The 121896-nt window shown below is 38.6% G+C and overlaps 3 protein-coding genes and 1 long non-coding RNA gene across 18 annotated transcripts; 3 read left to right on the forward strand and 1 right to left on the reverse strand.

The window, feature by feature from the left end:
- Window positions 1-11065: 11065 nt before the first annotated feature.
- Window positions 11066-25562, forward strand: LOC127428137 (bile salt export pump-like). Of its 2 annotated transcripts, XM_051676253.1 has the most exons (29): window positions 11066-11212; window positions 11309-11403; window positions 11502-11520; window positions 11653-11682; window positions 11768-11822; window positions 12254-12498; window positions 12853-12940; window positions 13032-13165; window positions 13287-13458; window positions 14191-14315; window positions 14490-14664; window positions 14782-14895; window positions 15320-15430; window positions 15504-15629; window positions 15730-15933; window positions 16140-16310; window positions 16614-16815; window positions 16947-17028; window positions 17451-17580; window positions 17662-17829; window positions 17920-18024; window positions 18618-18779; window positions 20207-20410; window positions 20754-20995; window positions 21194-21350; window positions 21546-21743; window positions 21883-22089; window positions 24617-24763; window positions 24855-25562. In XM_051676253.1, the coding sequence occupies exons 2-29, from the start codon at window positions 11328-11330 to the stop codon at window positions 25053-25055; spliced, it is 4050 nt and encodes a 1349-aa protein (XP_051532213.1). In that variant the 5' UTR covers window positions 11066-11212; window positions 11309-11327; the 3' UTR covers window positions 25056-25562. The 2 variants fall into 2 exon arrangements, with proteins under 2 accessions (XP_051532213.1, XP_051532212.1); XM_051676252.1 differs by having other exon boundaries at window positions 11075-11403.
- A 9748-nt stretch (window positions 25563-35310) lies between these two features.
- LOC127428135 (microtubule-associated serine/threonine-protein kinase 3-like) lies at window positions 35311-90717 on the reverse strand. Of its 13 annotated transcripts, none has more exons than XM_051676245.1 (28): window positions 90430-90717; window positions 85378-85464; window positions 83601-83683; window positions 81332-81407; window positions 81116-81136; window positions 79628-79706; window positions 78456-78613; window positions 75715-75790; window positions 75399-75608; window positions 63696-63797; window positions 63465-63597; window positions 63297-63367; window positions 63120-63205; window positions 62707-62915; window positions 56977-57115; window positions 56761-56893; window positions 54765-54930; window positions 54522-54623; window positions 53894-54016; window positions 53600-53712; window positions 50674-50843; window positions 49881-50002; window positions 45117-45317; window positions 44757-44983; window positions 44200-44322; window positions 41245-41381; window positions 40953-41134; window positions 35311-38677 (listed from the first exon to the last, which is right to left on the reverse strand). In XM_051676245.1, exons 1-28 carry the CDS (start codon window positions 90471-90473, stop codon window positions 37650-37652), a joined length of 4401 nt encoding a protein of 1466 aa, XP_051532205.1. In that variant the 5' UTR covers window positions 90474-90717; the 3' UTR covers window positions 35311-37649. The 13 variants fall into 13 exon arrangements, with proteins under 13 accessions (XP_051532205.1, XP_051532204.1, XP_051532206.1 ...); XM_051676244.1 differs by having other exon boundaries at window positions 63120-63208; XM_051676246.1 differs by lacking the exon at window positions 81116-81136 and having other exon boundaries at window positions 63120-63208.
- Window positions 84654-85458, forward strand: LOC127428156 (uncharacterized). The gene is made up of 3 exons (XR_007895036.1): window positions 84654-84778; window positions 85053-85114; window positions 85318-85458. It is a non-coding gene; the product is annotated as an uncharacterized LOC127428156 (long non-coding RNA).
- An 11240-nt stretch (window positions 90718-101957) lies between the features above and the next one.
- On the forward strand, window positions 101958-121009 carry LOC127428143 (leukemia inhibitory factor receptor-like). 2 transcript variants are annotated; one of them, XM_051676265.1, is made up of 15 exons: window positions 101958-102629; window positions 103179-103305; window positions 103539-103714; window positions 105283-105419; window positions 105518-105551; window positions 107988-108128; window positions 111899-111975; window positions 112075-112294; window positions 112702-112845; window positions 112946-113044; window positions 113846-113989; window positions 117611-117763; window positions 117952-118036; window positions 118577-118652; window positions 120190-121009. In XM_051676265.1, exons 1-15 carry the CDS (start codon window positions 102575-102577, stop codon window positions 120535-120537), a joined length of 2016 nt encoding a protein of 671 aa, XP_051532225.1. In that variant the 5' UTR covers window positions 101958-102574; the 3' UTR covers window positions 120538-121009. The 2 variants fall into 2 exon arrangements, with proteins under 2 accessions (XP_051532225.1, XP_051532226.1); XM_051676266.1 differs by having other exon boundaries at window positions 103182-103305.
- The last annotated feature ends 887 nt before the right edge of the window (window positions 121010-121896 follow it).

Genomic DNA, 121896 nt, shown 5'->3' on the forward strand with positions numbered 1-121896 from the left:
AGTTTCTCTTGATTGCTTGACCTATTCATTTTTTTTAATTATTTTTTTATGGCTTTAATTAGGAGTAGCTGAAAGTGCAGGGCTCAATAATAAGGATGGCCTGGGGCCAGTGTGAGAGAGGTTCGGGCCAGTTGCAAGAACTGTCACTTGCTGCATGTATAACATTAGTGTTAGCAGACAACGAGTGAGAGAGTACAAAAAATACATGGAGCGAACAAAGTCTTCTAACCGAGAACTCAGAGATGAGAGAGCATGATTATATTTAGCTTGCAAAGATGTGCGAGCACATAATATACTGGACGTTGCGTGAGAGCGGGCAGACACCGAGCACACTCCACTAGAACTGTCCTCACTCCTCCAAAATAGCAGGGGAAAAAAAACCCACTTCAGGAATTTCATAGTGGGATTGCACGTCTTGAGCTACATTTTAAGGATCCCCGCACATTATTCACAGTAATATTCCCAAATTTTTTAATTAACATTTTGGTGAATATGAGTAATCCACACATTGGAACACAAGAAATCAACAGTTTATTTTTGTTGGACTGTCTATCTCTCTCCGTGTATCTCTCTCATCTCTCTCCTTGCAGTGTAGACGCTGTTTAACGTGAAAGCGCACTCTCAGAGGGACAGAGCGCAAGTAAAAACTTTTTCTTTCATTATTTCGCCTTAAGTGATGAAGCGCTGAATGAAACTTAATGAACATTGTTAAACCCCAGTTATACACGTGGCTGGAAATCATTCGCTGCTCAGTATCCAAAATTTAAGTATACAGTACATTTAGGTAATGTTTCAAAGCGTAAACATTCATTCGACATGATAATGGCATTTGATATGAAAAGCAAGATCACTATGCCTACTGTTATTTTCAGAGCTGTTCAGCTGCAGGCTGAAAATGACTATTTAATGACATAACACCCCTGTTACATTTCTCATTTCTGTAGCCTACAGGCATTTTCTTTCTGTGCTTTGAGTATCAGTCAGTTTTGGTCTTGTTTGGGTTGTCTAATTTTATGTTTATATCCACACTCTAATCAGTAGATTAGGCCTGATATCCACCTACTGTATATTACACATCAAAATTGATTTAGTGGCAAGGTCTCCTCTCTCAGGAATTCATGTTTTACTATATTCAGCCAATAATCAAATCTTTAACTCTGTGAATAAGTCATTGATCCTGCTTGTGAGAACAATACACATGGCCCAAAAGTTGACAGCATGACTGAACGGGTGACTGAAAACCCATCCTTTGCTTCACAGAACTCTTCACTTAAAAATGGCAGGATGGCTGAGGTTAATGATGCATGTATGAATTTATATCTGTAAAGCTCTTAAATGGGGTTACATAAGGCATAAATCATCTTGCAAATTATAAATGTAACAACATTTTTGGGGAAATTGTCTTAAAAACGTGATGTATATATAAAAAAATATTTAGCTTCAGACACATTATTTTAAAGCCATGATGATAAAAACAGACATGTTTCATTTTTGTATTAGGGCCAGTGAAAATTTTGTCAGGGCAAGTAAAAATATGAAGCCCTGGCCCGACCGGGCCAGAAGAAAAAAATTCCTTGGCGTTGAGCCCTGAAGTGGTAAAGATTTGTAAACTAGGTCTTATAGTAAATATTTGTATATCTTACCTAAAGAATTCAAAGACAAGAAATGGTTTGACAATGAACACAGCCTTCAGGGAAATTAGTGAAAAATCTGAAATTTGAGAGCATTCATCTTTATCATGAAAGGATTGGTTGGATAGTTTTCAAGAAAAATACCAAAAAAATAGCAAATTGCAACTCCACAGAATCGCATCTAGGAATATGAACACGCAGGGGTTGGGAACCTTTTTTCCATTAAGGACCATTAGAGTATTTACGAAATTATTCGCAGGCTATACAGTTGTTTGCAATTTCTGATTGTGGGTTGAAATTAACGCATGCATTCTGTTATGTGCTCACGCACCAAGAAAAAACACTAAAAGGTCTGTCTATTTTACAATATTTTGCATTATTTACATTTTTTCTATTTTTTATTTTATTTATATGTTTTACAGTTAATTGAATCAAGGCCATTTTTTTGCTTTTCAAACTTATCTCAAATTACCTCTTGAGCCAGGTAAAATGGTCTTGCGGGACTAATACGGCCCTGAGGCCTGACGTTCCCCACGTCTGTGCTAAAGAAATCTCATAAAACTTGGCTTCCCCATTTTGATTAGCCACTTTAAAAACCTTTTCAGTACAATAAACAAATAATGGCTCCAATCTGAGCCCCACTCTCTTCAATATGTGTACGTAAACACCTGCTAGTCAGAAAGTGTCTATAGTGTTTTAACTTGACAATTCATTATGTAGTTCTTATTAAATGTAGTCTGTTATTTTATGAAGTCTTACAAAAGCCACCCAGGCAAGGAAGCTTTACAAGGTGGTAATTCATTTTTGACCTGTGAGAGAACTGTGGTAATCATAAATCAAATGTTTATCTTCACACAATCAATACCCATGACTAGAAGGAAATTCCCAATATGTCCTTGTTTTAAGATGTGGGTTTGCTTTGAAATGAGTGAGAAATGACACCTTCAGCAAGTAACAAACTTGGACATCATTCATGCTGCCTGACTTTTTAGTCTCTGGAACAAATGGTTATAGGATTTTTTTTTATTTTTTTTATTTTTTTACATGATACTGCACTAACTTTGTTACAAAGATGAGGTAAGCTGGGTTCAAACGTAAATGGTGATTACATTGCAAAAACTCATGCTTAGATTTAAGTTGGATTATAATGCATGTTTAAAATCAAGGTCAAATTGATTCAAAGAGAACATTAGAATGTAGTGTTGCTGTACTATAGTTAGAACGTATTCATAAAGATGACTAATGCACAGCATAAATGCACAAACAATGTGTGCCTCTACAGATATTGAATATCTGTAATTATTTCACATAGTAAATACATTTTTTTTAATGGCCAGTCATGTGCCAAAAACATCCTACTAGCAAGTGTAAAGACTGCAAAAATGGCACAGCTGTCCACATTGCTGATTGTCTGAAAGATCTTTGCACCACACTTTTGTCTGGTTCATCTTTGAGCAGCATGTAGTCAGAGATGCAGATGGGAAGATGAGACTGAAAACAAAAATTTGTTGGGTTAACTTATTTCAGTTGTGAACATCGTTTCCACACAATGAAAACAAGTTTCCTTAATATGAAATTAAAATTTAGGCACCACGCAAATGCTTTGTGTATACAGTATATATATATATATATAAAGCATCCACACTCAAATCAATGCAAATATAATAAATAATCCTATTCCAATCCTATCCCAAAGCTGTTGTCACGGGTTCTGGAATGTTTTACCAATGATTGTCTTAAAATTACGTGATGAAGAATTAGGGCTTTGTGCAGATCACATTTTGCACTTGCCTGATAAAAGTAGACCCTGCTTTTAAAAAATGTTTTCTCCAATACCATTCAAAATGTATTTCCTTACCTATTAAAACAAATCAGAGAACATATGGCTGAGTTTCATAAATCATGCAACAGTAGGAAAGGATTTTTGACATTTAACTTGTGAAATATTTGACAATCTTGATTTTTGTATACATACTAGATTTTACAAGCAAAATTACAGTTAACGCACAGTGGTGGCCAAAAATATTGGCACCCTTGGTAAATATGAGCAAAGAAGTCTGTGAAAAAAAAAAAATCTACATTGTTTATCCTTTTGATCTTTCATAAAAAACAAATCACAAAAATCTAACCTTTAATTGAAGTAAAACAACTGCAACAGGGGAAATATCTCATTATTAAATAAATATAACAGCCATATCATCCTGCAGCTCTTGCCTGGTTGCCTACTAAAGCTAAGCAGGGTTGAGCCTGGTCAGTACCTGGATGGGAGATCTCCTGGGGAAAACTAAGGTTGCTGCTGGAAGTGGTATTAGGGAGGCCAGCAGGGAGTGCTCACCCTGTGGTCTGTGTAGGTCCTAATGCCCCAGTATAGTGATGTGGACACTATACTGTAAAAAAGTGTAGTCTTTCTGAAGAGATGTTAAACTGAGGTCCTGACTCTCTGTGGTCATTAAAAATCCCAGAGCAATTCTTGTAAAGAGTAGGGATATAACCCTGTTGTCCTGGCCAAATTCCCTCCATTGGCCCTTATCTATCATGGACCCCTAATAATCTCCAACCCTAGTGTGTGGTGGGTGTTCTGGTGCACTATTGCTGCTGTCACATCATCTAGTTGGATGCTGCACACTGGTGGTGGTTGAGGAGAGCCCCCTATACTATGTAAAGTGCTTTGAGTGCCTAGAAAAGCGCTATATAAATGTAAGGAATTATTATTATTAAATATTTTTCCCCAAAACGCATTGTCCATAATTATTGGCACCTTTTATTCAATACTTTTTCCCTTTGCCAAGATAACAGCTCTGAATCTTCTCTTATAATGCCTAATGAGGTTGGAGAACACCTGGCAAGGGATCTGAGACCATTCCTCTATACAGAATCTCTACAGATCCTTCAAATTCAGAGGTCCATGTTGGAAGTCTTTCCTCTTCAGTTCACCCCACAAATTGTCTATAGGGTTCAGGTCAGGGGACTGGGATGGCCATGGCAGAACCTTGATTTTGTGGTCAGTGAACCATTTTTGTGTTGATTTTGATGTTTGTTTTGAATCATTGTCCTGGTGGAAGATCCAACCAGGGCCCATTGTAAGCTTTCAGGCAGAGGCAGCCAGGTTTAGAATTTTTATCTGTTGGTATTTGATAGAGTCCGTGATGCCATGTATCCGAACAAGATATCCAGGACCTCTGGCAGAAAAACAGCCCCACAACATTAAAGATCCAGCACCACATTTAGCTGTGGGCATTGGGTACTTCTTCATCTCTGTGTGTGCCAAACCCATCTCTGGTGTTTGCTGCCAAAAAGCTCTTTTTTTGTTTCATCTGATAATAGAACCCGGTCGCATTTGAAGTTCCAATAGTGTCTGGCAAACTGAAGATGCTTGAGTTTGTTGTTCTCCAGCTGTGATCCTTGGAGATTCTTTGGCCACTTGAACCATCCTCACTGTGCGTGGAGACAATATAGACACTTTTCCAGGCCGATTTTTAAGATCTCCAGTTGATTGGAACTTGTTAATTATTACCCTGATGGTGGAAATGGGCATTTTCAATGCTTTGGCTATTTTCATATAGCCACTTCCCATTTTGTGGAGCTCAACAACTTTTGCCGCACATCAGAACTATATTCTTTAGTGTAACCCACTGTGATTGATGATTAAGGGAATTTGCCCTGTGTGTTATCTCATATTTATACCCCTGTGAAACAGGAAATCATGGTTGTACAATTTCATGTTCCTAGTCACCCAGGTGCACTTAAAAATTTAAAATATGAAGGGGAATATACTTCAGATATATTTTACTCATAAGAATTTCTAGGGGTGCCAATAATTGTGGCCAACATGTTTTGGAGAAAAATGTTTATTTAAAAACTAGATTATTTTCCCTCTTTCAATTGTTTTACTTCAGTTAAAGTTTTTTTGAATGAAAGATCAAAAGAATAAACAATGCTGATTTTTTTCACAGCCTTCTTTGCTCATATTTACCAAGGGTGCCAATATTTTTGGCCACCACTGTATAATTACATATGACATGCAGAATTAAACACTGAAGAATTTTAGAATGTTAATACATGTTTGGCAGCAGAGAGTGCAAAGCTAGAAAAATAAAATAAAGAAAAAATAATTTCAACATCAGACTTGAAAGTCAAGCCACAGCAGCAGATGAATTAACCCTTAAATGCATGGGATGTTTCACCAAACATTATTACATACTTGGTTCTTTGGCAACACGGCATGTATATCTATGACTAATGGATCTTCAAAATTCCCAGATAGTGTCAAATTTTGTAAACATTTTCAAGACATTTAGAAAATAATGGAATAGAATATTTTCTGATATATATTGATGTTTTATTTTTCATATATAAAAGAGATGATGCAACAAATATACAGTGCATCCGGAAAGTATTCACAGCGCTTCACTTTTTCCACATTTTGTTGTTACAGCCTTATTCCAAAATGGATTAAATTCATTATTTTCCTCAAAATTCTACAAACAATACCCCATAATGACAATGTGAAAGAAGTTTGTTTGAAATCTTTGCAAATTTATTAAAAATAAAAAGCAAAAAAAATCACATGTACATAAGTATTCACAGCCTTTGCCATGACACTCAAAATTGAGCTCAGGTGCATCCTGTTTCCACTGATCATCCTTGAGATATTTCTACAACTTGATTGGAGTCCACCTGTGGTAAATTCAGTTGATTGGACATGATTTGGAAAGGCACACACCTGTCTATATAAGGTCCCACAGTTAACAGTGCATGTCAGAGCACAAACCAAGCCATGAAGTCCAAGGAATTGTCTGTAGACCTCCGAGACAGGATTGTATCGAGGCACAGATCTGGGGAAGGGTACAGAAAAATTTCTGTAGCATTGAAGGTCCCAATGAGCACAGTGGCCTCCATCATCCGTAAATGGAAGAAGTTTAGAACCACCAGGACTCTTCCTAGAGCTGGCCGCCTGGCCAAACTGAGCGATCGGGGGAGAAGGGCCTTAGTCAGGGAGATGACCAAGAACCCGATGGTCACTCTGACAGAGCTCCAACATTTCTCTGTGGAGAGAGGAGAACCTTCCAGAAGAACAACCATCTCCGCAGCACTCCACCAATCAGGCCTGTATGGTAGAGTGGCCAGACGGAAGCCACTCCTCAGTAAAAGGCACATGACAGCCCGCCTGGAGTTTGACAAAAGGCACCTGAAGGACTCTCAGACCATGAGAAACAAAGATTGAACTCTTTGGCCTGAATGGCAAGTGTCATGTCTGGAGGAACCGCTCATCACCTGGCCAATACCATCCCTACAGTGAAGCATGGTGGTGGCAGCATCATGCTGTGGGGATGTTTTTCAGCGGCAGGAACTGGGAGACTAGTCAGGATCGAGGGAAAGATGAATGCAGCAATGTACAGAGACATCCTTGATGAAAACCTGCTCCAGAGCACTCTGGACCTCAGACTGGGGCGAGGGTTCATCTTCCAACAGGACAATGACCCTAAGCACACAGCCAAGATAACAAAGGAGTGGCTCCGGGACAACTCTGTGAATGTCCTTGAGTGGCCCAGCCGGAGCCCAGACTTGAACCCGATTGAACATCTCTGGAGAGATCTGAAAATGGCTGTGCACCGACGCTCCCCATCCAACCTGATGGAGCTTGAGAGGTCCTGCAAAGAAGAATGGGAGAAACTGCCCCAAAATACGTGTGCCAAGCTTGTAGCATCATGCTCAAAAAGACTTGAGGCTGTAATTGGTGCCAAAGGTGCTTCAACATAGTATTGAGCAAAGGCTGTGAATACTTATGTACATGTGATTTTTTTTTATTTTTATTTTATTATTATTATTTTTTTTTATAAATTTGCAAAGATTTCAAACAAACTTCTTTCACATTGTCATTATGGGGTATTGTTTGTAGAATTTTGAGGAAAATAATGAATTTAATCAATTTTGGAATAAGGCTGTAACATAAAATGTGGAAAAAGTGAAGCGCTGTGAATACTTTCCGGATGCACTGTAGAACAGGATTCATTACTTCCACACTGAAATTTCATAATATGGAACAGGCTGTCAAATACATATTGAGCTACACTTAACACATACACATAAGCTACACAAAAGTTACACATATGTGTATTCTAAGGCACTTTGAGTGTAAATAGATGCACAACTTAAAGAATTTCAGTAGTACATCCAAATGACAATAGTCATATCATACTGTTCATGTGCTGTACTTGCTATAGTTTACTTCCATGTTGTTTCTTTATCAAATAGCGATGTCAAATGTATATCAAGTTAATCACTGAAACATCAGCGCCACCTTGAGTAATAAATAGCATGCACAATATGTATGTACAGTACACGCATATGGAATACTGATAATTCACCATTGTCACAGAATATCAACGTGATATAGTTGTCATTTGTATGAAAATATAATTAATTTGTCTTGTAATAAACAAATAAATATATATCCTGTAATAGTAAACTTATATAGATTATTATAAAAACTTGATTTATGGAAGTGCAAGAAAAGCGACACTATTAACTTACCTAGGGTTTTTAATAGTCCTATACACTTTTGGTAATGAAGCTGTTATAATAATATTATATATATATATATATATTTAACAATATTCAGAAGAAAAAGTTTGAGGAATTCTAAAGAGGTATGAGCATAACACCAAAATTTTTTTTTAAAAAATGGATGAGGCACAGGGGTTGGAATGAGATCCCGGGTCACTAAAGTCCCGAGGTATGCATTAAAGAGTTAAGCTGAGAAATCTCGAGTTCTCAGAGCTCTGCACTCATACTGTATGTCACCCATTTTCCAAATTGTGTCTTTTTTATTTCTCCTATCAAAGTGTTTTGCGGAGGAAACAAGCTCCATACAGTTTGGTAGAACTGAAGTTCAGCAGAGGCAGATTTTGCAGATACAGATACAGAGCAATTGACATGAATTAAAAGATTCCTTAGTATTTGGTACAAAAGTTATTTAAAACATAATGATTCATGTTATCCTTTATTTTATTCCTGATCCTGTGATCCTTTATTTTTATTTTTTTAATTCTCTCTCTCTTGAATTTCACAGATTATTATTTTTTTCATGTAAGTGACAGTCAGAAACTCCCATATATGATTGTTTGACTTATGTGAATATTTATTTAAAAAGAAAATAAAGAAATTCGTTTTTGTGTTTTTAAGGTCAAGCACATGTGGAGCGTTGACCTGAGTTGAGGTGTCTTTCTGTGTGTGGAATGAGAGGTGGCGCTACAGGAGTGAACTGTTCTCTGTGTTAATAATTGTTAATCTGTCTTTTGGAATTCTGTGTAGCTTTTCTCACGTGTCCTCACATGCACATTCAACTGCATCACAATAAAATAGGCAACAAAATATTTTACACTGATATAAAAAAATAAATAATTATCCACAAATGAGAAAAATATATGTCTCATTACTTTAGTCTTTCTTTCAGTAATTATAACAAAACATGTCATTTTAAATGTTTTTGTAACTATGAATCTATTTACTATTTACATTAAAGTACACTGGCAGCCAAAAGTTTGGAATAATGTACAGATACAGTATTGCTGTTTCAGAAGGAAATTGGTACTTTAATTCACCAAAGTGGCATTCAACTGATCACAAAGTATAGTCAAGACTTTACTGATGTAAAAAACAGCACCATCACTATTTGAAAACACTCATTTTTGATCAAATCTAGACAGGCCCCATTTCCAGCAGCCGTCACTCCAACACCTTATCCTTGAGTAATCATGCTAAATTGCTAATTTGGTACTAGAAAATCACTTGCTATTACATCAGACACAGTTGAAAGCTGTTTGGTTCATTAAATGAAGCTTAACATTGTGTTTGTGTTTGTTTTGAGTTGCCACAGTATGCTATAGACTGGCATGTCTTAAGATCAATATTAGGTCAAAAATGGCAAAAAGAAACAGCTTTCTCTAGAAACGTGTCAGTCAATCATTTTTTTGAGGAATGAAGGCTATACAATGCTTGAAATTGCCAAAAAACTGAAGATTTCATACAAAGGTGTACACTACAGTCTTCAAAGACAAAGGACAACTGGCTCTAACAAGTACAGAAAGAGATGTGGAAGGCCAGATGTACAACTAAACAAGAGGATAAGTACATCAGAGTCTCTAGTTTGAGAAACAGATGCCTCACATGTCCTCAGCTGACAGCTTCATTGAATTCTACCCGCTCAACACCAGTTTCATGAACAACAGTAAAGAGAAGACTCAGGGGTGCAGGCCTTATGGGAAGAATTGCAAAGAAAAAGCCCCTTTTGAAACAGAAAATCAAAAAGAAAAGGTTAGAGTGGGCAAAGAAACACAGATATTGGACAACAGATAATTGGAAAAGAGTGTTATGGATCTTAACCCCATTGAGCTTTTGTGGGATCAGCTAGACTGTAAGGTGCGTGAGAAGTGCCCGACAAGACAGTCACATCTATGGCAAGTGCTACAGGAAGCGTGGGGTGAAATGTCACCTGAGTATCTGGACAAACTGACAGCTAGAATGCCAAGTATCTGCAAAGCTGTCATTGTTGCACGTGGAGGATTTTTTGATGAGAACTCTTTGAAGTAGTTTAAGAAGTTCTAATTTTTTTTTTTTTTTTTTTTCAAATTGTAATAGTAATTTTTCACCTTATTAATGTCCTGACTAAAACATTTGTTCAGTTGAATGCCACTTTGGTGAATTAATGTACCAATTTCTTTCCATAAGAGCAAAATCTGTACATTATTCCAAACTTTTGGCCGCCAAAAATCCCCCCCACAGGAGGATTATTAAACGTGTTCCTTCCTTTTGTAGCACATGAAGGGGTGGCTTGCAGGATGGAAACATTGGTGAGGGGAATGACCTAACAAGCATTTACCTCGCTCTAGTACAAAATATCTGAGAAACAGTTCTCTGAGCTGCATCTGGTCACCTTTAGACATCTGCCAAGAGTCTCAAAGCTGAAACATTTCAGAGTACAGTCAATCAGAATGTATTAATATTATGTCTTATTTGGCATAAATTGGTTGCATTTCATGACCAGTGCCAATCTTGCTGGATGGTCCTTTTAAAAATCAGTGTGAAGATCCAAATTATGGGAAAAACTATTGGAAAAATATCTGAATGTGTTTGACCTCTTATTCATTAGTACATTTTTAAGGGTCTGAGTCCAGTTGCAAGAAACCTCTTATTTAAAAAAAAAAAAAACCCTTACTTATAATCTTAAACCTTTAGCTGAATATAAATGTAAAAATATGAATATAACAGTCCTCATATCTTGTGAGCACATGTGCCTGAATAGTTACATTGATTTTTGGGGGGCAGTTATCTCGTGTCAGTATTTGTATTCAGGGGTCATTCACCCTGCCTGGCAGGATAAACCTGCCGGACACTTACCTTACCCAGAGCCAAACTTAACCGACACTGAACACACGATTCACTAACGCTCATCACTTTTCACATTCTGGGAGGCGAGAAGGAATCTATCCAGTCTTTGCCAAGAACATGATTGGATTTTAGGACTATCCTGGGAATACTTTTAACTGAGCAATTAAACGTGTCACGTTTAGATTCGCCAGGCAAGTTGGGCTGAAATTTGAAACAAGACATCCTTTGTGACTGTTTCAATAATCCTGAAACAACTTGTTTTTTAATGGCAAAGATTTGTTTAATAGTTAAAGAACAGGCAGAAAAATGCCAGGCACTGTGAAGCTGCGCAGCATCAAGAAGTTTGGACAGGAAAATGACAGTTATGAATTTTCTGATGAAGGTAAACTGTTTATTAGTTAATTTTCTATAGATTTCTCAAATCTATTATCACTAAAAATTAATTCAGACATGAATAAGCATGTTGATATTGTATTACAGAGACAAATGGGAAGTACATGTAAGTTCTCCCTCTTTAATACAGTTATGTTATATGTATGAATTCAACATAAAATATTGGAAATTTCTTTCCACCTTTTCATTCAATCGTATCATTTATTTAAATAATCAAATTACTCATATCTTACTATAGGACAATGACATCATCTGGAAAGGATAAGAAGTAAGTTATGTTTTTTCCTTTTGATGATGGAAATTGGTTAGTTTCTCACATCTAATTTGAGCACCACAAACCTTTTCATTTGCAGGTCCAAAAATGGCAAGGAAGAAGACTCTGCCATACGCGTCAGCTTCTTTCAGCTGGTAATGCCTCTCAGCTGTAGATTAATTTATAGACGAATATGAAATTATGCTTTTAAATAAACCTCTAATATGAGGAGGTATTTTCTGATTGTAATGTTTGGGTCAAATATATACGGGCACTTGTTGGAAATACAGTTCTGAATGCTTGTAATACAGTAAATAATGCTTGTAATAAGTTATTATAGTTTATAATAACTGCAAGTATAGTATTTGGTGCGTGTCTGACCATGGTGTTCTGAAATCATGATAATGTGTGAAGATCTCACAAGGTACAGTAGATCTCCAAATTGTCTCCATTATTCTTTGAAATTAGATATTGATTAGACTATTCAATCAAAACTCAATAACATTTTCCATAAAAAATACAAATAAAAAATGGTTTAAAAAGTTATTAACAGATGTTTTTGTTTCCTTTTTTATTTCTCCTGCAGTTTCGCTTTGCAAGTTACCGAGAGATCTGTATGATGATATTTGGGAGTGTTTGTGCAGTTCTTCACGGCTCAGCGCAACCATTGATGCTGCTCGTGTTTGGGATGCTAACGGACACCTTCATTGCATATGATGTTGAGCTCAATGAACTTAAGGACCCAGAGAAAGAGTGTGTGAATAATACAATACAGTGGCGAAACCTGACTGAGGAAGAAAACCTGGCTCTAAACATGACTTCACCATGCGGGTGAGAAAACAATATAAGACAAAAATAAAACAAACACTGGAAATGTTTCATATGGCCGACATATGGTTTTTGAAAGTTGGTTGGGACAATGACAGAGCTGTTAAACGCTTTTGACAGGTTCGCTTGAATTCACCACTAAAAAACTTTTCAGTATGCATTCTGACACATTCCTCCTCTTTGAGAATTAGCAGGAGTAGGCCTACCAATTCAAAAAAGGTCCACCAGTTCATGAATTATGGTCGAAGTCTAAGCATTGAGTTACATGTTAGAAATAGTAGCTGTGTCATCACGTATTGTAAGTCCTGGTTTGTAAAAGTATGCATTTAATGATGAAGGTGTACTCTTCTGCTTCAGGCTATTGGACATTGAATACGAAATGACCAATTTTGCATACTATTATGTTGCCATCGGAGCGGGTGTCTTCGTTCTTGGATACCTCCAAGTGAGCCATTCACACTACTGAAAATGTTTATGTTGCTTGTTTTGTTTTGGTAAGGTAAATGTGAAAAAACAAGTTTGCTTTTTTCTCTCAGATCTCTCTGTGGATAACTGCAGCGGCACGTCAGATTCAGGTCATCCGGAAGATGTATTTCAGGAAGGTCATGAGGATGGAGATCGGTTGGTTTGATTGCACCTCTGTGGGAGAGCTAAACACACGCATGTCTGAGTAAGACATGTGCAAGCTCATACACAAACATGAACACATTCTGGACACTAAAACACGCAAAATAAACATTACATTGCATGGGTACTGTCTCATGTGTGCCTCCATATCATCCTTTCTGTAGTGACATCAACAAGATAAACGATGCAATCGCTGATCAGGTGGGGATCTTCATCCAACGATTCACCACGTTTGTGTGCGGTTTCCTTATGGGTTTTGCGAAGGGCTGGAAACTAACACTGGTCATCGTCTCAGTGTCTCCACTGATCGGAGTTGGTGCTGCTCTCATGGCTCTGGTAAGAAATACATTTTCATCAGGACTCACATTACTGACATAAAATCAGAGGCAAAATGTATTCAGTTGTAGAACAAGGGACGTGAACTCTTTGGATTACCTGCATTTCTGCATAAATTGGTCATAACATTTGATCTGATCTTCAGCTGAGCCACAACAATAGATGAATACAGTCTGCTTAAACAATTCAAACACAAATAATGATATGTTTTCATGTGTAAACACAGTATGAACGTTCACAGTGCAGAGTGGAAAAAGTATGTGCATCTCTAGGCTAATGATGACTTCTCCAAAAGCTGAATCTGAAGTCAAGAGTCAGCTGACCTGGAGTCCAATCAATGAGACGAGACTGGAGTTGTTGGTCAGAGCCACCTTGCCTTATGAAAACACAAATAATTTGCAATTTACATGAAGCATTGCCTGATATTAACCATTCCTTGCATAAACAAGATCTCAGAACATCTTAGATTAAGAACTGCTTACTTGCATAAAGCTGGGAAGGGTTACAAAATTTTCTTTAAATGCCTTGATAATCATCAGTTTATGGTATTTCTATTGCTGCAATGCAGAATAAATGCAAAAATCCAGGTAAACCCAAAGGGTTCACATACATTTTACTGCGGCTGAATACTATATGTTATGGATGGGTTAGGAATAGATACCCCAGCAATTAACATTTGAATAAGTACATTACAATAAACCGCACTTCTTTGAATTGCATGTGCTTGCTCAGTTTGTCGCAAAACTGACGGGAATGGAGCTGCAGGCATACGCTAAAGCTGGTGCTGTGGCAGATGAAGTTTTGTCCTCTGTACGCACAGTTGCAGCATTTGGCGGTGAGAAAAAAGAGGTGGACAGGTAACTTACAATCTTTCTTTACACATCAGTTTTCATAATGGACCCTTAAACTGCATCAGAAATGTAATTATTGTGTATTTCCTCTGAACTGGTTCAACCGCTGAATGAACTGCTACCTGATCTTTTCCACAGAAATGTGCACTTTCTCATTTTGTTCTTTTTTTGACTCTGCAGGTATGATCGTAATCTAATCTCTGCCCAGCGATGGGGCATCAGGAAAGGTCTGATCATGGGGTTCTTCACAGGCTACATGTGGTTCATCATCTTCCTGTGTTATGCATTGGCTTTCTGGTATGGATCCAGCCTTGTAGTGGACACACAAGAGTATAGTCCAGGAACATTACTGCAGGTACTACACACATGCATATGCTGACACTGATCAATACATGCAGACATGTTTGCTTGGAAGCAAAAAAACAAACAAACAAAAAACAGTCTGTCACATGAGCATGTGTTTTGCATGTAGGTGTTTTTTGGAGTGCTCATTGCAGCATTGAATCTAGGCCAGGCATCTCCTTGTCTGGAGGCCTTTGCTTCAGGAAGAGGAGCTGCAACTATTATCTTTGAGACCATAGAGCGTGTAAGACTCCCACAGATGAAATCACAAAATAATAATAATAATAATAATAATAATAATAACAATATCTGTGCTAGTCTAAAAGAAACTAAATGAATGATTTGCTGAAGATGTAGTACCTATGATCATGTCATATTTATATATATATATATATATATATATACATATATATATATATATATATAAACACAAACACATCAGATAAATGTCAGAAGCCCATTTGATGGGTCATACAAAGATGGTAAATAAGTGTTGAAGTCCTCCTGTGCTGGATTTTAGTAACTGTTTGAAAAGTGAACAGAATGAAAAGGCTCTATGCAGTAGCAAATGAGAAGAAAACAGCCGTATTATTGCATGTCTGACATCTATTTTCTGTCTGACACCTTCGCTGAGTGATGAATTGTTAAGAATATTGTCTTATTTTCAGGAACCAGAGATCGATTGTCTCTCTGAGGCTGGTTATAAGTTAGACAAAGTGAAAGGAGACTTGGAGTTTCATAATGTAACTTTTCATTACCCATCCAGACCTGAAGTGAAGGTAAATTTACACTAATAGAGTCTGCTCTTCTCCTCCACTCCTTTAGCTGAAATCTACTCACCCTCTCTAACAGATCCTAGATCAGCTCAGTCTGCAGGTAACGTCAGGTGAGACAACAGCTTTTGTGGGTCCAAGTGGCGCAGGGAAGAGCACTACAATCCAGCTCATCCAACGATTCTACGACCCCAAAGAAGGCATGGTAAAGAAAAATAACTTCTTCATGACATGCTTCAATATTATAGTATTAATATACGTAATTCAGAAGTCCTGGAAATTAAGGTAATTTTCTTTCACTCCAGGTTACATTGGATGGTCATGATATCCGGGGTCTGAACATCCAGTGGCTTCGTTCTCTGATTGGAATTGTAGAGCAGGAGCCGGTTCTATTTGCTACCTCCATTGCTGAGAACATCAGATATGGAAGGCCTGGAGTCTCAAGCGATGACATCATTAAAGCAGCCAAAGAGGCCAATGCCTACAATTTCATCATGGACCTACCACAGGCAGGAGACCACCTAATTTACCACTGAAAATTCCTACCTGAAGGCACATAACAATACACACTGTCATCTTGAATGAGGAGCATCTTGGTATCACTGAAAGAAAGTTTCAGAAAGACCCACTTGATGCCTGTAAATTGCTTGATCTCTTACACAAACACTTTGTCTCTCATAAACTTAATTTGTTTTTCTTTTTTTTGCTTGTTCAGAAATTTGACACTTTGGTAGGTGAGGGTGGTGGCCAGATGAGTGGTGGGCAGAAACAGCGAATCGCAATAGCCCGAGCACTGGTGAGGAACCCCAGGATCCTCCTTCTGGACATGGCCACATCAGCTCTGGACAATGAGAGTGAAGCTGTCGTACAGGAGGCTTTGGACAAGGTTAGAAGCATCCACACAATACCATTTGTGTAAACAGATGTTGGCATGCGTGTATACACGGACTCGGCACATGCGTGAAATCCTGTAGACAATTGTTAAAGGGATAGTTCACTCAAAATGTTCAATTCTGTCATCATTTAGTCACCTTCATGTTTTTCCAAACCTGCAGTACTTACTTTCTTCCATGGAACTCAAAAGGAGATTTTAGGCAGAATGTTAAGGATGACTGAATTTTACTTTTCCGGTGAACTATCCCTTGAGGGCACATCAGATTGGATGCAACCTGTCAACCTTCTTTTGAAGGTCCGAATGGGTCGCACCACCATCTCCATAGCTCACCGTTTATCCACGATAAAGAATGCAGATGTGATTGTGGGATTTGAGCATGGACGTGCCGTGGAACAAGGAAAACACGATGAGCTGTTGGACAGAAAAGGTGTCTATTTCACCCTGGTCACTCTTCAGAGTCAGGGTGACAAAGCACTTAACCAAAAAGCTAGAAAAGGTGATTCACACAATCTTCTTTTTTCCACTTTGGAACTTATATGATCTGACATTAATATATATTATATGACATTAATAATAGGTGAATAAATGGATGTAAAATCGATTATTTATATCTCTCACTCCTTTCAGAAATGGAGGACATTGAAAGTGTTGACCCAGATGCAGAACGAAGGAGTCTCAAAAGGGCAGGAAGTTATCGTGCTAGCTTAAGGTAAAAGATGGTAAAATAGCTCTTTTATCTTCTTGGAATGCTTTAAGTCCATTCCAAAACTTGGTGACATAACTGAAGCTTCCTAACTGAAATGCAACCAAAACTATGGTAATGTTTACTCAAGAGCCACACAGATAGCTCTCCTCACATGAAGCGCACAAGAGACTTGACCAAGTCCGGTACTAGGATGCCATCTTTGGTGGGACACTTGTATGTTCAGAGGGGGCAAAATGGATCGCTTTGCTGTCATTGGGGGAGCGGAGTGCCCCTTGATCATTTCGCTGCCATCCAGGGTGGGGTCATCAAGGCAAATTAAGGGCCATCCCTAGCCCCCCCTTAGACTCGGCAATGGACTTGACCTACGCTCAAGGTTGATTCTATTAGAGTATGACATTAGCATGTTATGTTCGCTATATCTGCAGGGCCTCAATTCATCAAAGATCTCGATCACAGTTGTCAAACATTATACCAGAATCTTCTGTGCCTATCACTGGAGAGCTTGGCCCTCGCTCATACTCTGAAACCCGTGTTTCTCGAGAGGACAAGGGAAAGGTTAGAGTTCACTCAACAAAATCATATTATCACAATGCAACGTATCTTGCCAAAATCTCATTTTTGTATTTATGTATCTAGAGTGCACTTCCTGTTGACAATTCAGAGGAGGTAGAGCCAGCTCCTGTGGCCCGCATTCTGAAATACAATGCCCCAGAATGGCCCTACATGCTCTTTGGAAGCTTTGGAGCAGCTGTGAATGGAGGGGTGAATCCTGTCTACTCTCTCCTCTTCAGCCAAATCCTGGCGGTGAAGATTCATTCTGTTACTCTCATTTAAGTTGACATGTGTTCTTTCTGTAAGCATGACTTTCAACTGTCTCTCGAATTTTACCTGTAGACATTCTCGATGCCTGATCCTGTTGAGCAAAGGAGGGAAATTAACGGAATCTGTCTCTTCTTTGTACTTGTTGGTTTGATTTCTTTCTTCACCCAAATGTTACAGGTGTGCCTGAAAATCTTCATATTAAGCATTTTTATCAGACATAATTGAAATTATTAGATAGGCCAGATACATACTCTTCGCAAATACGCAAAGCTTTGCCAATGAATTGCAAACATGCAGTCCTGTTGAACATACTTAACATGCGTTCTTGCGTTACTGTGGTGGAAACAAAACTAAAGAACCCAAGAGTTACATACATACAGTCTACATACTAGCTAACTTGCTTAGCAAGATCCTCTTCAAACTGTGGTGACATTATAACAGTAGTTTTCCTGCAAGGGAAAACCGATCGTAGAAGAATACGCTATGCTAAAGTGCTCCTTTTACCAACTCTGAGAAAGCAATATATATATTTGTTGCATTAAGAATTGTTTTCGGAGACATTTCGAAATGTTATAACTTGCACTGCAAGAAACGCATTCTTGCGTAGAGTATGTCTTGGGCCTTATTTGTTTTTAAAATGACTAGATGCTCCTACAAGATTACAACATTTACCATGGCTACTATTTTTGCTTTCTCCTTCTAACTCTTTTTTCCTCTCTCTCTCTCTCTCTCTCTCTCTCTCTCTCTCTCTCTCTCTCTCTCTCTCTCAGGGCTATGCGTTCTCTAAATCTGGGGAGCTGCTGACTCGTAGATTGAGGCGTCTGGGTTTTCAGGCAATGTTGGGGCAGGAGATTGGTTGGTTTGATGACCATAAAAACAGCCCTGGTGCTTTGACTACAAGGCTGGCCACTGATGCCTCACAAGTGCAGGGAGTAAGAAAACTATCCTTTAGCTGATCCTTTTTTTGTGATCATATATTAAACAAATAAAAGCAAAATATATAGACAAACAGAATCAATACTTAACCCCTGTATCACAAAAAAAAAAAAAAAAAAAAATTTAAACACACATAACAACTACACCTCTCTCTCCACTGTCCCTCCCCAAGTGCCCTCCAAAAATGCCAGATATTTGCCCCACTTTCCCACAAACAAGTCCAAATTTCCCAGTCTTCTAGATAACCCTTCTTCAAAAGCTGCAACACTCCCCATCTCCGCACACCACTCCAGAAATGATGGCGCTCCGTCCGACTTTCAACCCCTTAAAATCATTTGTCTGCCAATCATAATACTAGTCAGAACCTAATTTTTTATATATTTGTCCCACAAATTTATGACCGCCCCCTTACCCAAAATACAAAGTCTGGGGCAAAGTAAAATTTGAGTGCCCAAAATGTCACACAAATAACTCTGGAAAAAAAATCTCAAAAATCTTGGATCTTAACACATTTTCTGATTGGCATAGCCAGCAGGTGGGTGTGTCTTGAAGATCAAGCCTATATAATCTAGAGGGGGTCCAATAAAATCTATGTAAAATCTTAAATTGCATAAGATGAACCCTTGCATCTCTAGATGCAGACTTTACTTTTTTTTTTCAGATTAACATTTTTATTGGTTGCTTCTCAAAATGACACATATCAAAGAAAAACATTCATATACAGAGTCAACCATTAAACCCCATTGTTTCCCCACCCAGACCCTCAACAAACATCCCCGTGGCCAAAGTCCGAGTACACACACAGATAAAAATAAAAAATTAATAAAAAATATATATACACGTCCGCTCTTCGCAAGGCACTACGTGACTCCCAGACATGACATTTTTTAGAATCCTAGTCCACACTCCTTTCTCCAATACCAAGTTCAAATCTTTCTCCCATAATCTCTTGATAGAAGTTAAAGCTCCATCCCCCAAACTCTGAATTAGCAGGGAGTAATACACTGATGCCTCATGACCTTTTCCAAAAGCAGTAATCACCTCTCCCAATGTATCTGCCGCTTTGGGGGGGTTGTGCTACTCCCAAAAACAATACAGCGCAGGTGGCACAGCTGTAAATACCTATAAAACTGAGATCTGGGAATCCCAAAATGATGAACCAAATTTTCTAAAGATCTCAACACTCCACTCTCATACAGGTCACCAAGTGTAGTAATCCCCCTCACAATCCACTCTGACCAACAGAAAGGGGATTTATTAATACGTAATTTAGGGTTCAGCCATATGCTTGAGGCAACATTTAAATAAATGTCCAAATAAAATAGCTGATCCTTTTTTAACTACCTGCCAGATTATGTTCCAAGAGACATTTCATACAAATATCAAAATTAGGATTAATTGTGTGACTGCTCTGTCATCCTAGGCCACAGGTTCTCAGATTGGTATGATCGTAAATTCTCTGACCAACATCGGTGTGGCTATTATCATCTCCTTCTACTTCAGCTGGAAACTCACTATGGTCATCTTGTGCTTCTTGCCCTTCCTGGCACTCTCTGGGGGATTCCAGGCCAAGATGCTAACTGGATTCGCTAAACAGGACAAAGAGGCCATGGAGGCAGCAGGACAGGTGAGCTCATCCCAGAGTTTGGTTAAAATAAATTCACCAGCATACTTTGTTTTTATGCTGGTCTCAAGTATGTAATGCAAGAATACCCACCAGGTATCATAACTAGTTTAGCTAGACTTCCTTGGTAATCCAGCTTCACTGGATGGTCAAAGTTTTGCTGGCGAGCAGAATGGCTATTCTGATTCACTAGCCAGGCCAGCACCAAACCAGCACTTATCAGTATAAACTAATATGGAATCTCATGCCGGTCTAAGTTGATCTTTTAAGCAGGGTATAGAGTGATGTATCAGCATGTACAATGCAATGGTATTTGAAATGCCTCTCTGTCATTTTCTGTGCTTAGATATCTGGGGAGGCTCTCAATAACATTCGCACCATTGCTGGCCTGGGGAAAGAACGTAAATTTGTGGAAATGTATGAGACACAGCTGGAGGCACCGTACCGTGCTGCGTTAAAGAAGGCTAATGTTTACGGTGCCTGCTACGGGTTTGCCCAGTGTGTGGTCTTCATGGCAAACTCTGCTTCCTACCGATTCGGTGGATACCTGGTCCGTCAAGAGGGGCTACACTTTAGTATGGTTTTCAGGTGAGATGGCAATGACACATTCCTTGATAATTTACATGGTATAGTTGGAGTCAATAGAGTTCACCAGTATCATTTGAAGGAGCATGTTCATTGAATTCTGATAATCACAACACCAAAAGTATGCAGCAACCACTTACCTCCTGATACATGCTTGGATTAGCTGATAGTGAGGTTTTAGAGTGATTTCTGTCACTGTAGGGTGATTTCAGCGATTGTAACAAGTGGCACAGCTCTGGGTCGAGCCTCCTCCTATACACCAGACTATGCAAAAGCCAAGATCTCTGCTGCACGATTCTTCCAGCTACTCGATCGCATTCCGAAAATAAGTGTCTACAGCAATGAAGGATACAAATGGGTAATTGAAGTATTCATATTGAAAGGACCTTGCAAGGCTACAATACCACAAGTCCATTTATGCATATTTATCCAGTTACCTGTTATTTAAACTTAAATTATTAGTTCTTTTCATATAGAAATATGAGATACAGAGTTTTGTGACTATAAAAAGCCAGTCTCTCATTCACTCTTTCTCTCTTGCATTCTTGTCTAGGATAATTTTAAAGGGGACATTGAGTTTATAGACTGCAAGTTCACATACCCCTCCCGACCAGATATTCAGGTTCTGAATGGGTTGAATGTGAGTGTTAGGCCAGGTCAGACTTTGGCCTTTGTGGGCAGCAGTGGCTGCGGCAAGAGCACTAGTGTACAACTATTGGAGAGATTCTATGATCCTGACAATGGACGTGTGGTAAGAAAACTCAGCACTGCCTGTGACGATGAGTTGTCAAATATTTTGGATTGAGTTTCTGCTGTAAATTTTTTTCAATCTTATTTGTAAACATGACATTAATTTTACAGAATGAAATTGTTCTTTCTTTCTTGATTAGCTCATTGATGGCCGTGAATCTGCTCGGGTCAATGTCGCTTTCCTGCGCTCTAAGATTGGGATCGTCTCTCAGGAGCCAATTCTGTTTGACTGCAGTATTGCAGAGAACATCCGCTATGGAGACAACCAGCGAGAGCTCAGCATGGATGATGTTATCTCTGCAGCCAAGAAGGCCCAGCTGCATGACTTTGTCATGTCACTTCCTGAGGTTGAAACTGGGGATTTTTCATATTATCAGAAATTAGGATTAATGCCGCATTCACGTTTTGTCGTAATTATCGTAATTATGAGATGACAACTCTGAGATTGTACTTCTAACTGTTTATATCCTCAGACTCATGCAGCAGTAGGCTTCTCGAGCATATTTGTTCATTTTGTATCTGTAAGGGGGTTCAATGGAAAGGAGGAGGCGAGAACCGGCTTAATAATATAAATAATAATTTAATAAACAACTGAAACAAAACACACAACTATAAACACACAGTACAGCTGCCTGCAATTCTCTCTCTCTCGAACTGTCGTCCCCGGCTGCCTTTATCCCTCGCGCGCCCCATTAGGCTGATTGGGGACCGGGTGTGTCTCATTCCAGCCCGGCCCCGCCCTCCTTGGCTCTACACTCCTCCCGGCGTTGCCTCAGGCCGGGGAACCCCCGGCATGACGTACATCCCCCACCCTTCCTCTCCGGGGGAGGGGGGAGGCGTGCCTTACGCCCCGACTGCCGGCGGGTCATCCCCGCCTTCCTCGACCTGGGAGGAGACAGGAGGGGAAAAAACAACAAAACAAAATGGCGAGGGAAAGGCCAACACGGAGCGACAGAGAGAGAGAGAGGAGAGAGAGAAAAAGAAACTCACCGGTTCTCTGATGCGTCGTCGCGTGGTCCTCGATCACTACTCCACCCTCTCAGGCGGACTGCAGCCGCTCCTCCCTGGGCGGACCGGAGTCAGACCTCCGACCCCCAGTGGACAGAATGCCCCTCTGCGTTCCCGGCGTCCCGTGGGGACACTCCTCCGCCCCTGGCAGCGGCCCTACCACTCCAGGCAGTCGGGGAGTCACTTCCCTCCTCCCCCCGCGGACGGCGGTCTTCTCTCGACCCCTCCGCGTTCCTGGGGGACGGCAGGGCACTCCTCCGCCCCCGGCAGCGGCTCCCTCGCTCCAGGCGGTCGGGGAGTCCCATCCCCACTCGCCTCGCGGACGGCGGCTGTTCCCCGCGTCCGGGTGGTCGGGCTACTCCGTCCCCTGTCGGACGGCAGCGGCGCTCCCCTGGGTGGACGGCAGTGTCGAGGACTCTGCGAGGGGAATCCCTTCTCATTCCCGGGTTTCGGCACCAGTGTAAGGGGGTTCAGTGGAAAGGAGGAGGTGAGAACAGGCTTAATAATATAAATAATAATTTAATAAACAACTGAAACAAAACACACAACTATAAACACACAGTACAGCTGCCTGCAATTCTCTCTCTCTTGAACTGTCGTCCCCGGCCGCCTTTATCCCTCGCGCGCCCCATCAGGCTGATTGGGGACCGGGTGTGTCTCATTCCAGCCCGGCCCCGCCCTCCTCGGCTCTACAGTATCTTTATCAGATGGGACACTGACAAAAGATTGAAATATTTGAATACAACAAAATTTTTTAGTGTTTAGTTTAAGAAGACTTCAAGATAGTCGACATCTGGCTAACTGTGCTGGGGTGGCAAAAGATAATTGAGGTTGCACCATGAAAATTACAATTATAAATTATTTGAAAGAAGTAATTGTATGATTCGCAAAGTGGATATATGTGTTTATGTACTTTGTTTTCGATGACAGCAAAATACTTCAATACACTGATTCATCTCAATAATCTTTTGCGAAATCTTGAAGAACAAAAAAGTGCACATTGGCTCTAATATAAATAGGAAGCCATTTAATCATCTATAACTGTTGAATTTTTACATGACTGTGGCATGGGGGGCGTGGTCATGTCAGTCTGTGGGAGAGGGAGAGTGGTAAGGCTCGTCACCTGGGTCATAATTATCTCTAACACCTGTCTCTCATTATAGTGATGGCGGAGGGAGACCTGACAAGGCACGCCAGAGCATCAGTGGGGGAGAGAGAGTGACCCGCAAACAAACAGCCAAGCACAGAGAGTGTTTTCCCCATTATATATGAATGATTTATTTGTTTTGATGGTTACCGTCAATAGTCTGAAAAGCTGAAGATTAAAAGTCTGACCTTGAACCTGCTTCGTTGTCTCCTGACTCCTCCATTGCCCATGAACTGAGATCCTTTTACAGTCCTGGGTTTCGGCACAACTGTGAAAGGATCTCAGTTCGTGGGCAATGGAGGAGGAATTCATTCTCTGGCGTGCCTTATCAGGTCTCCCTCCACCATCACTATAATGAGACACAGGTGTTAGAGATTATTATGACCCAGGTGACGAGCCTTACCGCTCTCCCTCTCACGCAGACCGACACATGACCACGCCCCCCCATGCCACAATGACATCACAATTGTCAAGTGGGAGAAGTCTTCATAAAATCTGAAAAAGATGTGACAGTTTTTACTGGTTGGAAACTTGTAATTACGACAATGCAAACCTGACATGAACACAGCATAAATGCCTAATCACATCTAAAGCACAGTATCTGAACTGATGACCATTTATTAAGATGATTTGCCCTTAGATAATTTTGCGTTTAACGCATTAGGCATTTTTCTTGTTGGAGTAAAAAATTACGATTGTTTTTTTCTTCCATCATGCAGAAATACGACACTAATGTTGGTTCCCAAGGTTCACAGCTTTCTAGGGGTCAAAAGCAACGCATTGCCATTGCTAGAGCAATCGTACGAGACCCCAAAATACTTTTGCTGGATGAGGCCACCTCAGCGCTGGATACAGAAAGTGAGAAGGTGAGCAGGAAAGCAATAAAAAGAGTTTAAGAGGTTAATTTTCATTCAATTGTTTGAGAACTCAGTCTATATTTGTGCCTGTGTGTTCCAGACTGTACAGGAGGCTTTGGATAAAGCGAGAGAAGGCAGAACTTGTATCGTCATTGCTCACCGTCTTTCTACCATCCAGAACTCTGACATTATAGCTGTGATGTCACGGGGCTATGTCATCGAGAAGGGTACTCATGACTATCTCATGGGCCTGAAGGGAGCATACTACAAACTCGTTACAACTGGAGCTCCAATCAGCTAATCTGACACCCATCACATATTAGAACTTGCCCAGATTATGTACTTTTAGTAATAGACCGATAAATCAGCCAGGCCGGTAAATCGGTGGACATTTGGCTGAATATCTGTGTCTGCTTTGCAAATAAATATTTTTTATGAATTTCAAGTAAATATTGTATAAAAATGTTCATTTAATTTCAGCTTATTCTGTGTACATCTCAACTGCTATAATTAAATTTTAATACACTGTTAGTTGTCATTTTTACACACAGCACTTATGAAATTATAATATAATCTTTATATGTCATAAACCAGGAAAGAAACCTTTGTTAATTTGAAAACACTGAATATTGAAAACAATATATTATATAATATATTCATTGCAAAATGTATGTATTTATATTTTGTCATATATCTATCTATCTATCTATCTATCCATCCATCCATCCATCCATAAAATATTTATGATAGTGGCTTGATGACATTTTATGTAAAAAAAATAAATAAAAAAAAAAGCCAGCATATTTCATATGCAGTCAATGCTGATTGGATGATTTTGGATTTATTTGTTTCAATGTATGATGTCTCTTCAGTGGCTGTATAAAGCCGTATATAGGTCCTAGATCACATCTTATTTTCACAACTTGTGCTTTCTGGAGTTTGATTTCAGAAAGATGCTGTTTTTCAATGCTTTGTCTGCAAAGTGATAAAAAAAAAAACTATTGAACAACCTATTGAAAAGAAGTCTATTCCTCACAGCCTCGTTTTCATCCCTATAAAAAAATCAAACATGGTGCTACTTTAAATAAGGTCCATAAATGCTTTTTTTGCGGTCAGATGGCGTGGTTATAACATGTACCAGCAGCGTAACAGGAACATGCTAGCCACTCTGAACCTTTCACTGATAGCACACGTACATCTCCCAGCCAGACATCTATTTGATGTGTGCATTTACATCTGGAAGACATATTTTTTACATTCATAGCTTATTTACAATATGTCTATTAGATGATTTCTTTCAGTTGTCAAAAGGACATTCAGCCACGACATAGCCACAGGTGGGCCTGGGTGGGCCAGTGCCATCCACTGGGCAATCAGGCCCACCCAATCACTGTGTTATGCAAAAATATCAAGCAAAACTTACTAAACAAAACTATCGCTCTCATTAAAATGAAACCATTTACACTGTAAAACACTCGATGTGGCAATGAGACAGCTGAAGGGCATCCTGTTTAGTGCAGCGGCTCCAACCACTTTAGTATCTCCATCTAACAAAATATTTGTAACAAATGTCATATGTGAATTGATTGCTTTGAATTGTATTAAGTCATTTTTAAATAACTGCTGACCTGTTCATCCAAACCAGATTATGTTGACATAAGATGCTGAATAAAATAACTTTGGGTGTTAAAATGCTCTCAAAAACTCCTAAGACTCTAAATTCCATTCACTTTATTTTCTAAGATGTGATGTACTGGCCACCTGTGAGGATGTTTCCCTGCCATTGGCAGCTAAGATAGGCTCCAGCACTTCCTGCGACCAGAATTATTCAGAATTATTCCCGGTCAAGAATTAAGGCAAGGATTGCTCACATCTTGAAAGATCTTCTTTAATGTGTGTAGTTGTCCATTAAATGTTTCATAAAATTAGAAAGAGGATGTTATCATAATTTAAATGACTACTAACCTTAAAAATGCAATATTTCTTGCAAAAATGATGCCAATTTTCTTTTAAGGCAAACGTGAAAACTTGACGTTCCAAAGACCTGCCAAGATACTGGTATCACCTTATTTATAACATTTGGGCTTATTTATTAAAAAATTATTAACATCCAGCACTTAATGAAGTTATCGTGGTACAATGACAAATCAAAGTAAAGACTAATTGAATAATTTGAATAATTTAACAATTTAAACCATGTAGTAATAGTGAAACATTTTATGTAAATGTGATATTTGTTTAGTCACCTCAGAAGAAAGTCCATTTCCAGTTTAAGATTTTATTTTCTGTTCTCTGTGTAGTTCAAAACTGTCTCGCTGTTGAAGCAACCGGTCTAAGATTCGACCACTTTCATCAAAAAACATTTCTATCATTCCAATATTTTGTGCAGATAAAATTCGAGCCACCATTGCAGTGGCAATAGCCTGTGATTGGCAGGGGTTATGGACCACACGGTGTCTAACCTTCTTGCCAGGTTCAGTGATTAAGAATCCTGCCTTCACCGGAGGTTCTTGTGTGGTGGACCGCTCCTTTACATATTGCCTCAAGTAAGTTGTGTAGAGCTGTATTAACCTCCCCAGCCCTGTTCTATAGGACAGACGCAGAGATTCAGCTGTGCCCTTAGGAACGGATGCCAGACGAATCCCATGAATCCTCATATGCAGGTGGATCGCCGCCCCGTTGATCCACTGCTTGATGCTGAAACTGTTTAGCTGATGATCCACAGTCATGCTCTCATAGAGCTCAATTAGAGCGTATTTTAGCTTCTGGTCATAAAGCTCAGTTATATCTTCCATTTCCTCTTTTTCATTTGCCCTCTTCGACACAAGTTTTAGGTATTCACTAACAATGCTGGCGATTTCGGAAGAGTTGTCTGATCCAAATATTCTCTTAAATGGGTCTGTGGTCACACTTCCTGTCTGACCAACAATACTGGACACAAGAACATCAAGGAGGAAAGACAAAGCGAGTGCCACAACTCCCACACCTCCGTAAGACACATTTGTGCTCTGTCCAAAAATAGAGGTCAGGTTGTTGTCTAAAGCCACGAGTTGGTCTCTGGTGAGGTGCTGCTGGGCGGCAGCGTACTGCAGGTTGAGCGCAGTGCTTGAATTGAGGGACAGGAGGTTTGCCACAGTTTCATCAAGGGTGATGTCAGGGATAATCCGATTGTCCAGGGCAACCCTGTAAATACTACCTATAGTTGCTGGAGATGGGGTGCAGGGATGATTTCCCATGCTTGAAGGCTTTGTGTCTCTATTCCTTCCCAGTACTGCTAGTGGGTCAAACATGAAGATATCAGTGATCCTGCTATGAAACTTAGAAAAAGACTGTGGCAAAGTACATGGTTTAATCAATACAAAAACAAACATTGTGACAAGGCAGGTTAAACAGTAACACAGATTCAAATGCTTTAGTCAACATGAAATCCAGAATTGGGACTTTTTTCATTCTTAATACACGTTGAGTCTTATTGTGCGCAATCCATTAGTGCACATTATTGTCCTCACAATTTTTCTTCAAAATGTAGAAACTTTCTGGCTGACTTCACTAAGGCTGGAAAATATATTAACCAACAATATTATAGACATTTCAGGATCCAACTGAGAGTACGAATATCAGATCATGGAAATTCGCGAAACTTGTGTGGTCCAGTAGGTGTGTTTCATTGGTGGAATGTTGTATCGCATGAAGTACAGATGATATCAGAAATTTAATGACATACAATTCAAAGATTAAGCTATATGCACTATAGAAGCATGGATAAAGGCTATTGTTTTTAGATGCATGTATGGAATTCTGTTCTTAAGGTTGCCAACTGTGCCATATTAGCCTGAATGTCCTGCAATTTGGCCGACTTGACCACATCCTGTATGGGACACATTGTGATGTAATTTGACACCAAAACGAGATGGACCCCTGTCCCAAATTGAAGCGATAAAAATGTTTAAGTGTCCCATAATTTGTGTGCCGAAAGTTGACAACCCCCTACGCCCTGGGGTAGTTCTAGGATACACAAATGAACACAAAATCACCACTGGCATACAGTCAAGGAATAGGTCTAGTTCAACCAGAATGAAAATTCTGTCATTATTGAACTAAATCACTCTGTTGTCACTGCAATTTTTTCTATGGAACGCAAATGAGAATTTTTGGGAGAATCTTTACAGAGCTGGCATACAATGGACAGTTTATAATAGGGTAGACCGAGAATAGTTGTAACACTTTTTGCTGTACATCACAAGTAAAGAGAAGAATAAACATGCCATTTTTTTCACATGAGATACCTTTATCTGTCTACTTACGAAATAATTGCCAAAAACCTGCATACATTGTTCCTGTTTTCTAAGATTGGTGTTTGAAGACAAGGAGTGCTTTTGTTACAACTGTCCCCATACCAGGTACAGTTGTAACACTAACCCCAGGACAGTTGTAATGTGCTAAATAAGGAATTATGCCTAACTTAAGTTAAATATACTGACACATTTTACACTCTGATTGTTTTCAAATATTTCTAATGCTTGCATATGTTTCATTTCTAACACCACAGCTGGAAATACTCTCTCAGTTTTCCTCATCCTGATACGAGGCATGCAAACAAACCAAAATACTCATTTACAATCATATTTTTGGACTAAATCTACTTTACAAAATCATTTATACTGCATAATTTTGTCTATCTATCTGTCTATCTGTCTATCTATCTATCTATCTATCTATCTATCTATCTGTCTGTCTGTCTGTTTGTCTATCTGTCTGTCTGTATGTCTGTCTGTCTGTCTCTTCATTTGTTTTGCTAACTTACCTAATCTTTCCAACTGAATAAAAGCTAACTTTAGAAGGAGCTTTGGCAACCATGTTTCTTGTGTAGCAGGATAGTTTTAACACAGTGTTACATCTTTACCTTGCTGATCACCTTGCACGATTGCCTGATTTTACCTCCAAAACTGATGTTATCTAATAATTTCTCATCAATGTGGACTATGTTCTTCATATTATGTTTTTCACACAGATAGAGGATGCTAGAGATGCTAATAAATATGCATACTGAAGATTACTGTAAAGTTCAAACTTGCATTAGAAGGGAATTATTCACAGTGTTTCAACTGTACTCTGTTACAACTTTACTCTGTCTACCCTATTAATTGTCAAGCTCCAAAATATCATTATCAAAAAAAGCAGTCCATGAGACATTCCAATTCTTCTAAAGCGCTGAAGCTCATCTAGCCTTCCCTGCATATGCATCCAGATCACTGATATATACAGTTAAAGTCAGATGTTTACATAAACTTAGGTTGAAGTCATTAAAACTAATTTTTTAACCACTCCACAGATTTAATATTAGCAAACTATAGTTTTGGCAAGTTGTTTAGGACATTTACTTTGTGCATGACACAAGTAATTTTTCCAACAATTCTTTACAGACAGATTTTTTCACTTTTAATTGACTATATCACAATTCCAGTGGGTCAGAAGTTTACATTCACTAAGTTAACTGTGCCTTTAAGTAGCTTGGAAAATTCCAGAAAATGATCTCAAGCCTTTAGGCAATTAGCAAATTAGCTTCTGATAGGAGGTGTACTGAATTGGAGGTGTCCCTGTGGATGTATTTTAAGGCTTACATTCAAACACAGTGCCTCTTTGCATGACATAAAAATCAAAAGAAATCAGACCTCCACAAGTCTGGTTCATCCATGGGAGCAATTTCCAAACATCTGAAGGTACCACTTTCATCTGTACAAACAATAGTATGCAAGTATAAACACCATGGGACCACGCAGCCATCATACCGCTCATACAGGAGACGCATTTTGTCTCCTAGAGACGAACGTAAAACGAGTCCTATATCGACATAACCTGAAAGGCTGTTCAGCAAGGAAGAAACCACTGCTCCAAAACCACAATAAAAGAGCCAGACTACAGTTTGCAAGTGCACATGGGGACAAAGATCTTACTTTTTGGAGAAATGTCCTCTGGTCTGATGAAACAAAAATGTAACTGTTTGGCCATAATGACCAACGTTATGTTTCGAGGAAAAAGGGTGAGGCTTGCAAGCTGAAGACCACCATCCAAGCCGTGAAGCATGGGGGTGGCAGCATCATGTTGTGGGGGTGCTTTGCTGCAGGAGGAACTGATGCACTTCTCAAAATAGATGGCATCATGAGGAAGGAAAATTATGTGGATATATTGAAGCAAAATCTCAAGACATCAGCCAGGATTTTAAAGCTTTGTTGCAAATGGGCCTTCCAAATGGACAATGACCCCAAGCATACCGCCAAATTTGTAGCAAAATGGCTTAAGGACAACAAAGCCAAGGTATTGAACTAGCCATCACAAAGCCCTGACCTCAGTCTGATAGAAAATTTGTGGACAGAACTGAAAAAGTGTGTGCAAGCAAGGAGACGTACAAACCTGACTCAGTAACACATTTACATTTATGCATTTGGCAGATGCTTTTATCCAAAGTGACTTACAGTGTACTTATTACAGGGACAATACCCCTGGAGCAACCTGGAGTTAAGTGCCTTGCTCAAGACACAATGGTGGTGGCAAACCAGCAACCTTCTGATTACCAGTTATGTGCTTTAGCCCACTATGCCACCACCACTCCTAACACAAGTTCTGTCTGGAGGAATGGGCCAAAATTCCAGCAACTTGTGAGAACAAGTTAAATCATTTAAAGGCAATGCTACCAAATACTAACAAAGTGTATGTAAACTTCTGACCCTCTGGGAATGTGATGAAAGAAATAAAAGCTGAAATAAATCATTCTCTCTACTATTATTCTGACATTTCACATTCTTAAAATAAGTAGTGATCCTAACTGACCTAAGACAGGGAATGTTTTCTATGATTAAATGTCAGGAATTGTGAAAAACTGAGTTTAAATGTATTTGGCTAAGGTGTATGTAAACTTCTGACTTCAACTGTAATATCCACCTTTTCCTGAATGCGGAAGTTTTCCACGATTTGACTGTTTTCAGTTTCCGGTCTCCAGTGTTATCACTCGCATCGGTGTATATTCTTAGCGGAAATGTAATCTTTAAGGTATTACATTTGTAAAAAAAACAAAAAAACAAACAAAAAAAAACCTATCTGGCTGTATAATGCCGATACTTTACAGAGTCGGGATGACCATTTTTTTATTGACAATGCCTCACCTGAGTGTGTTGATTTCATGAAGCGTTGGTCTGAGGTTAGTTAAGTTAATATTACTATGAATTGTTATGACCGCCAACAACAGCACAAATACATTTTTACTCCAAAAAAACCCCCCAAAAAACAACGTAAATGGTTGTTGATCTCCATCTGGATCGCTCGTTTTGATAGTATTTAAAGTGTGTCTCGAGACCAAATACATAAAACTAGAATCATCATGGCTTGTGGATGAAATTGCCACTGCACCACCATATTGCTATGCCCAAACATCCAATGTCCCTACTGACTTAATAGGAAATCATCTAATTTCAGCGATTAAACTTTAGTCATTCAATCACCGATTTTATATCTGAAATCTGGATGTATATCCCTACAACGCAAACATCCTACACATGTAATTATTTAAAGTCGGGAACTTTTCCTATTTCTTGAAAGCCTGAGCGAGTTATGTATATCTGTATCAAACAGTATCCACCTCTAACAAACTTCATCAACGAACAGATAAGCTGAATGTAAACAAGTTCACTGAAACAGAGGTAAGATACAAACAGACATTTTCATCCTTTTTTATTGTGAACATCGAAATGTTTCGATCCAGTTCTACATACAGTGGTGCTCAAAAGTTTGCATACCCTGGCAGAAATTGTGACATTTTGGCATTCATTTTGAAAATATGACTGATCATGCAAATTTTTTTTTAATTTTATTTAAGGATAGTGATCATATGAAGCCATTTATTATCACATAGTTGTTTGGCTCCTTTTTAAATCATAATGGTAACAGAAATCACCCAAATGGGCCTGATCAAAAGTTTACATACCCTTGAATGTTTGGCCTTGTTACAAACACACAAGGTGACACACACAGGTTTAAATAGCAATTAAAGGTTAATTTCCCACACCTGTGGCTTTTTAAATTGCAATTAGTGCCTGTGTATAAATAGTCAATGAGTTTGTTAGCTCTCACGTGGATGTACTGAGCAGGCTAGATACTGAGCCATGGGGAGCAGAACAGAACTGTGAAAAGACCTGCGTAACAAGGTAATGGAACTTTATAAAGATGGAAAAGGATATAAAAAGATATCCAAAGCCTTGAAAATGCCAAGAAAGAGTAGACCAAGAAAGATTTCAGCCACAACTGCCAGAAGAATTGTTCGTGATACAAAGAAAAACCCACAGGTAACCTCAGGAGAAATACAGGCTGCTCTGGAAAAAGATGGTGTGGTTGTTTCAAGGAGCACAATACGACGATACTTGAACAAAAATGAGCTGCATGGTCGAGCTGCCAGAAAGAAGCCTTTACTGCGCCAATGCCACAAAAAAGCCCGGTTTCAATATGCCCGACAACACCTTGACACGCCTCACAGCTTCTGGTACACTGTAATTTTGAGTGACGAGACCAAAATAGAGCTTTATGTTCACAACCATAAGTGCTATGTTTGGAGAGGGGTCAACAAGTCCTATAGTGAAAAGAATACCATCCCCACTGTGACGCATGGGGGTGGCTCACTGATGTTTTGGGGGTGTGAGAATATGAATCCCATTAGAAATAAAAGAAATGTGTTTTTCCTGCTCACTCATGTTTTCTTTAAAAATGGTACATATATTACCAATTCTACAAGGGTATGCAAACTTTTGAGCACAACTGTGTATATATATATACACATATATATATGTTATATATATATAAACTTAGCAAAAAAATAAATGTCCCTTTTTCAGGATACTGTATTTTAAAGATAATTTTGTAAAAATCCAAATAACTTTACAGATCTTTATTGTAAAGGGTTTAAACAATGTTTTCCATGCTTGTTCAATGAACCATAAACAATTAATGAACATGCACCTGTGGAACGGTCGTTAAGACACTAACAGCTTACAGATGGTAGGCAATTAAGGTCACAGTTATAAAAACTTAGGACACTAAAGAGACCTTTCTACTGACTCTGAAAAACACCAAAAGAAAGATGCCCAGAGTCCCTGCTTATCTGCGTGAACGTGCCTTAGGCATGCTGCATGGAGGCATGAGGACTGCAGATGTGGCCAGGGCAATAAATTGCAATGTCCCTACTATGAGACGCCTTAGACAATGCTACAGGGAGACAGGAAGGACGGCTGATTTTCCTCGCTTTTGTGCTTTTGTGGGATCAGCTAGACTGTAAGGTGCAGGAGAAGTGCCCGACAAGACAGCCACATCTATGGCAATTGCTACAGGAAGCGTGGGGTGAAATGTCACCTGAGTATCTGGACAAACTGACAGCTAGAATGCCAAGGATCTGCAAATCTGTCATTGCTGCATGTGGAGGATTTTTTGATGAGAACTCTTTGAAGTAGTTTACTTCTTTTTTTAAAAAAACATTTTTTTTATTTTAATTTTTAACCTTATTAATGTCCTGACTATACATTGTGATCAGTTGAATGCCATAAACTACTTTGGTGAATAAAAGTACCAATTTCTTTCCATAAGAGCAAAATACGTACATTTATTCCACACTTTTGGCAGTCAGTGTGTGTGTGTGTGTGTGTGTGTATATATATATAATTATGATCAGCGATCCAGATTCAAAAAAGGCGGGTCACAGCGCCTGATTGACGTGCTAGACCTCTTTCACAGTCTGTGATGACGCGTTTCCACCTTATTTAGCAGCGTAAATCTAGCAAATTTTTATTATTAATGTATATTATCTTTTTTTATTGAGTGTAAGTTTATAACATTATGCTTTGTGTTATATTACTCTGGAATTAGTTTAAAAAACGAATAACCACAGCTGCGAGGGGGTTTCTATTACAGCTGCTGAGAGAATGACAGTAAATTTGGCATCTTCTCCCATCTGCCTTTCTTAATCCACCGCTCTCTATTTTTGCCTCTTCTGGAAAGTCAAACGTAATAGTGGATTTTTTTCTTTTGGTCTTGGAACAAATGGGTAAGTGAAAATAATATTTGCTGTGATCTCCCATTCACTGCTGTCAGTTTACCCTGCAAACGTTTACTTCCGCGTTCCAAAACCCGGAGAGTGAAAAAGGTCTATTTTTAATCTTGACGCGGACTAGACGAAATCAAGCATTAACAAGTGAAAATTATCAGTAAATAAAGGCCTTAATTTTCTGCCTGTTTCTCGCAAAGCGTACGGCTTTAGCGTATTACTGTTCAGTGTCGCTACACGGACGCCTTTCGCGGTTGCGCACTGTCTCCATGACAACAGCTGCGTCTCTCGAAGCGCATTTTAGAAAACCATGCAGGAAAAGACTTTACAATCGCCCTAACCTTGAAAAGCCACCAAATATGTTATTCATTAAGCTATTTTTTTTTAGCCAAGATTCAGAAACAGACTTGCAAAAACAAACCCAAACCTATCTTGTGCTTTCAGTAAAGCAAAATAATTATCAGTGATCTTCCCTAGTAAACAGTGAATGCTTTATTACAAAACATCATGAGACAAACAGTTATGACAACATTAAACACATTTATAAAATTATTATTTTATAAACACAAACCAAGATTTAAGAACTCGGACGATTCTGGAAAACCTTTAGCACAAGATATAAAGATGACTCATGTTGCGTCCTGTGAAGCTGTAGTGTGAATAGCAGTGCAGACTCTGCAGAGGGCACACAGTCACCCTGTCTTGTCTGAACAGGTATAAGAGTGGCTCTGGGTTCCACACAACAGGTTAAAATACAGCAAACACTTAATCCACAAAATCTAAAGTCTGTTATTATAAAGGAATAAGATGTCAAAACAGGGTCTGCATGACACCCAGATCTGAATACAATTCCTGTTTTACTGTAACTTAAAGGCTTGGTTATAGTTGACCATTTAACACATATTGCACTCAGGTTGCCATGCCAGCACTTGGCGTATTTACTGAACATGCAGCATGCAAATTGTTTGGCTGACATTCTAAAAAGTAAAAATTGAGTCTACTGTCTTTTTCACCAATATCTGTCACACATGGAATGCTTAAAATTTCAATAACACCGGATACAGTAGCCTGATGCATAAAGTAGCACAGAGACACAGAGTGGTTGCAATTAACTCAAACAAAACAAAGAAATGTTTCCTTTAGCTCGTAAAGCATGTGCGTGCTGTTCCTCCAAAGTTCCTATATAAATAAACAGTATCAATCAAGTTCAAACAAATTAACATCCAAATAACTTGCACCTTTTCATGCAATTTATAACAATGTGTGCAATAAAAAATACTGTACTATAGTTTCTGGCCCACTTGAATAAAAGGCCAAAATAAACAACACCATTATTATTACAGTAAAAAACAAACTAAAAACCTCCATCCCATAATTAATAACCATCTGTGTTTTGGAGGAAGGTCATGCATATAAACACATGAAAACATCCAGTCTGATGTGTGCAGTGTTAGTGAGATCAGCCTATTAAAAATGACATCATTAGTCCTAACTTTAACACAACTGTCCCAACACTTAAAGCCTCCCAACTCCGGTTCTGCACAGATTTGGCATTACATTAATCAACATATAAAAACAGTCCATACAGATCCCTTTCGCACAGTAGAAATCCACATGTATAAAAAATGTAAACATTATTCCAGGTACAAAAGCTTGTGAGCTCTCCACATAGGCCACAACAGTCCATGGAAAACTCTTGTGGGTTGTAACAGTGATTTCTGTGCACACAGATGAGTTCCCACCAGTATAATTTATGCAGTGACTGCATGCTTAATTTTACTAATTTGTTGCAATATTTAGTAGTATCTGTGAAATGGTTCAACACCCATGAATATTTGATTCATTTTTAGGTTTCCAATAATCTGACTTGGAACAAACATTCTCACTATTTGGAATGACTAAATAAAACATCCAACATGGGGGACCATAGTGAAAAAATAATCAGTAAAAAGTTTTACCTTTAAAGTTAATGTTACCTATTCATGTTAAACAAGATGAACGCAACTAGTAAACAAAATGTCATAAATCCAAGTCTAGTTTGAAAAGGGACTGCTAAATTAAAATCAACATCAGACATATCACTAAGCACAGAGCATCAGGGAGGGACTTTGTTTTAAAATGATTATGTAAATTAATAAAAAAAAAAAAAAAAAAAAAAAGAAGATTTGGTTTGATGCCTGAAATACATGTAGACATTAAATTATATGACCTTTTTGGACCAACCTGCATGTTGAAATTACTATTTCAAGTGATTTGTGGGGTTCCCACCGTTTCAACCCTAACAGTAGACACACTTAGTCCTTTTTTTTTTTTTTTTTAAGAAGTACAAATTATTTAAAATGTCTTGCTCTGGCATCTCTTTGAGATTCTGTGGAATTATATATAAAAAAGGCCACATGACAATTTCATTCAAACATCTTTGAACTAGTAGCTTTTAAATCAGACACAAAGTTGGTGCAAAAATGAAAAGTTTGAGCTCTTGGAGGATGAAATGGATTCAAAGCTTTCATACATTTTCATAGAAAAATCAAGTAATTAAATTTCTCTCAGTACCTCTCAGATGTGCATCAGAAATTAAAAGAGCATAAATATTCCCTACATAAGATTAGCTTACTCCAATTTACATGTTTAAGGAATACTTCAGCCAAAAATTAAAATACTGTCGCCATTGACTCAGAAAAGTAAATAATTACAGAATTTTCCTTTTTGGTAGAACTATTCCTTTAATAAAATACATAAACTCAATTGTTTTAATTCTGAGTCAGAACAAACATCTCTGAGAAGCCAGTGCAGATTAAGCTCTCCTTCACTCATTTATCTCTCTTTCAGTTTGTCTTTCTCTGGACTCTGGTGCTTCTTTTCTGGCTTTAATGCATCTGCATTCATCTCAGTGGTTTCATGTACAGCTGCTGAGGCATGTGGCGCGTCTCTGGCAGTGCAGTCTGCCTGAGGTTCACCCTGACTCAGAGTGTGTGAGATGCTTTCCTTTTCCTCTGCCTTTTCCTCCTCATCCGAGCAAAGCCTCCGGTCATCAGCCTCTTCACTCTCTGATCCTTGTACAGCGATCTGAGGAACCAGGGGATTCCTCCTCGCCACAACCTCGTCGTCTGACTGCATTTCGCCCATCATCCGTTCTGACTGCTTGGGTCGTGCGCCAGTTGACGTGGTCGTCTGAGCAGGGATTTGGGGAGCTCTGTCATCTGGCTCGTCGAAGCTCACTTCTTGCACAGCCTCCTGTTTCTTGAAGGAATCTCGGCGCTCTGAAAGATTAAGTTTGCGCATTACGACGATCTGTTCCATTCGCTCACCAGGCCAGTCCCGCAGTCTTTGCGCACACAGGTACCCACCCAGCCTACTGTGATCCGCTGTATATACTGGCCCCTCTGCCTCAACGTCCCCTGGTACGTCCAGCTCACAATGGGGGACCTCCAGTGCGTGTCTGCGTGTGGCCTTTTTATCAGCGAATAAGGCGCCTGAAAGTTTCTCTGCAGACTGGACTCTCTTCAAAAGAGGGGAACGGGGAGGTTCTGCACTCCTGGGTCTGACCACGTGCCGAATGATGGTGGGGGGAGAGAGGGTCTTGCCGTGGAAAGAGTGGTAGAGGGTTTTGGACATGCTCGGTAAGGGAGAAGGGGAGCGCTGGGGGGAAAGGGCCTGTGGCGAGGAGGTGCAGGCCAGTGGAGAGGGTGGGATACTGCTGGTGGACTTCCGTCTTCCCACTTTAGTGTAGCGCTGGTTGCTGAGTTTGGAGCTGAGGCCATGCAGTGAGCTGGGTCGCATCTGGACTGCTGGTGAACTTGGGGAGCTGGAGCAAGGAGAGGCGTTCTGGGGGAGGTTGGCATCTACATGGATGGCAATGTTACAGTTTGTTACACGCAAAAGATAATTTTTTATTTGAGAGTGCATCTTATGCGTGAGTGTAGAATTTATTACTTAAAGGTAAACATTTGTTTTCAGTCGAAATGAACCCAAAAGACAGTTCAATAATATTTTTACAGTAAGAGTCAAAAGATTTGACCCACATGAATAAATTTGTTCCTCGTGATCTTATAAACCTTCTAAAGGCTAATCCTCAAAGGAAAAGTTCAACCAAAAATGAAAAATTCTCTCATCATTTACTCACCCTCATGCCATTCCAGGGGCCTATACCATGAAACTTGTTGAACAAACTCAGGATTCCAGGATTGGTTTCGAGTTGACAAAACCAATTGGTACCATCAACTTCCTCTGTCAACTCAGGCTTGGATCCCGATTTCAAGATTAGTTTACGCAGTGTTTTAATCCATATCTGCAGAAGTGATATGATAGATGTGGGTGAGAAAGATCAATATTTAAGTCCTGTTTTGCTAGAAATTCTTCTCCCTGCCCATTAGGGGGCGTATGCATGAAGAATGTGAATCACCAAAAACAGAAGAATGTGAAAGTTAGTGGAGATTGAGCAGGAAGGAGAATTTATAGTACAAACGACTTAAATATTGATTCGTTTCTCACCCACACCTTTCATATCTCTTCTGAAGACATTTAAACACTGGAGTCTTATGGATTATATTTATCCTGCCTTGTGTGATTTTGGGAGCTTCAAAATTGTGTCACCCATTTTGGTCCATTGTATGGACCAAAAGAGCTGAGATATTCTTCTAAAAATCTTCATTTGAATTCAGCAGATGAAAGAAAGTCATGAAGGTGATTAAAGTGAGAGAATTTTCATTTTTGGGTGAACTAATATTATTTTTAATATTATATTATTTATATTTTCATAGACATTTTATATGTTAGAGTAGGTCAATGAAAAACAATTATAGTGTATTTAAATAAAATACAAGACTCCATCTGCCAATAATTTAACATTCTGTTGTGCGCTTTAAGAGACATGGGGGAATAACTTCACTGCATCAGAGATGTCACTTACAGCTGACTGGTTCAGCATCTGTTACCAAGAACAAAATGTTCCACGGAGCAGGTTAGCCGTGTAGCGTAAGTTACTGCAGCGATGAACACTGGTAAAGGACGATCCACTTTCATTGTACCTTTTCATGGTTGGAACCACTGAAATGGTTCATGGTACATGCCCCTGATGTGTTTGACTTTCTTTTTTCTTCTAAACACAAAGTTTGTTTAGAAGAATATCTCAGCTCTGTAGGTCCAATTAAAGCAAGTGATAGATTATTTCTGCGCCGCCTTTATGTGCTTTTTGGACCTTCAAAGTTTTGGCCACCATTCTCTTGCATTGAATGGACCAACAGAGTTGAGATATTCTTCTGAAAATCTTTGTGTTCTGCAAAAGAAAGTCATACACATCTGGGACAGAATGAAGGCGAGTAAATGATGAGAATTTTTTGGGTGAACCATCCCTTTAAATGCTTTAAATTATTTTGTAGATATGTTGTGCCTAGGTATGAATTTCTTTACAAATCTAAAATTCTAATAATAATAATAAAAAAAAAAAACACTAACAAATTTATTAAATGGATGAGTTGGTCCAGACAGTAAAGGAAAAGCAGATAGCTTAATTTGCTAGCTTACATGGAAACTCCTTCAATATTAGGTGTGGGTGATATACAGTTTAGGAAATATGCCAACCCGTATCAACTTTCATCATTGAAATGTCAACCGGTATGAATTTTCATAATCGAGAATGCTTTCTATCGGAGATATGCATAATGTTGATGTATGGAAGGGAATGCGCGTTCCGCATTTACACAAGCAAGAATGCTGCTGTACTGAATACGTTTTCATCAGTGCTTTCATGTATACCATGATGCTCTGCTGTGCAACACTTTTTGACCAAAAACAACTCCACTGTTGTGTTTTAGATTGTGCTGTACAGATCTGTATAGAAGCACTTTCTCAAGATTTTTACAGAAGTTTTTGAATTATTTTCTGTAAAAATTTATTTATTGACATATATTCAAACAAAAATTAAGAATATCGTGATACAGGTTTTGCTTATATCACCCAACCCTATTCAATAATGTTTAAAAGTATCTCGGGAGGGGGGGGGGGAAGTGAGTAGGTCTGTTTTAACTTTTGACTTGTAGTGTTTATGTCAGACTTCTCCTAAGGTAAATACCATAAGCAGAATTAATCCCACCAACATTTTTATGTATCAGGTCATACCAGTGGTGTGGTCAGAGACAGGGCTTTGGGAGGGTGTGGTGGGTCCAGAGGAAAGGCTGTGTGTGGGAGACCCTGGCAAACTCTCACTGGAAGACACAGAATGGTGCAGTCCAGAGGAGAAACTCCGGCTACCGTGCATGACAGTGCTCTGTTTAGACAGCTTCTTCAGTACACCACGCCTCCTGGGTTAACACAAAATTGTTCTTCGTATAAAACTGTTCTGAATGTCTCGATGCTCATCTGTTACAACTTTTAAAAAATGATAGCATTAAAATGCAAGACTTCTCCTGACCGGTCCTGATTGTCCCTCCACTTGCTTCTCTTGCTGCGCCGGGCCATCTTTCCCTTACAGCTGCTCTTACGCGCTGGCCCGATCTTAATGGACGTGTCCTCCAGGGCGATGGTCTGCAGGGCCACCTGGTTTCCACTCTGCACATTAAGAGAAAGAAAATTTGATGAAGCTGTTTGACACACATCAAACGCATGCATTATCTTTGCACTCTTGCACACTGTTGTTATGTGGGCGTGGCCAAGCGACGTCTGTGGAGAGCGAAGCCGGGAGAGGAAGAACGGTAAGGATTGACACCTGTGGGAAACTCTAACAGCTGGAAAGGAATAAAAAAGGGAGTCCAGACCGCCAGAAGGGAGAGAGAGAGAGAGAGAGAGAGAGACGCATGCAGAAGTGTTCGTGTGTGTTCACACTGTGCTGAAAAGCAAACAGTGGTGAAAATATTGGAAAGTGTGTGAAAATAAAGACTGGTGTTGAACGTTTACCAGGCCCTCGCTTTCTCCTTGAGAAGAAAGCTAGAGATCTATCACACACACTTTTTGCTCGAGCAAGACAGTTCAGCATTCTTTTAACTGCTCAAGTAAATCTCAGCATCACCTTCAACAACGGAGTATTCCCTACAGGGGATTTCCCTCTGAAGCAGACACGAGACGAGACCCTTAGGCACACCTTTGACCAAGTGAAAGTGACTGATGGTCATTGCCTCCAGCCAGGCATTGCACTTGCATATCTGTATTTTTCAGTTATCAAGGATTGGTTGTATCGAGTGATGCAGGACACTCAGACAAAGGAGGATACAACCCAGTTGTTAATACTGTGGAGCCGTCGGGAAATGTTATTCCAGATTGCTCATTATAATCCGATGGTGGGTCACTTAGGGCAGGAAAAGACACTGAACCATCTCATGGCCCATTTCTATTGGTCAGGCATTTACGGGGATGTTCTCAGGTGGTGTGCGGCATGCCGTGAATGTCAGCTGTTGAATCTGCCGGCCACCCCAAGAGCGCCACTGCACCCCCTTCCATTTATCGAGGTCACCTTCGAAAGAATTGGTATGGACCTCATCGGGCCATTAGAATGGATGGCACGTGGGCATCGCTTTGTGTTGGTTCAGGTGGACAACACAACGTGATATCTGGAAACAGTGCCTCTGCACAACATTTCAGCAAGAAGTCTTGCAGAGGGCACTCTTCAGAATCATCTCTCGAGTGGGGATTCCGAAAGAAATCCTCACCGATCAGGGCACTACGTTTATGTCACGTACACTACGCAAACTATACACATTATTGGGAATTGAATCGATTCGGACCAGCGTTTACCATCTCCAAATGGATAGCTTGGTCGAACGATTTAAATCAGACCCTAAAGAATATGATTTAAGGAATCATATGGAAAATTGGGAGGAAGGACCTTCAAACAGCAAAAACGAAATTCAATACTTTCTTGACCTGAGAGCAAAACTCCACACACTGGGGAAATTAACACAGGAGAATTTGTTTCAGGCTCAAGAATGTCACGCCTGGCTGTATAATAGGGGTACTTGACTACGGGAATTTACACTGGGAGATAAATTCCTTGTATTGCCCCCACCTTGATCTCTAAATTACTCGCCAAGTGGCAAGGACCCTTTGAGGTCACACGGCGAGTTGGTGAAATCAATTATGAGGTGAAACGAACGGATAGAGGCAGAGCACGTCAGATTTACCACCTCAACCTCCTAAAACTGTGGAGAGAGGTGGTCCCCGTGACTTTGGCAATGGTGGTTCCGGAGAGGGAGGAGCTCAGACTGAAGGTGAACTTAAAAGCCACTGACTGACTCACCACGTTCACTTGTGGAGACCACCTCTTACCATCTCAAGTCACAGAGGTTTTTGACGCTTCCGTTTGGTTTATTTGAGGCCCTGGCTACGTTTCAGCGGCTCATAGGCCGAATCCTTAGACCGCACGCTGCTTAAGCGTTGCCCATTTAGATGACATCATTATTTACTGTAATGATTGGTAGCGACACCTGCAGCATCTGAGGGCCGTCCTGAGGTCGTTGAGACGGGCAGGACTCACAACAAACCAAAAGAAGTGTGCAATTGGGTGGGTGGAAGTACGGTATCTGGGCTTCCACTTGGGTCACGGGCAGGTGCTGCCCCAAATTGATAAAACTGCAGTGATTGCAGCCTGCCCAAGACCTAAAACCAAAAAGGAGGTGAGACAGTTCCTGGGGCTGGTTGGCTATTATCGCAGGTTTGTGCCTAATTATTTGACTGTCACCAGCCTGCTGACTGATCTGACTAAAAAGGGGGCACCAGATCTGGTCCAGTGGATGGAGCCGTGTCAGCAGGTGTTCACACAGGTGAAAGCTGCACATGCACCATTCGGACCATGCCCCGCTCCAGTGGCTCCATCGCATGAAGTATACCAACGCGCGGATTACCCGTTGGTATCTAATCTCCAGCCTTCAAGGTGGTCCACAGGCCGGGAGCGCAGATGGCTGTGGCGGATTTCCTCTCTAGAAATGGGGGGGGGGGGTCACAGTGGGTGATGGGAGTTTGTGGTGATGTGGGTGTGGCCGAGCGACGTCTGTGGAGAGCGAGGCCGGGAGAGTAAGAACAGTAAGGATTTACACCTGTGGCAAATTATATCCAACAGCTGTTCTGTGTTAAAGTGAGAGCTGGAGAGGGATAAAAAGGGAGTCCAGGCCGCCAGAGGGGAGAGAGAGAGAGAGAGAGAGAGAGAGAGGGAGAGAGAGAAAGGCATGCAGCAGTGTTCATGTGTGTTCATGTTGTGCTGAAAAGCAAACAGTGGTGAAAATACTAGAAAGTGTGCGAAAATAAAGACTTGTGTTGAACGTTTACCCGGCCCTCGCTTTCTCCTAGAGAAGAAAGCTAGAGATCTATCACACACACTTTTTGCTCGAGCAAGACAGTTCAGCATTCTTTTAAGTGCTTAAGTAAATCTCAGCATCACCTTCAACAGAAGCTCCATCATCTCTGTGTGCACAAGACCCTGCACAGACTCTCCATTCAGATGAGTGATCAGATCTCCTGCTCGGAGGCCAGCCTCATGAGCAGGGCTGCCCTCCTCCACACCCTGAGAAAGACACAGAGAGAGAACAGAAAAAAAGAGCAAGTGAAATCAAAATAAGTAGAACGATTATTCCACCTTTGAAGCTCAGTTACTCTAGCAATTTGGTATTGATGCAAGGGTGTATCAACCATTACTAAATTCCCCCCTTCACTTTGAGAAATAACCATTATATTTTATGGTGCAAAGAAAACAACTGTAGCCAGCCCCTAAACCACCTCTGCCAAACTCTTTCTTTCTTTCTTTCTACCCACACTTCTTTCTTGCTTGCTTATCAGTCGATCTGTTATGTATCTCTATTTGGTCCTTACAGCATACCCCTGTTTTGATGAGCGGAGGTTTTTGAACAGAAGTTCACAATTTGTTTTGTGAATTTCTTTGAGTACATAAAAACCAGCCTATTCTAAGTGCGTTTCTGTTTAACACTGCTTGCTTCTCACCGAGACCATGTGGTGTATGGTGTAGATGTCACTGGTCCCCATGTAAACACGAATGGTCTGCAGGGTGAAGCCGTATTTCTTCCCAGAGCTGTGGATGATGATGGGTGGGCGGAGCCTGCTGATGCCAAGGGACAAGTCTCGGTTGGGGGAGGAGTCTCGGGATGATGGGTTAGAAGAAAATGAGCGAGGGGAAATGGATCGAGCCTGCAGGCTGCCACTCCCATCATCTGGAGAACAAGGAGGTAACATCAATGTCACTAATTAGCTCATATGACAAGTGACCTAGAAATACTGGAGCATCTTAAATATATGAGGTAAGGTGCCATATTTGTGCTATGGTAACTGTGTTTGCTTTCTGACCTGGTGTGATAATGAGTGAGAGAGTGGACGCTGAAGCAGACTTGGGGACTTTGCGCCCAGGTGAGAGGCGCTGCCTGTCAGGCATCTCCAGCTGGTTCCCAAAGCACTGAGGACTTCCTTGTTCCCTTGGTGACGAGTGTTTTGTTCCAGTGCTGTTGCTACGTAGTCTGATTCGCCGCAGGTTGGATACGACGACTTCAGCTGCAGGATTAAAGGGTTTACCTCAGAACACATCTCCACCCAAACACATTTAGCACTGGCACAAATGCACATTATGGCTAAATATAACATAATGGGAGGATGAAAGTTTCTACAAAAATATGCAAATTGCTGATGAAAATTTGGGTGCCAGTTCATAGTTGTTGTTTTTTATTATAAAATGGTTAGGTCAGACAGATTCTGATTGGATGAGCCACATTTAAAACAGTTGTAAAATGACCATAAAAACACACCTGTGAAAGCACATTCTATTTTAATGCTCCAATTGCAGTGTTGTTTGGCAACCGAAGATGGCCGACAGTTAGGATTATACTACTATATTACTAGTTCATTAATTGACTTGAACGCAGCTGTACACTATAGCAAGGTAAATGGCACCGATGAGCAAAATGGAAGACCATACCAAATGTTATTTTTGCGTTTCCTTTTGCTTCAACACAAAAGAAACAATCCACTATTAAGTTTACACAACTTTCCAAAAAATGGTAAAAAAGGGATGTAAGCAGTCAGAAAAATTCCTGAATTTCCTGTCACTCGGTTAGTAGAGCTTGAAAAAAAGAAATACGATTAAATAAATTACATGAAGTATTTATATTACTATATTATTATTTATATACAAGTATACATTAGGTTTTAGGCTTGCTGGACACTAGCAACAGCACGTAATGTGAATGTATTCTTGCGTTCAAACACTGCCGGATGGAACGCAATTCCGAATGCAGGGATCTCGAGACGTTTTCCAAGATTCAAACTACATTTAACTTGACACAGTAACCTAAAAACACAGTTTGACTAATTACTCAGCATATCATGTAATTAATTTGATTTAAAATTGTAATCAATTGACAGCCCTTATTTATATATATATATATATATATATATATATATAAACTCAACAAAAAAAAGAAACGTCCTCTCAATTTCAACTGCTTTTATTTTCAGCAAACTTGTGTAAATATTTGTATGAACATAAAAAGATTCAACAACTAAGACAAACTAAAGTTTCACAGACATGTGAATAACAGAAATGGAATAATGCATCCCTGAACAAAGGGGGGGGGGGGTCACAATCAAAAGTAACAATCAGTATCTGGTGTGACCACCAGCTGCATTAAGTACTGCAGTGCATCTCCTCCTCGTGGACTGCACCAAATTTGCCAGTTCTTGCTGTGAGATGTTACCCTACTCTTCCACCAAGGCACTTGCAAGTTCCTGGACATTTCTGGGGAGAATGGCCCTAGCCCTCACCCTCCGATCCAACAGGTCCCAGATGTGCTCAACGGGATTGAGATCCGGGCTCTTCGCTGGCCATGGCAGAACACTGACATTCCTGTCTTGCAGGAAATCACGCACAGAATGAGCAGTATGGCTGGTGGCATTGTCATGCTGGAGGGTCATGTCAGGATAAGCCTGCAAGAAGGGTACCACATGAGGGAGGAGGATGTCTTCCCTGTAATGCACAGCGTTGAGATTGCCTGCAATGACAACAAGCTCAGTCCGATGATGCAGTGATACACCGCCCCAGACCATGACGGACCCTCCACCTCCAAATCGATCCCGCTCCAGAGTACAGGCCACGGTTTAACGTTCATTCCTTCGACGATAAACGCGAGTCTGACCATCACCCCTGGTGAGACAAAACCGCGACTCGTCAGTGAAGTCCTGTCTGGTCCAGTGAAGGTGGGTTTGTGCCCATAGGTGACATTGTTGCCGGTGATGTCTGGTAAGGACCTTCCTTACAACAGTCTAGCTTCTCTCAGCCTATTGCGGACAGTCTGAGCACTGATGGAGGGACTGTGCATTCCTGGTGTAACTCGGGCAGTTGTTGTTGCCATTCTGTACCTGTTTGGCAGGTGTGATATTCGGATGTACCGATCCTGTGCAGGTGTTGTTAAACGTGGTCTGCCACTGCGAGGACGATCATCTGTCCTTCCTGTCTCCCTGTAGCACTGTCTTAGGCATCTCACAGTATGGACATTGCTCTTTATTGCCCTGGCCACATCTTTCTTTTGGTGTTTTTCAGAGTCAGCAGAAAGGTCTCTTTAGTGTCCTAAGTTTTTATAACTGTGACCTTAATTGCCTACCATCTGTAAGCTGTTAGTGTCTTAACGACTGTTCCACAGGTGCATGTTCATTAATTGTTTATGGTTCACTGAACAAGCATGGAAAACATTGTTTAAACCCTTTACAATAAAGATCTGTAAAATTATTTGGATTTTTACAAAATTATCTTTAAAATACAGTGTCCTGAAAAAGGGACGTTTCTTTTATAGTTTATATATACACCGATCAGCCACAACATTAAAACCACCTGCCTAATATTGTGTAGGTCCCCCTCATTTTTTGCTGAGTTTATATATATATGCTAAATCAATATATGAATAATATTAAAGGTGCTGTAAGCGATTTTTTTCATGGAAACGTATGCAAAAAAGTTCCTACTCCCTTAAAGATATTAATGAAATACAGGTGCATCTCAATAAATTAGAATGTTGTGGAAAAGTTCATTTATTTCAGTAATTCAACTCAAATTGTGAAACTCGTGTATTAAATAAATTCAGTGCACACAGACTGAAGTAGTTTAAGTCTTTGGTTCTTTTAATTGTGATGATTTTGGCTCACATTTAACAAAAACCCACTTATTCACTCTCTCAAAAAATTAGAATACATCATAAGACCAATAAAAAAAACATTTTTAGTGAATTGTTGGCCTTCTGGAAAGTATGTTCATTTACTGTATATGTACTCAATACTTGGTAGGGGCCCCTTTTGCTTTAATTACTGCCTCAATTCGGCGTGGCATGGAGGTGATCAGTTTGTGGCACTGCTGAGGTGGTATGGAAGCCCAGGTTTCTTTGACAGTGGCCTTCAGCTCATCTGCATTTTTTGGTCTCTTGTTTCGCATTTTTTGGTCTCTTGTTTCTCATTTTCCTCTTGCCAATACCCCATAGATTCTCTATGGGGTTCAGGTCTGGTGAGTTTGCTGGCCAGTCAAGCACACCAACACCATGGTCATTTAACCAACTTTTGGTGCTTTTGGCAGTGTGGGCAAGTGCCAAATCCTGCTGGAAAATGAAATCAGCATCTTTAAAAAGCTGGTCAGCAGAAGGAAGCATGAAGTGCTCCAAAATTTCTTGGTAAACGGGTGCAGTGACTTTGGTTTTCAAAAAACACAATGGACCAACACCAGCAGATGACATTGCACCCCAAATCATCACAGACTGTGGAAACTTAACACTGGACTTCAAGCAACTTGGGCTATGAGCTTCTCCACCCTTCCTCCAGACTCTAAGACCTTGGTTTCCAAATGAAATACAAAACCTGCTCTCATCTGAAAAGAGGACTTTGGACCACTGGGCAACAGTCCAGTTCTTCTTCTCCTTAGCCCAGGTAAGACGCCTCTGACATTGTCTGTGGTTCAGGAGTGGCTTAACAAGAGGAATACGACAACTGTAGCCAAATTCCTTGACACGTCTGTGTGTGGTGGCTCTTGATGCCTTAACCCCAGCCTCAATCCATTCCTTGTGAAGTTCACCCAAATTCTTGAATCGATTTTGCTTGACAATCCTCATAAGGCTGCGGTTCTCTCGGTTGGTTGTGCATCTTTTTCTTCCACACTTTTTCCTTCCACTCAACTTTCTGTTAACATGCTTGGATACAGCACTCTGTGAACAGCCAGCTTCTTTGGCAATGAATGTTTGTGGCTTACCCTCCAAGCGAAGGGTGTCAGTGATTGTCTTCTGGACAAATGTCAGATCAGCGGTCTTCCCCATGATTGTGTAGCCTAGTGAACCAAACTGAGAGACCATTTTGAAGGCTCAGGAAACTTTTGCAGGTGTTTTGAGTTGATTAGCTGATTGGCATGTCACCATATTCTAATTTTTTGAGATAGTGAATTGGTGGGTTTTTGTTAAATGTGAGCCAAAATCATCACAATTAAAAGAACCAAAGACTTAAACTACTTCAGTCTGTGTGCACTGAATTTATTTAATACACAAGTTTCACAATTTGAGTTGAATTACTGAAAAAATGAACTTTTCCACGACATTCTAATTTATTGAGATGCACCTGTAAGTGTCCTGAGATATCTCACCGGTCTCTGTGACAGCTGTAGACTTTGTAAACAGCAAACAAAAATGTGTCCGCACATTGACGCTTTTCACCGGTCAATCATTTTGCTCGTTCTCATAGAGTTGTATCTGAAGCGGATCATTGAGGCTATGATTCATAATGTTTGTCAGCTGAGGGTACTATTGTGCCACTGTTGAATTTGACAGCCACAGGAACAAACAATGCTGCTATTTTGCTCGGTTTTGGTTTTGGAATGAGGGGGCATGGCGAAATCAACAGCTCAGTCACGTGAAAGCTTCAGAATGCTAAAATTGCTTACAGCACCTTTAACACTGTATTGGACTGTAGTGTCTTTTAAGTGTGGTGCCTCCTCTTACTCGTAAAAATCACTGACTCACAGCTTCTTGTGACTTACAGCTTTAATTTACATTTAGTGGTACATTAAATTAAGAATTTTACTTATAGACAGCTTACCCTCATCGTCTGTGGACAGGGCAAATCGAGGCATGGCCTCCAGGCTGTGTGTGCTGCTCACCACTAGGGGGCTCACGGCACGCTCAGGCTGAGAGGAGCTGGTGGAAGCTCGAGGACGCAGGCTGAGAGAGATCACAAATACATGGAGTATAACTGCTGCCAAACACCACCTACTGTGATTTAAATTACAGATTCATAGAACATTCTGGACTAGTAGAAATGAAAATTCTATCATTATTTGTTCAATCCTGTCCTGCAAACCTGTGTGACCTACCTTTTCACACAATGAAAGTGAATGGCGACTGGGGTTATCAAGCTTCACAAATGACAAAAAAGTACCATAACAGTGGTCCATACAACTAGAGCTCTATATTCCAAATCTTTTGAAGGCATATGATAGATCTGTGTGTGAAACAAACCAAAATTTTTCTTCACTGATATTCTTCAGCTTCGCTGTAGCTCTCAAATCTCATTTGTTGTCCTGTATATTAAAATATGACGTGTTAAGACATGTTGTGTCGTGTTTAATGTCAACGCATGTCTTGTAACCGAACATTACGCAGCAGTTTGAATATACAGCAGTGAGAATACGATTTTTATAGAATAATGACTTAACAAAATCCAGTCCCTGTCACATTGGATGTAAGGAAAACAATGTAAATATTCTGCAGGACTTCTCCTTTTGTGTGCCACCAAAGAAATAGCTTCATACAGGTTTAGAATTACATGAGAGCGAGTAAATCATGACAATTTTCCATTTGGGTGAACTGTTCCTTTAAGTGTGCCCTCTCACCATGCCCTCTGTGAAAGCCTCTTGTCTCCAGTTGAGGCCTGTCGTTGGATCTCTCCAGGGCAGTGAGTCTCTCTACCTTCTGCCCGGTCCTCTATCTCTTCACTGTGACTCCGGTCGGAGGAGAAACTCAGGTTGGATGGGGTGGCCAGGTGCTCTGTGCTACTGTAAACCTATGAAACAGTGGATGAAAGTGTCCATGACAGTGGCCGTGGACTTTATACTGACACCTACTGCCGTGCATGCAGCAGAAGGCAAAAGCAAATATTTACGGACACCAATGCCATTTTAGAAATACCCTATTTACAGGCAAATCTACTGTGTATAATATTCAAGTTGATTGGGTTCCTAAAAAACATTTTTAGGTTTGGTTATATATAGCTGATTCTCATAATGTAGATACTTGCAACAGTGCTCTTTACTTGTCCCATCAGCACAATAGGCTACAACAGATTCTATATTTCTCAAACTGCACCAAAGCAAATGGGAAATGCAAACACGGAACACAAACCTGAAAGGAACACGGAATTAGAAATGAACACAAAACAGAATTAAACAGTTATAATGTCAAATTGAATAAACAAAACTTTTTTGGCCCTGATATCTAATAGGACTGCGCAATAAATCAAAATTATAACAAAAATGCAAAGTGACCTAGAGTGAATATTAAACCATAAAAGGCTGCGGTTTAACTTCAGTAAATGAGCAGCACTCTTGCAAAGCACATACTCCAAGCACTTCAGCCAAAATGAAGGCCCAAGAGTTTGAAATATACTACTATTTTACAAAAAATACTCTTATATCCAATATAACACTATATTATACAAACTAATTTTTAGATTAACATCATTATTACATTACTAGTCATTAATATTATTATTATTTTAAAGAGCCCATATTATGCTTATTTACAGGTTCATAATTTTGTTTTGGGGTCTACTAGAATAGGTTTACATGCTTTAAAAAAAAAACATTATTTTTCTCATACTGTACATTTCTGCTAAATCTATTTTCATCTTCTGGCTCAAACGCTTTAGGTCCTGTCTCTTTGAAGCCCCCCTTTCCGAAAAGCCCAGTCTGCTCTGATTGGTCAGCTGGCCTAGTCTGTTGTGACTGGTCAATCTCGTAGAGCGTGTGGCGGAAATGTTACGCCCCTGACCATAACTGAGTTTCAGGCTTCTTGAGCAGCTATAAACACTACGGTTACTATGGTAACAATGGCATCAGTTTTTGCCGTACAAGTTTAAGTCTGATTATGAAAGTTTGGAAGAACAAGCTGATCGACCCAAACCACCTTCGCAAGCACGACTTGAGCAGGACATTTCACAGTAATAAGTTTTAATTTAGTAGCTTTCTTACAAGTACACTGTTGATCATTGTGAACCTAACAAAGCTTCAAGTAAAAGACACATAGTGCATCTAAAGTTAGTCATCTTTTGCTGGAATGGGTGTAGCCGAACTGTTTTTGCCCAAGCTATGAACGGAGAACAGATGCTTACTCCCGTTTGGACATTACCGGGGGTATTAGAGAGGTTGTGAGCAAGTTAGCCGTGGACTACCGATAGCGGCCGTAACATTAACAGCTTGTAATTATATAAGACTATTGAGATCGACCATTTTGCTACACAGTTTTAGGTAAAACCGGTCCACAGCTGAATAGTAAACCCTTACCAAATCAATAACATTACGTAGCAAATTAGCAGTGCACTACCGTGGATTGCAGACGTAAAATGACCATTTGTAAAAATAAATCCATCTCCACACTTGATCACTATTCATGATAATAAGAACAACAAACAATCTGCATAATTCTACACACTTGTAGGTAAATGTTGGCCCGCAGCTGATAAGCAAAACTATTTCAACACAATAACATTAGCTAGCAGGTTAGCAGAGGCCTACAGCTGTGCACTGGTTGTACATCGTAGCTACAACACAAAACTCCGCATTTGAACTCTCAATAGCAGATAAATCCTCAAATAGTCAAGCATACATACAGGTTGTGATCCTGAAGCGCCAGATTGTCCCAAAAAAGTGGGAACTGCACCATCTTTCAGGAGTAACCGACTTGACAATCCGGCATTGATTGTGGTTGTACTGCTAAATAATTAAAATAAATTTTAACCACTGATTTTTCAGTTCGTCTGCCTTTGGAAGTCCAAACAAAGAGGTTTTGCTTTCACAGTGAAGAACACAGCGTCTTCTCGACATGACGACAACACTAACCCAACTCATCCTTACCTCGGCTATAACTACGTTTGATTGACGGCGGGCCAAAGTAGCCCTTAGGTGGTCATTATGCAAATGTTTTACATAGTGACATAGATACTTTATGGAAGAAATGGCTGGACAACAATCCAGCCGTTTCTTGTAGTTCTAGTTGTCTGTGGGAGAGAATAACTCCCTTTTGCATGGACTTTGTGCTTTGTAACATTGCAGACATTTTACATGCACAAACAGCTATATTACACACTAAAGGAAAGGTAAAAACCCAAAAAGCATAATAGGGCCTCTTTAAAAATAACATTTATTACATTAAAAAATAATGACAATGAAAATAATAATAATAGTAGTATTTAGTGTAAATATAAACAATAACAAATAAAGTGGCCAAAACCAAGAGATCTGAGCCCACTTTAAAGTCCATGTACAATGTGAATACTTGGTTCTTTTTCAAGTCACTATTGGTTCAAATGAAAGAGATGTTCTATTTAAGAGGACTCAAGTGTAAACACCCTCTCTCTATTGGCAGCAGAGCATGGGCAAAACATAACATTGTTTATAGGATAACAAAATGCATCTCTTCATTTTATGTCTTTTTATTCTTTTAGTCTTGATATCCAAGCAGCAGCAATATGAGATTTTAAATGTTTATCATATCACAGTTAATTTTTCTGCATTAAAGCGCAGAGACATAAAAAAACCCAACCTTGCTGAAGCGATTTGACCATGAGGAAAATCGTCGTATTTCGAGGGAAGACTCTTCATCGTTCGTTTCATCATCCTCATCAGAGGCCAAATGATGGTAGCGTTCAGATCGTGCTACACAGAGAGAGAACATTTTAAAAAGATTTAGGGGGCAAAAGGTAAGCTTAATGGAGAAATAATAACTGCATCTCAGTGGATGAGCCGGAAGAATGAGCTGACATTTTCAGAGTGCTTGACTCCAGGCTTATTCATAGTTTAAAGAATGTCCTCTCTATGCTGAATTTTTGGAACTCACTGTCAAAATAACTAGTGTCATCTTCTGCCTCCAGCTGAGGGATGAATTCAGCTTTTTGACGCAGGAGTCCGTTCCAGTCCAGACCACTGAAGAACATATGCTGCTTTACCTCTGGGGCCCCACCTACCACACACATTGAATTTCTTAAGAATTCACAAACATGTGCACATTCCTTAAAAATTAGTTTGATGAATGACGTTCAGGATTACGTCGGTTTCAAACTAGGGGTACGTGATACATTACATTTAAATTGGTCAGCCATTAAATTAACTAACATTGTACATATTGCAAATTATTTTAATTATTATATTATTATATATTTTTTAGCAATAACTTGGCAAATAAGTTTCACACTAAATGTACTGTTATATTCGTGTTATTTTCATTTAGTGTAAAACAGTGTGGAAAACATGCCTTGATTCTTTTTGACTAAATTATTTACTCTTTTTACTTTCATTTACACATTTTAATATACTTTGCAACAATGGCTGTTTGTTTGTTTGTTTAAGCAAAAGGAGTAACTACATAAATATTGAGATTTATATTATAAACATTAAGAGTCTGAAAAATACAAGATAAAATTTTAGCTATCTCACCCAGCTCTAAGTATAAATGAAAAATAGAGCACCTGTTCCAAGTCTCTCGAGGGGGCTTTGATTCAGTAATCGTGTGATCATGTCCTGGGCGTCTACAGGAAGGGCATCATCTCCATCTGGCCAGATAATCTCATCTGCATAAAGAACACATTGTATCAAATTCTTTCCTGGCAGTTTCATTTCAAAGCGGTCTGTAAAGCTTCCTGATCCTTTGATCTGAATCAGTGTTCCACCAGCTAACAGGGAACAGAGTTTAAACATTCATCTGAGCTCACCACTGACAACCTGCCCAAAGAGCTCTTCAGTTGTGTCTCCGAAGAACGGAACACATCCAACCAGGAACTCATACAGAATGATGCCCATAGCCCACCAGTCCACAGGTTTCCCGTAGCCCTGCCGCAGGATCACTTCTGGGGCGATGTACTCCGGAGTGCCACAAACCTATAGCAAATCATTTTAAATAATGAAACACAGAAAGCATACTTTACAGCTGATGGGCCAGGATGCTGGGCTGCCATTCCCCTTGACCCGGGACCCAGGAGTGGTGCATGTGCGACCACCAGACCCCGCCCCTTATTCCTGGACCAAAGAATTATAGGCACTCCCCGAACTTCACTAAGCCCCTTTTCACCATGAGGATGCCAGATTCCCCCTTTGTTTCAGACACTTCCCCAATGACGCTATTTTCCCCCTTTTGACTGAGGTTTGACGCCACACCCACTGTGTCTGTCTCTTGCTCAACCCAACACAATGCATAAAATACATAACTAATATCATTAAAATCATAGTAAATTAGCAATAATTCTAATCAAAGTTTTGCAATGTGACTGCTAAGTAGGGATGTGCGCTACGACTAATTTGACTGTCGTTTAAACGGAAGTTTTGTAACCGTCTAGTCTAAAGAGAAACCAACCTTCAGAAAACAGTTAAAAAAAAAATAATAATTTAAGCGACCCATTTAAAATACCTAATCTATTCCAAATCCAATGCTAAATTCCACTGAAAAGGGGCATTTATCTGCGACGTGCTCACCTTGAATTATGATCACTGTACATTAAATATAGAACATGACACGCATTCACCTTTAGCGAATACATGTTTATTTACTGAAAACAACTGAATGAATAGTGCAGGATTAATGGAACAACCCTAAAAGCCTGTTCTAAATGGAAATCACAAAGTAAAAGTTACTTAACATTAAAACAGTCAGGACATTGTTGAAAATAATTAACAGGTAGACTAAGCCAAATCTATGAAAGAGAAAAAAAAATGCGCTGAAAAGTTGCGCGTATTTCAGGGTGTTCAGTCGTGCATTTGCCATTGATCTAATATGACAGCTGTTCAGTAAAAAACGTTAACCAAAAACAGTTACGATGTAAAAAAAAAAAAAAAAAAAAAAAAGTAGCTATAGGACAAAAAAAAATAGGCCTGTGATGTAGCCTGCAATAAACCTACTGTATTCTAAACATGATGTGCACACAGAAAAGATAGTTTAACATGTTAAGCAGTCGGCACCACATTGAAAATAGCCTTCTTAATCAGCAGATTTAAAAAAAAAATTGCATACTTAGTCTAAAACAGTTATTTTCTAGGCTACTTACTCAAAAGCATAAATTTTTTGATGAGTAAAATTAACACGTCGACATGGTCTGGTGAAAGATGGGACTTGACTCACCTGAGGCGGCTATCCTGCATTTGAAAAAGCCTGCGCAGCGGAAAAATAACATCCAAGCATGCACAGATGTAAAGACTCAAATGTGAAAACATCCATAGGGACTTTCAAACATTTGGAAAGCCGATTCCCTCACCACCACTGTAACTACTTTGCTGAGTTTGCTTGTCTAGCGAGAGGACATTTTCCTGCGCACGCCACGAGAGAAAGGGAAGAAGCATGCGCAGCCTGAGGTGAAATTAAACTCTGTATCTGCTCCAGATATCCTCTTTTTAAATAATATTTGTATTATTAATTCTATTTAAAATATGTAACATTAATATGCCAGTAATTTAAGTGCAGCCTCTGTAAAAAAATATAAAACCAAACATAAATGTGTAAAATTATTATCAGTTTAATGGGGGGAAATATTAACCGACTAGTAATTCCAGTGTCGACTAGCAGCATCAGAACCGTTTAGTCGACTAGTCTCGCACATCCCTACTGCTAAGGTGCTCTGTGTATTAATAGGTGGTTGCTTAATGGCCCAAGAGCCTACCCTGTACCCTAGATATGGCTCAGGTCATACCAAGCACCACTAATTGTTTAAAAAAGCTCACCTGCTTGTCGATGAACTCCCTGGTGTCTTTCTCAATGTGGCCTTCATACAGATTGGTGGTCATGTTCATGAGGCCGATTTTAGAGAGCCCAAAGTCAGTGAGTTTAATATGTCCCATCGAAGTAATCAAAAGGCTGCAAAATGTTAACAACTATTTAACAAAAATTGCATTCACATACTGCTGCATGAAATTTAGGCAATTTTTGAATTTTCTCACTTGTCTGGTTTGAGATCCCTGTGCACAATGCCGTAACTGTGGAGGTACTCCAATGCCAGAACTGTCTCTGCAAAGTACATCCTGGTCATATCCACAGGAAGTGGGCCCATGTTCTTCAGCAGAGTGGCACAGTCTCCACCTGGAAATCAAATCACCCCGAACATTGTTATTGAGGTGGTAATAAGTGATAAAACTTAGTCAGCTGGTCATCATCACAACAGCTGGCTGACTTAACATTATCCTCCTTATAATATGGCTACTTACCCAATAAATAAACAGACACGAACTCTGTTGACTGGGACAACTGTCAAATATAGGGTTTAGCAGTCATTATATACATATAAACTCAGCAAAAAAAGAAACATCCTCTCACTTTCAACTGCTTTTATTTTCAGCAAACTTAACGTGTAAATATTTGTATGAACATAAAACGATTCAACAACTAAGACATAAACTGAACAAGTTTCACAGACATGTGAATAACAGAAATGGAATAATGCATCCCTGAAAAAAAAGGGGGGGGGGGTCAAAATCAAAAGTAACAATCAGTATCAGGTGTGGCCACGAGCTGCATTAAGTACTGCAGTGCATCTCCTCCTCGTGGACTGCACCAGATTTGCCAGTTCTTGCTGTGAGATGTTACCCCACACTTCCACCAAAGTACTTGCAAGTTCCTGGACATTTCTGGGGTGAATGGCCCTAGCCCTCACCCTCCGATCCAACAGGTCCCAGACGTGCTCAATGGGATTGAGATCCGGGCTCTTTGCTGGCCATAGCAGAACACTGACATTCCTGTCTTGCAGGAAATCACACACAGAACGAGCAGTATGGCTGGTGGCATTGTCATGCTGGAGGTTCATGTCAGGAAGAGCCTGCGGGAAGGGTAACATGAGGGAGGAGGATGTCTTCCCTGTAACGCACAGCGTTGAGATTGCCTGCAATGACAACAAGCTCAGTCCGATGATGCTGTGACACACCGCCCCAGACCATGACGGACCTTCCACCTCCAAATCGATCCCACTCCAGTGTACAGGCCTCGGTGTAACGCTCATTCCTTTGACGATAAACGCGAGTCCGACCATCACCCCTGGTGAGACAAAACCATGAATCGTCAGTGAAGAGCACTTTTTGCCAGTCCTGTCTGGTCCAGCGAAGGTGGGTTTGTGCCCATAGGCGACATTGTTGCCGGTGATGTCTGGTAAGGACCTGCCTTACAACAGGCCTACAAGCCCTCAGTCCAGCCTCTCTCAGCCTATTGTGGACAGTCTGAGCACTGATGGAGGGATTGTGCATTCCTGGTGTAACTCGGGCAGTTGTTGTTGCCATCCCGTACCTGTAAGTGTGATATTCAGATGTACCGATCCTGTGCAGGTGTTGTTACACGTGGTCTGCCACTGCGAGGATGATCAGCTGTCCTTCCTGTCTCCCTGTAGCGCTGTCTTAGGCATCTCACAGTACGGACATTGCAATTTATTGCCCTGGCCACATCTGCAGTCCTCATGCCTCCATGAAGCATGCCTAAGGAACGTTCACGCAGATAAGGAGGGACCCTGGGCATTTTTCTTTTGGTGTATTTCAGAGTCAGTAGAAAGGTCTCTTTAGTGTCCTAAGTTTTTATAACTGTGACCTTAATTGCCTACCATCTGTAAGCTGTTAGTGTCTTAACGACCGTTCCACAGGTGCATGTTCATTAATTGTTTATGGTTCATTGAACAAGCATGGAAAACATTGTTTAAACCCTTTACAATAAAGATCTGTAAAATTATTTGGATGTTTACAAAGTTATCTTTAAAATACAATGTCCTGAAAAAGGGACGTTTCTTTTTTGCTGAGTTTATATATACACCGTTCAGCCACAATTTTAAAACCACCTGCCTAATATTGTGTAGGTCCCCCTCATGCCACCAAAACGGCACCAACCCACATCTCAGAATAGTATTCTGAGATGCTATTCTTCTCACTACAACTGTACAGAGAGGTTATCTGTGTTACAGTAGACTTTGTCAGTTCGAATCAGTCTGGCCATTCTCTGTTGAACTCTCTCATCAACAATGCATTTCCGTCCACAGAACCCCTGCTCACTGGATGTTTTTTGTTTTTGGCACCATTCAGAGTAAATTCTAGAGACTGTTGTGCGTGAAAATTCCAGGAGATCAGCAGTTAAAGAAATACTCAAACCAGCCCATCTGGCACCAACAAACATGCCACGCTCCAAATCACTGAGATCACATTTTTTCCCCATTCTGACGGCTGATGTGAACATTAACTGAAGCTCCTGGCCCGTATCTGCATGATTTTATCCACTGCACTGCTGCCACAAGGTTGGCTGATTAGTTAATTGCATGGATGATTGTTGGTGCCAGACGGGCTGGTTTGAGTATTTCTGTAACAGCTGATCTCCTGGGATTTTCACACACAACTCTAGTCTCTAGAATTTCCTCAGAATGGTGCCAAAAACAAAAAAGATCGAGTGAGGGGCAGTTCTGCGGATGGAAACACCTTGTTGATGAGAGAGGTCAACAGAGAATGGCCACACTGGTTCGAACGGACAAAGTCTACGGTAATTCAGACAACCGCTCTGTACAACTGTGGCGAGAAGAATATAATCTCATAATGCTATTCTGAGATGCGGGTTGGCGCTGTTTTGGCGGCATGAGGGGGACCTACACAATATTAGGCAGGTGGTTTTTATGTTGTGCTGATCGGTGTATATAAAACATCTGACAACAGAATGCTGCAACTGACCAATCAGACTCAAATCCAGAGAGCCATGTAATAATTAAGCAATATGACAATGTGATTCCGTGCTAACATTCTGTACAACAGTACTCGTGCTTGTATGATTTTGCTGATATTGAATAAGGTCATCCACATGCTCAAAAGTTAGTTTATGAGATAACTGAAATTAATATATAACATGATTACATTATTGCATGTCATGTTTACATTGGATACAAAATATTTCTATCATCTAAGTATCTGGAAAGTTTGGAATTCAACAATTTTTACTTAACACTAAGGTGCTATGTGAAATCAAACTAAACTTTATTTAATTGACACTTATTATAGGACAATAATATTCTTACTGAACCCAAGTGTAGACCACTTTAATGAGGTAAGACTGCTAGTGAAATGTCGTTTTCTCCTCAGTGACAAATGTTTTCCTTTTATCAGGCTCTTAATTATTTAAGTCATCTTTAAAATATCTGAAGGCAAAAAAGGCCAGTTTATTATAATATCAACCATCATTCAAATATATATTACACAGAAGGGAAACTTTGTCTATAAGTCTTGGAGGTCCATACTTTAAAGCCCTTTATTGCCCTTATATTTTCAGTCAATGCCATAATCATAGATAAGACCATGAATGGCTGCTCATTAAATTTAGCTAGTCTTTCTAAAACACAAATTACAGTACTTGTTATGACAAAATAGTCACCTAAACACATTTAGATACTTTAAACTGCCACAGTTGAAATAAAAATTAAGTCTAATAGATTCCATATAATAGATTACTTAATATGAAACTCACATTTTCAGTCAAAATGCCAGTTACTCTTATTTCTCTAAAATCATGATAAATTTGTTTGGATGATGATCTGTAATTTGAAAAACCTATTTTTGTCACATGGCAGTGTTTTCTCTTTTCCTCGGCAGTGCCGTTTAAATGTTGGAGCAGTCAAGCTGTTTGAGAGGTTTGACTTCAGTGCTTTAAAGGAATATTTCTGATTCAATACAAGTTAAAAGGAATAGTTCACTCAATAATGAAAATTCTCTCATCATTAATTCACGCAGATGTGTATGATTTTCTTTCTTCTGTAGAACACAAAGATTTTTAGAAGAAAAATCTCTGTAGGTCCACACAATGCAAGTGAATGGGTGCCAAAATTAAGCTCCAAAAAGTATAAAGTCAGCATAAAAGTAATCCATACAACTCGAGTGGTTAAAACAATATCTTCTGGAGCGATATGATAGGTGTGGGTGAGAAACAGATCAATATTTAAGTCCGTTAAAACCATAAATTCTCCTCCCTGCCCACTAGGTGGTGATATGCATGAAAAATGCGAATCATCTAAAACAAAAGAAGAATGTAAAAGTGAAAGTGGAGAGTGACAGTAAAAAGGACTAATAAAAAGGACTAAATATTGAACTGTTTCTCACCCACGCATACCATATCGCTTCAGAAGATTTGGATTAAACCACTGGAGTCTTATGGATTACTTTTATGCTGCCTTAATGTGCTTTTTGGAGCTACACAATTTTGGCACCCATTCACTTGCATTGTATGGACCTACAGAGCTGAAATATTCTTCTAAAAATCTTTGTGTTCAACAGAAGAAAAAAGTCAAACATCTGGGATGGCATGAAGTTGAGTAAATGATGAGAATTTTCATTTTTAGGTGAACTATCCCTTTAAGCTCAATCGACAGCATTTATGGCGTAATGTTGATTACCACCAAAATTAATTTAGACTCGTCTCTCCTTTTCTTTAAAAAAGCAAAAATCAAGGTTACAGTGAGGTACTTACAATGGAAGTGAGTGTGGCCAATTTTTGGAGGGCTAAAAGGCAGAAATTTGAAGCTTATAATTTTATAAAAGCACTTACATTAACTCTTCTGTTAAAACTCAAGTATTATTTGAGCTATAAAGTTGTTTAAATTGTCATTTTTACAGTCATTTTAGGGTTTGTTGACTTTACATCATCATGTCAATGAAGTTGGAAAATTGGCTAAAACTTTACACAGAAAAGGATAGTAACCGATTTTATTACACTAAAAACATGTTTACATGCATATTGTTTATGTCTTCTTGTGGCTATACTTTTGAAAAAGTGAGTATTTTAAAGTTAAAAAATTGGCCCTAATTCACTTCCATTCTTAGTGCCTCACTGTAAACCAGATATTTGCTTTTTTTAAGGAAAAGGAGGGATGAGTCAATGTATTGTTGTGGCATTATGCCACAAATGCTGTCGATTGAGCTTAACTTGTATTGAACCCAGAATATTCCTTTAAAGTAGAGAAGAACAGAACATGAGTTTTGTGGTTGGAATATGGAGAAGAGCTTGTATGTGTTCCAGAGATACAGAAGGATAGAGCAGAGCATGAGTGGCTCTGTGATAGCTCGTGCCACACTCAGGCGAAATAGGCTTCAAACGCACCACATAAATGTGCGTTTCAGATGTGAAGCATATCAAGCAGGGCATTAGGCACAAATCATGATACAAATGTTATTAAATTTGCTTTACCAGCCTGAAATTTTGCTTTAAAAATATTAAAAGCAGGGAAAACCATGGTGCATGAACATAACGCCACCTTGATCAACAGCTGTAAATGTGCAAATCTATGTCTGTTACATTTAATTTTATCATTCAGAGATTTGTGGCATTGAGTTGGCAAAACATTTTGAAATGCCAGTTCAGATTTATTTATTTTTGGTATTTTACCTTATGTATGCTACTTATAAATAATGGTCATTTAAACCCCTACTAATAAACACACATCAATCAGACCTAGGTTTTTCACAAGGATTCTTCAACAACTTTTGTGCGAGAGCTCCTCTTTCCTTTGTTTTGGGCTTAATTATGGGCTGTATTTCAGTTGGTTTGTCTACATTTTAATTTGAAAAATTAAATAAATAAAAATAAAAAGGGCATAATACAAAGCATTAAAACAGATTTCCTTAGTCTTACACCTGTTTTGATCTTGATATAACCTATGTTCAGTTCCTCACCTTCCACATACTCCATGACCATGCACAGGTGCCTGCGTGTCTCGAAGGAGCAGAACATGCTAACTACAAAGGGGTTCTCTGCAAACGTCAGGATGTCTCGCTCCACAAACACCTGCTGGATCTGGTTCCGCAGAATCAGGTTCTGTCGATTGATCTTTTTCATGGCAAATCGTTGCCGAGTTTCTTTATGTCTTACTAGATACACAGCCCTGCAGGACAGATTGAAAACATTCCAAGTTTCAAAAACAGCAATATGGTTGACGGACTGGCTGACTTAAAGATATCAAGATAATGTAATGAGCTAGGATGAGATTAAAGCTAGATGATGAGAACGTTTTTCAGTTGAAAAGGTGCCCTTGTGCCATCTCTAAAGTAATCATTTTCATACCTGGGTCATGATGTGATTTGCTTACCCATAAGCCCCATTACTGATGAGTTTTATGGTCTCAAAATCACTCTCCAGTGGTTTCCTTCGTGGTGGCGTGGGAAAGGATTTATTCTGCTGAAAGAATCAGGAAGAGAAGTATCGTTAGTGAATCTTAAACTCAGTGAGGCTATTTTTTGCTTCAGCTCTGTTTGGGTGCATTTACCTCTGCAGATTCTTCCGAATCGACAGTCAGTGTGGGGCCGGAATCATACTGCCCCTCTAACTGCACAACTTCTGTCAAAAGAGATGAGAGGTGCAACAAAATGAGCCTTAAGTCAATGCACAGGCTTTGCAAACAAGTTTATCATATTAAAAATGACAGATCTCACACCATCAAGGGGATCTCGGTTAAGCCCAAGCTGGCTGATTATATATCGGGGAATATCTGTTTTGATGCCCTGGCCGACTTTGGCGTGACCCTCTGCAGCCTCTAATAGATGATAAAACTCTTCAGGGTCAAACTCCTGCAGTATAATCAGAAGCACAGTAAAGGAAAAGTTAGACCATCAGGAATATTCACTGGAGGGCTGAGAATCAGTGTAGGTGTTTTGCAGCATCTAACCAGACACTCGAGCAGTCGTGCAGGCCGTGAGATGATGATGAGAATCTTCTTCACCAGTTGGGTGATAACTGAAACCTCCTCACTCTCAGAGCGCTCCAGAGCCTTGACAAGACAAACACATGTGGTTAAAGGGGCAGTGTGATGTTTTCTTGTCATTTAAACATTCACAATGCATAGCACCCTCCATAGTTCACCCCGACTGTAAAAAAAAAAAAAAAACTGAGCTGCAAAAATAGGTCATAAATAGTAACTGTAAAGTAACACATTAAAGGAATGTTACAAGTTGAATACAAGTTAAGCTACAACCCAATTTGGAAAAGGTTGGGACAGTATGTTAAATGCTAATAAAAAAAAAATATATATAATTTGTAAATTCTATTCACCCTGTACTATATCGAAAGCACTACAACAACAAATTATTTGATGTTTTACCTTCTGAATTTTTTTTTTTTATACATTTCAAATCAGATGATTGAAACACACTCCAAAAAAGTTGGGACAGTTAAGTGTTTTCCACTGTGTAACATCACCGTTTCTTCTAATATCACTACAATGGACAGAGTTCATGTATGGCTCAGCTCAAAACCAACCCCATACTGCCCATTTACAAGTGCATGGCTGCATACATAGAAAGTGCGGTTGCTAGACTGGACTGACCCATTTTCAATTGAGAGTATGTGGCACATTGTGAAGATCACAACTAAGGCCCCGTATAATTGCGCAGCTGAAAAACCTGCATAACGGATGAATGGGGGTAAATTCTGCTTGCTAACAATTTAACAAACTTGTGTCTTTAGTGCCCAAATGCTTAATAGAAGAAATGGTGATGTTACACTGTGGTAAACACTCGACTGTCCCAACATTTCTGGAATGTGTTGCATTCATCTGATTAGAAATGAATGTATATTGAAAAAACAAAAAACAACAAAAAATTAATTTACAAGATAAAACATCAAATAATGTGTTGTGCTTTCAATATAGCACAGGGTGAACAGAATTTACAAATCACTCCTTTGTGTTAATTAGCACTTTACATACTGTCCTACATTTTTGGGAATTGGGGTTGTATATCAACAGCATCGGTGTCATGCTGTTGATTAATTTCAAATCAATCATTTGGATTCATTACACATGATTCATTACACAAAACAAATATTGTGTTTACAGTAATGCAGAAATGTATGTGGTTAATTCAAACAGCATTGGTCACATAAACCTAAATTATCTTTAGTTCATCATAAGATTTGTGCGAAAAAAAAAATAAAAAAAAAAGGTCTGCATGCTGCGCCAGTCATCAAATGACTTTAGAAATACTTTGCCCATCCTAAACAAAAGGAGTATTTGGTTAAGTGACTGTATTATTATTACTTGCTTGAGCAGGAGAATCTGCTGGCTTGTAGGATGCAGAGTGGGAGGTAATGAGCACTACTTGAGCTTTGGTCTGATAGGATCAAAATCGTTTCCAGGCACTCATGAGAATTTTAATCAACTCTGCATGCTCATCGAATCTGGATCTGAGCTAAATTTGAAGACCGCACAAAACATGGAAACATATATTCAAAAATTATACATCCTGAACAAAAGTGCCTGCGAAAACAGCTTTAATCTATCTTGAGCTGATGTCTCCTCCTATAACGCTGTTTAGGAGAAAAGCTGAGTAAACAAGGCATCACGCTCAGTCAGGCGACTCCCACGAAAAACTTAAATTACTGCATTTTTATGAATTTGATGAGCCTGAACAAAGCAAGAGAGACGTGCTGTCAAATCAGCATTAAAGAGCCTCATTGCGCTATGAGACGTGTGACTCATTTCACAGACAGCCAAATGCCACTGGAAGAGGAGTTTGAGAGAAACATGTATGCCAATATGTAGACACGAACCACCACATCAAAACAACAAACAATTTCCTTTTTTAGCATTGCAGTCTCTCTCCAGCATAAGCAGATGGTAGCTCAGACTCCACGTACAGTGACTTGTGCCCGTTCGGCTGATAGATTTTTAATGAAGCCTGACCACATTTTGTCCTTATTGTTTACATGAACAAAGCTGCCTCAAAACTTATAATCTACAATGTTCAAGGACATTAAATATGGAGATACATTTGTGCCACTCAACCAACTGAGAAATCAACAAATCAATTCTAAGAAATGAATATCAATAATAGGACATTAGATAAATGCAATAAACAGATTAAAGTTGCAATTACGTGTCAGAGATGCAGCCTAGTGGTTAGCACATGTGCTCTGACACATTAAGATCTTGTGCTCGTGTAGGAGACAAATTCTCAACTGTCTCTTTAAAATAAATGGTGGCCCAGTAAAATGAAACAAATTTAAATTATGAATAGATTCATCATCTATTTAAATGAACTATTCTCAATTGAATTATGTATATATGAATTGCTAAGCTGAATATTGCATTTTCAATTTAGCTACGTTTTAATTAATAGTTTTATGCCAATTGTTGATTTATATTGTATACATTTATCCATGTTTAGGCATTTCAGAAATTATTGTTTAACTGATTAATTAATTATAATTAACACTGGCACAAATGGGCTCCGAAAAATAAAACAAAGCTTTAGTTGCAGCATAGCTCTAATTTTTCATTACCGATAATTAGCAATGATAACATCTGTTCAAATAAATCGATTCTCATTTTTTTGCCAAATATAAGTGTCAAAACATGTATTTATTCTACATCCACAGGTTTAAAACAATGCAGTCTGGTTCTAAACATCAAACCTATGGAAAGAAAGCAGCAAAGGCTATTAGTGTAGAGACATTGGAACAGTGGAAAAAGACTATAACCACATGCCAACACTAATCCACAGGATTTGCCTATGAATCACAACAGCATCATAATTGAAGAGTTATAGCAGTTCAAACTGCAGTATGACTGCAGTATATGGATCCCTGCGCCTGGCACAGCTGACTAAGAGAAGTGGGAAACACTTTAATAGCCTTATCTTTCAGGACGACATCCAGAGCACACCAGCCATCTGAAAGCACGCTCTTGAGTCTTGCCTGGGGTTGTCTGAACACTACATGCAGGGTGGGCGTAAGGGTTGCTATGGAAACTAACACCCTGTAGTTGAGATGAGCATGGAGCTAGAATAAGGAGATCTATATTTCTTATCAAAACCTCAGCTGCAGGGTCCACGGCATGCACACATATACACAAAGAGAAACGCACAATTACACCGGCACACAAATGCTCACATGTATGCAGGGTTGCTGCAGAGTTTAAGACTTTAAGACCTTTTTCAAGACCTAAACAAATAAAATTAATACCATATCCCCATACCAGAACAAACCTACAGAATCTCAAAAGAAATCAAATTTCACAGACTCTTACTTAAACAGGCAGGGGCACACAATTAACATGGTCTTAACATAAGTAAAACAGGGTAGGCTACAGTTAAAGTCAGAAATTTACATACACTTAGCTTGAAGTCATTAAAACAAATTTTTTAACCACTCCACAGATTTAATATTACCAAACTATAGTTTTGGCAAGTCGTTTAGGACATCTACTTTGTGCATGACACAAGTAATTTTTCCAACAATTGTTTACAGACAGATTTTCACTTTTATTTGACTATATCACAATTCCAGTGGATCAGAAGTTTACATACACTAAGTTAACTGTGCCTTTTAAGCAGCTTGGAAAATTCCAGAACATTATGCCAAGCCTTTAGACAATAAGCCAATTAGCTTCTGATAGGAAGTGTACTGAATTTGAGGTGTACCTGTGGATGTATTTTAAGGCCTACCTTCAAACTCAGTGCCTCTTTGCTTGACATCATGGGAAAATCAAAAGAAATCAGTCAAGACCTCAGAAAAATAATTGTGGACCTCCACAAATCTGGTTCATCCTTGGGAGCAATTTCCAAACACCTGAAGGTACAACGTTCATCTGTAAAAACAATAGTATGCAAGAATAAACACCATGGTACCACGCAGCCATCATACCGCTCAGGAAGGAGACGCATTCTGTCTTCTAGAGATGAACGTAATTTGGTGCAAAAAGTGCAAATCAATCCCAGAACAACAAAGGACCTTGTGAAGATGCTGGAGGAAACAGGTAGACAAGTATCTATATCCACAGTAAAACGAGTCCTATATCGACATAAACTGAAAGGCTGCTAGGCAAGGAAGAAACCACTGCTCCAAAACCATAATAAAAGAGCCAGACAACAGTTTGCAAGTGCACATGGAGTCAAAGATCTTACTTTTTGGAGAAATGTCCTCTGGTCTGATGAAACAAAAATTGAACTGTTTGGCCATAATGACTATCGTTATGCTTGGAGGAAAAAGGGTGAGGCTTGCAAGCCGAAGAACACCATCCCAATCGTGAAGCATGGGGGTGGCAGCATCATGTTGTGGGGGTGCTTTGCTGCAGGAGGGACTGGTGCACTTCACAAAATAGATGGCATCATGAGGAAGGAAAATTATGTGGATATATTGAAGCAACATCTCAAGACATCAGCCAGGAAGTTAAAGCTTGGTCGAAAATGGGTCTTCCAAATGGAAAATGACCCCAAGTATACCTCCAAAGTTGTTGCAAAATGGCTTAAGGACAACAAAGTCAAGGTATTGGAGTGGCCATCACAAAGCCCTGACCTCAATTCGATAGACAATTTGTGGGCAGAACTGAAAAAGTGGGTGGGAGTAAGGAAGCCTACAAACCTGACTCAGTTACAGCAGCTCTGTCTGGAGGAATGAGTCAAAATTCCAGCAACTCATTGTGAGAAGCTTGTGGAAGGCTACCCAAAACATTTGACCCAAGTTAAACAATTTAAGGACAATGCTACCAAATACTAACAAAGTGTACGTAAACTAGTGCCCGACCAATATAACGGTCGGCCGATATTAGCCTTTAGGAAAGTAAAATAAACGTCTGTCTTTTACTCTCCGTGACAACGAGCTAATAGCTAACTAGCTAATCACGTATCTACTTTCATTGTTGTCAGCTGATTGGAAGCTAATGAGTAAACATGTATTCAACAAACTGTTTTATTTAGGATTCACAGTTCGGTACCCCCTTCAACCGAACAATTCCAGTCTTTGCATTTATAAAATGTAATATTTAAAAGTCTGGTTTTACACCATTGAAAGTTTCCCCTTAACTTGTATAGCAGAATACGGTGTAACAATGCTGCAGCTGTTTATCTTGACTCGGTAGTATTAATATAGTCAGCATTTGACTGACACTAAACAGTAATACACAGGAGACACAGGAGTGGAGAATCCAGCCACCCGAGCCATGGGCTGTTCCATGGGCCATGGGCTGTTCTCACTGCTACCATCAGGCAGGCGGTATCGCAGCATCAGGACCCGCACCAGCCGACTTCATGATAGCTTCTTCCCCCAAGCAATCAGACTTTTGAACTCTTGATCTCCCATGATCAAAATACATCAGCACTGCACTTTATTACTCTTACTCTTATATCTCACACCGGACTGTCATAAATTATATTATTATATTCTCTCTTAACAACTTTCTATCAACCGACAGCCTGAATGTCAATACAGTACAATAGAACCTACTGTACATTCTATATATACTTTTCATTGAATAATGTGTATTATTCATCATAATGTGTATCTATATTGTGTGTATTGTATACTGTACAGTGTATGTTATTATTTGTATATTGTGTTGTGTGTAATTATGTGTATATTAGACTTTGTGTTGTGTTAATCTGATGTTTATTGTAAAATGGTATATGTCTCATCACTGTCACGACTTCTATGTTGCTCGGAAATGCACCCAAGAATTTCACACACCATTGCACTTGTGTATATGGTTGTGTGACAATAAAAGTGATTTGATTTTGATTTGATTATTTAGCTATTTATTTTAATTTATTCTTTATTTTAATGGTCAGCATTTGACTGATACTAAACATACAGTACTGATGTTTATTTAGCTATTGTAAAGTGGGTGTCTAGGAGTGGAAGGGAGGAGACACAGGAGTGGAATCTTTAAATCCTTTAATTATAATCGTTGGAGTAGAACGTTCGCTGGAGTGGAAACAAACTATTAAACGTAACGCTTCAATAAATCTGAACATCTAAGCTTAACGAAACACTTCAAGGACTGACAAAGGAGTGGGTAAAACTAGAGGATATTTATACAAAGAGAACTAATGAGTGAATGGAATACAGGTGAGGATAATAAGAAACAGATGGAAGTGATGAGGGCAGTGCACTATGGGAAATTAAGTCTGGGGAAAACTTCAAAATAAGAGTCCTTGAAGAAAATGAGGGAGACAGACTGTGACATTACTACCATGGGCAGAGACTGGGGAACGACCTCCGTGGTCGTGAGCATGGGCAGAGACTGGGGAGGAGGAGTCCTTTTCCTTTTCTTCAAGCCAGCAGGGAGTGTAGAGATGGGGGACGGTCGAGGCTGCAGGCACTGGCTTGGGGACGGTCGAGCTGCAAGCATGGGCACTGGCTCGCTAACCGTGGCAGGCATGGGCACTGGCTCGCTAACCATGGCCGCTACTGCTGACTGTGGCAGGGAATCGACTACCGGAACCAGGAGAGGATGAGGCCCCCCCCAAAAAAAATATTTAGGGGAATAGAATGGAGAGGAGTTACTGTGGAGGTAGATGGTGTGGAATGCAGAGACAGGGGCCAACATTTTTATTAAACGTGATGATAGTGAAGGGTAATGGATATTCAGGGTGGCAAGGATGTAATTTTCCAAATAAATATTTTCCGCCTCTGGGAGTGCTGTGGGTCTGTGATAGTTAAATCCCATTCCATAAATGGGAATGAGGTAAATGTCTGGTATTGATACAGAAGCAGCAAGGTGAAGGAACTTGGTTGAGTATTCCAAGTTGGGAAGATCCTGCCTGAAAAGCTCCATGAATAATCCTGATGGCTCCATGATCATGTGGGTCTAGATGAGTGGAAGAGGATTAGAGGGATCGCTGAAGTAGAGGACGACATTTGAAAGAGCAGGTTAGTATTTCCGTATTCTCTGTGTTGGTCAGTCCTTCTGTAACGTGGGTGTCTAAGAGTGGAAGAGGAGACGCAGGAGTGGAATCTTTAAATCCTTTAATTTTAATTGTTGGAGTAGAACATTCGGTGGGGTGGAAACAAATGCTGGAATGGAAACAAACTATTAAACATAACGCTTCAATAAATCTTAACATCTAAATTTAACTCAATTAAACACTTCAAGGACTAACAAAAGAGTGAGTAAAACTAGAGGATATTTATACAAGGAGAACTAATGAGTGAATGGAATACAGGTGAGGATAATAAGAAACAGATGGAAGTGATGAGGGCAGTGCACAATGGGAAATGAAGTCTGGGGGAAACTTCAAAATAAGAGTCCTTGAAGAAAATGAGGGAGAGACTGTGACAGCTATTTATTTTATTTTTATTTATTCTTTATTTAAATAGTCAGCATTTGACTGATACTAACTGTAGACTGAGTACTGATGTTTATTTACCTATTTATTGTATTTTTATTTATTCTTTATTTTCTCAGTGTTCATTTCTAGAATTTGTTGACAATGTATAATAATAATGTCAAATATTCTATGATAAAAATGTTTAAGAAAGCAGCATTCTGAGTACCTTTGCATAGTCATATCGGTGCAAAATCGGTGACAAATCCACATAGAAAAGGTCTGTTTTCATTCCAGCTCAAAAATTAACTATATCGGCCACCATATCGGTAATCAGTGAATTTTCCCTCTCCAAAATCGGTATCCGTCTCAAAAATTCCATGTCGGTCAGGCTCTAATGTAAACTTCTGACATACTGGGAATGTGATGAAAAAAATAAAAGCTGAAATCATTCTCTCTACTATTATTCTGACATTTCACATTCTTAAAATAAAGTAGTGATCCTAACTGACCTAAGACAGGGAATGTTTTCTACGATTAAATGTCAGGAATTGTGAAAACTGAGTTTAAATGTTTTTGGCTAAGGTGTATGTAAAAACTTCTGACTTCAACTGTATATGCAAGTTTAAAATACTCAAGACATGTTTTCCACATGTACAGTATATCACATTAAAATTGGTTTATGTACCATTATATAATTAAATACAAATGAGAGTTTGACCAATATTGGATTTTTCTGATCGATAATGTGTTGAAAGCCAGTTAATCTGTCAATAGTTTTTTTTTTAATTGTTAGCCTATATTAAATGTTCTTAGTCTTTCCTTCCTGTGATGGGCAGGGACAGACAGAGGCTACAAGGGTCCAAATTGAATTAAATTCCAGATGCAGATTATGGTGCAACCAAAATACCAATAACCAGGAAAAAAATATATATTTTATTCATAGCACAGAACTTTTACCTTTAAAGGCTGAAATACACCAAGGACTCTTATTTTGAAATGTATGTGCTTCACTGCTTCCAGCTGCTCATTCAAGCAGATAAAGGAAATAAAATGTGCTCTCCTACAATAATCTACAATGTATTACAATGTCATTTCATCAACACTAAACCATCATCATCAACAGTTGATCATTAGTAATCACTTGTCAATATGGCCTAATGATTGCAAACTGCTCTGCAACAGCTGAAAACACTCACAAGCCCCCACGTGTTTGGAGAAAATACAACAGTGCCACATTTTCACTTTGAAGGACGCAGCACATGCATTTATTTAATTAAATTTTATTCTTTTGAAGTTTGATAATCACATTAGATCAGATCACGATTCCTGTCTTTCCGCCACCAAATTTAAGACCTGTTTAAATGATAATTTATACTTTTGTTGTTCATCTAAGATATTTAAGACTTATGACCTTACATTTTGAAAAAACTTAATTTAAGACATTTTAAGGCTTTAAGGATCCGCGGGAACACTAGGTATGCAAATGCATGCGCACACTAGGGGAAATTAGCCACCAGAAAAAAAACAACCAGAGTGAGTGAATAACTCCCAGTTTGCAGATGCTCTTTTCTTTACAATGTGTGAGAAAATTGATAAATGCTTAGTTTAACACAACCTGGGGAACTGAAGGCAATTTTCATTTTGTGACAATAGGTCAAGCGGTCACACTTACTGCTGAGAATATGGGATGTTACTTCCCACTTATTTTTGGTTCACCAAAAAAGAAAATCCAGTGCTAAAAACGGTTGTTCATACATTATGATCTTACAAAGTTTATGGACGAGTGACAACCACATTCCATTACCAAAAGTGACTTCCTGAAGTTATCAGGAGTTAAAAAAAAAAAACAGAATTTTGAGAGCAAGTTCAGTTGTTCTACAAAAAGAACAACAAACAAAGAGCAACAAAAAGAAAAGTCCAAATCTTTTCGTTTTAATAAACAGGCCCGGGAACATAAAAGTGCCCAAATTTGAAATAAACACCTAGCTATTGTGTCTCTATAACAATACGTTCAGCTACTACATACTGAAACGATTGTCTAAATTCACTTTCAGCAGAGATGAATTCCATCAAATGTCAAGTGATGAAAATCTCTCTTTTCATCAGGTTCTTTTGAATTTCTGATGCATTGTGATATTAATTTGAACTAGGGATGCACCGATCCGCTCCGATATTGAAGTTTTTAGACGGATCGGGCATCGGTCCGATGAGCCCGATCCAAATCTGATACTGTTAGTCATGTTCATTACTGTCAAGCTCAAAAAATGACATAAAAGAACCGTAAAAACACAATTAAAGTAGTTCATATGACTCGTGCATTTTACTCAAAGCCACTTGAAGATGTGCAATAGCTCTGTGAATCACAAAAGGCTGTGTTTTATAAGTAAATATATAAAATGCACGCGCAGCTCCAGCGTGTCAGTGAATGGTGCTGCTCTGTTTACACACGCTTGTTGCTATTTTTAGCCTTCACGCATTGCGCAACATTTGAGCGCTACTCACGAACAACATCTCAGATGTAGATGCTCAAAAATTCAGTTCGCTTATAATATGCATTTAGAATGGCACCGGAGGAGCTTTTTACCAGAATTTGAATAATAAGCGAATTAAAACTTGCCTACAAACAGACACATACAGGACTTCCTGGAGAGTTCAGAATGTCAAAATAAAAGCGTGAGGGTTTAAAAGTTAAAGGTGCACGATTGAGATATTACTATATATTACTATAATATATTATTATCATCATTTGTTTACAAATTATAATAATATTTAAGTTGAATGGGTTCCAAAAAATAACTGTGTGAAATTGAGCCGATATCTTACAACTAAATTGAACAAAAAAGAGATCTGAATCCTTTAAAGTCCAGATACAAAACGGCTTCTTTTCTACTGATAACTTATACTGGAATTACTGTTAATTTTGCTGCTACATTATCCAGTATACTAGTTAACAATAAAGTTTCTTAATAAGCTATACATTTATATTGATATAATGTGTAGATAGAGGTTTGTTTCTTTACATATTAAAGAGTACAACCAATTAGTTCCACACAATAAATGTAAAGATATTATAAACTGATTATGCAAAAAACAACACTGGTATCGGATCGGGATCGGCCAATACGGAGATTTCAGATATCGGAATCGGATGAGAAAAAGTGCTATCGGTGCATCCCTAATTTGAACGATACTGATTCTTAAATCTCAAGAACAACCTTTTACTCACCGCATAACCCTCTACTACAATGCAAGGAAATCACTCGCATTTGCAACCAAATGTTGCGCTATGTGGCTAAAATGTACTGTATATATTTGCCAACTGGCTGGTATATGTTTACATTTCACCGACCAGTGATTGTGTAGTATGGTGGTGGAGTATTCAGCAGCGAGATCCTTTCACAGCATGTTGAGAGTAAAAGTTGTTCCATGTAATGTGTGTCCAAAGATGAGATCCATGCAACCTATTTGTCACTGAATAATGTCTCTTTTAATACTCTGTTCTTTACAGTCAGTTGTTGATAAAAAAAATAAAAATAAACATTTATTTCTAATCATGCTTGGCACAAATGAGATAAAGCCGTTCGAGTCTCTCTAGTTACCGTGCTCATTTATAGACGCTCTTTACAAAAATGCCAGTTTTGTTAAAGAGACAGTACCACTTTTAGCACGTGTTTAACAAATCAATGTAAATACTTGTAAATAGTACAAATTATGCAATTAAACAATAAATATGAAACAAAAAAATAACATATGAAATATAGTATGTTATTAATTGAATACATCAGAGATGCCCAAACCAGGGCACGCAGCCCCCCCCCCAAAAAAAAACAACAATAACAACAAAAAACCAAAACAAATTATATATAAATGCCATTGACACAGCTCTTCATTGAATTAGTTAAGCAGATTGCAGGGTAATAATTTTTTATATTATGAAATCATAAAGGAGGAGAACCAGGGAAACTTTTGTTTTAAAAACATTTAGTTGATATAATGGAACGTTTAATAGTGGCCCATGGACCTCAATTTTTTCATTTATAAAAAGCCAAAATGCTACCAAAATGATGAAAAATTTATAAAATATTATTAGTAAAATTAATATTTTTGTAATGTACCTGGTAAGAAGGTCCCTGTGTAATTAACAGCATTAGCTGGAAAAGAATGTCTTTCATATGTAAGCAAAAGGGACATTATAACTGAAATACACCCAAATTAATTGATATCAAATCGAATCGAGAGCTTGTGAATTGGAATCGAATCAGGAATCTGCATCGATACCCAGCCCTATTGAAAACATCACTAAACCAAGCGTAAGATTCACAGCTCACCTCATACAGCAATTTTTCCAGTTTATCCTGCAGCTCAATGAAGTACAGGGATGTTATCAGGCCATTCTGGGATTTATCCAGACAGTCTCTGGCCAGCTCCATTAGCTGGTGCTGGATAAACCCCAGGACTCCATCACCCAATGGGAGAGTGCTGTCAGGAGAACACTGCCTGATGATATCCAGCAAATGCTCCTCCATCTGAGCAGTGGCCTATATGGCAGAGAAGTTCACATTACAGGAACAATTTACACTTGCAGAGGAAAAACTGGCTACAATTTGGAGATATTATCCGTCCAGTGAGATTGGTACCACATACCTTTGGAAAGCGCTCCTTATAGACATGGTTCATCATTATAATTTCATTATCAAATGAGCCACCTGTTCGTCCAGGGCTAAAACAAGGAGAATGAAAGAGAATAAAAGATCAAAATCATGTACGTTTAAGGCCAAATACTGTAAACATACACAATACATTACTCTTTATTGACAAAGATTAATATTTTCTACAGAACTGTTTTTGCTTTGACCCCTACTCTGGCAGATTCAGTGAATAATTTGTTCGAATTATTCAAACCAATAAATCAGTTTGTGAGTATTTTTTTTACAAATTAATTAAAGAACCATCTTATAAGAGTCACTTGTTTGTGACTTGCATGTCAGTGGTCACAACTGAGTTCATGCAAGTGCTTATATTTCAATATCATCAATGAGGAAAACAACTCTAATTAAAGCTGCAAGCAGCGATGAACGGGCCCTCGCACCCTGGTGTACGTTGGGGCTGCTGTTCCAGGGGAACTGCATTCAATTTTTGTAGCATTTTTTATGTTATAATGTACTTCATTCTTCAGGTCATGTATTTGTATGTAATTCTGAGAGGACAGGAGAGAGTTATGGAGGTAAAGGCTTTTTATTTCACAATAGATCTGATTTAATCTCTAGGAGGAGTTCGTTAACTTCCAAGAGGACTTCCTTTTGGGTTTAGGATATGGCTCTAAGATACTTTTTTGTACGTGTTGACATGTTACATATGCCTACCAATTTTCTTACGTGTAGGTGAAACGTGGCGTGAGGGCCATTTCATTGAAATTTTGTAGGTGGCGCAATCGAGCCATTTTGAACACTTAATTCTAAAACCTGTATCAGATGTAAATTTTCACCACTTCTGAGGTGTGTGCAAAGTTTCATGATCTTTCGAGCATGTATAGGTCTCAAAAATATGTTTCGTTTCTCATCGAACTTTGTCAGGCCACCACGGACATGCCCTTCAACGAAAACTCAAAAGCTTCGCAATTTAACATCACCAAGGCCATTGGATTAGACTGACCGAAAATTATATTGATCTGATAAAATCTCTGAGAGACGTTTGTTAAAGTACAAGACCTGGAATTAGATGTTGTCAGTAGGTGGCGCTATGACTATACCTGAATATTGGCACGTAGATGTATTCAGGCCAGGACTATTATCAAACATGTGAAGTTTGGGGCAGATTAGACATTGATATGAGTTATAACAACTTCCTGTTTCATGGCGAAACATCAAACATTGTCAGACCGCCACGGCCGGGACAGTGAAAATTCAAAAGCTTCACAATTTAGCATTGCCAAGGCCTTTACATTAGACTGACCGAATATGATGTCAATCCGATGAAATCTCTAGGAGGAGTTCGTTAAAGTACGAGGCCTGGAAATGGCAAAAACTGAGCAAAAATTGAAGAGAAAATAAAAATGGCTGACATCCTGTTGAGTTTAGGGCAGGGGTCCAAGAGACTTTTTTTGTAGGTATTGGCATGTTACACATGTGTACCGATTTTCGTACGTGTAGGTGAAACATAGCGTAAAGGAAACCCATATCAGATGTAAATTTTCGCCACTTCTGATGCGTGTGCAAAGTTTCATGAGTTTGTGTATGTTTAGGCCCTCAAAAATGCGATTCATTTGAAAACAAAAAACAAAAAATTATAATAAATGTCTAGAAGAACAATAGGGTCCTCGCACCATCGGTGCTCGGGCCCTAATAACCAAGTGTGCAGTGTTTTCTTTGTGTGAGGCTTGTTTGAAGCGTGAAGTGTGTGTGTAGGGTTGTGTGTGCTTCACACTGTGGGTGGACATCTAAAGCAGAGATGTGGTCTAAAGGTGAGCCACTGCACTGCAAGCTGAGCAAAAGCAACTGTAGCTAAGCTCAGGAGGGATGTCACTTATAAAAATAAATAAATAAATAAATAAATAAAAAACCCTAATCAGACAGATTTAGTTTCTATTTCTCCTTGTACTGTACCTCGCAAGTGGCTGAATGCAAATTTCAACCCCCAGTGTTCAATTACAACACAGCAAATTCAGTCTCCAGTTTACTGACTCAGCCTAGAGAGAGGTTCTTCACAAGACAAAAACACTTCAGTTTTGAAGGGGGAAGCCTGGATATTTTGTTTATTAGTCATGAGTCCACTCATCAGACAGCAAGTGGCAACAAACTGCACTGAACATTACTTAGTAACAATTTTGGCTTTACACATTACAGTCACTGTAGTTTTTTTTATTTTTTATTATTATTTCTGTTTTATTTTAGGCCATTTGCCTCTTATTAAACAATGGGGAGAAAAGGGAGGGACAGGATCGATAAATTATGTGAGCTGGGCTTGTGTCACCCACATAAGCACCACAGGTCAATGTGTTGTAGCGTGTGCTACCCGCAAGGCCATAGCTCTTAAACAGTCACTGCATTTTAATAAACCTCCAAGTAAACTACTTAAAGATGAAGCATGTATATTCTGTGCCACAAGCATCATTAAACAGAAAAAAAAAGTCTGTCTCACCCTAAGCTCACGCCTTTGGCTGATGCAATGCAATGCTGCCAAGTATTATCCTTTTGGGAAAATCAATCTGCGAATGGCTTACTTAAAGCTGATTGAATATTAAACTGGGATAGTTTTTTTATCAAAAAATTACACACTTCACTTTAAAACTCCACTCAAGGAGTGATAAACCCAAAATAACCATATTAAATGTGAACAATGACATCCTATATCGCAAATAATGTGTGTGTTTGTATATACTTGTTTACCTAAGGCTACGTGACCGGGGCCGTATAAACGGTGAGGGCCGTCCATCTTCATCAGTCATACTCTCCGAACTTCGAAAGTGTTTGAACAGGAAATGAAGTTCGTCCTGTGTGGGTTGGTATGGAAGCTGGTGGAGTCGTTCTTGAGATGAGGATGATGACTGCAAAGTAACAAACCTCATTGCTCCATCACATAGCCACATTGGTACATTCCAAAATCAACAAGGCTTAAACATACAGTGGGGTTCAAGAGTCAACTGGTGAAAATGGATAATTGTATTTTATTTTATGTTCAATATTTTTTAATTTGCATTTTTAAAATTTGATTGATACGTCGTTTTCATAAATATTTTCAACCTAACAATTTGATTAAAAGATGAATGAAAAAAAAAAACACTTCTCAGCTTTCATAGTATTTGGTAAGTTTGTGCAAAACCTGATGACCTATGTTTTCCCAGCATGATTTCAGAATTTTCCAAAGAGCATCTTGTGTGCTCCAATTGGGCCGCATTCATGAAACAGGGGCAGAACAAATTGTGTAAATCGTTCGTAAAGCCGTTCTGAATCAAATTCTCTGATTCATGAAACTTCTCGTTTTTCATATTCTCAATATGTCAGTTGGTGCAAGCAAAATTTACACCTGCTCCCGACCATGTGTAAATCATGCGCAAGACATCCGATCGTTTTGTGTTCTTTCAGACAAACTGCCATGACTACATGCGAGAAGAGAAATGAAATAAGTAATGAAAAAATAACTTCTAATTAAATTAGTGAAATTAAACTTGAAAAATAACAAAATAAGAAAAGAAAAAAATAGTGTATTGTTTTCTTTTTAAACCATATACTTAATGTTTCTTTTATGCTTGTATTTGTTTCTTCATAGTATAGTTCATTCCATCTTACATCTTACATCGTTTCATCAGCAGAAGTGCTTGGCATGGGGTGAAAAGTTTGTGGAAAAAACACTTGACTTTGACAATTTCTTCATTTGATATTAGCTCTATAATATAGATTTTATAATTCAGTATAGGCATTGTTAAATCAGTTGATAATGCATGGTTAGTGCCATTGCTGTTAAACCTATAAATAAACAAATATGCGTACACATTACAACAGAAAAATATCCCCTTCTACTGTAGTAACAGCAGATTACTTGAGTATTTAAAGTCACATACCGAGACAGTAGAGCTGGGAGGGTTGGTCCCATAACCTGATGATGGAAGGGAAGCCAAAGACCACCGTCTCCCTTCCGCTCTGAGAAAAGAAAAAGCATTTCAGCAACTAGAATTACCCGCCAAACACTCAACACTGTATGCGGCCACTGAGCCAGACCACAACAAATTATTTTCGTATCAAATAATTTTTCTGCACCATGCCAATAATCCCATATTGACAGCATTCCCTAGATGCCTTTGGACCGTTTTTGAGTGCGGTCTGACAAATTCCTTTAGGGCACATTTTATAAGCTGTAGATAAAGCATATGAATGGCAAATAAAAATCAGGTACTGTCTAAATCAGGGCTCAACAATAAGGATGGTCATTGTGAAACTGTTTCTTGCCCAATTGGCCAGAGCTGCATTTGTCACCAAATCTTATATTCATTGATCTTGTACATACGTTCTGTTGCGAATTCTACTGACTAAACCCAAGTTAATGTCATCTAGCTGGCTAACATACATGAGGTTGTGTAGAAATTGCGAGAATGACTTGATAATAGTCATTAGTAACAATAGGTTGAAAATTATGAACCAATCAGTATATTTTGAATTGTATGCCATCTTTTTCCAGCAAAAATGTGTTTATGATTTAACAGAATTAATATATTTCCAACTATTATTGCAAATAAAATAAAATAGTGTAATTGTTTTAATAAAGAAAACATTATTTAATGTGTATATATATATATATATATATATATACACACACACACACACACACACACAGTACTGTGCAAAAGTTTTAGGCACTTGTGAAAAATGTTGCATAGTTAGGATGTCTTCAAAAATAATGACATAAATAGTTTTCATTTATCAGTTAATGTCATACAAAGTCCAGTAAACATAAAAAAGCTAAATCAATATTCAGTGTGACCACCTTTGCATTTAAAACAGCACCAATTCTCCTAGGTACTCCTGGACACAGTTTTTCTTGGTTGTTGGCAGATAGGATGTTCCAAGTTTCTTGGGGAATTCGCCACAGTTCTTCTATCTATTTAGGCTCTCTCATTTGCTTCTGTCTCTTTGTGTAATCTTAGACTGACACGATGTGCAGTGGGGGGATTTGTGGGGGCCATGACATCTGTTGCAGGGCTCCCTGTTCTTCTATTCTAATCTTTTCTATTTGCAAAAGTAATGTTTGGGAGTCTAACATTTATATTTCCTATTGACACACTAAAGCTGAAGACATAAATAACCATCTTAAGTCAAATGCTTTTGTGAAACATCTTATGTGCCTAAGACTTTTGCACAGTACTTTATATATATTTTTTGTGATGGGGCAGTGAAATCTGGGCAAGACTACTAAAAATCTGAACTACTAGCCCCAATCAGACCAGCTAAGAAAATCCTTACTGTTGACCCCTGAAAAGGGTATACAAAGTCACAAAAACTCAAAGGGTGATTGAGGTTTGGCCAAATAATAGTGTGAAAGAGAGATTGGCTACCTGTCAGCTCGAGCCAGGTGGCTGAGAAGAAATAAAGAAATGAAGAGAGAGAATAGATGATATGCTTAGTGAGGTCTATACAGAAGATCAACTGCAGAATAAATGAGTCAACTATAAGACCCTGAGTCAATAGTCACATAAATGTTGATGAAAATCAAGAATGTTGGCCTGTCATGTTTATGAACTAGAAACATATGATAAAAAAGATTTGTCTACCTGCGGGCAAAAGGGAAGTTGAGTGAGCAAACAGCAGTGGACACATTTCGTGGGCTGTCCAGAGGGCTGCTGGCAGCTGGAAGGGGAACAAGAGGAAATTTCAACACAGCACAGTGTTATGCAAGCTTCAGGATTTAAAAGAAATCACTAACTGACCTCAGATATTTCAGGACATTCAGTATATCTTGATTTGGAACAAACAAAGTTCAACAAAAAACTAATAAAACTAACAATTCAAAACAATTACAACAATTCTAGGTCAAATGTCCTGTCTATGCCATTTAAAGCTGGTGAGTGTGATTTTCTCAAAGTTTCGAAATACTGTCTCCTTTAGTTGAAATGTGTTTCCAATGCAAAATACTTTGTTACCCAGCTTAATATGCAAAAATAAATTTCTGTAAAAGTGTAAACACTGTGGTTCTGTCACAGCTCTCGCTTTTAAAATATAGCTCTGTTTGCTTGAGCATCCCGATCAGCCTGATGCAGCAACATTGGCTCATTTTAGGGCGGGATTGTCTGTTAGACTGGCCAACAGTAGATGGCGGGGGAGTGTTAGGGAAACTTGTTTGAAAATTAAGCGAGTAGATTTCAACTGGTTCAACCCTTTCCATGTAGAGCAAAACAGCTTTTATCAGGTTAGTGATATCTCATGTGAGTGGTCATGATTTATAAATATATATATTTATTTATTAAAATTAATTTGAGGGGAGTAAAACTTTTTTAATGAGGAAAAAGTGCACCTTTAAACGGGTCATGACATGCCTTTAATTATTTTAATATGTTCCTTGAGGTTCATTTATAATATTAGTAACTGTTTTGGCACAAAAAAATAAAAAAATAAAAAAAGTCATATTTGTAAAACATGATCATTTTCCACACTCATTCTGTCCCTCTGTCAGACACACTCTGTTTTGGTGCTGTTTTTCCTTTAAGACTTGACCGTAAATGGCCACTGTTATGATTGGCTCTCAGCTCTTGACTGACCTGCTCTCTCCTTGCCATCTCACTGCTCACCGTTACTGTGCAAGCAGTGGAAGTTATAAAGTAATGTATGCGTTGATGTGTTGTTGTGAATGCAGTCAGATGCAAATGTCTACCACAATATGACATCAGAATGTGGAGGAAGTAGAGAACGAGTCGTTTTAGCAGCTTAGTTTGGGAAACCACAGAAAAACTGAGAAAAGTTTAGAAATTACACACAGCAACTTTAAAGGGATAGTTCACTCAAAAATGAAAATTCTCTCATTATTTACTTACCCTCATGATATCCCAGGTGTTTATGACTTTCTTTCTTCACCAGAACACATCTGAAGAAAAATATCTCAGCTCAGTAGGTCCTTAAAATGCAAGTAAATGGAGATTTCTCTTTTGAAGCTCCAAAAATCACAGACAGTCAGCATAAACATAATCCATATGACACCATCTGTTAAATTAATGTCTTCTAAAGTGACACGATCGCTTGTGGTGCGAAAAAGATAAATACTTAAGTACTTATTTAAACTCTAAATCATGCTTCTGGTCAGAAGCGGTACGCCTGTGATGTAATCGCATTGGCATTTGAAACATGCGAGAACTGACACACGTGAGTCACAGCTGGATAAGCAGCGCTGTTTCAAGTGAGCAGGAGGAACGCTGTACAGAAGCTTTGTTGGTTTTTGTTAAGATCTGTTTTTATCTGTTTCTTTACTCACAATAGTGTGTTTGTGTGCTCATCCTAGATGTCTTAACCGAGAGGAGAATGTGAGATTACGTCCGTATCATGGCAACGCGAATACATCACACGAGAGACCGCGTGATCGCCACCCTCTCGTGAAGCTTACCGGGAGCAATGATTTAGAGTTAAAAAGTACTTCAATATTGATCTTTTTCACACTAAAAGTGATCGTATCGCTTTAGAAGACATTAATTTAACCGCTTAAGTCATATCGATGACGTTTATGCTTTCTATCTGTTCTTTTTGGAGCTTCAAAATAGAAATCTCCATTCACTTGCATTTTAAGGACCTACTGAGCTAAGATATATTTCTAATTTTATTCAAATGTGTTCTGCTGCAGAAAGAAAGTCATACACACTTGGGATATCATGAGGGTGAGTAAATAATGAGAGGATTTTAATTTTTTGGTGAACTATCCCTTTAACAAACAGTAAACAGGAAAGGGGGAAGGGGTGGAAAGGCTTGTGTTACTCCGGCTACACACAACCTCAACAGTCATGGCTCAGCTCAGTGTCAGCTGTCCTACTACAGGTGTCATGTGACAGGGAGTTTTACCTGTGTGGGCAGAGAGTGGTGAGAGAGGCCGGGTGGGCGACGGCGTTCCAACACCAAGGCTCTTCCTATTACTGCTCCGACAGCTGTAACACATACACAAACGAGGGGGATTCTTAAATACCTCTCATCATAATCCGGCCCAGCTCACATTGTTGAAGTCATTGTTATGAAATAAAGTGAAAAATCAACCGTGATCAAGTGACAAATGATCCACAAGATAAATGCAGCTCTGGTTCTCAAGAGGGTAGAATTATGTTGCTCTGCTGGTTTAAGAATAAAACAATGAGAAATCTTGCTATGTCTGCATGCAGTGTTGTGTTGGCAACACTACAGACAGCATTGGGAACCAAAAGCTCTGGACATCAACCCAACTGTCAGTTTCATTACCCAAGACTTCCTAGTGACAGACACTCAAGGGGTGCATGTCACATCTCCCTTGTCCATCCAACACCTCTTGCAGAGTCATGCATGACACATGAATCTCGCTACACTGTGCAGCCAAAGATTTATATCAGTGTATACAGATATCCGTCTCTACCACCATCGAAAATCTAAACACCATGTCACAATTCGCATAGCCAAGCATTATTGTATTTAGTCACTTTTTTTGTTTGTTGTTCAAATCGATTCGACTAAACAGATACATTTGATTGAACTCGATAAGGGGCCGTTCACACCGTACGCGTTCGTGCGCCCTTCTGCGCTCTTCTACAAAGTTATTACAGCAATACGTTTTGTTAGTAATGTGTGCATCTAATCTATTATGTTGCAAGTTACCTTTTGGACCGCTTAAGCATCGCACCCGTCACAAAATTAGCTTTGCTGCTGCCAGTTAAACCGCTCCAGTAACTTGGATCAGACATAATCGTATACGGTTAGAGTACCAACTACCAATGCAACACCGAGTGACAAAACCCCTTCCGAATCATGCGTCCGCCTCTTGGCTGGACGAAAGCATACGGGAGACCGAGAAAACACCTTCTGGTTCGCAGTGCTTCATCTCCGTTCTGCCGGCTGGTGCTTCGTGTGGCACGCTGCTGCTCGCCGTCCTCGCCGTGCAACTTGCTGAAAGTTTAGACGTTCACATTCTGTTCCAAGCACCATCCGACATCCTCCTGAGCTGGCAGAAAGTTATATATTTGCTCCAGGACATTTCGAAATTGGACCTGCATAGTGTAGTAAGTTCATGTTTGTTTGTGTGTGTGTGTGTGTGTGTGTGTGTTTGGGTGTGTATTGTGGTTGTTTCTCTGGCGTTGATTGATTGCCCGGGTGATAAGATTGGAATGAACCATTTCTTTGAGAACAGGGGGACACGAGACTAAGCTGTGACTGCAAAATCTGTTTGTAATGGTCTAGCATATTTGGAAACGGCAGGTCAAATAAATACGTAATTTACTTTATAATTACTAAATCTACTCGGTCAAAATATATAATTTTGTTTTACTATCTAAGGCATGGCGATCCTCTCAGAGATGGTATGACCTAACGCAAGCGTTTCCCCAGTGACGTCAGGGGTAAATCAACGTTTTTTTTTTTAATTAAAAAAAGTAAATAAACATGAATTTGCAATATGGGCAAAACTAAAATAATCTGCTTCTGGTGTCCATGTGAAACATAAGCATGAAATGAGCTTTACATATAAATGTTTGAGGAATAAATGGGCAGTGTATTTCCCCATTTAATGAAAATGTAAATGAGATGTGTTTGTCATGTTCAGGACAGTCCTGTTTCTCTGCAGGACTAGAGCAGGTTTTGGCATGTAAATGGGGATTCTTACCTCCAGGGATGAAGGGATTGTAAAGGACTGCATGGGCTGCCTGGACTGCATGGACTCAGGATGATGGGACTCTGGCTGGGGGACAAACTGAAAAGCAAGACATGTTTACATGCATTAGCGCTCTGACTAAGTGCATGTGGTCTGAATGTCTGTCTGTTGGTGTTTCTCCATGCTTTCTGTCTGTATTGCAAATCAAAGTGTTTTAGGAAGCAACCCAGTGGCATCATGGTGCTGCAACAAATAACAGTGAAATGACTGAAAGGAAAAATGAATAAATGAATGAAGCAGGTTGTACGATGAAGGTTGTGGCATGTTCTCACTGAAATTAGCTGCCCTGAGAAATCACACCTGTTTCGGCTACAGCCCTAGTCTCTGTAAATCGTAAAGAAGAGTCGTGACTCGTGGCCAACTCATTTGAGCAAATCAGAAACTTGGAGGTACTTCTCCACCTGTCAATCAATCTTACATGTCTTTGGAGGGTGGGGTTTTGAAAAGAGGGCATGTAGTATTCTATTGACAGCCCTAGTTTTTTAACTTTAAGAATTAATAATAAAAAAAGAATAATTTGCATATAGGTTTGTAATAAAAAATATATTTGAATTTAGCTGAACCTATAGCTTGCTCACTGGGGGTTGAGTGAAAACAAGATGGTAAGGGAAAAAACACTATAAACTTAATAAAAAATTATTATTTTTGTAGTTTATATATATATATATATATATATATATATATATATATATATACATACTATATTGCCAAAAGTATTCGCTCACCTGCCTTTAGACGCATATGAACTTAAGTGACATCCCATTCTTAATCCATAGGGTTTAATATGACGTCAGCCCACCCTTTGCAGCTACAACAGCTTCAACTCTTCTGGGAAGCCTTTCCACAAGGTTTAGGAGTGTGTTTATGGGAATTTTTGACCATTCTTCCAGAAGCGCATTTGTGAGGTCAGACACTGATGTTGGACGAGAAGGCCTGGCTCACAGTCTTTGCTCTAATTCATCCCAAAGGTGCTCTATCGGGTTGAGGTCAGGACTCTGTGCAGGCCAGTCAAGTTCTTCCACACCAAACTTGCTCATCCATGTCTTTATGGACCTTGCTTTGTGCACTGGTGCGCAGTCATGTTGGAACAAGAAGGGGCCATCCCCAAACTGTTCCCACAATGTTGGGAGCATGGAATTGTCCAAAATCTCTTGGTATGCTGAAGCATTCAGAGTTCCTTTCACTGGAACTAAGGGGCCAAGCCCAGCTCCTGAAAAACAACCCCACACCATAATCCCCCCTCCACCAAACTTCACAGTTGGCAAAATGCAGTCAGACAAGTACCGTTCTCCTGGCAACCGCCAAACCCAGACTCGTCCATCAGATTGCTAGATGGAGAAGTGTGATTCGACACTACAGAGAACGCGTCTCCACTGCTCTAGAGTCCAGTGGCGGCGTGCTTTACACCACTGCATCCGACGCTTTGCATTGCACTTGGTGATGTATGGCTTGGATGCAGCTGCTCGGCCATGGAAACCCATTCCATGAAGCTCTCTACGCACTGTTCTTGAGCTAATCTGAAGGCCACATGAACTTTGGAGGTCTGTAGCGATTGACTCTGCAGAAAGTTGGCGACCTCTGCGCACTATGCGCCTCAGCATCCGCTGACCCCGCTCTGTCATTTTACATGGCCTACCACTTCGTGGCTGAGTTGCTGTGATTCCCAATCGCTTCCACTTTGTTATAATACCACTGACAGTTGACTGTGGAATATTTAGTAGTGAGGAAATTTCATGACTGGACTTGTTGCACAGGTGGCATCCTATCACAATACCACACTGGAATTCACTGAGCTCCTGAGAGCGGCCCATTCTTTCACAAATGTTTGTAGAAGCAGTCTGCATGCCTAGGTGCTTCATTTTATACACCTGTGGCCATGGAAGTGATTGGAACACCTGAATTCAATTATTTGGATGGGTGAGCGAATACTTTTGGCAATATAGTGTATATATCAAAAATTATTTATAAAAAATACTTTTTTATAATTTAGGAATGGGGGTTCCCAGCAAGGGGAACATCATGTTTGGGCATCCGAAAAGTTTGCATCGAAAATAAAAAATAAAAACCTGGCTAACAGCATATTTAAAAGGATATTTCAACATCATCATAATTTACTCACCCTCATGTTGTTACAAATCCTTATGGCTTTATTTGTTCTAAAGAAGTGCTTCACAGAAGAAACAAAGTCATAAGGGTTTAGAACAACATGAAGATGAGTAAATTATGACAGAATTTTCATTTTTTGGAGTACCTATCCCTTTAAATACGCTGTTATGACAATGTAATTGCATAGCTAACAAAATTAGATGCATGTATGGAGAATAATAACATGCATCATGATTCATATAATTAGAGACATGACAGTTTATGTCTTTATGCATTATTAGAAAGGTTAGCCTATAGCTGTATACAACCATCTCAACCATGAAAGCTCAAATTTCACTGTTTTCATCAACAGATTTCTGTTTTTTGTCCTGCAGGCATCTGGTGTTTTCAGTCTACCAGTATCAGTTCATTAAATTCCTTTAATGTGTGACCTTCAAAGTTATCTACTGTTTACTGCCATCATAACTTTCAGTTCCACCACACTTGATGCAGTCGTGGCATCAAAATAAAAGGCCATTCTAATGTTTGCTTCATGGTATTCAATGTTGTCATCAGTTAAGTAGCCTAATACGTACTCAAACTAACCAGACAGGAATTTATTTGTAAAGTACAAACTCACTGATGAGGGATTAGGATCAAACCGGAACCAGAATTAATGGAGCAAATCAAAACGGAAGTTTACAGGGTTTAATGCAGTTGAAGGCATGTTGTTAGAGGAAGGCAGTTTGGACAGGTATTGATTATTGCGACCTTGATTAGGTTGATGTGCTGTTTGAGTACTGGTAGTGCTGGACTACTCTGTCCTAAAATACCCTTTAGTGCTGTAGCGAGTACAAATCAAACTTTGATAAACTTTAATGCAAGACAGATTTGTCTTTTGGTGACCTGAAATCTAACTGGAATATTAAATATGCATGACTGTACAAATAAGGCTGCCACCGTCTGGCAGTTTGGATATTCTCACAGCACATTGCAATGGTAGCAATGAGTGCTGTGAAAGTGTGAAGATGTTGTCATGGTGAGGAGAGAGAACTGGAGACGTCCCATTAATCTGATGTTATGGCATTTTCAACCGTTCTCACTACATTCGCTTTCAGAGTATGTGTGTAAGCAGTATTTGCTAAAACGCACCAATGGATTATAAACAGCTGCATATCTTGTTATAGATCGGTGCTGCAGAGTATTTGGAATCCAAGGTAAAATAAATGAATAAATATATAAATCAGCAGTAATCCACAATCATTTTTGGAGAAGCTTTGCTGATGGAAGGCTCTGGATGTTCGCTCCTACACATTAAGATTGAAAATGTAGTGGGCTGTGGGGTCGGCTATGTTCACTCAAAGCTCAGAGTGGGAGGCAGGGTTGAAAAGCTGCAGTGATCATCTTTGAAGGCAGGCAGAAGGAAGTGTCAGAAAAGCAGGAAAACATTGCGAGAACGACACGAGATGCGATAAGGAAAGTGTCAGAACACTCAGACTCTTGTTCTCTATCAAAGGCTCGAATTTCATAGTAGGAACCTGAAAGGGTGAATCGAGATTCACTTAAAGGAACAGTTCACCCAAAACTTTCTTATCATTTACTCACCCTCATGCCATCCTAGATGTGTATGACTTTCTTTCTTCTGCTGAACACAAATGACAATTTTAAGAAAAATGCATTTTAGCTCTGTTGGTCCATACAATGCAAGTGAATGGTGGCCAGAACTTTGAAGTTCAAAAAACACATAAATACTCCATAAAAGTAATCCACAAGACTCCAGTGGTTTAATCCATGTCTTCTGAAGAGATGTGATAGGTGTGGTTGAGAAATAGATCAATATTTAAGTCCTTTTTTACTATAAATGTCCACTTTCACTTCCAGAAACGTATTTTATTTTTGGCGATTTGCATTCTTTGTGCATATCGCCACCTACAGGGCAGGGAGGAGAATTTATAGTAAAAAAGACCTTAAATATTTATCTCTTTCTCACCCACACCTATTATATAGCTTCTGAAGACATGGATTGAAACACTGGTGCATGGACTACCTTTATGCTGCTTTTAAGTACTTTAAATTCACTCAGTATAGAGCATATTTACAAACCTCATGATATAAACACGCACATACACACACAAAAACAATCTGGCCTGCCTGCCAATAAAGTGTAATTTGGTGTCTTTATCTATGCACAAGAATGCTCATTTGCCTGAGATCATGATCACAATAAAGCTACAGCAGGGATGAAATGGGATGTGGAAATAATCCAATAAAATGACAGACAGCAAAGCACTATAGTAAAGACCACCATCCCAACAATATTGTGTAAACATACTGCTGAAACTACCAAAGACAAACATAGGTTGATGGCAATCGCACAGGACATCACGCAATTGGCGTTTATGTTACATTCTAATTGTAAGTTTTAGAACCAAGTTAATGGTTTCAAAATATTCATTTTTATAATTATAATCTTCAAACACACAAAGGTTATGTATGAGCATGAAACGAATGCAAAGGGTGTTTCTCGTCACAAAAAATATTTTTGAAGTATTTTAATTTAATATTAAATTTAATAAAATGTAATCTTTAATCTAACAAATGTATTATGAGATGCAGAACCCCAATGCGCTCCATTCACTGGTAGCCTACAGTTGTTTTCCTGTTTACAACACTTCTCTGCGAATGTGCTCTCCGAATACTTCAATTTACCTCGTTACTTGTTGACAACTGTTTTATTTACATTAACACCAATTCTGAAAACACACAGGAAACGATGTCAAATGAATATAACTGTTAAACAGAAAGTCGCCTGCTGTCGCTTTCGGCTCATTTCTCAACAACTCATGGGTTTCCCCCATAGCGAGTAAATAATTCATTACATTAATATTTCACTACAGAAAAAAATATATATGCGCTTACTCCAAAGTGAGGGAGGGGATTTTCAGCTTGTCTCTCCTCTTCATCTCTAGGAAGCCCCGGGTTGTGAAGCACGATCAGGAGAAAATAAAAAGCTTGTTTCAGATCTCAAGCGAGACAACATAAAGTGCTGCCAAAAATTGCCCGGTGTTGTTTACACATCGCCGTTTAACATCTGCCCAAGGACAGCGTGATATTTTCAGCTGTAGGCTACTAGTACAGATACTTCCGTTAAAATACGACACGCATTTTTTTTTCTAAAGTGATGCCATGTTTCTCGCTAAACTGACTCTGGTCGGCAGCACGAGAGAGTGAACGTTGATTGAAATTGAATGGTGCGGTCACCTCTCCCATGTGACTGCTCAGGGGAGGTGTGCGAACAATGTGCATCAACACACTGCCATTTGATCACAAGTGGAAAAACAAACAACACTAAAAGAACCACTGAAACCAGCACTTGGGCCTGCCGTATCAATTTATGACATCTTATCTTAAAGCCTTAGCATGCAATTATTGGTCAGGTGAGCTGGTTGCATCTCTTGGCTGCATTACAAATTGCAGTAATGCATTTGGTCCGTTAGAATTATTGCTCCTTGTTTACAAAGAATGACATTATATCAATGCATGTGTTAATTCAACACGTGCACATCCTTATAAAGCACGTTAAAACGTTTAAATAAAAAGTTCTGATAAAAACATGAAATAAGGTGGCGTTTCAAAATACTCTGACTGACTCATGTATACCATACTTTGTCTTTTTTACCCCCTGCCTTTTCTCTTTATGTTGAGGACTTCAACACTGCTACTGTAAATAAGAGAGAGGGAGAGAGAGAGAAAGAGCTGAGGTCTCTCAGTTACCATGGTGATGAGGACCTACCTTATTCTCTACCTCTCTTTTTTGCTGATTATAAATTGCATGTGGACTCTGCAAACACACAGCATTAATATGTCACAACGACTTTAGTTTTTGGATTATGAAATACAACATTTTTAGTGGTGAAGAGTTAAAGAGGCAGTGAAAAGTACTCAAACAGTTCAATCTGTTAAAATGTAGCATGGCTGAAGGTTTTCATGCATGCATGACCATGCACAGGCACTCTAACACACATTTCTAATATTAATAGAATGATAAACTGGGTTAGGTTTAGACTCTCATCACAAGTAGTTGTAATAAATCCAAATCTGTAAAGTTCTGAAAAATGTATTCCTTTTCTTTTTCTTTTCTTTTTTCTCATTACTAGAGAAAACCCACATTGTATCCAGAATATGCTGTTAGTACGTTTTATAACATTAGGCTACTAATCATGCGTCCTCATCATTAGCATACTGCTGTAAAGGGATGGAGAAATGCTGCCCAGCAGACCATTTTGCATTGCTGGATGAAAAGGGACTGTAAAACAAAAATAATAGTACTAAAATCTAGCTAATAACACTTCAGCTATATTATAACTAGTTACTTCATTGCAATTTAGTCCCACAACTGTCAATATACAGTTGTGCTCAAACGTTTGCATACCCTTGGAGAATTGGTAATATATGTACCATTTTTAAAGAAAACATGAGTGAGCAGGCAAAACACATTTCTTTTATTTCTTATGGGATTCATATTCAACTGTAGGTTATAACAGAATGACACAATCATAAAACAAAACATGGCAACAAAGAAAAAAATGAAATGACCCCTGTTCAAAAGTCTGCATACCCTTAGTTCTTAATACTGTGTATTGCCCCCTTTAGCATCAATGACAGCATGCAGTCTTTTGTAATAGTTGTCTATGAGGCCCCAAATTCTTGCAGGTGGTATAGCTGCCCATTCGTCTTGGCAAAATGCCTCCAGGTCATGCAAAGTCTTTGGTCATCTTGCATGAATCGCATGTTTGAGATCTCCCCAGAGTGGCTCGATGATATTAAGGTCAGGAGACTGTGATGGCTACTCCAGAACCTTCACCTTTTTCTGCTGTAACCACTGGAGGGTCAACTTGGCCTTGTGCTTAGGATCATTGTCGTGCTGGAAAGTCCAAGAGCGTCCCATGCGCAGCTTTCGTGCAGAAGAATGCAAATTGTCTGCAAGTATTTTCTGATAACATGCTGCATTCATCTTGCCATCAATTTTCACAAGATTCCCCGTGCCTTTAGAGCTCACACACCCCCAAAACATCAGTGAGCCACCATCATGCTTCACAGTGGGGATGGTATTCTTTTCACTATAGGCCTTGTTGACCCCTCTCCAAACATAGCACTTATGGTTGTGACCATAAAGCTCTATTTTGGTCTCGTCACTCCAATTTAGTGTGCCAGAAGCTATGAGGCGTGTCAAGGTGTTGTCAGGCATATTGTAACCGGGCTTTTTTGTGGCATTGGCGCAGTAAAGGCTTCTTTCTGGCAACTCGACCATGCAGCTCATTTTTGTTCAAGTGTCGTCTTATTGTGCTCCTTGAAACAACCACACTGTCTTTTTCCAGAGCAGCCTGTATTTCTCCTGAGGTTACCTGTGGGTTTTTCTTTGTATCCCGAACAATTCTTCTGGCAGTTGTGGCTGAAATCTTTCTTAGTCTACCTGACCTTGGCTTGGAATCAAGAGATCCCCTAATTTTCCACTTCTTAATAAGTGATTGAACAGTACTGACTGGCATTTTCAAGGCTTTGGATATATTTTTTATATCCTTTTCCATCTTTATAAAGTTCCATTACCTTGTTACGCAGGTCTTTTGACAGTTCTTTTCTGCTCCCCATGGCTCAGTATCTATCCTGCTCAATGCATCCACGTGAGAGATAACAAACTCATTGACTATTTATACACAGACACTAATTGCAATTTAAAAAGCCACAGGTGTGGGAAATTAAACTTTAATTGCCATTTAAACCTGTGTGTGTCACCTTGTGTGTCTGTAACAAGGCCAAACATTCAAGGGTATGTAAACTTTTAATCAGGGCCATTTGGGTGATTTCAGTTATCATTATGATTTAAAAAGGAGCCAAACAACTATGTGATAATAAATGCCTTCATATGATCACAATCCTTTAATAAAAGATATTATTTTTTTGCACGATCAGTCATTTTTCAAAATCAATGCCAAAATTTCACAATTTGCCAGAAAGAAGCCTTTACTGCGCCAATGCCACAAAAAAGCCCGGTTACAATATGCCCAACAACACCTTGACACGCCTCACAGCTTCTGGCACACTGTAATTTTGAGTGACGAGACCAAAATAGAGCTTTATGGTCACAACCATAAGCGCTATGTTTGGAGAGGGGTCAACAAGTCCTATAGTGAAAAGAATACCATCCCCACTGTGAAGCATGATGGTGGCTCACTGATGTTTTGGGGGTGTGTGAGCTCTAAAGGCATGGGGAATCTTGTGAAAAATGATGGCAAGATGAATGCAGCATGTTATCAGAAAATACTGGCAGACAATTTGCATTCTTCTGCACGAAAGTTGCACATGGGATGCTCTTGCACTTTCCAGCACAACAATGACCCTAAGCACAAGGCCAGATTGACCCTCCAGTGGTTACAGCAGAAAAAGGTGAAGGTTCTGAAGTGGCCATCACAGTCTCCTGACCTTAATATCATCAAGCCACTCTGGGGAGATCTCAAACGTGCGGTTCATGCAAGATGACCAAAGACTTTGCATGACCTGGAGGCATTTTGCCAAGACGAATGGGCAGCTATACCACCTGCAAGAATTTGGGGCCTCATAGACAACTATTACAAAAGACTGCACGCTGTCATTGATGCTAAAGGGGGCAATACACAGTATTAAGAACAAAGGGTGTGCAGACTTTTGAACAGGGGTCATTTCATTTTTCTTATGTTGAATATGAATCCCATAAGAAATAAAAGAAATGTGTTTTGCCTGCTCACTCATGTTTTCTTTAAAAATGGTACATATATTACCAATTCTCCAAGGGTATGCAAACTTTTGAGCACAACTGTGTATTAGATCAGAGGTGAATGTTGTCACAGAGTAGACCAGTTAGAAGAGGGAGGGGATTAACAGTTGATCAGGTAAAGATACCATTCAGTAAATGTAAAACTGAGGCAAACAAACACTACTGACAAGACCAGTGATCAAGTTCTTTTTATTTGTATATTGCCTTTCACAATACACATTTCAAAAGCAATTTTACAAAAAGTTATGCCTAATGTCTTAGAATGTATTTAAAGCCCCTGTAACATTCGGGCAAGGCAGGACAGGCTGAAGACAGGAACGGACGTTGAAGTGAGAACCCAAGTGCAGTTTTATTTTAGAAAGTGCAAAAACGTGAATCCAAAACAAACATAAATGACTTGACAACATTACATCAACAATACTTGAAAAAGGTCTAGAGAATATGAGGGCTATAAATACACAGACTAGGTAAACAAGACAACCAATAAAAATACAAAACTGATGACAAGACAATGAAACATGAACCAATAACAAGACTAAGGGGCCATTTACACGACAACATTTTCAACTAAAAACTGAAAACTTTTTATGCGTTTTGGCTGTTCATTTACACGACAACGGCGTTTTGGGGCCTGAAAACACAAACTTTTGAAAATGGGTTTTTCGCCATCTATTGTTTGTATTCACCGTTCTGTGGAAGAAAGCTTGTGTGCGCAGGCGCGTAGTGTTTCTTTAAAAAAGGCTGCATCTCATTTGGAAGGCTGCGTCCTCCGGAGGTCGCGTTTGTCGGCCGCATACGTCATCAAGGCTGTCTCGTTTCAGAAAAGCGAGTAGGACACTCCGAATGCAGCCTTAGAATGTGACCTTCTTTCACGGGAATTCAAAGGATGCATGAGGTGTATCCTTCATGGGCACTCACAACCCACAATTCTTTGCTTCAACGGAAATGTCTAAAAAAAAAATGATGCCAATTTGCCCGTAAATATGATGTTCAAACGCAAGTAATGTTAATTCCCAAGTTGAAGTACCTCAGTAAATGGGTGCAGAGTATATAATATGTATAATTATATTAATATATAATTAAAATAAAGTATTAGACTAAAAGTACAACTGTAAAATCTATTTTCTTTTCTCTTTACATCATTATAACTCTCCGAAAATTTACCTCATGGATTCCCTTCTAAAGGGACTTTGTTACCGTCTCACTGCAAGCGCTGGCGCTTGTTAAAGAGTGGCGTGCTGTCATAGCAACCATGTTACGTTCCGTTTCCGTTTGTCCTACAAAGGCCGTCTCGTTTAAACGAGGCTTATTTAAAGGACACTCAGTATACTGCAGTCTTCAAAGGACGCATCCTACCCAGCATGCAGCCTTCCAAATGAGACACAGCCAAAGTGACATCGCCAACTACTGGCCTGGCATGCATAATACAGCGTTTTTAGTCGTTTTCGCGGATCCTTGTGAACGGGGATCATTTTGACAATGTTGTTGCCTGTACGTGAATCTTTTCAGAAATGCAAAGGAAAAACATTTCCGTTTTTAGTACATCAATGACGTGTAAACGTACCCTAACCTAACAACAAGATAACAAGACAATAACCATATGAACCAATGACATAACAGAACTGATAACAAGATAACAAGACTCATGAACACAAACCAATGAGAACAAAACACATGGAAGAGAGGATCACATGAGGGAACAGATCACATGGCAATGAAACAGGAACAGGAAATAAACAATGAAACTTCAAAATAAGACATGAAAACATGAACAAAACACATAAACGTGACAACCTCCATGTACTTATGCCAAAATAATTTAGCTATGTAATGTGTAATACAAGTCATGTATTCAGTGGGGATATTAAAGTTGTCCATCGTTTTTTTTTTTTTTTTTTTGGCTTATGTGGATATAGGACATTTGAGAACAGCAGCCAGACAGGTATTTCAGATTTTCTGAATGGGAAGAATGTTTGATACGATACACTGTTTACAAATATTTAAGAGTATTCTTTGAATTTGAATTTATCTGCACATAATTATGCATTGTATAATCAGTGGTGGATAGAGTACTGATTTTTTTTTCACTTAAGTAAAACAACTGCTACTGAAGAAATAATTCACTTGAGTACAAGTAGAAGTACTAAGAAATATTATGACTTAAGTAAGAGTAAATAAGTAGTTTGCCAAAAAACTACTCAAGTAATTACATTAAAAGTTACTTTATGAAAATTATATTATATGTAGTATATACGCTTCCATTTTTAGAACACGGAGACATTTTTGTTTCTTGAAAGAAACTTATGTTAAATTAAATGGATTAAAAATACTGTCAAAATCATTAATTTCCAATTTTTATTATGGTTTCAAATAATTGTTTTAAGTGATATTTATTCAGTTTTTTTCTTTACCCATGATGGCAGACATATGCTGTCACCTATTCCTTACAAAAACATTCTAAAGTGCTAATTTGGTACTCAAGAAAATGTTCTTATTCTTATACAATTGAAAATGGTTGCGCTACCATGAGGAAATCACAATACAGTGTTTTTTTTTTTCCCCATCGTCTCAAAACTACAGAATGTGCATTGTGACCAAAACACATTCCTATTTCAGGTTTATTCTCATTCAAGTATGTCCAAGTATTTTAGCTATTAAGTTAATCTACTGTACAAAACTAATATAATGCAATAGGAAATTTATCCTCTATGATATTGCAGCAATTATCCAGATATGGAATGAGATTATTAAGCAATCTGTTATCAACTCCTACATGCCAAATGAATAAAATAAGGCAAAAATAAACATTTCACACAGTGTTTAGTGAGAGATATGATTGATTCAAACACTAAAAGAGGTTGTTCTGTATATGTTTTATTGTATTACAGTTTTAATAATAAAGTATAATTAACATAATGGTTATTTCACATATTGAAATATTATTATTAAGTAAATTGTAGCATTTGATTACATTATGTTTTGTGATTTCTCATACCTTCTTTATATAACATCCATCCCTTGCGCACTTTTGGCCTATAGCGGGTGAGGCTTTTCAGACAGATAAACAGCAGAACAGGGCAGGAAAGTACAGTACAGCACCGTGAGCAAGAGGTTACCTGCTAGGACAGTTTATTTTGAACAAGAGGGGCGAACGGTTACGGAGTGTAATGTGGGAGTACAATACCGAACTGATTCGGATTGATAGAAGCAGAGAGCGATGGTGCTAGGAACCGGATGGCGGGGAAAAAAATAATGTTCAGTGAAAAGTCAAAAGAAGATCACAATGTATGTAATTGTAACTATATCAGATATTATTAACAAAACATGGGAACTCGTTTTTTGCCCCCATATTTTGAATTTCGAGGATTCTTTGTTGATTTCGGTGGCATTTTTGCTCTGAGTCCCCATTAATTTCCAGTGGCTTTGTATCTTTCTAAGGTATGGCTATATAAAATGTTTGTTTTAGACATATAGTATCAAGTAAACAAGATATCCCCACATATATGTCAAACTACATTGTGTTAAAGTTAGACACAGTTAAAACATAGCCTGCCTTAAAAACAAGTGAAGTTTGATCAGTGGTTAAACCTGTTCAGATGGTTCCCTCATACCTGAATGAATGGCTCCTTTCCAGAATAAAATGAAATATGCAGAAAATCACAGTATTATAGTTCTTGTGTAGTGACAAGGCAGAAAGTCTTAGAGAAGCTAGAGAAGAGAGGACACTGACGGCAGTTTATACAAGCTGCTGTGCTCATGATGCTGTGCCCCGCGGGCTTCCGTGTGCCGCGCACAGGGTTGGGAGGGTTACTTTTGAAATGTATTCCACTACAGATTACAGAATACATGCTGTAAAATGTAATTTGTAATGTATTCTGTTAGATTACTCAAGGTCAGTAACGTATTCTAAATACTTTGGATTACTTCTTCAGCACTGGTAGATTTTTTCACTTGTTTTGACTATAAAAACTCTGCCAGTACAGTAAGACAAAATACACATGTTAAAAATACATTCTCTGAAAAACCTAAATATCTTATGCAGTGTTGTTTCTAAAACAAGATTAAGCAAATTCATCTTTTTTTAAGGACTTCTGGATATTTTTATAGAAACGCAATAAAAAAATTCTCATCAAGAATAAGATTTGTGCCCTAATATCAAAGGTATTACTAGAGGCAATAAAACTTATGATCTAACGTGAATTTTCTTGATAAAATATGATCGTGCCTGGTAACATGTGCTTGTAAAATGGCTAGAAATTGCATTTAAGCTTAGCGTAAAGCTGACAATTTACACAAGGTTTATTTCTATTTCTTCTGCTCCAAACTTACTTCAAACTTACTTCTCTGTCTGCTCGTATGAATGTAACACATCATAAGAAAGTGTTTCACTGCTGTTCAAATGCACTTTGGATCGCATCATTTATATGTCTAAATGTTTTCCATCTGAAAGGACTAAATATTAAATGAAACAAATGACAATAAAATGTAAAGTAATCTCTTCAGTAATCAAAATACTTTTTGAATGTAACTATTCGAATTACCAATTATTTAAACTGTAACTGTAGTGGAATACAGTTACTTATATTTTATATTTTAAATACGTAATCCAGTTACATGTATTCTGTTACTCCACAACACTGGCCGCGCACAGCACGTTTTAGTTTATAAACAGATTTAGTGCTTATAACTTTCTTCTTCCCAAAAATTCCAAAATATTATGTATATTTTTGTAATTGTGTTGAAAAATAATTGTAGCGAAGTTGAATAATTCATTTTTAATCAATTCAAGTAAAAGTAAAAATACTATTATTTATTTATAATTTAAAAAGTTGAAAAATGTACTCGAGTAGCTGTAATTCGTTACTTTCCACTGTTTATAATATATAGTAATGAAAACTTTTGAAGGAATCTTGGGCACTCTTAATATAGTACAAGGATGTGTTGTTGGCTGACAGGGAATTGGCCTATATGTTAATGCCTGTTTTTAATATAGCATAAGGATAAATTAAACTTACATAACACATTAGATGTAACAAAGTTATTTAAATTATTATTATAATCACAGGGAAGCATGCACCGGGATATATATACAGTATATATATATATATATATATATATATATATATATATATATATATATATATATATATATATATATAGTATTTTTTTATTTGAGAGACAGGCATAATACGTATTTTGACCACGAGATGGCAGCAATATGGCTATAAATCAGGGGCGTTCTACTATCATCTTGTTGCATTTTATGGTATATTTATTACAAATTGAAAAAAACTAATTCGAATCATTTTTAAATATTAAAATCAAGTGTGATCTATGTAATTAAATTTGAGTCATTTAGGAATTAATTTCAGGCAATGTTTTCTAGATGTGTGCAAAACATAAAAAAATAAGGGGGATACATGAAGAAAATACAACAGCTCTATAGCAACTTGTGAGATTGTTTTTATTTTACTTTTTTAGTTTTAAAACATTCTAAATTTATTTTAAATAACTACTAATATGTTTAAAGCAAAAAGCCAGGTTCCGAAATCAGTCAAAGGCATATTGTGCTCCATTGCATTTGTGATGTACTCTGTAAAAATTAGTAACCATTTTTAGGGGCATTTATACCTTAGACTTAAAATTTATTTAGTTTGTATTACCTAATATTCAGGTTGATTCAGACCAAAATTTTAGATGTTACCAAATGAAGCAGATTTTTTTTAAGTTAACTTTTTTTTCTTCATTGTAGTTTTACAATGGTAACTAATTACAAGTGAAACACACATTTTTGCTTTTGAGCAAAATTCATCCTCATAAAAAATAAAGGTATCACCCTTTCCAGGGAGCTATATGATGCCCATTTACAAATGTGCTGTCATCATAAAACAAAACATAAAAGCATTTTTGTTTTCTGAGCTACTTTCATTCTAAATGTGGAAACGGTTTGAAGAAACGTTTGTGAAGGTGTGAACCTTACACAATTCAAGAGAGCCCTCGATGTAACTATGCTGCTTAGCTGCACAGTCACTATTAATAACTGACAAGGAAGCAGTTAATATGACTGTAATAGTAGCTGCAAAGTGCGGTTATTAAATTGAAGTGTTCCCATTCATCTCACCCACAAACACTTATAAAAAGTGAAACCGAAATGCCATTATCATTTGTCGGAAACCTGCATAGATAAGTGAGAACTGACACTTTCATTCAGATTCACAGGACCAAATCATCCAAGAAATAAAGGTGCACTGAGAGAACACATAGATACCAAACAATGAAGACAAAAATCAGTGACATACTGATAACTAACTTATCGGTGGCAGTTGAGAGATATTATGAGGCATCTTACATGTTTTATTGAGGTGATGAGTGAGTTATAAAAGGGGATTTTTTTAGTATGTGCCAGCCTAATCTCATGATCTCCTGATCCCTGAAGACCGTGGCAACAGTTTTGCAAAACAAAATTACATGCCTTATTACACGTTTGGCTGCAGTTTCCCAGTGAAATGTCCAGCAGGGGCGCCAAAAGCGAGTGAAATGGTGTCATAATCAGACAAGGTTTTTATGGAGAATTTTAGATGGAGGTTTTAATGGGTAAAACACACCACCCTAACCTAAAACTTTAACCAAAAGCTAACCAATAGTGATCTAAAAGCAATTTTTGTTTTGTTAGACACAAAACAGACATCCTTACCATAAACCATCTCCTAAACCTAACCGATAGTGTCCAAAAGCAAAATGCGAAAAGAGCATTTTCTGAAAGCCACCACATCATTTTGTGTTGCTTCTATGACACTCTCATCTCACGTGTCAGCTTGCGTGTTTGGATGGTTCTTGAACCGCAAACTTCTGAGTTTAAAGTCCAACACTGTATCTTGTGAGCTACCTCACAAGCTTATAGTGCACAAAAATAAGCGTTTATAAAGCCATATTAAGCCATTGTAGCCGTCATTTGTGTGAAAGTGAACAAAATGCGCAGTTGTTGTAACGCCTTTAGTATTAATTTCACCAGGAAACTGCGACAAAACAGAACGCAGCTCGTAAAAGTCAGTATGCCAAAACGTAGTTATATTAACGTTCATTCTATGAGACAAGGTTGAGAGGTGCTCAGTATTTATTGGATGCCAGTGCAGTTTTGTGTCTGTTAAGCAGTATTTACACACTTCTACCAGACTTTGTATATCTTTCACGGTTTATGGAAACTTTTAAGGGTTTGTGATTAGGAAGAGGATTTAAATGAAATGAGGATGTAAAAATGGATTCAGTTTCAGGGGTCAAATCCTGATTACTCTAAAGCACCATTTTATTAAAAGCCACCCACATCTTGAAATTTAAAAAGTACAGTAGTAACCTGCCACTGTTACCTTAAGGAGCTATTTCTACCTGATCTAACCCTTAAGAATTAGTTTTATAACATAATGTATTCAGGTTGATTCAGTGATATTAAATAATATTTTTGACTTGAATAAATCCAGTTAATTTAGATGTTACTACTATATTTATTGCAGAGTGATTCCAGCCAGGTCTCTTAAGTAACCAAATTGGGCCGGTTGCAAAGGAGGGTAGAGTCACATGGGGTAACCTCCTTGTGGTCACGATTAAGTGGTTCTTGCTTTCAATGGGGCGCGTGGTAAGTTGTGCGTGGATCACGGAGAGTAGCATGAGCCTCCACATGCTGTGAGTATCCACAGTGTCATGCACAGCGAGCCCTGTGATAAGATGCGTGAATTGACTGTCTCAGAAGCAGAGGCAACTGAGACTTGCCCTCCGCCACCCAGATTGAGGTGAGTAACCGCACCACCACGAGGACCTACTAAGTAGCGGGAATTGGGCATTCCAAATTGGGGTGAAAAGGGGGATAACTTTTTTTATTTATTTATTTTTTATTGTGATATTTATTTTATCATAATGAGTAATGTCTTTGTTCACCTGTAAAAATAAAGGCACAACATCTTCGTTCAAACATTTCGAGGCGGGGTACCGAATGGTGTGTTATTTCTCATGAAGTGTGAGAAGCTTCCCCTGTTGCTCTCGTGTTGTGGTTTGTGGTGATTCAGTAGTTAGCAGCTCATTCTGCCCCAGATAGTGCAAACAGACTAAACCCTGTCAACTTTCTGTAGTTTAGATGACTCCCAACCTAGTAGCTGTTAATGTGCGCTCTGGCTTTAATGGTTGTTTGATTCAAACTGCCCATGTACTCGTCATCTCTTATAAGTGAAGTGTTTTTAGGGATCTGCCTGAACACTACACGTGATGGAGAAGAGAGTGGTTTTGTTGCTGCTTTTTGTTTCTGTCGGTCTAACTGAAGGTATGTATGTCACTCACTTTTGTATGTCATAGTTGATGGTATCATCATAAATGGCGCTCAGTCAACACCGCAGAGGAAGATGATACTAAGATTTACTTGATAAGTTTAATGGAAGTAAAGATAAAGATTTTGGGTGACTGTTATAGTACCCCACACACGAATCCTTGTGTTATGAGATGATATGTAGATTTTATCTGAGCTGTGAAATCTACAGGCGTCATTTGGCAAAACCGCCATTAAACAACTAGAAAACCACAGGATGTAAACAAATTAAAGGAACACCATATTTTTAGGTTTTGCCTTTATAGATCAGATCAATAGAAATGCACAACTGTTTACAACTACTAGAGCTTAAAACAAAAATTAAAGGTAAAATCCGATTTTACCTTATATTTTTTTTTGTTTGTGTACTGTTGTCTAAATACAGATTATTTTGAGGGTTTAGATGTATTTCCTGGCAGGATGGAGGCGAGTTACAACTGTTGTTTGCTTAATTAAAATAATATATTAATAGACTTTGTCTTCTCGATGATAAAAATGTCCTTAAAGCAGCAGGATGCATATCGACAACCAGTCCACAGTGTTACAAAAATTCAACTGGAAAAGAAGAGGACTTTAATTGTACATGGGTGGAAAGTAACCTTGAGCAGAATCCTACATACACGCTTAATATATGGTGAGTTCAACATACAGTGTTATTTGTAACACAAGCAGATTACAGTTTCCTCATAGTTACAAAAGTCTTTATAATCATCAGAGAAGAAGAAAAGTAAAGAAAAGATGAATTTATAATTGGATAATGTGCCGCATTTGGTAAACAAAACATGTGAACATTATATTAAAGCAGTGTGACAACATACTATGTCAATGTTTATAAAACTTATTTTTACTAATTCCTGGTGTGTACAGGGACAAAGAACGGAAAAGTTTTATTATACGTGTGAACACTGGAAGGCAGGCACAGAAATACCTTCTTTTGGAGGAACTAGGAACCATATCCAGAAAGATGGAGATATGGGTACAGCGCAAAGTGGGCAACCACACCTGTATTTCTAACAAAACCTCAGTCATCCTTGAATGCTCAGGTGAGAAAACACTTCTGCAGTCTAAGAGATCCAGTCAAACTATACTGTCTACTCCCTAACAGTTTATACTAGATTAGTAAGTGCTATATAATGCAGTGAATTAAGTGTTGATATTTATGCAAAAGGAGACTGTGGAATTAAGATTCTCTGTGAAATAAAAACTTAATGCATAAAACATAGTGTACTCTATACTACTGTATATATGCTGTGTCGATGTTTTGGTTTATATATTTATATATCTATAAGACAATTAAAAGCTGCTTTAAACCTGAATGCAATATAATCACACACACACACACACACACACACACACACACACACACACACACATATACATATATACAGTACATATATATATCCTACGTTTATATCAGTAAAACATTTTTTATGTCAGTAAGGTCCTGACTATACTTTGTGATCAGTTAAATGTCACTTTGGTGAATTAAAGTTCCAATTTCCTTTCAAAACAGCAAAATCTGTACATTATTCCAAATTTTTGGCCGGCAGTGAAAATATATATATATATATATATATATACAGCTCTGGCAAAAATTAAGAGACCACAGCAAAATTATCAGTTTCTCTGGATTTACTATTTATAGGTATGTGTTTGAGTAAAATTAACATAGTTTTATTCTATAAAGTACTGACAACGTTTCTCCCAAATTTCAAATTTTAATATTGTCACTGAATATTTGCTGGAGAATCGGTAATGATCTGGGGGTGCTTCAGCAAGGCTGGAATCGGGCAGATTCATCTTTGTGAAAGATGCATGAATCAAGCCATGTACAAGGTTATCCTGGAAGAAAACTTGCTTCCTTCTGCTCTGACAATATTCCCCAACCCTGAGGATTGGTTTTTCCAGCAGGACAGTGCTCCATGCCACACAGCCAGGTCAATCAAGGTGTGGATGGAGGTCCACTGGATCAAGACCCTGTCATGGCCAGCCCAATCTCCAGACCTGAACCCCATTGAAAACCTCTGGAATGTGATCAAGAGGAAGATGGATGGCCATAAGCTATCAAACAAAGCCGAGCTGCTTGAATTTTTGCACCAGGAGTGGCATAAAGTCACCCAACAGCAATGTGAAAGACTGGTAGAGAGCGTGCCAAGATGCATGAAAGCTATGATTGAAAATCAGGGTTATTCCACCAAATATTGATTCCTGAACTCTTCCTAAGTTAAACATTAGTACTGTGTTGTTTAAAAATGAATATGAACTTGTTTTCTTTGCATTATTTGAGGTCTGAAAACACTGCATCTTTTTTGTTATTTTGACCAGTTGTCATTTTCTGCAGATAAATGCTTTAAATGACAATATTTTTATTTGGAATTTGGGAGAAATGTTGTCAGTACTTTATAGAATAAAACAAAAACATTCATTTTACTTAAACACATACCTATAAATAGTAAATCCAGAGAAACTGATAATTTTGCAATGGTTTCTTATTTTATTCCAGAGCTGTATATATGTACTGTATATATGTATATGCATGTGTGTATGTATATTATATTGTATTCAGGTTTAAAGCAGTTTTAATTGTCTTGTACTCACTCTCACTCAACAGTCAAATATAGTGCACCTCGGATTACCAGTATGAAAAGGTCAGCTGGAATACTGAATCTCACACTAGACAAACCAAAGGATAACAAAAGTGCTATATACGAGATCAAATGGAGGGCGAGAGACTCTGAATGGCAGACTGTAAGTCATATTTTCATTCAAGAAAATCCTATGCTGATATTATCATGTCCTGAACATAATCTGCTCTTTCGCTAATATGATGTGTTCTGCAATTTCAGGAGACATTTGAAACAAAGGACAGCACTATCCAAGGTTAGGGTCTATTTTCCCAAATCCTGAATTGCAACAATTTTACATCAAATGTCTTAATGATCCCATGATTTGTTCTTGTATTTATGAGGAAGTTAATGAATTGGAAATTATCATAGTATGAATTGAATGTTATCCTTCTGACATAAAAAAAAAAAAAAGAAAGAAAAAAGAAAATGAGAAGCAATGTTTTAAAAGGGACATATCATGAGAAATAAATGTTTATTTCTGAAATAAAAGAAGCCAATGTACTACTAGAACATATACTGCAATGTGCAAAACTATTTTTTTTCCACCAAATATCTATCTTATAACTAATCCTTAATCTCCCCAGTGGAAAAAGGTCCACCTTTTGAAACTAAGCTTCAAAAACGAATCATTCCGAACTTCCGCAACATTTAACATCAGACAGAATACATTTTAAAGATATATATACACATGACCACCCACGTTTACATGTCAGTGATGCCTTCGGGTTATTCGAAACTGGCCCGCCCAGTCATGGTCAGGTAATAAGGAAAAATTAGGATGGATAATACTATTCCAAATGTCAAAAGAACTAACAATGAAAAATTCGCCTTGAACCTGCTGTTTCAGCAGATGTTGTTTTGTTAATCTGTCTCTGTGTAATGCAGGCTTTGCTAAAAGGCTGTTATCGAAGGATGTAGAAGTGCAAACTACATTGCATTTGACAGCAAACCTACAGCCCATGAACAAGCACTTACACATTATACAAACATGCAGTTTACATAGAAGTCTTAAAGGTACAAAATGGCTCTTTTAAGTACGAGGGTCATAGAGTGGGTAGAAAATAAATGTCTTTAAGGTAAATAAATTGTTTTGGTGACCAAAAACTTGAATAACATTATAGGTGGGCCTCAGGGAAACAAATTAAATGATAAATGCATGATATGACCCCTTTAAAGGTGCAGTATGTAAGATTCAGAAACCCTTGTTATTAATGACACCTGTGGCTGTTAAATGAACTGCAGCCAGCTACCTGTTGCTTGTGCTCGCTCGCGTGCACACACTCCATAGGGACGCGAGCGTCGGCCAAAACAATGACGTAATGTACAAAGAGACTGAACGTGATTCACCAGCATCATGCTGACAGATGAGGTAGCATAATTAAAATTACACAGTTATGATTGTTTTACTACAAACTTTGAGACTGTATACTATATTTGACTCTCCAGTGCTGGAACAGGGCTAAAACAAAGTGTGGATATAGGTCTGACTATGCGAGACTGTAATTTGAAGTAATCACTTTTCTTTGCATGAAACATTGACTGCATTTATACGATAGCCTATGTTGGCGTTAGCTAGCTAGCCAGCTTTATCAATAGCTTTAAGCTAAATTTGGTGGATGATGACAGTATCTGTTTATAAAATAGACTGTACATTATAAATATGTTGACACAATTCAGTATTGATGTGATTCCATCACAACTGTCATTTTGATATATTGATGCGCTATTGTTTTATAATAATAGAATGTATATATTTTCTGTATAACCAAGTTACGTTACACTAATGAATGGGTCTTTTCGCATTATCTTGAACATTGTCTAGCATTCATTTCATATGTTATTGTAGTTTACCTTGCTGAATAATAACAGATTAACATTGTTTATCACAGTTACTGTGCAGGCTAGATCAAGTTAGCTAAAATTACACAGATCAGTCCTTATGGAACTATATTTCACATGCTTTGAAGTTATGTAAGCTTACCTGTCCAATAAGAAGAATGCCAATTCAGGGTCGGTTCTGATCCCAAAAACCGAACGAAGGTCCCTCCAGGACTCAAATGCCCTGCCGATGTTCACTCTAGTTTTCGCACAACCACGATCACGTTCCCACTTAGCCAGATGGGATTCAGTAGATAAATGTATTTTTTCTTTATTTTTATTTTTTTTTGGCTTACTCTGAGTTTGTGTAGGAGTCGGTGTTGTGCTGGGAGCCGGCCGTTTGCTGGATTCCATCTCTAAGATAACGTTACCTAGTGTTGCAGACTGTCTGTTGACGTGGAAGAGAAGCTATTACTGAGGCAAGGCTCTCGGGAGCATGCATAAACGTCACATCCTTTGGATTTTCCTGGCAAAAGCGACCCGCTCCCTTCGCGTGTAAATCAGTCTACAGTCTTTAATAGGCAACCTAGGAAGTCCAGGAAGGGCTCATTTTTTTAAGTTGCGTTACAAGCTGTTCACACATTGGCCAAAAAAAGGTGAATATTACATGAAAATCGTTACATATTGCACCTTTAAAGACTCGGACTTGACTCAGACTCGACTAAGGTGGACTTGAACCCAACACTACATAAAATACTGTGACGGTTTAAGCATGTGTTAAATGCATAAGATGCTCTGAGTGAAAGGTTTGTGTGCTCAGTGTCCATCCTTATTAAAACATAAAAACTGATTGAACTGAATGTGTCTATAGATTTCTACAGACTACAGCTACAGAACCAGACTGTTTACCAGGTCCAACTAAGGCGGCAGGCCAGATTGCTGTTACATCCATGCAATGACTCACTTCACACTCTGTGGAGTGATTGGAGCCCCACGGTGGATGTTCCCCTAGGTTTGATTTCAACTATGTGACCCAGACAACAGTGTATCATAGGGCTTGAATTACATTCCAAACAATTTCTGTCAATGAATGCTGAAATTTCACAGTGCAGAATCATTTTAATAAGTGAATATGAAAACATTTGGTTAAAGGAAATGTTCACATCATTTACTCACCTGATTGAGCATGATTTTCTACCGTGGAACACAGTTGGAGTTTATATATACAGTATACAGTATATGGCAGAGGCTGTTTACACTAAATGCAAATAGCGATAGATGCCATTTTCACTAAGTGTAAAAAGCAACAAAAAGCATCTTCTTTGCACTAAGTACAAATAGCGTTAGATGCAGTGTAACAGTATAATGACAGGTAAGGAGGAGGTGGGAACTGGCTGAACAGTCAACATAAAATTTAATGTGAAACTCAACTTAAAACAAACATAAACAAACATACACATTGCAGCCGCGTGTGTGTGTGTCTCTCTCTCTCTCTCTCTCTCTCTCTCTCTCTCTCGAACTGGTGCCACGACTCCCCTTTATCTCGCTCTCCAGCTGATCAGCTGATTCAGCACCGGCGGTGCACCATCATGGCCCAGCCACACCCTCCTCCTCACACTCCTCCACCACCCGATTCAGGCTGGGGCGCCACCGGACAGACTTACTCCCCCCCCCACCTCTGGAGGGCAGACGCTGCCCTTCCGGCCGTTCCAACAGTCGGTGGTCCACCCCGCCTCCTGTGAACCTGGGGGAGAGATGAGGGGAGGCATGGGGAGAGGGAAAGGGTGAGCGGGGACACAGAGAGAGAGAGAGAGAGAGAGAGAGAGAGGAGAGAGAGAGAAAAACTTGCTCGCCGGTTCCTGGACATGCTGTCAACCGGTCCCCAACCGCTCCTCCACCCTCTGGCGGATGACCACTCACTCCTCCCCTGGCACATGGCAGTAAGTCCTCCGGCCCCTGGCAGACGGAACCGATCCTCCCCTTCTTCGGCAGACAGCAGCGGTTCTTCTGGCTCTCGGCGGCCGGCAGTGACCCCTCCATCCCCAGGCAGATGGCCGTGGTTGCTCCTCTGGAGGATGGCAGCGGTGAGGACCCTGCAACAGCACATGCCTCCTCCATCCCGGGCACCACTCTAACAGTATAAGGACGGGCAAGGAGGTGGTGAGAACCGGCTGAACAGTCAACATAAAATTTTATGTGAAACTCAACTTAAACAAACAAAAACACACACACACACACACACACACACACATTCAGCACGGCCGCATGCGTCTCTCTCTCTCTCGAACTGGCACCTCTGGCTCCCCTTTATCTCGCTCTCCCACTGATCAGCTGATTCAGCGCCGGCCTTGCACCATCACGACCCGGCCACACCCTCCTCGTCACAATGCTATTTGCATTCTAGTGCAAATAGTGGCAGATACTCTTACACCCCAGTTTAAATACTAACATACAGTATAGTGGCATCACTGCAGCATTTTTATTGTGTTTATTTGGAGTCCCACAGACACCCTACACCCACCCCTAAACCTACCTTACAAAAATTAACCATGGTTTTACCACAGTAACCTTAATATCCCAATGGTATTTTTCTAGTAAAATCATAGTAACCACAAAATTAAACATGGTTACTATTAACTAATATTATAATATAACTATAATATTACTGTAGTAATACCATGGTTATTACATCAAAACTATATAGTTTCCACCAAAACACATGGTTAATACAATATTTCTACAGTAAAACCATGGGTAATTTTATCCGGATCAAATCCTAATCTCAACTCCCCGACCTTCACTGTGACCAAATCACTGAGAGGAATCTCTTTTATTTATTACTATAAGTAGTATTATAGGAAAAATTAAGAGTAGAGACATGGGAAAAAGTATACAAGGGGTAGGATTCTAACCCGGATCTCTAGCGTGACAACACATACACATAGCATTGCTGCACCCCGAGCTACTGCAGCTAAACATGGGGGTGCAGTTTATCATAAAATCCTGTGTTTCCACCAGATTATTGGAGCACAAATAGTCACTTCCAATTTCTTAATCCACTAAATGTCTATCCCATTAACCAGTTTAATGTCTCTGCCCCATCACAAAAAATTCAAATATGCCCACCTTCATTTGATCAGCAGTTGACAATATATATATATATATATATATATATATATATTGGCAGCCAAAAGTTTGGAATTATGTACAGATTTTGCTCTTATGGAAAGAAATTGGTACTTTTATTCACCAAAGTGGCATTCAACTGATCACAATATATCGTAAGGACATTAATAACGTGAAAAATTACTATTACAATTTGAAAAAAAAATTCAGAACTTCTTAAACTACTTCAAAGAGTTCTCATAAAAAAATCCTCCACGTGCAGCAATGACAGCTTTGCAGATCCTTGGCATTCTAGCTGTCAGTTTGTCCAGATACTCAGGTGACATTTCACCCCACGCTTCCTGTAGCACTTCTCATGCACCTTACAGTCTAGCTGATCCCACAAAAGCTCAATGGGGTTAAGATCCATAACACTCTTTTCCAATTATCTGTTGTCCAATGTCTGTGTTTCTTTGGCCACTCTGACCTTTTCTTTTTGTGTTTCTGTTTCAAAAGTGGCTTTTTCTTTGCAATTCTTATGATAAGGCCTGCACCCCTGAGTCTTCTCTTTACTGTTGTACATGAAACTGGTGTTGAGTGGGTAGAATTCAATGATGCTGTCAGCTGAGCACATGTGAGTCGTCCATTTCTCAAACTAGAGTCTCTGATGTACTTATCCTCTTGTTTAGCTGTACATCTGGGCCTTCCACATCTCTTTCTGTCCTTGTTAGAGCCAGTTGTCCTTTGTCTTTGAAGACTGTAATGTACACCTTTGTATGAAATCAAAGGTGACAGTTTGTTGGCCATTTCAAGCATTGTACAGCCTTCATTCCTCAAAACAATGATTGACTGACGAGTTTCTAGAGAAAGCTGTGTGGGTTTTTTTGCCATTTTTGACCTAATATTGATCTTAAGACATGCCAGTATATTGCATACTGTGGCAACTCAAAAACAAACACAAAGACAATGTTAAGCTTCATTTATTGAACCAAATTGCTTTCAGATGTGTTTGATATAATGGCAAGTGATTTTCTAGTACCAAATTAGCAATTTAGCATGATTACTCAAGGATAAGGTGTTGGAGTGATTGCTGCTGGAAATGGGGCCTGTCTAGATTTAATCAAAAATGACTTTTTTCAAATAGTGATGGTGCTGTTATTTACATCAGTAATGTCCTGAATATACTTTGTGATCAGTTAAATGCCACCTTGGTGAATTAAAGTACCTATTTCTTTCAGAAACAGCTAAATCTGTACATTATTCCAAACGTTTGGCCTCCAGTGTATATATAAAAGCAGTCTTTAAAACTTGTGCACTCATATATATAGTAGAATTTCCAAGCTGCTCTTTTCCATACTAGGAAAAGTTAATGATGAGCACAGCTGTCAAGCTAAATTTTCATTGCATCATATGGCTATTATATGGTTTCAGCTATCATATGGCTTCAGAAGACCCAGAAAAGAGTGCACGTTTTTAAAGACTGCTTTTTATGATTTGAATTGTCCTTCTTATTCTTTTTGGAGCTTGACAGCCCCTGGTCACCATCTACTTTCGCTGTTTGGAGGAAAGCAGCTCTTGTTCCACAGAAGAAAGTCATATGGGTTTTGAATGACATAAAGGTGAGTAAATTATTTTTGGTTGAACTATCCCTTTAACAAATTTAACACCTTTCTGCAGAAATCCGCCTCCTACCTGGAATACGCTGGGTAGAAAAACAGAGAAATGGAAGCAGGGATGTTAATCTCACATGGGATGTAAGTATCAGAGTCCCTGAGGAATTCAGAAATATTCACAATTGAACAGTGCATGATAAGCAGGACATTTAAATGACGCTCACATATAATTTTCTTTAGGCCCCACCTGCTGAAGAGTCTGTTGGGGGGGTGACATACAAACTGACCCTCTCCATCTGGCCTTGTGAAAAACCCAGGAAAGTTAAACCCATAAATGTGAATCGAACAATTCAAACCTCAATAACAATGTCTGAGGCCAGGGTGTCCATCATCGCAGTCAACAAAGTTGGAAGCTCACCACCACACCTGATCATCATTCCTGCTGTGAAACATTTGAAGGGTAACTGTATTTATTAGTGGGTACAGAGGGTTTTTGTGCTAGCATGTGCAATAGTGCTGATTGTATGTGTGAGAGTGTTTCTATATGTGTGTGTGAATGTTTGCATGTGTGATTATGTGTACTTATGGCAGAACTTAAAGAAAGTGAATTTAAGGGAAAAGTGGAAGCTGTAAACCAGAAAGGAGCCAGGTGTTTGGAAGGGAAGGAGTTGAAAAAATAAGATAACTTGATGACGTCAGTCTTTTCAGAGGCGAAGCTTAGTTATTACATTTTGATGAAAGATTACGAAACCAAATATTTTTTTCTTTGGAATAACGGGCACTGAATAATCATTCACAATATGTAAATTTTAAAACACTGCAAACAGAATCTGACACAAGCTGATATAGATTTCTTACCATTTTCAGAATGCCCCAAGCCTCAGAGAAAAAATATAACTTATTCCAAGAAAACATGTTTAGAATGGTACAAGCTGGAAGACGGTGAGAACCGACCAACGACTGTAAAAAGCTCAAGCCATAAATTGTTCAAGGACATTGAAAAAAGTAGAGGTACTGTAAGACTTTCACCCCATGCTGAGCATTATATGTCATAAAATGTGTACTGTGTCTGTTCTGTGTATGCTAACTTGTGTGTCTATTGTAATTAAAGAGGTGAAGAAGTTTGTGCGTCATTATTACTTCCTTCACACGATGACCAAGAAACACTTCCAAACTCAAGTCATGTGTCCTTTTTACTCAGAAGAGGGAGGTACAGTACATTGAGGCTATTTAATTGACTAGAAAATTTAAGGAATAGTTAACCCAAAAATGAAAACTTCTGGCTCAATTTACTCTACCCTCATGTTTTTCTAAAGCCGAATGATTTTCTTCTTTCTTCAGAACTCAAAAGGAGAAATTTTAAAGACTGTGCTTGTTGCTCTTTCCCAAGCAATGACAATGCATGGTGATTGATGCTTTCAAGCTTAAAAAAGACACAAAATAAATTTAAAAGTAGGCCTATTACACATGTGGTCTAAAAAAAAAAAAAAAAAACTTAACAACAACAACAACAACAACAACAACAAAACAACAACACTCAAGGTACCATTTGGGTTCCTCACATGCCACTCCGGCAGAAAACTGGAGATCCTCCAGACACCCTCAGATATCCAATTTACGTCCTTAAGGAACTTTATGATATATTTTAAGTGCCTCAAAGCATTATGATTTGGTTCTGAAAGCAACTGTTGACAGTCTTAAGAGTTCTTTAGTGTTTTGCAGGTACTATGAGTAAGTTTCTCAGATAACTTAAAGGGTGCCTGAAGGATCTCCAGAGGGTTCTGCCAGCATGGCATCTGAGGAACCCCAAATAGTGCCTTGAGTATCTTTTTATTTTTACAGTGCATATTCCAAGTTCTCTGTAGCCATCCGATAGATCTGTGTGATGATTGACCAGAATTTAAGTCATAAGTAAAGAATTTCAATTTTTGGGTAAACTATTCCTCAGTAGAAATATAATATCCAAAATCATCTCTGATTTACACAGTTGGAATTTATGCATTTGTTTTAGTACCCACTAAAGGTCCGGAGAATGTGAGTTTTTCTGATGTGACACATGAGTCAGCTGTGGTGCGTTGGGTTTCCATTCCTGTGGTGCAGCAGCAAGGATTTCTACAACAATATATGATTTGGATATCTGAACAGGGAAACACAAGTAAGGAGAAAGTTTAATTGATTATTTGCTATGAGATGTTTGAGTCACAACTACATTATAGATAGAAACAAAATTTTTACATTTACTGAAGGAAAGGTGGGTGGCGCTTCCCTGTGCAAATCTCACTGCTAGGGTGTTTTTTGGGTGGTTGCCCGTGCATTTCTATGCAGTTGCTAAGGTGTTATAAGTGGTTTTTAATGCATTGCTGCGTGGTGTCTAAGTTGTAGTGAGTGGTTTCTAGTAGGTTACTTCCTGGCCCAAGTCAAAAGAGCTCACCTCCAATTCTTTATGATATTCTGGCCTCTTGATATGGCCAACATGATCACATGGGAAATCAATATATTGTAATTTGAAATCAACTGCTCAACAGAATTAGTGTCAAGCACCATCCCCCATCAAACATTTTTGCATCATTTGAAGTGTGAATACATTTCCCTCTTGCTCTACTGCATTGCATGGGAAACCTCCAAGACATGGGTTCTTGTCCCTTAGGAACCAGGAGGTTATCACATTCACATATTTAATGGTGAGCGCAATTTTTTACTCCACTGACGTTTAGTTTTAGTGTTGGGGTTTGGGTTAAGGGGTACAGTTAACTAAATATGCATTTATGTTCACTGTATTATATTATTTACACTACCAGTCAAAAGTTTTGAAACACTTGACTGAAATGTTTCTCATGATCCTAAAAATCTTTTGATCTGAAGGTGTATGCTTAAATGTTTGAAATAGTTTTGTAGACAAAAATATAATTGTGCCACCATATTCATTTATTTCATTATAAAACTAAAATTTAATTTAAAAAAAAAAGTTTTTGAAATTGAAGACTTGGACCAAATAATAAAGTAAAGCAGCCAGTAAGTGCCCAACATAGAAGGGAACTCCTTCAATACTGTTTAAAAATCATCCCAGGGTGATACCTCAAGAAGTTATTTGAGAAAATGTCAAGAGTACATGTCTGCAAATTCTAGGCAAAGGGTGACTACTTTGAAGATGCTAAAATATAACACGGTTTTGATTTATTTTGGATTTTGTTTAGTCACAACATAATGTCCATAGTTTCATTTATGTTATTCCATTGTTTTGATGACTTTACTATTATTCTAAAATGTGGAAAAAAAAATTATAATAAAATTATACTGTTTCAAAACCTTTGACCAGTAGTGTGTGTAGCCAGTGGCTTGAAAATAATCACTACAGGATACAAAAGTATATTTTGGGGTTTTATTCTGATGGCTGTTTATTAAAAAGGAAAAAACAAACAGCAGTCGATGGGGATTAAGAAAATACAAAAAATGAAATACAAAAATGAAACAAGTAATGAAATACAAAAAATGAAATAAGGTATAATGAAATACGGTAGAGGCTAATGTCAAATGAAAATACAAACAGGGCATTAGCCTACCCATATGCTTCAGCATATTACATTAATACATGCGTATATCATTCAAATCATTTTATGCAGATTTAACCGGCTTTAAGGACATGTATAACAGTTTAAAACAAAATTCTCATTACACATGTTTCCACATATAACATGTATTACACTTATTCACTAAACTGGAAATCACTCTGGGCTATAAATAATTAAATAAGATATGACTAATCCTAAATTTATATAGCCAGTCCTCACATGTGTGACAAAACGTGGTCAAACACCACACATGCAATCCTTAAAAAATTATCCATAACAAACACTTAGTTTTAACATATGACTCTTGTGAATACATATTTAATGTAATTTATCAGCATTTTGTGTAAAATTTTGCATTTACATAAAGAATTCTCAACCGATGAACAAAACTGGGAGCTCCCTTGCACAATGTATGCTCTCACATTTCTAACATGAGAGAGTGCTGGAAAGGTGTTGCAAAACTCTGGTTCTTAAAGGGGCCACTTCCAATTTATGACTAGTGTTAAACTACATGAAATTTCTCCACTTGGCTACATTTACAACTAAAAATACAACTTGCTTTTGGCGCCCCTCTGTGGACATTTCACCTGGAAACTGGGGCTGTTTCTCAGTGTGCATTCTTATGTGTTCTTACCTTCTTGTGGACTCATTTGACGTCATCATACACTGCTGGAAAAAAGAAAAAATATATGAGGTTGATGAATCTACCGTACTTATCGCAACACATCACAAGACTTACTTAGCCTAGATGTGTTCTACGTCCTCCTGTCCTTCAGTTCTTTCAAGGTAGCTAAGCAAGACCGGTCTTCACAAGAACTTAAGTCCATTCTTTGAGTTCTTAGCATTGAGAAAAATCCTGGAGCTCACGCGTGCCCTTATGTTCAATAGCACTTCCAGTTTCGGCCACTGGGGGCAGTGATTTGAATTTCAGTAAGCACAGACCAATTTCAGCAGCAAAACTTTCGATCTTGCATTGCAATTTACAGTGTGATCAGGCTGGAAGTGGCTTGGGTTCCTCTTAGGATTTTTTAAAGCCATTTTATCGTCCACATGCAAAAATTGAAAATAATAAATAAATATATAATTTAGGAAATTAATAGCATAGCTCTCCTCAACAAGATGCACAATTTGAGGTATTATTTACCGTATGTCCACAGAATAAATGTTAAGGGACTACTTACACAGCAAAGTTTGTTAATTATAGTTAGGAGTTTTAAATCCTCCCCCAAAATCTAAGTATGAGCATCGTGATGCATGTCCCTTAGTACCACTAACTACTGACATGCCACATTATTTGCAATATTGTCTTTTATGCATTTGAAGGTTTTTCTTAAAGGGATAATTCCCCCAAAAAATATCTCATCATTTATTCACCCCACATGCCATCCCAGATGTGTATGACTTTCTTTCTTCTGCAGAACACAAACACAGATTTTTAGAAGAATATTTCAGCTATGTTGTTCTGTACAATGTAAGTGAATGGTGACCAGAATTTTGAATCTCCAAAAAGTACATAAAGGCAGCATAAAAGTAATCCATGGTTTAATCCATGTCTTCTGAGGCAATCACATTGGTTTCCGGTGAGAACAGACCAAAATGTAACTCTCTGTGCATCTTGCCATTGCAGTCTCTAGGCACAGTCATGACTTCAAGCTTGATTACGCTTCCTAGTGTAACTGAGCTTGAAATCATGATGGCCAAGGAGACTACTAATGTCGAGATTTATAGTGAAAAAGGAGATATATTTAGGTCTGTTCTTACCCAAAACCTATTGGATCGCTTCAGAAAACATGGATTAAACCACTGGAGCCTAATGGATTACTTTTATGCTGCCTTTATGTCTTTTTATGTATTATTCTAAAAATCTTAATTTGTGTTCTGCAGAAGAGAGGAAGTCATATATGTACATCTGTGATGGCATAAGATTGCCTAAATGATGAGAGAGTTTTTAGTTTTGGGTGAACTATTCCTTTGATAAAAGCAATCTTAGTCTGCCAGGTAGAGCACATTTATTTAGAACTGGAATCGAGAAACAAGTAATAAGGTTAGCTGTAAATGAACCTGACACATTTTGTTTTGGCTTAATATTCGTTTAATATTACATGTGCTTTTGTGTTATTACTGTATTGGCATCAACACAAAACTCGCATGAATCAACTGAAAATATGCAGCAAATAACATGATGCTCTCTGTTCCTCTTGCTTCAGAACACCATCAAGTGCTGGCAAATGAAACAAGCTTCTTGATCAAGAACCTCCACCCGGGGACCTTTTACACCGTTTCCATTGCTGGAAGAACAAAAGCTGGTGCAGGGCCGAACTCTACTGTGAACTTTGAAACACAAAGTTCAAAAGACATGGGTAGTGAAACACATCACTTCTGTAATTCAACATATTGTCATTTAAATATGTGTGTGCTCAGAAATTAATATGTGGGACTGGAACTTTCTTTATTTTATTATTGGCTTTATTGGCTTTATGTCATGAAAACACAATGAGGTCTGAGAATGAACCTGCCAACAGCAAATGTGTTCTGCCCTTTCATTCAGCCTTATCATGGCAGGACCAGACCATCCTGAGTGTCTGTGTGGTTGCCCTCTTGTGTACAATAATCTGCTCTATAGCTGCCAGAAGGTGAGATTACCATAACTCAGATGAATTGATAGAAGGCCACATAAGTAGCCCACAGAAATGCCATATTGTATATTCCATATTGTATATTCCTTATGCTAAGGTCATGGGTTCAATTTCCATGAAACACACATACTGACAAAATGTATATACCATGATGCACTTTAAGTTAAGTGTCTGCCAAATCAGTATGTAAATATCTAAACTGAATGAACTACAAGGCTTTTTTTAATTAAATGTATTTAAAGTTTTATGTTGAATTGGTTTTGAGGTTGACTGGGGTTAGCTTTTCCTTCACTTTCCAGTTCAGCAGATTAAAAACATTTTTCTTTATCTTTTTTTAAAAAAATATTTTAATTTTTAATTTTTTTACTTAAAATGTTAGTTTAATAAAGAAAATTCATTTATAGACAAAATTTATATTTGTCTACAAATCTAAAAAAAAAAAAAGAAATATTCAAGTGTTTCCAAGGTTTTGACTGGTAGTTATATATTTCATGTATTTATCTGTAAAATGTATTTATTTAAGTGTCTGCCTCCCAGATTTAGGAATAAGTTGTTACCTGTGGTACCCAGCCCTATGATTGCTGCAACAGAATTCAACTGTCCTCATGATCAGGTTAGCAACACAAAATGCTGAGGAATCAAAATTTAAGACAAAACAACAATTTTAAAAACATGATTGTTTATGTTCTACATTAAAAAGATCGTGACCCAAATTCCAAAATGCCCTGACATTGTAAGCAGAAAAAAATATGTGGTAAGGTCAAAATAACAACCAAAAGACACTGCATCAGCATATTTGCAGATCTAGCAGCTATCAGAGAGTAAAGGATGGAGGACAGCTAAGTTTCAAAATCCTCTGACAGAATTCAGCTAATTTACCTACATAGAGAAGTAATGGAGTGTCTCTGCAAATGAAAGAGCGTTGCCCTTGCGATGTAAAGGACTGGGTACGAGTCCTGGAGAGCACAAAACTGGACGCATGAGTCGAAAATGTAAAATGATGTGGTTGCTTCAGTAATGTTTTTCATGTTACAATTGCATTTTTATGACACTATCAGTTAGATTTAGGTTTAAGCTTTTGAGTAGGTTTTGTTGATTTAAAACTCAAAGATCAGTAACCTTAAAGGGATAGTTCACCCAAAAATGTAAATTATCTCATCATACTCAGTACTCACCCTCATGCCATCTCAGACGTGAATGACTTTTCAGCTTTGTTCATCAAGTGAATGGTGACCAGAACTTTGAAAGTCCAAAAGGCAGTATAAAGTAATCCAGTTGTTATATCCATATCTTCTGATTTGATATGATAGGTGTGGGTGAGAAACAGATCAAAATTTAAGTCCTTTTTTTTTTTTTTTATTTTTTTTATGTAAATCTACAATTTCACTTTCACATTCTGGTGTGGAGGTGACTTTTACATTCTGCCACCTACAGGTTGAGGCTGGACAAAGGTGGAGATTGATAGTAAAAAAGGATTTAAATCGTTTCTCACTCACACCTAACGTATTGCTTCAAAAGATATGGATTTAACCACTGGAGTCATATGGAATACTTTTATGCTGCCTTTGTGTCATTTTTGGACCTTCTGAGTTCTGGTTAACATTCACTTGCATTGTATGGACCTACAGAGCTGACATATTCTTCTAAAAATCTTCGTTTGTGTTCTGCAGAAGAAAGAAAGTCATACACATCTGGGATAACATGAGGGTGAGTAAATGATGAGAGAATCTACAATTTTTGGGTGAGCTATACCTTTAAAAAAACATAATCTTTTTGGGAGAAAATTTAACTCGCTTTTAGCGCCACTCAGTGGACATTTCATCTCAACTGCCACGATACGTGTAAGGAGCCACATAATATTATTCTGCAAAAATGTTGCCTCAGTCATGCAATTTTCATTAGATCAGGCTTCTATGAACTGTCATTTTGCACTGTGAAGATTCTTTTGAAATTGTCTTTTGTGTTTCGGAGTTAAAAAAACAGCATGCAGGTTTGGAATGGCATGGAGGTGGGAACAAAATGACAGAATTCTCATTTTTGTGTGGACTTTTTCTTTAAAAAAGAAAATTCTGGTTAAAGAAGAACAGAAAAAGGTGAAGTGTTGAATGGAGGTGTGTTGTGTTAACTGTGGGTTTATTTTGAATCTGCAGGACCTGAGCAATGTCACAGAAGAGGTGCATGATGTCATTCTCCTGCAGGTTCAAGATCTCAAAGCCAGAAAGAATGTGCCCCCTGAAAAGAGCATTTTACTGCAAGAATTTGGGCTTGTTGTCTTTGAGGAAGAGGACGAGGAGGATGAGGAGGAAGGAGTGACTGATCTAGGCTTTATGAAATCCTGTTGCTATCCAAATCCTAGTTACAGAGGACAGATGCTACAGCTACCAGAGCCTATCCACATGACAGATAACACTTATAAGGACAATGACACTGAGTCCACTTACAGAAATGGTCTTTTCTTTGAAACAAGAGTCCTGGAGTGTGACCAAACATCTCTATAGTCATTTCAGGGCCTGCCAGGCCCATCTTGAGCATGAAAAGTTCTGACTAATAAACAACCATAAGTAAACCTCATCTATCTGCTACAAATATTTTCTTTTCAACCAGGTGCTGTCTGTAATGGTGTATGCGTAGCATGTACATTTCACCTTCATCCTCATCTAAATTTTCTTTTCTTTTTGTTCTTAAAATGTACCTGATCCATAATACTGGAAATAACCCAGTTCTGAGAACAGTGTAAGATTCTCGGCAGTTACTGAGGTTGCAAGTGCCTCCACATTCTTAAGCTTTGTTGTGGTCAAAGTGACGTATTCTTGATTTTCATTCTGTCTGTAGATGAAGTGTACTACTTTTAGGTGTTTTTATCACACAACAGGCAATTATTTTGGTATGATACATAACTTAAGATAACATGTATTTGATATGAAACATTCATAGCTGAAATATTGAAATGTATTATTGAAATATAACAATGTCCAAAGACACTCCGATTCTCATGTTTGATATGTTTGCTGCTCTCCTCTCTAGTAATTTGACTCATAGTCTTAATAGTGATGGTATTTGACTAACTGGGGCCCAGGTCAGGAAGCAGACAAACTGGTTAATTCGAACGTCTGCTAGCTGCCTTGAGATGTCAGGTCACATAAACTACAACACATAGAGACTGTATGACCAAGATATCATATAGAGACTGTGTCTGGTCCCCGAACTGCCATACACAAACCCCTCACTAAATCATTTAGAATAAATTTGATGAAAGTAAAAAAAAAAAAAAAAAAAAAAAAAATGAAGATAAACATCATATAAAGGTAGGGATACTAAACATTAGATATCTTTATACTAAAGCACTATCTGTAAATGACATTATTACAGATCATAGTTTGGATGCGCTCTGTTAGACTGAAACCTGTCTTAAACCGGATGAATATATTAATTTAAATTAATCTGCTCCCTCAGGTTATTGTTATAAACATGAGCCTCGTCTAAAGGGTCGAGGAGGAGGTGTTGCTACAATTTACAGTGAAGTTTTTTTGTGTTATTCAGAGGACAGGATTTAAGTTTAAGTCTTTTGAACTAATAATGCTTAATATGACACTGTTAGATATACATAAAACATATCTGTTGTCTTTTGCCCTTGCTACAGTATATAGATCACCCGTGCCTTATTCTGATTTCCTTGGTGAATTTGCAAATTTTCTGTCAGATCTAGAAGTTACTGTACATTTAATTGTTGGTGACAACATTCACATAGATAATGAAAATGACACATTGGGATTAGCATTTATCGATATTCTCAACTCTCTTGCAGTCATACAAAATGTGACAAGACCAACTCATCGCCATAATCATACGGTACATTT

This window comes from Myxocyprinus asiaticus, chromosome 37, assembly GCF_019703515.2.
Source record: "Myxocyprinus asiaticus isolate MX2 ecotype Aquarium Trade chromosome 37, UBuf_Myxa_2, whole genome shotgun sequence".
Lineage (NCBI taxonomy): Eukaryota > Metazoa > Chordata > Actinopteri > Cypriniformes > Catostomidae > Myxocyprinus > Myxocyprinus asiaticus.

Coding starts and splice junctions, on each gene's coding strand:
- LOC127428135 (XM_051676238.1), bottom strand. CDS start 85,604: ATGATGCCACTGGGTTGCTTCCTAAAACACTTTGATTTGCAATACAGA. Junction 63,598..63,695: donor CACGACTGCTCGAGTGTCTG/GTTAGATGCTGC, acceptor ATTATACTGCAG/GAGTTTGACCCTGAAGAGTT. Junction 41,382..44,199: donor TGATGGAGCTTCTGTTGAAG/GTGATGCTGAGA, acceptor CTTAATGTGCAG/AGTGGAAACCAGGTGGCCCT.
- LOC127428137 (XM_051676253.1), top strand. CDS start 11,328: ATGCCAGGCACTGTGAAGCTGCGCAGCATCAAGAAGTTTGGACAGGAA. Junction 15,431..15,503: donor CATCCAGACCTGAAGTGAAG/GTAAATTTACAC, acceptor CCTCTCTAACAG/ATCCTAGATCAGCTCAGTCT. Junction 22,090..24,616: donor TTGTCATGTCACTTCCTGAG/GTTGAAACTGGG, acceptor TCCATCATGCAG/AAATACGACACTAATGTTGG.
- LOC127428143 (XM_051676265.1), top strand. CDS start 102,575: ATGGAGAAGAGAGTGGTTTTGTTGCTGCTTTTTGTTTCTGTCGGTCTA. Junction 105,420..105,517: donor GAGACTCTGAATGGCAGACT/GTAAGTCATATT, acceptor CTGCAATTTCAG/GAGACATTTGAAACAAAGGA. Junction 112,295..112,701: donor TGCTGTGAAACATTTGAAGG/GTAACTGTATTT, acceptor TACCATTTTCAG/AATGCCCCAAGCCTCAGAGA.